The following is a 144,179-nucleotide window of genomic DNA, read 5'->3' as shown; positions in this document are numbered from 1 at the left end:
CCCTTTCATAAATATTGTGTGGAAACCTTTGAAATGACGTGAATATTTCATTTCTCATCAAACTTTCAGTTGAGTCATTTATTCATATCACAATGCACCAGTGGTTTCTCTCTCTATCCAATCTGTTAGAGTCTTTTACTATCGTTCCTTTCCTGCTCTGAGATCTCAGCCATCCCACACTACCACTGCCTATATACAGAGGTTTTTAGCCACATTTTTGGTCACAGAAATCTGTGTTTATCAAAACCTTGTGCTGTGTTCCTGTACAGGGATGGTTGTTATCTGCATATTTAGGTGCCACCAGGTATGACTTATTTATGAAGCAAAAGTTGTCATAACATGAAACCTTTTGCCAATAGACCATAGCAGTCTACACAAAAAGTCTCTTCCTGTTTCACACTAAAAGTCATCTCCACCTATCACACCTCTGTGGTTGGTAGCAACATCTAAAATTACAATTCTAATTTATTGCAAACTCCCAGGCATGGTGGTGCACACCTGTGAACCCAGCAACTTGGGAGGCAAGGCAGGAGAATTGCAAGTTCAAGGCAAACCTGGGCGATTTAGTGAGATCCTGTCTTAAAATAAAAAATAAAAAGGGCTGAGGATGAAGTTCAGTTACCACTGAGTACCCCTGAGCTCTGTCCCTACTACCAAGGGGGGTGGGGTGGGGAAATTCAGTGCAGGCTGGTTCACAAGATGAAATTGCAAGTCTAGCAAAAGAGTCAAGGTTTTGTGAAGTCCAAGAAAGTAACATGGCAGGATTACTCAAAGCCTAGACTGAGACCAGATAACAACCACCCAAGAAAAAAATAGATAAGGAAGATGACACCATGTGACTAACAAGTGACCAGGAAAATTGATAAGACCATCAAATATTTTCCTGGGAGGGAAATGGCCTGCTTTATGAGTATGCAAAGGAAGTAAGAAATGAAATGAAGGATACCATACAATTTTATCAGAAAAAAAAAATTTAGAATCTTTTTTTCTCAGAATGAGCACATAGCTGAAATCATCATCTAAATTTTGTGAGAAAGTAAAATTATTTTCAAAATTTTGGTGTCTTCTTTTTCCCCAGGATAAAATACTAATTCATTTTTCCCCCTATTTACAATGAAGTTTCAGTTCCTTCTGCAAGCGGGTCGCTGCAGATGACTTCATCTCCGTGCCGGCCATCAGCAGGTCATGTCCTCTCCTGTACATACAGCAGGAAACTCAAAGTCACTGTGACAAGCATGAGCCTCTCCCCCTTTGATGCCCCTTGTGGGGCCCCTTACACCTGTTACCCCTTCTCCCAGTTCTTTGAACATCTGTTGCTTTCCTACCCCTGAGCCTGCTGTTTATTTATTTTTATTGTTATTGTTATTGTCTTTTGCTGCAGCACTAGGGATGGAACCCAGGGCTTCTCATGTGATAGGCAAGTGATCTACCACACAGTTACATCCTCAGCCCATTGCTGTTTACTTTCTAATCTTACTTTCCTCATTGATCAACAGGGGAAAATATTACAGCCCACTCACTTTCACAGAGTCCTTCTTATAGTCAAAAGAGTTCATGGGTAATAAAGTCGTCACTGATGTGTATTGAACCATTATTCTAAGCCTGATCATGGGCTAAGAGCTTACCACGGCTTGTTGCATTTTACTCTCCCCAAACTTGTAAAACTAGAGGTGGTTATTATCTTGAATTGTGCAAAAAAGCAAACAGGCTCCAGAAGGTTAAGTTATTTACTCAAGTTTCCGCAGTCTTTGTAGGATTCAGGATTTGAACCCAACTGGGCTCAGTGGTGTACACCTGTAATCCCAGCTGCTTGGGAGGCTGAGGTAGGAGGATAGCAAATTTGAGGCCAGCTTGGCAACTTAGCAAGGCTTTGTCTCAAAATAAAATTTAAAAAGGGCTGGGAGTGTAGATGAATGCTAAGTACTTGCCTACCATGTGCCCAGCACTACCAAAAAAAAAAAAAAAAAAAAAAAAAAACAGATTTGAATGCAGTCACCCAAGCTCTTACCTGTTAAATTCTGCTGAATTTAAAAGATCTTCGAGTACTAAATGGTGCTGTATGAATCCAGACATTATTATTATGCTTCCCTGAATATCCTCCAAGCTCACGAAGCCATTGAATAATAGAGCAGAAATTATTAAAAAGGAAGTCCCTGTGTGTGTGCCTGGTTGTTTGGACCCCAAAATACTCCACTACTGGCACCCAGTGGCACCCACAGGCATTGCTTAATCCCACTCAGACCATTGGCCCGAATCTCTAGGCCTTGGAAGATCAATTTAACTGTCAGTAGTAAACCAGAAGCAGACTAGTTCACCACCCAAAACATGTCACAGGATCCCCATGCCCTCTCCCAGCAACTCTGACCAAGACTAAGCTAGCTCACTCTGTCCTAGCTCTCCTGGGCTCCGATGGGGACCAGGAGGGCACCTAAAAGGAAGTTTGGTTTTCGATAGATAATAGAGGCGATAGGGTACTTTTGGGATTCTCAGCTGGGCACTAGGGTTTTTCTGTTGGCAAATGCAAAACAGAGTGTTAAACGCCCACACAGATGATGCTGAAGAATCCACCCAGTCTCTGCTCAGCGCCCCGGGTCAGCATGCAGGGTCCTATCCTCCCCTGCACAACCCCCATGTATTGGTTTTTCCCCTGCTCGGGCTGACTCTCCTGGGACAGATGTCAGCCGCTGCCACCCCGCTTTGCATCTTCACTCGTCAAACCCATTGCATTTGTCTCCATCCAGTTTCTGCAGGGCCCCCCCCCGGCTGGGGAGAGGGTACTAATTTGCCTAAAAGGCATAAAGGGGGTTTGTGTGTCACCAACCCAAGTCTTCTGGGAGGGAAATTTCAACCTGAGGACGCCCTGGATCTGACTGAGTGCAGTAAAACCCCAATTTCACACGTCTGAGGCAATTGGCTGTGGGGAGCAGCCAGTCCCGGAGGAGGAAGGAAGAATGGCGTTTACTGTCTCAAGCAGGGGCAGGCTGGGAGCAAAGATCCCCAAACCACAGGTCTTTTTCCCACAGGAGCAAAGAGTCTTTGGAAGGTTCTTCTTGTCCTACAGAGGAGGAAGCCAGTGCCCAAAATAGCATCAGGACTCAAACAGGTAAGCCCAGATGGTGAAACAGAGTCACAAACCCAGGTCTCTGGATTCTTCGACCCATCTCCTTCTGAAACAGCTTCACATCGCACGACTAAGTCTGAACAAACATTAAGTTATATCCAGGCGTGGTGGAGCAATCCCAGCAACTCAGGAGGCTGAGGCAGGAAGATCGCAAGTTCAAAGCCAGTCTCTGCAACTTGGTGAGATCCTGTCTCTAAATTTAAAAAAATAAAAGAAAATTATACAACAGCTCAGGCACAAGTCATAGCAGAATCATGTCAGGCAAGAAACCTTGGGGTTAGGTTATCTATTTAAGGTGGTTTGGGGTCCAGGTCAATGACCTCTGCTAGTTTTGCTCACTGACCAGTGCCACCATTGACTGTTTCCGAGGGGCCACACAGCTCAAGGGTGTCCTGCCTAGAAGACCCCGAGCTAGTCTCCAGCCTTAACTCTGTTCGCTCAACTGTGTGTCCTGGCTATGAGACCTCTTCGGCCCAGAAGAGAACCAGAGAAGGAGACATCCGCTCCCCAAGGGGCAGGTGGACCAGGCTGCACTGGTCTGAAGGCTACCTGTTTCCCACTCACGAGTGTCCCTTAGCTGAGGTATCCTGCATCCATTCCCACAGCTTCTGAAGCTGAGGCACTGGGTTTGTTTGTTTGTTTGTTTGTTTGGGGGGTTTTTTGGGTGAGTCAACCCTACCAGTCTCAGCCTGTGGTTTGAGGTCTCACCCCCATTGCCACCTCCAGGAAGGGATCAGTGGTCCCAGTGTGAATCAGTTTAAGAATGGGAACCTGAGTCAATGAGAATTAACACAGGATGGCTAAGAATGGAAGGGCAGGGACTGAGGTGACTTCTCCTGGAGTGGCTAATCTTGGGAGAGGTGGACAGAGAGGAAAAGAAGATGGTATTGTTTGAAACCCTGAAATCACTTGAGTCTGACCAGATTTACCCCCTCAAATTCCCAGTTATGTGAACCAAGTCTCTCTTTTGCTCAGGCGGGTTTGGGTTCAGTTCCGACACTTGGGACCAAGAGTCCTGACCCATACAGTGAGAGGGGCAAAGTATCACCTTCTGGGAAAGTTCCTCCCAGCAGATGTGTCAAGAGAGCTTCCTAAATCGGAACCAAGTCTAATAATGCATTCCTCTCCCACAGGGCTTGTTAGAAAAATTAGGTAGTGGGAGCTGCCCTGCAGGCACGTAAGCCCTGTCAAGGTTTAGTAGTACACACCCATAATAGCTACCCTTTCTCCTCTTCAGTTCTGGAAGACACAGGAATGCTTATCCCTCAGGTCACTAACAGTACTGCCAAGCAAAAACCAGCTTTTAAATACCATTTAAGCTCTTTCTGCAGATCTGGGTAACCAAATGAGACAGCCATGGAAAATATATGACTTTCATTATTATGACATGGAAAACAGAGCTTGTCTAATTGCTTTTGTCCACTGGTGTATAAAGATTGAGACCAGATGTGTTGGGGGAAAAAAAAAGGCTTCTCACTCTCAAGATAGCCCACATTCTCGCTTGGATCTACCTTCCTAAATAAACCTCTGTCTATGCCTTTAAAAAAAGGAGGAGGAAGAAAGCTTGCATTGGCCCTTACTTTGAATAATCTGATCTCTCTCTCTCTCCTCTCTCTCTCATCCTCTCCTCTTCTCTCTCTGAAGGATGATGTGAAAATGTTTTAACTACTTATAATTTTTCATAGCCTCGTTGATTTTGCTTTTCACAGAAGATGAAATTGTGAAATTGGCCTTGAAAACTTTATTTTCGTTTTCTTCAATTCAAAGGAGCAATTGTGGAAGTAAAGATGGGAGCCGTTCAGACCCAGACCCAGCCTGGCTGTGCTCTGGACAGTTGCTGCTTTGCAGGGGATTGGGAGGAGGTGAGTCCTGGTGCAGATCAGACTGTCCTTCCCTCGGCAGCCTGGGGAATAAAGTCCTGGCATGTAAATCCACGAGAGAGGATGAGATGATGATCGTCTTTAAATAGAACCACCCAGGGCCCAGCTTCTGTGTTTCATTTTGCAGAAGAGCCCCTAAATCTGCTTCAACATTTTTTTTTTAACCTCTTCAGTTATTTTTAGCACACCCGGCCAACAGAGCCCAGCAGGCCTGTGAAGGCCGTCATGATGTCCCTGAGTTCACATCTCCCTCCGCAGAGGTGCATTTGAAGCACGCAAAAAAAAAAATTACATATATATGCAGACTGAAAAAGATAATGAATTAGAAGACAGGTTGGGTGGCCCTGATGTTTCCACATCAAACTAGAACTGCCCACTGGAAGTGCAATTCATTTAAAGATGACCTTATTATCTTCAAAGTTCATTCGTTTTACTGATAATTAAGAGCATGCCTAGATGAGGGTTTCAGCAGGCTCTAACCTCACCTGGGAAATGGGAAGGAATGAAAAGAGATTCCTGCCCACAGCCCCTACCCCTACCAGCACCTTCCACCCCAGCTCCAGGAACCAGAAGAATCCCTTTCTCACTTCCTGGAGAAGAGATTGCTAATTCACTGTTCCCTGTTGCAGAGGTCGCCTTTGCGTTCCTGGATCTAAAGCCATGTAGCTACATGTCAGAATATGTACAGGGATCTCACAGCTCCACAGGGGTCCTTTCTGCTCTCTGCCAGAGCTCCCACCCCCCACCCCCCACACACACTGACTTGGGGGAAAATAAATAACCTCGATTAATTTCCCTCACATATTTTATAGGCAACAAGCCTTCAGTGATACCAGAAGAAAAAGAAAAATGATTGCGTGGAAAAATATGAAATTTTAAATAATTTTACTGGAGCGGACAACTTTCCCCGGCACTTATTTTCTCACATCCACCTCTCCATATTTACATGAATTATCATTCCAAATCAGAGTCCTACAACATCCAGGTCTTCCTTCTTCTGACACGGTGCCCTGAATTTTGCATTAACTCCGACATGGTTTCTAAAGAGAGAGACTCAGGGGTAGCATGAATGAGAACAGCCCTTGCAAAAAATCCGCAGTGGAGAAGACTGTCCTTTAGGAGCCAGGTGATCTGGGGCAAGTAACTTAGCCTCTATAAGCCCCTTCTCTGTGGAATGGCAGTAGGGCTATGGACTCCTTTGCAGGGTTGTTATAAAGATTAAATGCGAAAATGAACGTGGGGCTGGGCGTGATGGCACGTGCCTGTAATCCCAGTGGCTGGGGAGCTGAGGCAGGACGATCACAAGTTCAAAGCCAGCCTCAGCAAATTAGAGAGGCTCTAAGCAAGTCAGTGAAAATAAAAAGGGCTGGGGAAGTGGCTCCGTGGTTAACCACCCCTGATACCAAAAGAAAAAGAAAAGGAAAAAAATGAATGTAGTGCTCAGTGAACAGGGTGACTGCTCTGACTCTATTGCAGAGTGTCCTTATAATGTGACCACAGGATTCATGCTGCTTCTCCCCCTAAAAGTGTGACTGCCTTACAATGACTTGAGTACTTCAATAAATGGAGCTCAGTCTTGGTTACAATGAGGGACCCAGGATTTCTTCACAAGACCTTGCTAGGATCTGTGCAAGTGAAATCAGCTAAAAAGCCTACTTCTAAAGAAAACTATTCCTCCACCATCCCCACTAGAGGGACCTGCAAGGGCAGGCCTGGGAGACCTTGCTTTGAATCATGTGGCTCTGCTGTCTCCACCTCTCTAAGACCCCAAGTCATGGAAACAGGGAAAAACACCTGACCTAAGATCAGCCTATCCCCAGAGAGACCAACAACCCTTGAATACTTAGGAATTTGAATTTAGAAACATGGAAAGACGTAGTTAATGTAAAGGTAGAACTGGAAACTGAGTGTCCTGAAGTTAGGAGAAAGGGGAAACGGAAGTAGCAACAATAGCTAGTGGAAGAACATTGGAGCAAGACTGTTCCCAGCTCCATTGTCTGGATGTCTCCTGACCACAAACGGCCTTGTCCTGGAGCAGGAGGAATGAGAAGCACTCTAAACCTCATGTGGTGGGCTGGGTCGTGGCCCCCAAAAACATGTTCACATCTTCACCCCTGGAACCTGTGAATGTGACCTTATCAGGGAAATGAATTTTTTCCAAATGAAGTTAAGGCTCTTGAGATTATCTGAGTGAGCCCTAGATCCAATCACACATGTCCTAGACAGAGTCGGAAAAAGAGAAGAAAAAGACACAAGAAGATGAAGGCAGAGATTGGCATGATGTTGCCACAAACCAAGAAATTCCTAGAGCCACCAAATCTAGAAGAAGCTAGGAAGGCTTTTTCCTGGAGGCTACGGAGGGACACTTCGATTTTTTTTTTTTTTTTTTTAACTTCTATCCTCTAGAACTTAGGAGCATAAATTTCTGTAGTATTAAGTCACCAGGTTTATGGGAATTTGGGACAGCAGCTGTAGGAAACCAATACCTTTTGTGAACCAAAATTGCATGACTACAACAGACATGTCAAAGTTAAGGTAAATTTTCTCTTTGAGGAATCATGTCTGCTCTCAACAGGGTACTACTGTAAGTGAATATCGACAAATTTTTCGTCTCTAAATTTTTCTACTGCTACAACTATGGTAAAATCAAAACAGAACAAGCTACCATTTATTGAGCACATACTATGTACCAGAAAATGTAATAAGTGTTTTATACACTTGTTTTCTTCAATTTTCACAATACCTAATGTCATTCCCTTTCTACAGTTAAGGAAATGGAGGTTTAGAGAAGTGAGATAAATAGGGCTGGAAGTCAAATCAAGCCTTCCCTCTCAGAAGAGACAAAACACTCTGAAATGCCCACATCCCCGGTGGCACAGGCAGAATGGAGAGGGAAAGGTCGGAGGGAGCCAGCTAGGAGTGGACTTGGGGGTTTATGCTGTCACCCAGATTATGAGCATGGATGTGATGGACCCAGGTCGCTGAAGAACTGGCAGAAAGATATTGATTATGAATCAGGTCCTGCTGTTGCCTACTGGCTGAGGTACCCTGGGCCACTACTTACCCTCTCTGTGCCTCAGATTCCTCTCCCAAGCAACAGATAATAGGGCTCCTAGTCTAGTGGTGTTGGGATTAAAGCAAATGAATGTGGTGCTTGCATGAAGCAGAGGCTCAGCAAGACCTTTTCGGAGCTAAGAGAAAGACTTGTCCTGCAGAGACCACAGGGCATTTCAGAAGTCCTTGAGTTAACATCCGATCACTAAAAAGGGTAGTTTCAGTCTTTGTCCAGAAGGCTGATTTCCCCTTTGTCTTTAAAACTGTGTATTTAAAGTATTGCTTTCCCAAATTACCTGACCAGAAAACTCACCTGGAGGCTTGTTAAAAATTCTCATTCCAGCTGGGCAAGGTGTCACTTGCCTGTAATCCCAGCCACTCCAGAGGCTGAGGTAGGAGGCTGGCAAGTTCAAGACCACCCTTAGCAACTTATCAAGGCCCTAAACAACTTAGTGAGATCCTGCCTCAAAATAAAAAAATAAAAAGGACTGGGGATGTGACTCAGTGGTTAAGCACCTCTGAGCTCAATTCCCAGTACCCAATTAAAAAAAAAAAAAAAAAAGGAAATTCTCATTCCAGGGCCTCACCTCAGACCCACTGAATTTATCTCTACTACAGCAAGCAAGGCGAAACAGGATTCTCTAATAAGCAGCCCCAGATGTTGTTATAGTTAGAAGAGGTTATGTGGGCTGGGCATGTAGTCCAGGAGTATAGAACTTGTCTAGCATGTGTGAAGTCCTGGGTTCCGTTTCCAGCACTGCAAAAAACAACAAAAAGTTTACGTAACTCTGCATTAATGCAATCCTCCCAAACTTTAAGGGGCATGCCAATCACCTGGGGATCGTGTTAAATAGCAGATTCTCGTTCAACCAGGACAGGTGGGTCTGAGAATCTGCATCCCTCACATACTCACACACTGAGTAAGTGGCAAGAGTAACTAAAATGATGTGACCTGAATTTAGAGGACTCAGTTGTGATCTTCAATGTCTATCAGTGCTTCACAGCCTTTGCAGAAATTTCACACCAGTGTCCTTTTGTGTGTGTGTGTGTGTGTGTGTGTTGTGAGAGAGAGAGAGAGAGATTAGGGATTGGAACCCAGGGGCACTTTACCAGTAAGCTACATTCCCAGCCCTTTTTTTACATTTTTATTTTATTTTTGAGACAAGGTCTTACTAACTAACTGGCTGAGGATCTTACTAGGTTGCTAGGGTTGACCTCCAACCTGTGATCCTCCTGCCTCAGCCTCCCAAGTCACTGGGATTACAGACATGTGCCATTTAACCAGCCCAGGGCTCCCCACCCCTCACCAACCATCAAAACAATTGTATGTGCTGGACACTATCATCTTTTAATGAATAAGGGTCCCTGCAACACAGCAGTTGGGCAAATATCTGTAAGGGAAACTGCTGTTTCCCACAACAGGTGCCCATTTATACAAGTACAGGTGGCAGCCCATGCTCACTCATGCACACAGTCAGTGAATGGACCTTGCAGTCACAGAGCTGCTAATGACACCCCCAAAGGAAAAGAGAAAGGCTGGGCAGCCAGGCGTTATGGTGCATGCCTATAATCCCAAAAGCTTGGGAGGCTGAGGCAGGAGGATGGCGAGTTGAAAGCCAGCCTCAGCAACTTAGTGAGGCCCTAAGCAATTCAGCAAGACCCTGTCTCTAAATAAAATACAAAAAAGGGCTGGGGATGTGGCTCAGTGGTTAAGTGCCCCTGAGTACAATCCCTGGTACCAAAAAAAAAAAAAAAAAAGAAGAAAGAAAGACTTGATACCATCAGCTCTCTTCACCTGCTTGGGCTGAGCTTCTGGTCATGAGGGTGCCGTAGTATCACTTTCAAAGCGTGTGATCCCTCACAAAATTTCCACTCTGGAATCTCCCACTGGGCTGCTGCCGCCTGCCACTCTACCCATCACAGTCACACGTTGACACTGTTAGATGAACATCTGTCCTCACTTCCTCACTCTGTGAATTTAGGTTTCCTTTCCCTTCTGCCTGGATGCGCACACTAATGTCTTTTTCCTTTTCGCTTTGAACTGAGTTCCTCCTTTGAGAAGACTTGTAAGAACAGTACCAATAGTAAAATAATGCAGCCCCTTTGGAAAACAATTTGGCTGTTTCTTTAAAAGTTAAATATAAATTTACCGGGTGACGCAATAATTCCATTCCTAGGTCTGTACCCAAAAGAAATGAAAACAGACACTCGAACACATTCTTGTATGTGAGTGTTCATAGCAGCGCTAATGGCAATAGCCAAAAGGTGGAAACAACCCAAGCATCCATCAAGAAACGGAAAAACAGGCTGGACTGGTGGCTGCCTGTAATCCCAGTGGCTGGGAAGGCTGAGACAGGGGGATCACAAGTTCAAAGTTCGCCTCAGCAACTTAGTGAGGCCCTAAGCGACGCAGCGAGACCATCTCAAAATACAAATAAAATTAAAAAGGCTGGAGATGTGGCCCAATGGTTAAGCGCCCCTGGGTTCAACTCCCAGGACCAAGAAAAAAAAGAAAGAAATGGAAAACAAAGTAGGTCTAGCCATACAGTGGAATGTTATTCAGTCATAAAAGGAATGAAGTGGGCTGGGGAGATAGCTCAGTTGGTAGAGTGCCTGCCTTGCAAGCACAAGGCCCTGGGTTCAATCCCCAGCACTGCAAAAAAAAAAAAAAAGGAATGAAGTATGATACATGCTACAATATGGATGACTCTCAAAAACATTCTAAGTAAAAGAAGCCAGTTATAAAAGGCCACGTATTGTACGATTCCATTGAAAAGATCCAGAATAGGTATGTCCACAGTTAGAGAGCAGGTTCTATGGGAAGTAACCACTTAAAGGAGCTGAGATTTTCTTTTGGGACATTGAAAAGATTTGGGAACCAATAGAGGTGGAGGTTGCCCACCATGATGAATGTACTTAATGTCACTGAATACATTACAGGTACAGTTTAAGGGGGTAAAATTGTGTTCCATGAATTTCATCTCAATTTTTAAAAATTGGTCTAAGACCTGTGGGGTTGTATGTATATGTGTGTGTGTGTGTGTGTGTTTCTGAACTATATATGCCAACCAAAAATTTCAGATTGTATATTCCCTAAAGTTTTAAAGACATTATTTCACACGATGCTCGTAAAATGATAAAAATCAAGTTACAGTCCACATTCAAATGTTGCCAATTTCCCGATGATGTTATTTACAGCACTTCTCTTGCCAATTCAGAATCTGAGATCATACAATACATTTAGTTGTCAAGACTTCTTATTCTCCTTTTATCTGAAATTGTCCCTCAGCCTTTACATTTTTTTCTTCCTTTTCTTTTTTTTTGATCTTGCCTGACGTTGGCATGTTTGAAGAGCACAGGCTGTGATTTGTAGTCTGCCGCTCAGTGTGGATCTGTCTGATGTTTCCTGGTGATTAGAGGCAGGTTAGGCATCTTTGGCAGGAATACCCTAGAAGTGAAGCTGTCCTTTTCTGTATCACATCAATTTGTCCTGTTACCCATGATGTCCAATTTAATCACTAGAATCAGGTGGTGTCTGCCAGGTTCCATTGTAAGACTGCCATTTTTTTCCCTTGTGTTTAATGATAGAGTATGTTAGTTTTAAAGCCTAACAAAACTAATTCATAAAATCCTTTTTTGGTGCTAGTTGCTATTTTTATCATTCATTCAATCCCTACCCAGTCCAGGGAGAATATATACATATATAGATATGTACATATATACACATATACATATGTACATATATATTCAGGGTCTCACTAAGTTACTAATATATGTGTGTATACATGTGTGTGTAATAGTCCTTGCCCTCAAAGAGCTCACTGCTTTGTAGGAAGACATGTCCCAGAGCCTCGAAATTCTGGAGAAAAGATTTTATCTGTTCTACTAGCTGCTACTTTCATCAATTCTATAAGCTGGATGCAAGAGAAAGCTATGTAAGAACCAAGGACAGAGTAATCATTTGGAGCAAGAAAACACAGTTGTTGCCAGATGTGGTGGTTCATGCCTCTAATCCCAACAGCGTGGAAGGCTGAGGCAGGAGGACACAAGTTCAAAGTCAGCCTCAGCAACCTAGTGAGACCCTGTCTCAAAATAAAAAGTGAAAAAAAGGCTAGGGATGTGGCCCAGTGGTTAAAGCACTCCTGGGTTCAATCCCTGATACCAAAAAAGAAAAACAAAAACCCACCTCAAAACACACACACAAAAAACCCAACAACAACAAAAACCCACACACAACTATTAAACTCTTTTACAAACCTTAGAAGTAACAAATCTAGAATATTCAGCGGGGTTGAGCAATGAGCTAAAATAATACCCAGGCTAATGCATAGACTTTTGTTGTAAAACTTGTTTCAATATTTTGTGCTTTTAAAATAATAATTACTTTTTTTTAGTTTAATATTCTTAATGGACTGATTCTTTGAATTGGTAGAATAAAACTCAAATTAAAAGGAATACTGAGAGAATAATGGCAAGTAAGTACCTGAGCTGAGGAATGGGTAAACTGCTACCATGTGACTGCCAATATGCTTGCTTTCACCCACTCATTTTCCCTTATGTGATTAATATGTATTGTCCCCAGTGTGCATTGTCAAAACCAGGGGGGAAAAAGCATACTGACAAAAATATATTGTATGTGTGACTTCCAAGTATTTATCATACTGTGTTGCTTTATTAATTTTGAGTGCTAGAAAAATAGTAAAAATATAATGTAGAATTAAAGAATAACATATGCACAGCTCAGATGTTTGAAGACAGTTCCCATTCTACTATATGCTTGATATGCATAATTTCTAATTGATTTTACTATTAAAATTACCTATTTTACTGCAAAATAATTTTTTTTTTCTTAGTCACCTAACAAATTCTAGGCTCAGCTTCTAACAATTTCACAGGAGCTTGGAATAAACACACTGCCCAATCATGTTTTCATTGCCTCTTTCTAGAAGATACCTGCTTCATTGCCACCACCTACCTGACAGGTACACTAGAGCATGCACTCAGAGCAGGGTATTTTAAGTCATTGGTTTTCAAACATAAAGAATGCTTCTTGCACCAGGTGCAGTGGGCACACACCTGTAAGCCCAGCGATTCAGGAGGCTAAGGCAGGAAGATCATGAGTTCAAAGTCAGCCTCAGCAACTTTAGCAAGACAATAAGCAACTGAACAAGATCCTGTCTCTAAAATATAAATAAAAATGTTGGGGGAGGGGGGCTGGGGATGTGGCTTAGTGGTTAAGCTCTCCTGGGTTCTATCCCTATTAAAAAAAAAAAAAAAAAAGCTTCTTTCTTGCTCTCAACCTGACTTCTCATGGATCTGGCTAAGTTTCTAGATCTGTCAGTTATGATGTAGTGTTAAAAACGGTATTTTGTGTTATTTAAGTAATACATGCTCACCACATGTCTTGGTCAGTTTCTGCTGCTATAACAGAATACTTGAGACTGGACTATTTATTATGAACAGACATTTATTTGATTCAAGGTTCAGGAATCTAGGAAGTCTGACATTAAGGGGTCCCATCTGATGAGGCCTTTCTTCCTGCATCATATCATGACTGAAAGTATCACATGATAAGAGAGAGGAAGAGGAAGAGGATGAACTCCCCTTTTATGTCTCACTCTCATGTAACAGCATTGACCCATTCATGAAGGCAGAGTTCCCATGACCTAATCACCTCTTTAACACCAAGTTACAATGGCAATTAAACTTCAACGTGACTTTCGAAATAAACATTCACACCATAGTAACGTAGAAAAGATAGAATATAGCACATAAAATAAAAACATTACTCAAAAATTTTATCCAGAAATAATTGCGTATATGAAACTTTGAAAATGTAAGTACCTCTTCCTTTTTTTTTTTTTTTTTTTTTTGATACCAGGGATTCAAGGCAGGGGTGCTTAACAACTAAGCCACATCCTCAGCCTTTTTTGTTTGTTTGTGTGTGTTTTTTTGTTTTTTGTTTTTTGTTTTTTTTTGTAGTTGTAGCAGAAGAGAATGCCTTTATTTTATTCTTTTTATTTTTATGGGGTGCCTAGGTTCAAACCCAGTGTCTCACATGTGCTAAGCAAGCACGAGCCACAATCCCAGTCCTATTTTTTTTTTTTTTTTTTTTTTTAAACAGGCTCTAAGTTACCTAGGGTCTTGATAAGTTGCTGAGGTTGGCCTTGAACTTGCAATCCTCCTGCCTCAGCCTGTCAAGCCACTGGAATTACGGGTGTGGGCCACCACACCCAGAGGTAAGTATCCTTTCATATGCTGAATGTATATAGAATACACACACAAACACACACACACACACACACACACACACACACACACAACATTTAAGTCAAGGCTTTATAAATTGTGCTGCAAAGAAACTAGCAATATCCAGGGCAATTATAAAGCCCACCTCCATCCCTCCCCTGGCCAAACCTCCAAGCAGATTCTCTGAGGCCCTACACTGTTGTCTGAAGCAAGGATGGCTTTGTCTACCCTTCTGTTTCCCATGTATGTATTAGGGGCTGTCCCCACTGCCCCCTACGCAACAACCTCCCCTAATTGAACTGCAGGCAGTTGGAAGCGTGCCTTGCCAAAGCCTTCCCTTGCAGGTTGCTGCCCTGCATCTTCGACTTGCTGTATCTCTAATCAGCAGAGTGACGGTGATGTCGCCAACATTCTCCGGACAAAGCAAAACAAAGCACAAGCCTCTTGAAACCCACATGTGCGTGCAGAGGTACAAAGGCTCGGTAACTCACAAGGAAATAAAAGAAATAGTGAACAAAACCTTAGGGCCGAGACTTCTAAGCTGAGGGGTCCTAGTAATACCAACCAACCTCTAAGGCTGCCACGGGCCACTCGTTAAGCTGAGGACCTAGCAGGTCTTATTTTATTTCATCCTTCCTGCGAAATAAAAACTATGATTACTTTCACTTTTAAAACCACACACAAGGCTTAGACGGGGTAACAGATGCTGCCATAGCAGCCTAGTTCCCCTTACCATTTTGGTGTCCCCTGGCCAGCTTCCAATGGCCAGTCCGTGCATCTTCGTGACAGCTGCCTTTGGGAATGCCAAAATGCCCTTTACCCATGAACATGACAGACCAGGACTGCCTGGGAGTTAACTACCCTCTGGGCAGGCCCTTAACATATGCCTGAACCACGGGCATAGACGCACCCTTGGCTGGCTGGGTGACTATATGTCCTACTAGAGTTTCCCTGCAGATTGAAGCCTCAATTGCCTGCTGTAGTGGCTGGCTTGGTAAAGCAACCTCTTGATTGTCTCCCCTCCCTCCCCACACCTGTCCCTTCACTGGCCACCCTGAATCCACGCCTCAGGAACAACTCCAAGAAGAGTTGAGCAACCTGCAGGCTGGCGACCCAGGTAGTGCATAACAGATCCACAGTTGGGACTTTGTGGGATCTCTCTCCGGAGCCTAGCATTTCGCCTCTAGAATGAATTGCCTCCTTGACTTGGGGGCTCGCACAAGGATCCTGAACTTTGGGCTGGCAGGGTTTCAAAGAGGTGGGGGAGAAGGAGGGAGATTTGTCAAGGGCTTTTACAAAGGCCCTGCTGGTCAGTACATGAAATTCACCACCCCTCTCGTGGCTACCCCACAAGGAGTTGCTCCTTGACCACGCCAATATCAGACGCTTGTCAAACCACACACTGTCCTTTGTCAAACCAAGCAAGCCGTCCTGGCCTTTCTCACCTCACACTGTACATAAATGCCCAGGGTGGGGTACGTGGTGACCTGAGGTTCATACCTAGGCAGCTGCCCACTGCTTGGGGCAGGAGCAAAGGCTGTCTTTCACCATGGCCTGGCAGAAGCCAGGGCTTTGCCCTCCAGGTGGCAGATGGGCAGAAAGTTTGGGCAGACTATGCCTGGCTCAAAGCCCCAGAAGGACACACAAATGTCTTTGTGGTGGACGCCAGGGCTGAACCGTGCCACAGAAAGCCTTGTGATGTCCTTTAAAAAGGACGAGGCAGCTTTCTTTTCAAAGGAAAACCCATGTTTCAGAACCACTGGGGAGTCAGTAGCCAGACAACATGAAATCATTATCCTTTGTCCCTCTGGGACTGAGTGTGAGGTTGCAAATTTCCCAAGGAAAACATGTGATTCCTTTCTATAAGGAATGATTCCGTTCATAACAGTCTACCGTGTTCTCCTAGTGAGGGGGAATCAGAATCAACCACTTGAATGTAACCCAGATTGTTACCTGAAGAATCTCTGTCATTACATGACAGAAAAAATCTGTTGTGGTTTGGATGTGAGGTGTCCCCCAAAAGTTCATGTGTGAGACAAGGCAAGAAGGTTTAGAGGAGAAATGATTGGTTTGTGAGAGACTTACCCCAATCAGTGAATTAATCCCCTGATGGGATTAATTGAGTGGTATTTGAAGGCAGGTAGGGTGAGGCTGGAGGAGGTGGGTCATTGGGGGCGTGGCTTTGGGGTATATATTTATATTTGGCAAGTAGAATATCTCTCCCTCTCCCACTCCCCCACCCCCATCTCTCTCCCTCTCCCTCTCCCTCTCCCTCTCCCTCTCCCTCTCCCCCTCTTCCCTCTCCCTCTCCCCTTCCCCCTTTCCCTCTCCCTCTCCCTCTCTCCTTTCAGATCATCATGTGGGCTGCTTCCGTCTGGACACTCATCTGCCATTATGTTCAACCTCACCTGGAGCCCCAAGGACTGAGACTTCTGAAACTGTGAACCCTCAAATAAACTTTTCCTCCTCTACAATTTTTCTGATCAGATCTTTTAGTCACAGCAATGAAAAAGCTGACTAAAACAGAATCCATTTCTGTTAGACTCCATGAAAGGGAGAGAGGATGGTATTCGAAATTTACAAATACCAACTAGTTTAAATACGTTAATGTTGCTTTACCAATTGTCAACTTGATGTTTAAAAGTCATATTTAGAGCTGGGGTTGTGGCTTAGCGGTAGAGTGCTCACCCAGCATGCATGAAGCCCTGCGTTCGATCCTCAGCACCACATGAAAATATAGTGTCCACCTACAACTAAAACAACAAAAAAAATAAAGGCAAGCACTCTACCGACTGAGCTATCTCCCCAGCGCCCCCCCCCCAAATTTTTTTAAGTAATATTTACTCCTTCTAAAGAAGCAGAACGTTTTTACTCAGTTTTTTTTGTTTGTTTGTTTGTTTTGTTTGTTTGCCTTTGTATTTTGTTTCTGGTGCTAGGGATTGAACCCAGGGGTGCTCTACCACTGAATATAAACCAGATTGTAACAATCTGAAGGATCTCTATCATTACATGACAGAAAAAAATCTGTTCTGGTTTGGATGTGAGGTGTCCCCCACCAGCCCTCTTTAATTTTTATGTTGAGACGGGATCTCAGGCTGGCCTCAAACTTGTGATCCCCCGGCTTCAGCCCGGGATTACAAGTGTGCACCACTGGCCCAGGGCCGGTCACTGTTAAGGTTACAATTGCAGATTGTGAGAAGAACCATTAAGTCCATTTTATATTCAAATCTACCCTAGCCCCCATCTGAACACCGCTCCTCTTCATTACCTGAAATCTTCTGGGACTAACAGGAACCCAAGGCAAGCAGAAGGTAGCTTCAGTTAGCTTTTGCAGTAGCTCTTCTGGTTTTGCAGGAAAGAGCCAGCACGGGTAGCAGACTGCTCTCCACTCTGGCCAGAAGGTCACCTGGAAAGCTCTGAGACCAAGCATCTTCAGGATAACCTTTAGCTGAGAGTACAAGACCTTTCTCCAAGAAGAGGCCAGCCCCCCTTTACCTTGCCCAGGTCCCAGCAGCTAAGATCATTTTCCTTTCCTCTCTCCCTCAACACTGCTTTTGAGGGCAAGCCCTTCTCTCAAGGTTGGTATAGTCTTCCCCACTTTGCTTTCCTTATCGCCCTTGCAGAAAAACCCATGGGTCCTTTTCATGTAAACTTTTACCACAAATTATAGGGAGATTGACTAGGAGAAAGCAATTCAACAAATATGGAAAGATAATGTTTGAAAAAAATCATAAAATTGCAGAATAGTTATTGTAAGAATTAAATGAGGTCATATAGAAACATATGTAATCCAAGAAAATAAAACAGTAAAAATGCAAACCAAAAACTTGATATAAGAAATGGTAAGCTGAGCTATCTCAGTAATAGTGGCCAGCTCTTAATGTTCACACCCTACGGATCTAACCCAGTGCTGTCCAAAAGAAATGTAATGTGAACCACATGTGTAATAAAATTTTCTAATAGCCCGTGTTAATAGCTGGGTGTGGCGGTGCATGCCGGTAGTCCCAGCTCTTCAGGAGGCTGAAACGGGGAAATCACTTGAGTTTATGAGTTCAAAACCAGCCTGGGCAATGCAGTGAGACCCTATATCAAGTAAATACATAAATAATTTTAAAAGTAAAAAGAAATAGGTCAAACTCATTTTGATTGCACATATTATAACCAAATATCGGTTTGACACATAATGCATACAAAAAGTTAATGAGGGCTGAGGAGATAGCTCAGCTGGTAGAGTGCTTGCCTTGCAAGCACAAGGCTCTGAGTTCGATCCCCAGTATCACAAAAAAAAAAAAAAAAATTAATGAAATTGTTTGTAATCTTTTTTTCTCCTATTAAGTCTATGAAATCTCATATGTATTTGGGGTTTTCAGCTATCTCAGTTTGAGTTTGGTCTAGTTCTTTTTTTTTTTTTTTTTTTTTGTGGTGCTGGGGATCGGACCCAGGACCTTGTGCATGCAAGGCAAGCACTCTACCAGCTGAGCTATCTCCCCAGACCTAGTTTGGTCTAGTTCTGTGGACATGCACGGATGGTGGCTTCACATTGTACAACACGAAACTAATGTGCCTTGTTTTATTTCATTCTCCTTGCAAGATGAAAACTACCACTATTCCCATCTTACAAATGGAGAAACTGAGGCTAAGAGCAGTGATCAATACAGTTCACAAGAACCTATTATATAGCTTATGAATACCTAAACTGTGAGCTGGAAGATTCCAAACACAAAGAGGAGGAGGCGGACACAATTATTACCCTTATTGAATCAGTACACGTGTACATGCATTGAAATATCACACATACTCTCCATAAATATGTACAATCGTTATGTGTTAAAAACATGTTTTAAATGTCAAAGAACCTGGGCTCAATGGTGCACACCAGTCATCCCAGGTACTCAGGAGGCTGATGCAGAAGGATTGCAAGTTTGAGGCTAGCCTGGGCAATTTAGCAAGACCCTGTCTCAGAATAAAACAAAATAAGTAAAATAAATAAAAAATGTCTCAGAGATGGAAATATTAACAGCCATGATTTGACCATTTCACACTATTAACATGATCAAATATCATTATGTACCCCATTAATTTGTACAATTAAAATAAGAAAAAGAAATAAATTTAAAGGGAATCAGTAATGGATGGTGGTTTTATTAAATAGAATCCTGATTGAATCCTGGTTTTGCTACTTTCTGCTTCCATGACTTCTGGCAGGTTGCTTAAAGCTTCCTGCCTCAATTTTCTTATAGCTGAATAAGATAATATCTATTGTTGGTAACCACTGGAGATCACATAAATGGAGGACTTGTCCATGTCTGGTGAATAAAGAAAGGTTTTGTGGCCAGGCACAATGGGGCATGCCTATAATCCTAGCAGTTCAGGAGTCTGTGACAGAAGGATCACAAGTTCAAGGCCAGCTTCAAGCAACTTAGTGAGACCTTGTCTCAAAATAAAAACCTTAAAAAAAGGACTAAGGATGTGGCTCAGTGGTAAAGTGTCTCTGGGTTAGAGCCCTAGTATCAAAAAGAAAAAGAAAAGAAAACAAAGACTTCACAGTCGTTGGCTGTTCAGATAGAACACACTGGGCAGAACTTCTGTGCTAGGGACATGTCAACAACTGCTTCCTGAGTCTGAAAGTGGTCCCCCCTTCTTCTTGTCAACACTGTCCCTGTGCCCAGCATCCTCATCCCCTTAGCCGTCCGACTCAGACTGCCAGCCCACAAGTTCCTGCCTCCAGGCTGCCCCCACTTCCTCCCACCAGACCCGGAATCTCTCCCTCACCTGTCTTTCCCTGTGAGACCTGCTTTCTATCCTTAAGTTAATGAGAGCACAGAGTCTTTTCTAGTTATCCATTATGATACAAACCTGACCTCAAAACTTAGCAGCATGAAATAATGACATTTATTCTGCCCACAAATCTGGAACATGGGCAAAAATGAGAGGTGGTTTGAGTAGCTACTTGGGGCCAGACACTATGTAGATTCTGTGGACATAGAAATGAAGCTGATTGAATCCCAGCCCCCTGAGGAGCCAAAAATCTGGTGAAAGTCTTGCCACAGAGGCACCAGCTTCCTCCCCCTAGGTTAGCCACTCTGGTCTTCTGAGAGTTCACTCATCAAGAATTCTTTGTTAATCTAGAAAGTATCAGTGACTGCAATTCCAGGGACTTGAGATCCCTTGATGAGGCAGGAAAGACTATAATGAAGATAATAAGAGTTGGGGGCAGCATAGCCATTTGGAAAATGTGCCAAAAAGGATTACTTTTTTTGGGGGGTGGGTACTCGGGATTGAACCCAGGGGCACTCAACTACTGAGTCACATCCCCAACCCTTTTTCGCTTCCTTTTGGTGGTGCTGGGGATTGAATCCAGGCCTTGTGTACGCTAAGCAAGCTCTCTAACAACTGAGCTATATCCCCATACCCCTTTTTTGTATTTTATTTAGAAACCAGGTCTCACTGAGTTGCTTAGGGCTTCACTAACTTGCTGAGGCTGACTTTGAACTCAGGATCCTCCTGCCTCAGCCTCCCGATTCACTGGGATTACAGGAATGTGTACCACCACACCCATCCCAAAAGGGATTTCTACAAAGTAATTCCATTTTATTCCTGAAACGGGAATTTTCCTTTTTAACTTAGAGAATTTCACTGTGGTTAGACTTCTCCATAATTGTCCTTTTAAATATTCTGTAATCTATTTTCGGTAAAAAATGATTAATTTTACAGTTCAGCATCTTCTAGGGACTTTCGGTTGTGGATGGCTGGCTAAACATTTGTGTTTATATCCCTTCCCAACTTCAGTCCCAGTGAAATGGCAGGAGAAATGTAAACATTACGGCAGTGATAGGAACTGGAGGGAATACCACCAAAGGGTGAGAACAGTGAGAGATTCTGAATTGAGATGAACGGCAAAGTCTCATGAACCTGGAGGACTCAACCTTATAGAATCCAGAGAAAGTGCTCCCCATTCCACTGTGAAACTGCCCAGCAGAATTGTGGGGAAATGCCCCATGAAAAGAGGCAGTCCAAGGTGGGAGGAGTGGGAAATAGGTAGCAAGACCCACTCCTCATAGGAAGACTCTGGAATTTGCCCCTTGAGAAAAGCTGTGAGATTCTGGTAATAAGCAGGAAATTCCCCTCAGGAAACTCCCTAGAGGGTACTGGACCCGTCCCTTTTTGGGTAGTGCCTCAGGTAACCTTTGCTACCACAAGAACCACGTAGCTCTGTACCCAGGTGACACTGGAAAGGGAGGGCCACCTGGCTGTGTGTGTTGCCTCCTAACCTCATAATTACTGGAGTGAGGAGGGTCACCCCTCAGGCAGCAGGAGAACAAGGAGCATACTGTTCCATCTAGACCCCCCACCCACAAATATAAACAAATAACCAAACATTATCAGTTACTCAAGGAAAATCAAGAGCATGGGGGAAATTCTTCTAAATAAATATAAGAAGCAAAAGAAAGTCTTAAATTATGTAGTACATTATGATTTGAATCTGAAACATCTCCCCAGAGCTCATGTGTTCAAAGCTAGGTCCCCAAGGCAGCAATGTTCAGAGATGGGGCTTTGGGGAAGTGATTAGATCAGAGAGCTCCAACCTCATCAATGGATTAGTCCATTGATGTGTTTATAACTTAACAGGATATAGGGGGGTAGTGGAAATTTTAGGAGATGGGGCCTAGTTGAGGAATTTGGTCACTACTTGCCACATTCTGCCTCATCACAGGCCAGAAACAATGGAACCAAGTGACCATGGACTGAAACCTCTGAAACCATGAGCTAAAACTAATTTTTCTTTAAGTTTATTTTTTTCAGGCATTTTGTCACAGCAACAGAAAGCTGACTAATCCAGGAGCCTCCTCAGATGGTGAAAGATCAATAATGGGCCAGCAGAAAGTATTTGTAAGTTAAATAAAGAGCTATTATCTCTAATATATAAAGAGAGTCTGAAAATCAATCACAAAATATGCAACCATCCAGATGGAAAACTAGGCAAAGAATAAGAATGGGTGATTCACAGAAACACACGTTGTATGGCCTGCATATGAAAATGCTCAGTTTCACTGGTAGAGGCATTCAATGAGCTATTTTTGCTTATCAAATTGGAAAATTTAAAAGGTTAATGAAATACAGTATCGCTGAAGATGCAGATAAGCAGGAACTCTCTTTCTCTCTTTCATTTTTGGTATTAGAGATCCAACCCAAGGAGCTTTACCACTGAGCCACACACCCACCACTGTTTTTTTTTTTTTTTTTTTTTTTTTAATTTTGAGATAGGGTCTCACTAAATTGCTTGGGGCCTTGCCAATTTTTTGAGGTTGGTCTTGAACTTATGATCTTCCTTTCTTGGCCTCTGCAGCTGCTGGGATCACAGGCATGTGCCACCATGCCCAGCTCGAAGCATGAATTCTCATATGCTGTTGGTGGTATGAGGTGACAAAGCTATTTTAGGAAGGCAATCTGGCAATGCCTATCAAACTCTTATATGTTCCTCGTCTCTGACCTCGTCATTCTACTTCAAGTAATCTAACTTCCAGAAATACATGCACACACAAAGATACATACAGGAAGAATTTATTGTACCAGTCTTTTGAATAGTAAAAACCAAAAGAATGGGGAAAAAATGTCCTACAATACAAGTGATCCATATGTGTACAATGTATATAACAATGCAGTCATTTTTTTAAAAAGTGACTGTTATGGTTTAGATGTGAGGTGTCCCCCAAAAGCTCATGTGTGACACAATGCAAGAAGAAGGTTTAGAAGAGAAATGATTGGGTTGTGAGATCCTTAATCCAATTAGTGAATTAATCACCTGATGGGATTAATTGAATGGTAACTGAAGGAAGGTGGGGTGTGGCTGAAGGAGGAGGGAATTGCAGGCGTGGCTTTGGGTTATATATTTGTATCTGGCAAGTAGAGTCTCTCTCTGCTTTCTGATCATCATGTGAGCTGCTTCCCTCCACCACACTCTTCCACCATGATGTTCCACCTCACCTGGAGCCCCAAGGAATGGATCCTGCTGTCTATGGATTGAGACCTCTGAAACCACGAGCCCCCAAATAAACTTTTCCTTCTTACGATTGTTCTGGTCAGATCTTTTAGTAGCAGCAGTGAAAAAGCTGACTAAAACAGTGACAGAGCTATGTCTTATGACATAAAAAAGAAACCTCTAAATTACATTTAGGAAAAATCAAAAAAGTCAGAAATAAATATACCTAGTATGATCCTGTACCTTTTACTCATTCAATGACCAGTGGCTGTGCGGCAGGCCCTGGGATAGAACTGGGAATTGAGCAGGAAGGGAACATTGCAGTGGGATTGCTAGATAACAAAGGAAGGAATATATCACAGGATAAGCACAGATTGTGCTCAGCAGGATGAAAGGATGAAATGGGGATGAAAGAGGACAATCTGGAGAAACTGCTCTAAGGTGAGCTGGGAAGGCTTTTCTGAAGAGGTGACATTTTCAAGAGACACTAAGGACCAGAGTGATCTGGCTAAGTGGGGAACCCTTCAGAAGGTGCTCAAGGGCAGAGGGACAACAAGGACAAAGGCCTGGCAGAGGGAAAGGACTTTGGATGTTTAAGTAAGAGAAAAGAGCAAAGAGTGGCTAGAAGCATGGTGTGAGAGGTGACTAGAGAGGACAGGAGGGGTTGGCCTGAGAGCAGAACGCTGAAACTGAGAGTCAGTGCAATGGCTGGTGCTGCGCTGTGAACTCGTCCCCGGGTAGGTGACAAGTTACTGACAGACACTGAGAGATCCCTGATGTGGACCAAGAAGGAAGACAGAAGTCAAATGGAGAGGGACTAGGGTTGTGACTCAGTGGCAGAGCGCTTGCCTAGCATGTGTGAGGCACTAGGTTGGATTCTCAGCACCACGTAGAAATAAATAAATAAATAAAGGTCCATTGGCAACTAAAAATATATTTTAAAAAAGAAGTCAAATGGCGAGAAAGACCCGAACCAGGAGACTAAATACTCTATGAAGGAAGTACAGTGGGAAGGTAAGTTGGTTGGTGGCTGTACCGGAATGGTGTGGGGGAGGGGGAGTGCTGTCAGGACCTTCCAAAGACTTTTAGATCTTCAATAGAGGAAGAGAGGTGGACTGGCTTGTCACTACCTCTGGGGAGCTAAGTGGACTTCTATTCTCTTCCAGATCCTACTGGACATTTGTTGTTGTTGTTGTTGTTTAATGCATAGAAAATGGTCTGGAGCTGGGCCCAGTGGCGCATGCCTATAATCCCAGTGACTCAGGAGGCTGAGGCAGGAGGATCGAGAGTTCATAGCCAGCCTCAGCAAAAGCAAGGTGCTAAGCAACTCAGTGAGACCCTGTCTCTAAATAAAGTACAAAAAAGGGCTGGGGATGTGTCTCAGTGGTTAAACACCCGTGGGTTCAATCCCCAGTACCAAAAAAAAAAAAAAAGAAAGAGAATAAGAAAACAAGCTGGAATAATGTGCACCAACCTAGTAACCATGGCTATTTTGGGTGTGGAACTAAGAATAGGAAGGCATTGAAAGGAATTTTTCTCTTTTGACTCATACTTCTATTTGCTTTATTTATTTATGACAAGGAGTAGATACCCATAACTCGTCCCCTTTAAAACTAATAAAAATGAACCAGGCACAGTGGTGCATGCCTGTAACCCTAATGACTCTGAGGCTAAAGGATTGCAAGTTCAGGGCCAGCCTCAGCAATTTAGGGAGATCCTATACCAAAATTTAAAAATTGAAAAGGGTTAGGGATGTAGATCAGTGGTAGAGCTCCCCTGGATTCAATCCCCAGTACCTCAAATAAGTACATAAATAACACATAAGTAGAAATAAATAAATCAATAAATCAACAAATATGGAAGATAGGATTTTTTTTTTTCTTTTGGTGCTGGGGATTGAACCCAGGGGTGCTTAACCACTGAGCCACATCCCCAGCCACCTTTTTATATTTTATTTAGAAACAGGTCTTGCAGAATAGCTTAGGGCTTGGTAAATTGCTAAGGCTGGCTTTGAACTCTCGATCTTTCTGCCTCATCCTCCCAAGCCACAGGGACTAAAGGCGTGCATCACCATGCCGGGTGAAAGATGGGCTTCATGGGAGGAAAAAATCAACATAATAACGTGACCCCACCCCCATCAGAACTACTGATAGAAGGCTTTTCACAGAGGATAGTGGGTCTCAGTGCACATGGGTTGACATTGCCGGGCCCCAGACCTGTAAAATCTGCGTCTAGACGTCTTTGATGGGAGAGCAACACTTATGTTCCTGATCACCCTTCTAGTTCAGAATGGAACCATGAGGAGCCCCAATTCCCAGGGGCCATCACAATCTATGGGTAGTCCAAGACACTCTCAAATTTTAAAAGATTTCATTAGGTGCCCATCATTCTATCACCCTAAAACTTATCTTGACAAAATTAAAAGAATTACTTTCTCTTTTCGGGGCCCCCGGTGCTGATGATTAAACCTGGGGGCATGTTCCCGCTGGGCAGGTGTTCTACCACTGAGCCACACCCCCATCTCCCAAAAAGAGCTTTCTTTTGAAGTTGATAATCAAAAGAGGAGAACTTGCGAAACATACAGTGTTTGCTTCTCCCTGACCCTCTATCTGTCCTTTCTTGCCTGAGGAGATTCCTGTGTTAGATCCCAGAACCTTCCAGAAGAAAGAACTGTCTTAATGACTAAAGTCCCAGAGGATGGGGCTGCAGTTGTGGCTCAATGGCAGAGCACTTACCTAGCATGTGTAAGGCACTGGGTTTTGATCCTCAGTCTCACATAAAAATAAATAAATAAAATAAATGTATAAAAAAAAATTTTTTTAAAGTCCCTGAGGAGCCATCCCCAGTGCAGAACCTCCTCACCACATTGTTTGTGGTTTCAGGTGGGTGTGGTCCCTGCCTACAGGTGGTTTAGGATCCATCCAGCAGCTTTCTTTGGAGGACATTGTCACATGCTCTCATGAGGCTGGCTTTACTTGTGCCCCACCAGCCCCTCCCCCACATGCCTTGAACCTGATCCCTGAGAGGGGGTTCTGACCAGACTCCAGGTGATCCCTCTGCACAGAAAAGGTCCAGGAATCCTGCCTTTGGGGCTGGTTTACTTCAGAGGCATGATCATTAGCATGTGTGCTGCACATGAAGGGCACTCCTTTCTTCTTGGTCTTGTAATTCAACAAGTGTCATTCATGAAATTAAATTATATACTTAAGAAAGACATAAAGGAAATTGTCAGGCCAAAATTGGTGCAGTGTCATTGAAGTTAGGTACACACACACACACAATGTTAATGTGAGCTAAATTAAAACACAGAGTCTCTATTGAGTTTTTTGTTTGTTTGTTTTTTTGGGTGCTGGGGATCGAACCCAGGGTCTTGTGCTTACAAGGTAAGCACTCTACCGACTGAGCTATCTCCCCAGCCCCCCTATTGAGTTTTAATAAAATTAAGTGATTTTTAAAATGTTTTCTAAAAGTCAGGTTAAGAAACTGATCTCAGTAGAGGAAAGGGATCAAGGAGTGGGAGGTGGGAAGGGAGGGGAAAGTGTTTGGGAGTGATAGTGGCCAAATTATTTTGTTATACTGTGTGCAGGTAGGAACATGTAACAACAAATTCCATCAATATGTACAACTATTAGGCGCCAATAAAAAATGTGGGAAAAAATAACAATACTATGGTTGAGTAAAGGAAAAAAAAAAAAGAAATTGATCTCTTAAATTCTTGGTCCTCTGAACTCTGGTGTTTAACCTTTAAATCCTATACCCTGTCCCAAAAGTCAGTTGCTAAACCTGAAATGACAATGCCAGGTGTTCTCCTATCTGCATGCTTGGGATATTTTGTCCTCCTTAAAATAAACCAGGAAACTCAGGCAACATGAAGCTGAATCAGATCCCAGCTATTACATAGCCTTGTTTGTGGAGCAAATGAAGAAATCATTACATGTTTTATTACACTTCAGAATCTATTTCCAACTGACTAGTCATTCCGACTTTGGATTCTCCTTTGAAATGAAAAGCCCTGTAATGAAAAATAATAGGGATACTGTATTGGGAGAATAGTAATGGAAGTTTAAAAGAAAGGCAAAATAAATTACACCGTTGTTGCTCTTTAAGACTCGTTCAATATTCACTTTAAAAAGTAGGACCCAGGGAACATTCTAGGGAACACTCTTAATGACAGCAGTGGATAAAACTTAACAAGCACCTTTGTCCTCATGGAGCTTTTATTCTAGTCAGAAAGGAAACTGACATATAGACTATCATGTGGTGAGAGACACTATGAAGAAAAATAAGTCAGGGTTAGGGGATGCAGAGGGGATTAGAAGCAGGTTATATCTGGATGGATATTACTATTTTAGGTGAGCCCTCAGGGGAGGCTAAGATGACCCAAAGGAAGTGAAGGGTGAGAGGAGAGGAGAAGATAGATGGGAGAAGGGAGTAGGGAGGGAGGTTGGTTCTAGGACAGGGACCAGCAAGTGCAAAGGCCCTAAGGCAGAAGTGTGCTTGGTGCAGTTAGAGAACAGCTAGGAGAGCAGTGCGGGTAGAATGTGGTAAACAAGGGGAGCAGTAGCAGGAGATGGCATGCGAAAGGTAGTAGAGAAGACCAGAACTGTGAGACCTTGTGGTTTGCATTTGGTTTTGCTCAGAGCTGGAAAGTCAGTGGAGGTTTTTGGTTGTTGTTTTTTTAATTTTTTTTTTTAAGCTGTGGATAGACCTTTAGTTTATTTGTTTATTTATTTATTTATTTATATGTGGTGCTGAGGATCGAACCCAGTGCCTCGCACACGCTAGGCAAGCTCTCTACCACTGAGCCACAATCCCAGCCCCAGTGGAGGATTTTGAGTCCAGAACAGACCTGATCTGACTGATGTTTTGTATGGCTAGGACGAAAGGAGTTCATGGGGTGAAAAAAAGGGGCTTGCTCAGGAGACTGCTGCAGGAAGAAGGTAAGAGGGGATGACAGTTTTACAGGTTGGTGCGCTGAAGGTGGTGAGAGGGTTGGATCCCCCTCCTATTTCTTGGTCGTCACCTAGAGAGTGACCAAGAGGACTTCTTTTTGAAGACATGGCTGGAGCAAGGCCAAGGTCCTGAGCTGCCTACCTGCTCCTGGTCTGGCCCTTTCCCTTATCTGCTTCTGCTCTTCACTAGCCTGAGAGACGCTCTCCCAGTTTGGGGGCTGCAGTCTTTCCCAAGCAGGTAATTTCATCTTTGTTGGGGAGCATAATGTCACCCTCAAAGAGCTTTCATTTGGGATGTTTCCGCGCACCTCCCTGTTCTCCATTCGTTGAACTTTTAACACTAAAGTCTCCTTACTCCTGGGGAAACATCCTGGATGCACACACGATTTAGGAATATGCAAAAGGATGAAGAATCTGGCTTCGGAGACCCGATTTCCTAGAGTAGTACTGACTGCCAAACTGTAGGAAAAGCTCTCTCCTAAAATCCCAGCATCAACATATGGCAAAGCCTTTTGAGCTGAAACAGGTAGCCCTTCTCTCTACCCCCAGGGATGCTTGCTTTTAAAAATAGGCTCCTGGAAGTCTCCTGCAAAGAAAGAATCTCGTGGTAGAACTTGAGGCACAGAGAGGAGGTACCTGGGGTCACAGTGGGATTGGGAGAGGATATCTAATTTACATCATTAGGTATCTTCATTTATTGATCCCTTCATGAATTCATCATCACATTGATTGGCTATCTATTATGTGCCAGGCCAAGCACTAAGCACAGGGCTATAGAGATTTTTAAAACAAAAGCAAAAACAAAACCTAGACTATTTCTGTTTAGGAGCTTGCATAATTGGAATCCCACCTTTCACTCCCAAGTCCCAAAGGTCAAAGCCGCTATAAGATAGGGACTGCGATACCCAGAACAAACAGGGACACTCTGGAGGCCTTGGAACTGCTGAGTCAGTTGGACATGGTGGAGCAAGTCTTTAATCCCAGCTACCCCACAGGCTGAGGCAGGAGGATCCCAGGGTCAGTCTCAAAATAAAATAACAAAGGGCAGGGGATGTAGCTCAGTGGTAGAACTCCCCTCAGTCCAGCTCTCAGTATAGCAAAAACACAACGAAACAAAGAACCGTTGAGCCAGAGAGCTTCCTTGGTCTGCCTTCCCAGCCCCCAAGCACAAATGCGTGGTTTTACCACTGACACTCAGGCATAGGGCAGTTCCCATTTTAATTCTTAAATTGCAGCTGAAGGAATTAAAACTAGATGAAAAAAATACTTTCTGATTTACAGTCTGAGTCCTAGAAAGCAGTTTGTATATTCACGGGTTGAAACTATTTTAAAAATGCGTATCTCATAAATGTGAAGAGGAAAAAAAAATCAGGATGCAAATTACTACATACAGAATGATCCCAATTTAGTAAATACACACACACACCAGCACACATGTGTAGAGCAAATACTGAAAGGAAACTCCACGAAATGTCTCTGAGGTTATCTCATCATGGTGAATTTGGGAGAGAAATTTTTACGTTTCCCTTATCTTTTGGTTTTTTGAGAACAAGCTTTTAATTATTGCTACCGTCTACACAAGAGATGTTTACTCTAACTTGGGCGTGGTGGTGCACGCCTATAATCCCAAAGGCTCAGGAGACTGAGGCAGGAGTATCGTGAGTTCAAAGCCAGCCTCAGCAACTTAGCAAGGCCCTAAGCAACTGAGAGAACTGAGAGAGACCCAGTCTCTAAATAAAATATAAAAAAAGACTGGGGATGTGGCTCAGTGGGTAAGTGTCCCTGGGTTCAGTTCCCAAAACCAAAAGAAAAGAAAAGAACCTGTGCTCAGGCAGCCAGTACACTGGGGGAAGAGCAGCACTAGAATCTACACGCTGATCACTTGGGGTCTTGTCAACAAGCTGATCTGACTCTTGACTCAAAGGTTTAGGGCAGGGCCTGGGATTTTGCATTTCTAACAAGCTCCCAGGTACTGCTGGTCCCTGGACCACACAGGGTGGCAGGGTCTGGAGTCCGGGTTTGCATTTGCATTAGAATCCCCACTCTATGGAGAATGTGCCTTGAGGCTTTAATTCCCTTCCTTGTCTGTGCCCCAGTTTCCTCTTTGGTAAATCAGGAACAGCAGTTCCTACCTGGGGGAGCATCATGAAGATGAAATGAGAAGACATTGTAGAGCCGTCAGCACACTGCCTGATCCACAGGAGTGCTCCCTAAACTTGAGACCTGTGCACAAACCCACTGCTGGCTCCTGAGTTACCCCAGACTTACCCTTCAATGTCTGCCAGCCTTACTGGAATCTATCAATGCCTCTCTTATTCCAGCCGCTCCAAGCACAGTCCCAACTCACCCACATGTAGATGTAAATATTGTCTAAGGGGCCTCTGTTTGCAAGAAGGCCCAGGAAAATACTGGGTCTTTCTTTGCTGCAGAAATTGACTTTGCACTTTTTAAAAAAGGTAAGGAAGGGATCCTTGGTTGAAATGTTTGCTTGGGGGCTGAGAATTAAAATTTATGGTCTTGAACCCACCGAAACAACTTTTTGGGAATTTTTAAGCTTAAAAAAAATTATTGCAAAGAATCTTGGAGGAAGAAGTGAAGAGAGTTTTGTTAGTTTGTTTAAAAAAATATTAAAAGGGAAGAAAAGGTCGTAACAGAGAGAAGGCAGGGAAGACGGAGAAGGGAGATGGAGGGGTCAAATCTATTGACAGACGTCTGGCTCACTGCGTCATTTTTGTGAGATTCATGAGATTCCATTGTAGGCGGAATAGTTTCCGGAGCAAATGTTAATGATCTCACTTGCCCAGGTAAATCCCAACAAGGAGGAAGAAGTAAGTTCTCAGGGATCAAAGAAAATTCACCTGCATTTTACTTCTCTCTTTTTGTCACCCCCATGGAGACAGGGATGGGGAAGGAAGGTGGGTTGCTGTCACTTCAGGATGGCTGGACCCTGACCACCTCGGCAGGTACTAGGGCTGGAGCCCAGCATTTTCTCTGTGATGACTGTCTTAAAGGTGATGGCCTCGTTCAGTTATACAATCTGGTTGTTGGCTGTCAGTCTAGACAGTCTTGGCTAAAGGACAGTTATAGCTGACAAGGAAGAGGAAGTTGATTCCAGAGGCTTCCGGGTCTTTCCTGAAGTGTGTCCTGGCTGCTGGCCTTCCTTCCTCCCTGAGTTCATTTGCAGCAAGCAGCCTGGCTTCATGAAAGTTCTTCTCTGGCTGAAATCCCTCTTGTTCAAGTGAGTGGCATTGGGCATTCATTCCCCAATACTACCGTTTCTTGAGCAAAGCAGTTAGGTCCCCCCAACCAGATGCCCCAAAGCCACAAATAGTAGGGACCAATGAATGCGTGATGATGGCAGCGTGAAAAGGCACTATGTAACTTACAGAGCACATCCCCGTGGGACCTTATTTGATCCTTTGGAGAACTTGTGAGGTCTGACTTAATATCATTATGTAACTGAGAAAACAAAGATCGGAGAAATAAAGTGCTTGGACCCAATCACACAGTAAGTGAAGAGAGAAATAATATTAAGGAAAGAAAGTATGAAATGTGAAGCAAATAACATGATGTGTAGTACAGAATAAGCATCCCCCATCTCAACTCCAAGTTTGATGGAATTTTTATTCTGGTCAGGTTGAGGCTATTTTAGGCAAACAGCTTACTATTTAAGCACCTCTGTGTACTTTGCCATCTGTGGCTGGTTTGACAGCTGTTTATTCATCCACTCATTCATTCATTTATTCATTCAACAAATATTTATTGATTGACTGTTGAGTGAAACCAAGGGGGTGCGAAAGAAGACATACTGGCCGCTAGAGCTTTGAGTGGGAGGTGCAGAGGGCAGGGATGCAGCTGTGCACACCAGGCTGCTGTGAGGGTCTTTGTAAGGAACGCCCACCGGGCTGCTCAGGAGAGTAGGGAGGAGAGAAGACCCCTGGCTTGCCGAGAGAATCATTCTGCTGCTAATACAGGTCTGCGTCCCAGTCTCCAAAGCTGCATTTTCCAATTCTGTTCCTTGTAGTGTTGTTCTAGACTCAGTACATGCATGCTTCTAAGTGTTGAGTTTGCATATTTTTAGGGTTTGAAATTCAGTTGATGAAGTTAGCAGTTGTTCATTGTCATCCCTGGTGGACCTCTGGAGCGGTACAGTCTGAGTTTGAGTTTTGGCTGTGCCACCTAGCAGCTGTGTAACTCAATTCAACTACTTAAACCTCTCTAGGCCTCTGTTTTCTCATCTGTAAATTGGGGATGATAAATGCAGTTACCTAAAAGGACTGATGTAAAGACTAAGGGAATTAAATGTAGGTGAAGTATTCAGGACACAGTAAACAATCAATATATATCAAGAAGTATTAATCCCCTCCAGGATAATCTTTAGGCTCTTTCAAGTAGAAATAGACTATGTGAAATTTTCAAAAACCAGTTTTCTCTTTTTATAACCAGGCATGATAAAAGATAATTATAATTTCAAAATTTTGTGATATAGTTAGTTAGCTTTCCCCAGCTTGCTGATAGGTCTGTATTTTTTTTTTTTTTTTCCCTTCAATGGGTCAATGTATGTATTTTCAAATCTATTTCAAAGAGACTTTTGTATAAAGTCATAGTCCATATTTTCAGTATTAGGGCTACTACAGTTACCAAATTAAACATTATGTATTTCTGATATTTGAAGCAGAATGAAAAGGTGGGGGGTCTTCTAGAGATGCTAGTGGCAAGGACCTTCTGAGGAATGCAGTCTGCACTGTGCGTGGGCAGAAAATGTGAGTGGTCTGGTTGAGGGCTGTGGAGCTCAGACGCTGTTTGCAAAAGATGATTTCATACCTTGGAGAAGACAGATGTTCATCTAAGAGGCTTAACTCTGAGGACCCACTGTGGCCAGGTCTCTTCTCATGCCTTAACCACAACCTCTAAAAGAAATCATATGGCATCATGTTTGGGTGCATTGACCAACTAACTTTCTTGATTCAAAAGCCTGAAAAAGGAAAAAAAAGAAAGAAAGAAAGAAAGAAAGAAAAAGGCATTTTAAAAACAGAAACAGTAGAACAGATCCTTCCAGGAACCACATGGTCTGTTAATATTGTTTTAGGACCAAGTAAAGTTATTTGGAAATCAATATTTAAACATTTTTATGAAGTGAGCCATATGTCAAGTAAAACAGGATAAAAGAAAGAAAATTGTGAAGAAGAAACTACAGAATATCTATTTATGGTGTTAGTTCATGTGTCTATTTCTCTCTAGGCAATTTTTTTTTTTTTTTAATCGTGATGTGATTCCTTTTATTTGCTTGTCAGTACTGCCAGAGCAGGTACTTAATAAATGATTCTAATTGTTTTTTTTTTTTATATTTATATTCCATGTCTTACACTGGAAGTACCTATTCATTTTATAGTTTTTCAATAAAATAACACTAGCAAAGGTCTGAAAAATAGAGGAAAACACAAACAAAAAAATAGGTATCTCTATCCACAATACAACACCTGGTATTTCTGTGTCAATGCTTCATTTTCCTCTTTCTTTCTTTCTTTTTTTTTTTTTTGATATTGGGGATTGAACTTATCTAAGAGTTCAGTCACTTAGATGAACTTCACCACTGGACCACATCCCCAGCCCTTTTCTATCTTTTTTATATTTTATTTAGAGACAGGGTGTCCATGAGTTGAGGTTCTCACTGAGTTGCTTAGTTAGGGCCTAAGTTGCTGAGGCTGACTTTGAACCCAAGATCCTCCTTTCTCAGCCTCCAGAGCTGCTGGCATTACAGGTGTGCACCACCATGCCCTACTGATAGTTTTGTCAGATGTGTTAATAGTGTGTGGATGTGTATAGTTGTAGATCTATCTTAGTTATTGTTGTTTTGTGGTATCGAGTCTTCTGAATGCAAGGCAGGCACTCTACTGCAGAGCTGCAACCCCAGTACTGACCCCTGCACTTGATTTTAATATTATTTGAGACAGGTTCTTGCTGTGTTGCAGAGACGGGCTGAGAACTTGTGATACTCCTGCCTCAGTTTCCTGAGTAGCTGGGATAATAGGCGTGGGTCACCTGAATAGTTGCTTTTTGAAGAATCATATTAAAGAATTTAAGAGTAGATTTTCTTTTTTTTTTTTTGGTGCTGGGGATTGAACACAGGGCCTTGTGCTTGCAAGGCAAGCACTTTACCAACTGAGCTATATCCCCAGCCCAAGAGTAGATTTTCTTGATGTCTCTAATTTACATTTAATTGGTTTAGCAAAATAAATAAATAAATAAATAAAGTAAATATAACTAAATATCATCAACTCTTCAATATAGGTGGTGAGTGGGTATATGGGGATCCTTGTACTAGTCTTTCTCCTTTAATGAGTGTTTGGAGATTTTCATAATAAAAAGTAAACAGGCAAACAAAAGGACCTTTTTTAGAAAGCAGAAGCTGTGTGCCAAAGTTTTGTTTTGTTTGGTGCCAGGGTTTGAACCCAGGGGTACTTAACACTGATCCACATCCCCAGGTCTTTTTTGTATTTTATTCAGAGACAGGGTCTGGTCGAGTTGCTGAGGGCTTTGCTAAACTGCTGAGGCTGGCTTTGAACTCACATTGCTCCTGCCTCAGTCTCCCAAGCTGCTGGGATTATAGGCATGCGCCACTGTGCTCCGCTGTGCCAAAGTTTTTTGGGATGTGGCCTTGTACAGCACCTTGTCCAAAAGACACAGTACAACTCTGCCTTCCACACCTTACGCAGTCAGGGACTTCATGTATATTTCATGAGGAGAGGACATAAAAATCCCATATTTAAAGGGAAATAAAGTCATCTTATAGCCCTAGGGAAAACCTCTTTGGCCATTTTTATGAAGGGCAAAATCTAAACTATAAACTATCTAGTTGGAGACTGTGTAGCATTTAGATGTGTAAGAAATAAATTATGGAATGAAATCAATAATAGTATGTGTTTGTAATGTAAACACATTGGAACTGTAAGTACTTTTTTTTTTTTAATAAGAGGAAAGTTGATGATTTTGGTAAAGATTGATCCATGAGCAAGGACAGAGCTAAGAAAAATCTATAGAATTTGAATTCCCAATTCCCAGATCTGTACTAAGTCACTCATTTACAAGTAAGAATGTTTGAGAGTAAATGTTCACCTTTAAGTTCATAAAATCTTTATTCTACTTTCAAGCCCAGTTCAAGGAAAATCACAAGTTTTCATTTCATTCTCTAGTCGTTTCCAAAAATAACATCTTAAATATATACCTCTTAGACCAACCCACCGCCCTGAGGATTTATTTTAAGCTAAGACACAACTGGAACTAAATAAACTCTGAGCATTGGAATATAAATCTTGGTGTAGAAAGGATCCTTCTAATCTATCCACCTATGCAGCCAAGGACACAGTGGTGCCAAAGAATGACCAAGAGCTATGGAAAACTGTTTCCACCCGCCCCCCCGCCACTATTTGAGGGTTTTTGAATATACATCTTTATTTCTTATAATTATAGGAGAAAAAAAATCTGTTTTCAAAAAGAAGTTGTGGTTCTCCACCCCTCAATACAGTAAACATTTAGAACTCTAGGAAAAGACAAATATTTCCCCCAAATTATCCAGTTCTAAATTTCTCTCCTAGATTAGAGATACAAACTTAAGCAGTTTACAGATGTTGTGGAAAACAGTCATATCAAACAAAAAGTGCTGATTATGATAGGTTCATTGCTTCCAAGAATCCAATATGCAAATCTCATGGGGGAGAAAAAGCATGCTCAGGAGCCTAAATATTTTCACCAACATTTTCCATACTGGCCCATATTGTGTTTGACAAACTTCCCAGAGAAGTTCCTTGTGTTTTAAATTTCTTTGAAAATCCCAACTTGTCTACAGCCAGTTTTCTTTCTAGATATCTTGATTTAGTACTTTTAAGAAGCTAGACTATCTTTCCATTTAAAGAGGAAGAAAATTAATTCCAGGTAATGGACACAAATCCTTTGCAAAGATTCTTTACCTAACAGTTTTCCAAACAATTAAAGCAAAAGAGGTGCAAATTCTGGCCATTCTGACTCACTCATTGAGAGAGCAGCATATCAGAGCCAAATCCAGATGTTTTCTGACTTACGTGTTTGTCGATGCTCTTTCAGAGGCTCTTGACTCTGCAACAATCAATCAACAGGTGGTTACTCAGCTCCTGGCATGAGCTTGGCACTGGGTGGAGTTGGAGTAGGACTGGGGTCCTCCCCTCTCTTCTTTTCTAATTTCTCAACCCACAGGAAACAACACACAATAATATATAAGTGAGGTTTGCCTGCATGTGCTCTTCTAATTTATTAACTATGGGACTGCCAAAGAAAGCCCAAGGTCACTGAATTGAGCCTTGAAAAAATATGATGGGCCAGGATACATGTTAAACTCTACTTATGATAACAGCTATTTATTGGGCACTTAGGACAAGCCAGGCACTGAACTTAGCATTTCACAGATGCTTCTCATTTAACCTTCAAAAAACCTTATGAAGTGAGTATTCTTATCCCAGTTTATACAGCAACAAAAAGTTTAGCAGATTTAAAAACTTTCTTGAGATCCAGGTGCAGTGGCTCACACCTGTAATCCTAAATGCCCAGGAGGCTGATCACAAGTTCAAGGCCATCTTGGGCTACACAGCAAGACCATGTCTCAAATAAAAAATAAAAAGGGCTGGGGATGTAGCTCAGTGGTAGAGCGTGACCCTTGGTTCAATCCTCAGTACCTCAAATAAACAGCATCAACAAAACATAACTTTCCTGATGTGCAGCCAGGAAGAGGCAGGGTAGGTGGGAAACACAGGGATGGTCATTCTCTTAGCTCCTTGCACTGTGCTCCTTCCCAGAGAGACGGAGGGGGAAAGTGGAACAGTGGGAAAAGGGGGCAAGAATGCTCCCCAACTTTCAGTCTCTGACAACCTGTGGGGAACCCAAAGGTGATGTGTGTAATTTCAGCCACAAAGACAAAGTGATTATGCTCACCATTTTCCTGTTTTACTCCTCCTCCATCAAGGTCTAGAAAGATCTCTCAAAACGAATAAAAAATAAATAAATAAATAAATAAAGGAATGTTTGCTTCTGTCCTCTCAGTCACTTTGGGCAAATATCTGTTTCTGCTTCACTGTGAGATTTAGGACAGCTTCCAATTCAATGAGTATAATTAAGGAAGCAGGGTGGGTGTGTATGTGTGTGTGGGAGAGAGAGGAAAAAGTGTATCTGCACCCACCCAGTGACCACTGTTGAGGGGATAGCCGGTCTGCCTGGCAGCCCAGCTCCCTAGGGAGATAGGACAAGGGCAGGCTTGCCTGCATGGAGATTACCTCCTGCTTCTGCAGTCCCTAGCCACCGATCCACTCTGAGGTGTAGAAATGTGGATTCCACGAGTCCCCATAGTGCACTTTGATTCCCCCGAGGGAAAGGTCTCGGTTCTGCTGCAAACTAGTTGCCTGACCTCAGAAAGCTCATTCTTCCTCTCTGCACCTCAGCTTCCTCATCTTCGACTAGAACAGGATGCACTTGATGATCCCTCCAGCTCTTCCAATTTGGAATTCTATAACTCTGATGGGAAGACTGGGATTCCTCTTCATGCTGGGGGGCCCCTTCAGGCCTCATCCTGGGGCCACCCATGCCCCCAACAGAGAACAGCAACATGTACTCCACACTCTTGTTGGTGCAATCATTAATGTGTGAATGATGGAAGTGAGAGGAGGCAGGGAAAGAAAGAACTAGAACTAACTAAAGATGAGGTTGAATTCCCTGCCTTTATAAGCCCAGAAAATAAAAAATTAACAGTTGCCTCCCTAAGGCCAGTCTTCCCTGATGGATTCCTCCATGACTTCCTTGACTCCTTTCTGGCTTTTCTACCAATCTAATCTTAAAAGATCCATAGGCCAAAATGCCCCTAACGTCTTTCCCTTGCACCTTTTATCCCGTAATGAAATCCATGCTTCCTAGCTCACACTGAGTCCCTCCTCGACTTTCTTTCGTCAACTTTCTTTCTACCCACCCATTTTCTGAGCCCTTCAACTGAATTAGTCTATTCATGGTCTCCACAATCCCTTTCTGGGTTTTTCTGCTTCCATTTTTTGCTGTTAGTGGTACTTTTAAGATTTAACATTTGGGCTTCACAAGTGTACTAAACTAATCCACAAATAAAACAGTGGCACAGGCCTATAATCCCAGTGACTCAGGAAGCTGAGGCAGAAGGATCAAAGTTAGCCTCAGCAACAGGGAGGCCCTAAGCAACTTAGTGAGACACTGCACAAAATGGGCTGGGGATATGGTTCAGTGGTGAAGGGCCCCTGGGTTCAATCCCTGGTACCAAAAAAAAAAAAGTAAAACAATACAGAAATATGAGTTAGCAATCTTTCCTTCATTCCCCTCATTTCATTCCCTCTGAGGTAACTGTATGTTTTTTAAAAATTTCAAAATTACAAGAAAATCATAAGAATTTTACAGAAAATATCTTTATGCCCTGTACCCAAATTCATCAAGTTGTAACATTTTGGTACATTTGTTTTTATCATTCTTTCTCTCTTCCACACACACTGTTATTTATTTTTCTTAACTATTTGAAATAGTTTGTAGACATCATGCCCCTTTACCCTTTAATATTTCAGTGTGTTTTTCCTAAAAACAAAAATATCCTCAATATAGTTATCTACTTCAGGAAATTAAACATTGAGACAATACTTTTATCTAATCTAACTTGGATACTCTAGTTTTTTCAGTTGACCTAATTCGGTCCTTCATAGTTTTTTTTTCCCCCCCATCCAGTATAGGATCTGGTCCTTGATCACATATTTTGTGTAGTTTTTATGCCTCTTTAGTCTTTTTTTCAATCTGGAATCTCAGTTTTTCTTTGTCTTTCATGCCAGTGATATTTTTGAAGAATAAAGGCCATTTTTTTGTTTTTACTAATAAAATATTATGTTAATAAAACACACGCCTGTACATGCGCGCGCGCACACACACACACACACACACACACACACACACACACACATTTTCTTTTTTTAAAGAGACAAGGTCCTGCTGAAGACTGGCCCTGATCTTCTGGTCTCAAGTAATCCTCCTGCCTAGCCTCTGGAGCAGCTGGGACCACAGGCACACATCACTGCAGTTGGCTGTAATTTTATATTTTAATAACAATCTATTTTGGTTCCATCTGATATCTTCCTTATCTTTTTAATGTCCTTTCAATCTTTGGAAATGCCTCTCTATTTCCAAAGTTCTGCTTGTCCTTCTAGACTCAGTTCTAATCCTTTCTCCCTTGGCCCTTGCCAGAAGCCAGGAGGTACCTCTTAGACATCACATCTGCCACAGAACTCAGTACTGTGCTTAATCCACAAAGGCTAATTAATAAATATTTGTTCATTGAGTTCTCAGACATAAGTACTATCTGTGACAAAGATGCATCATGTAGGCTTAGCAAGTCAAGAATGGTTGGTTGCCAGTTGCTTCTAGGGTTTACGATTGAAGTAAATTTTGGATTAAAAACTGGATCCCTGACTGTAGATTTGCCACACCACGTAATGGTGGGGAAGTTGATATATTTTTTTAAAGTTTCACCATAGATAATTATGAACGTGAAACGAAGTAATTATTCCCTATTATTTTGCTCCTCCAAATTTTGGTAAACTGAAAGTCTTAAATTTAGGAAAAGGTTTCAGAGATTAATAAACCAAACTGCTCAAACTGCATTCCAGTATATTCCAACATTGTCTGTCCTCATGTGAGCAATGTATAGGAGGTTGAAGAAGGTTAATTTGTTTAGAAAACAGGTCCTATAGAGGAAATGCTAAATTATAAATTGAGAAGAGTGCTCTCGTACTAAGCTCTACCCATTTGTAGACATCAAATAAACCCTTATGCCCTTGCCAGAGACAGCATTAGACTCTTAGCAAGCCTTGGTAAAATTTGAAAATCACATGGTTGTTCAATGCCTCCATGTGGTAGAAAAAATAATTTAGCTCTGTCCTAGCTTCCTGTGATAGCAACACTAAGGACTAATAGAGTCTGAGGATGCATAGGGTCTGAGATCAGCATTATTATTTTTTTAAGACTATTGGGAAAATGACCTAAATTAAAGATAGGCTTCATGGAATTGACCCTTTTTTTTGGTGAGCCTTCCTTATCTTTCTGTATAAAGAACAGATTTTTCAGCCAAAGGAGCAGCATCAAATGAAATGAGTGGACTGAAATCTACAGTGAGACTATCTTTTCCAGAAAGGCTTTGAAGAAATTCTTTTTAAATTCCAAACACAAGCTATGTTTGTTTGTTTGACAGAAAAAGGAAATGTTTTCTATTTAGCCACAGGTAAAATTTACAAACCATATAAACCAACGTTGATTTGTTTGACAATTCTTTGGGCATGAATTTGACCAAAGAGAGCGGTCATTTTTGTGAAATACTGGAATTTTAGTGTCAGCAACCAATCTAAATAGGAGTGCTCTAAAGTTAGACTGGGTGTCTTTTGAATCAAGGGTTTCCTTTCACCTCCTAGGGATCAGCTAGCACCTTGATCTTCAAGTGCTTGTACTTTAAAGTACTTGATATTCTAAAGATGACTTGAAGAAGAGAGTAGGATCATTCTGAGAAGCAGGAATAGGTACTAGTAAAAGCTGGAGCCTACTTTTTCAAAGCCCATGAGATGTCACAGTGCTCCTCCGTTTGGGTTTCTGTGACTGGATGCTTTTTTTTTGGGGGGGGGGTACCAGGGATTGAACTCAAGGGCCTAAAGTTTTAAACTGAGCTACATCCCCAGCCCTTTTTTCAAAGAGGCTCTAAGATGCTTAGGGCCTCACTAAATTGCTGAGACTGGCCTTGAATTTGCCATTCTCTTGCCTCAACCTCTAGAGTCCCTGGGATTACAGGCAGGCAACCACCCTGGCTGGATGCATTTTTTAAAAATGTAAATGAAGCAATCCTATCAAAGCAGTCAATGTGTATGCATGCATTTGCTTGCACATGCATAGACTACAACAGAAAAGTGCTTCCTTCTGAGGGAAACTGGGAATAGGGGGAGAGGCAGAAGGATAGTTGTGTAGCACACCTTCTGGTTTCTTTAGAAAAATACTGCATGAGTCTGGCATGGTGGTGCATGCCTGTAATCCAGACAGTTTGGGAGGCTAAGGAAGGCAAGAGGATCACAAGTTCAAAGTCAGCCTCAGCAATTTATTGAGCACCTAAGCTATTTAGGGGTCCTCGTCTCAAAATAAAATTTAAAAGGACTGGGGATGTGACTCAGTGGTTAAAGAGTCACTGGGTTCAATCCCTAGTATGAAAGAAAAAAAAAAAGAGAGAGAGAGAAGAAAAAAAAGAAAAAATATATATTCATAAATGTGAAATAAATAAAGAGGGAGAATTTTTCTCAGGATGAGGGATAGGGGCTTTCCATAGTGGTCATTAGTTTATTCAAGTAGATGTTACAATTCAGTGATTTCCTTAGCTTGCTCTCATCCTCCCAGTTTTCCAGCTATGTCTTGATTGTTAATGCAATCTTGAAAATATTATCAGTGTTCTTTTATATTTAATATAGTTTTCTCCAATGTAATAGAGGCCCTTCTTCCACCCAGTATTGCCAGAACTGACAGGATCATCTGTGAACAGCATGGGTCATAATTGCTATTTTGCCACCACTTTACTTCATAACCTTGGATAAGATATACCTATTGGCTTTCTTCGTCTTAATTTCTTCGTTTGTAACATTCTTAGGGCCCTTCTAGTAATCAAATCCTTATTCCTTGACAATTCCTTCCTCCTAGTCTCCCCACCTTCCCCTGAGGATTTTTAATCCAGAGGCATTCTACCCCTAAGCTACATCCCCATCCCTTTTTTATTTTTTGAGACAGGGTCTTGGTAAGTTGTGCAAGCTGGCTTTGACCAAGTGGCTGGAATCGCAGGTGTGTACCACCATACTGGCCTTCAGGGAGATCAATTTAGTTCTTTAGGCCTTGTAGTTATTAAGTAGAAGAACTAGAAGGCTGCAAACGCATGTTTTTCCCAAGATAGCTGTACATTCAAAATACATAAAGATTAGTCTTTTGAAAGCAGTGGATTATTCTCTAAACATTTTGAGGTCTTTATTCCCCCTCAGCAGGTCATTCTAAAACCATAAAGCACTAACTTAAACTAGTGTGTATTAGAGATTAGAGGAGGACACAAGAGAGTTAGGAGCCTTCCAGACAGGTAGCTGGGAAAGCTACTTCCCGATGTAGGATGAACTCTTGGAGTTCATAATTTATTTCCCTAGGGACCACTCTGAACCAATCATCAACAATGAAACATAAAATACCATGTACCATTTTAAAAAAAAATATTAAAATTATTATGATAGTATTCAAGTGCATAATTTAAGACAACCAATATTAAAAATTTACCCATTGTCCTGGTTATTTTTAAATTTTTATTCTTATTATTTTTTGGTACTGGCGATTGAACAGGGGTGCTTGACCATTGAGCCACAACTGCAGCCCTTTTTATATTTTATTTTGAGACATGGTTTCAATAAATTGCTGAGACTGGCTTTGAACTTGTGATCCTCTTGCATCAGCCTTGGGAGCGCCCAGCTGTCCTGGTTACTTTAACAAATCAAAACTTTTATTTTACTATGATCTCTGCCAGCTCTTCTTTTTATACATGTATGATTTTTTTCCTACTGTTGGTAGTCATAAAATAAACATGTACTTTTAAATATCAGAAATTCAAATTTTCATGAGGAAATGTCAGTTTTAATTACTCTCTTAATTATTTTCCTAAAACTGAGTTCATTTTGAATTACTTATTATCTTCTCTAGAATTTACATCATTTCCATCAGAAGAACAAAAAGTATACAACTCTTTTAAAGGCATTTTTTGTTCTCGGATATCGTACATAAGGGAATGTCATCATTTTTATATGCTCTACCAGGACCCCTAAAACCAAACTCTAAGAAAGGGTGTGTCTGGAGATCTTTTCAAAATTCATATGCTTTTGGGTAGTGGAGGGAGAGCTCTTGTCTGGAGGCAGGAAACTGAAATGATGATCTGTAAAGATTCTTCCAGTTTTACATTTCTTGATTCTAAGACAACTCCTGGTAGATACAGGTTGCCTCATAAGCATTGAGCAAGAAGTGTGTGCCATTACTTTATGAATCATTTTTTATTCCCCCTGGAGATAGAACCCAATGGCAGTTTACCACTGAGCTTTACCAGTTATTTTTAATTTGAGACGGGGTCTTGCTAAATTGACTGGACTGGCCTTAAACGTGCTATTTTTCAACTTCAACCTCCTGAGTCACTGGGATTATAGTCATGTACCACCATGCTACTTTGTGAATCTTAATAAAGTTGGGATTTCAGGTTGATTACTAGAAGGACTTAGCTGGATATTGGGAATGCCTGTTTTAATGGTTATTAATATGCCAAGGGTTTTATATCTTGTGTTGTTCAGTGGTGACTGAAGCCATTGTTACCATAGAAAATGATGGTAATCTGAATATTTTTAAGTGGCCTATGGAAATTTGACTTGGGATTGTCTCCTCAATGTCAAGACCTTGTATGTGTGCATTGTTGTATTTGGATGGTGCACATTTCTTCAGTTCCCTTTAATTTAAATGACAAATAGGTAAGAAACTAAGTTGTAATTTGATGACAGTATTTTAAAAAATCAATTTTGTTAAAATGCTAAATAAGGAACAATTCAGCAGAATTACTGTGATTATTCTAAAAATATTATTTGAACAGCATTTTTATTGCAGCAAAAGGTTAAAAAAAAAAACCCGTAGAACTTTCCATCCGATTTCTAAAATATCAAACTTCACATCTCATGTAAACTGACACTAAAAATTCTAAATCCCGTCTAATTCAGTGGTATATGATGTATTCCCAGTGACTTTCACATTTGCAAACCCCATCACACGTTGGTTTTACCTGTCACGAAATCCTTTCTATCACTTTTATAAAACCACATCACTTTCTGTAAAAAGTAAATGGAAGACTCTAATATTGTAAAATTGCACGTGCCTCGTGCCCTAAACAGAAAACTCCTAGCTTGGGATTTTCTCACAGGCGTGACCTCTGCTCCTGGCAGGTAAATTGCCAGAGGGAGAAGCAAGTGTCAGCCTACAGGAAACCTTGTTGAGGGATCTTTTTTTCCTCTCTTTAAACCGATCACTTTTTTTTTTTTAGGAGGAGTTCCCGCTGCATTCTCTAGTCCAAAGTCCTGGCCACCAGATTACCATCTTTTTCACCAATTTGCCACTCCCCCCTTTCCAGAAGCCTTCATTGGAAAGAACTTCCTCCCTCGATTCCATCTAGTTTCAGTCGCCCCCCCCCCCACACCCCCTCGTCTCTCACCGATTCCCCTGTCGCGCCCAGAATCCAGGTCCCCAAGCCACTTGAGAAAAAATTCACACCCCTCGCCCCTTCCCGGGAGTCCGGAGGCGGCGCTGGGGTGGGGGTGTGGGTGGGGAGGGCGACAGGGTTTTCCGGGGTCCCCGGTGTCCTCCTCGCGCCACCCCCTGAGGTGCTGCAGGGGGAGGGGAGCGCGGGTGGGTGGGACCGGGCCGGTGGGGGAGGGGTGAGGAGGAGGAGGAGGAGGAGGAGTGGTGTGTGTGCGAGCGTGTGTGGCTGGGGGAAGCCATTGCCTGTTTAATAGTTGCTGTTGCTGCACTTCCGCTTCTCTCCCAGCGAGAGAGAGACACGAGTGGCCAGGCCCAGCCGCAGCCGCAGCAGCAGCCGCGGCGGCGGCACGGAGGAGCCAGACACAAAGAGAGGTACGGGGATCCCCCCCGCCGCCCGCCGCCCCCCGGCCGCGCCGCCGGGCCTCGGGGACACCCCTCGCCGCCTCCCGGACCCGCGCCGCCCGGGCCGCCGGGCACGGGGCCGGAGGGTGGCGGAGAGGGGCCGGGGAGCCCCAGGGGTCCGGGGCCCGCCCGCGGGGGATGGGCAGGGACCCCGGGCCGCGTGGGGTGCGGGGGCCGCCCGCGTCGGGGGCCGGGGGGGGGGCATTGTGGCTCGAACTGTCAGCGCTGTCCGGGAGCCCCCCACTGGCCGCCGAGGGGGCCGGGAGCGGGGGAGGGGAGTCGGGGGAGCCCCGCTTTCCTCCGGGGCGGGGGCCGCGGGGATTAACCCCTCCCGGGCCGACGGGCTCATTGTTATTCCGCTACTGCGGAGGCCAAGCCCCCCGCTTCCCCCACCCCTCCGCGGGGGGCGATCGGGCGTGTGCTCGGGACCCCCGCCCCGACCGCGCAGTTCCGAGCGGGGCCGCCCTGGGGCAGGCCGGCGGGAGGGGCGTCGGGGCGCGGCGCGGGGCCTCGGGCCTCGTCGCCCCTGCCCCCCCGGCGGCCTCTCCCTTCCCCCACCGGGCACCCGCTCCCCGCCTCCGTCCCCCCGTTTCGGCTTCCTCTCTTACTCCTTCCCGCCCCTCCTCGCTTCCCGACCTCGCCAAACTCCGCTCGTGGCCCCCGCAGTCTCGCCCGGGCCACCGGCCCCCCGCGACCCCCGGAAAGCGGACAAAAACAGCCCCGAGGCCGGCCGGCCGCCGGGACCTTCCCTCCTGTCCCCGCCGAGGCGCCCCGCGCCCCTGCCCTCCTCCACCACCTCGGCTTCCCCTCCCGGCCCGGTGGGGAGCCCCGGGGGGCGAGGGAGGGGCTGCTTGCCGGGCTCCAGACCGTTTTCCCACCGCGTCCCCCACTTGGGGCCAAAAATAAACAAGCCACGACCGATTTGCAAAAGCCTTCATGGGCCTGGAGACTTTGAAAAGCGGGTGGTGGGCGGCCGGGTGCAGCCGGGGTCTGTGCCCTCCTGACAGCACCCTAGTTCCTTATTTACACCGCCTGCATGGTTTGTGTGTTTCTGTTTTGTTTCCCTCCCCCTGCAGGGGCCGTTTGCGGGGTGGGGTGGGGGGTTCGCTATGTCGGATGACGATTCGAGGGCCAGCACCAGCTCCTCCTCATCTTCGTCCTCCAACCAGCAAACCGAGAAAGAAACAAACACCCCCAAGAAGAAGGAGAGTAAAGTCAGCATGAGCAAAAACTCCAAGCTCCTCTCCACCAGCGCCAAGAGGTACCGTACCCCCCTCCCGCCCCCCTCCCCCAGGCTTCCTGTCTTCCGAACTGCCTGGTACTGCATTTGATCTGCCTCCCAGTGAGGGTAGCTTAAGTGCCCCTTATGGTTTATGTGTTCTCAAAGATGAAAATGGGGCCATGGAAGCCCTAATTATTTTCTCTGTTGCCTCTTCTGTTTTACTTTTAATCATTGTCCACACGGCAGCTGTTGTGGCTTGCTGCTTGCGTTTCTCGCTGAGGTTTGTAAGAGTTCGCATTACTTTTGTTAGTGACCCCCAAATTTGATTTCAGGTCACTAATCTGTGACCCTCTTCAAGGCTGTCATCCCACTTCTTAATTACTAACACATTCCCAGACAGTCGTGTCTAAATGAATTCTATGACCATCTTACTTCCTCCTCACCTGTTGCAGGAATGATCTTTTTTGAGCAGTGCTTTCTCCACAAATTGCATAAGGAATAAGTAACTCACATGAGCAGTCGGTGATGTTTTCTGATGGAATTTAAAGAGATTTTTCTGACCTGGAGAGTTGGGGCAAATAAATCAATCAGTAAAAGATTGTAAAATGGTTATTCCACATTGTTTTTATGATTCTCTTTTCTGAGAATTTCTATTTGCTAAATTTCAGGGAGACTTTTTCCTCCCTGTGCCATTGGCGCTCATACTGTAAAACTGAAATTTCACCCCTTCCCTTTTTTTTCAATTGAATTCAAGCAGTTGCATTTTCTTTATTCCTTTCCTCTTACCTCTCTGGTGGTAGCTACTTTTTTATGCTGTCATCCTTAAGTAACATCCTCTGATCCCCACGACCCTTAAAATAATCTATAGCAGATTTCTAAGAACCCCCAGACATCCTTTCATAAATCCTTCTGTTCTCAGTTAAATAGTTGTTAAACTTTAAAGTAGCAAGCTGGGAAGACAGTAAGGAATCCAAATGCTGGGTTAGATAGGGATTCCATTCTTAAAGGGATTTTCTGAAGAGATTGAGAGTTTTGTCATTCCCCCTGACTTGAAGTTTGAAAATTTAGTAAACCATGTTGGTGACCTAGCTGTGGGTTGATGTAGTGATTTCAGCTTATTTTAAATATTGTGAAGGTCTTGAGTGAAGTGGCAAGATGCCTTGGAAGATTGCTGACATTTTCAGGTTAATTTGATTGTATCTCATCTTCCCAGGAGTCCTAACTGGCCCTCTTTGATTAGCTCAGAGTGGGTTCCCCGGGAAACTGGCATCTACCCTACCCAGTGTGCATGGGCCCTTTTCTTAACAATTACCCTCTCCCAAGCCTCTAAGCCCCCTATCTTCATGCTGCTTTTGGCCTGACCTGTCCCAATGTAGGATATTTGCTTTAGGTCATTAGTACTTTTTTGTATTTTGCTGGATATGCTATCCCTGGTGTTCATGAATCTATTTGAGGGTAAAGACATAGGTACCAAGTAAAATACAGTCTGCTTTTTGTTAGCATTCACAAAGAGGAGGATTTTTCCCTAGACACAATTTGTTCATTTAGGCAGAGGAGATTAAAAGATTATTTGGAATGGCTGGGAAAGAGACCGGAAGCTACAAATAGTGATTTTACCTATAAGTTAACATCAGTTTTGTTTTGTTTTTATGCAGTGAATCTAGTTGCTTGGAGAGCTTGATGCAAGAGTGACTTTTTGTGTTAAAGCAGGGCTAAGGTTGATATCAAAAGGCAAAAGGTGGAGAACCACAGTATATCCAGGAGAGTAAAAGAGGAAAATTTGGTGTTAGTGTGATCCTATAGATGGTTGCTTTGTGAAATATATTGATTTGGAAGATACGTTTTGGCCATGGAATTGGAAGGGATGAATGTACTAGGAGATGGTGTGAAAACGAAGCCTTAATTGGCAGACTTAACAGGTTGCTCGTTGCACATTGGAAAGTAGTTTCTAAACCATGGGGAGAGAGAAGAAAGCCCCCATGGAGAGTAAGTTCTGAACAAAACTCATTCCATGGGACATATGTATGCATTCCTCTTGCAAATCTTTGGCCAACACCCTGGAAATGGTGCAGATGCTGGCTGTTAAGATGAAGTGCATAAGGCTGTCTGGTTATTCACTTTTTAGGTATTAAGGAATCTATTACCTTATTTGACCCTAGGGAGAGGGCATTTTTGCCTACATACATAGGTCTTAAAATGCAGTCAGTTCAGCTGGCTGCAGTAGTGCATGCCTGTAAACTCTGCGACTGGGAGGTTGAAGCTGGAGAACTGCAAGTTTCAGGCCAATCTGGGCAATTTAGAGAGATTCTGTCCCAAAATAAAAAATAAAAAGGGGGATATAGCTTAGCGATAAAGCTCCCTTGGGTTCAATCCCCAGTACTGCAAAACAAACAAAAAACCAATTATAGCCAATTCTAAAAGCTGCAAGTAGGGAATCAGGAAGCCAGGGTTTGGAACTTTTAGTCTAACCTCCAAGGAGTTAAACAACAGGGATGCCACTGTTTTAGAATTGAAATGCTTATTGGTAGCAGGGGAATTTAGCAGGACACTGGTAAATAAATGACAATAGAGGACTGAACAAACCCCTTTCTTAAGTTGACCAGATTTTGTAGGGGGCAGGAAATATCCTTCAATAGGAAAGTTGAAAGAACTTCCCCAGTGGTAGCCCTTAATTTTTTTTCTTTTCTTTTTTTTTTTACTTTAACGTGGAAGAAATAGCGCCTTTTAAAACCTCATCCCTTATAGTGGCCTCTTCCTACCCTAAGAAAACCTTTGGAAATAGAAAAGCATCATTGTCATTTAAATTGCCTAGCGTGTATGTGTTTGGTCGTGGCTTTACTACCAAGCTGTCGTGAGATTTTAAAGTTGTAACACAGCCCGCAGGGCTTTATATGATAGGAGAAAATGTTATACAAATAGGTGTCGTTTAGAAGTGGAAGAGGCTCATGGGCCCCGAAGTTTGTCCTGTTCTTGAATGCTCGAGCGCCTAGGTAAGAAGACAAAGGCCAGGGCTTGGTGTGAACTGCCTGGTGGCTTCGGCCTAGGAGTGGGGGATGGGGCTCTTTGTGAAGTCGAGGGTTGGTGCCGAGGCAGAAAACTGGGGTCCGGGGTCTGCGTCCACAGTGCAGGAAAGGGCAGGCCTTCCAAGGAAGATGGGACGTCGGGAAAAGGCAGGCAGGTTCCTAGAGGAGGGCTGAGCACGCGAGCGAGCCTGCGGGCGGAGGCCGGCCCGGGTGCACCTGTGCGGCCGCTGCGGGCCGTCGCGTGGCGTCGGGGCCGAGGTTCCGGGCGGTGCAGAGCCGGGAGCGTCCCCCGCGCGGCACCCCACCCCCTCGGGCCGGCAACTTCACCCGCGCGCGCGAGCCGTCTGCGCGAGAGTGGGGGCGGGAGGCACCGGCGGCGGCGGCGGCCGGGCGGCCAGCCCCGAGGGTGCGCGACGGCCGGCAGGTCAGTCAGTGCCCGAGGGGCCTCGCGGGGAGCCGCCATGTTGGCTTCGTCACCGAGGACTCGGGCCGGTGTCGGGCAGGTCCCGGGATCCTCGGCCTGCTGGGGGCGCCCTGCCGGGCCAGGGGTGGAGCGGCGCGTTCCCGGGCGGGGGAGGCCAGAGGGTCGCGACCTACCCAGCCACCGAGGCTCTGTTCTCCGTCGTGGGGAGAGAAGGAGCCGGGGAAGGAGGATCCAGGAAACTGGTCCGCGAGTGAGGCTGTTCATTTTTGCGGTGCTGGGGATTGAACGCAGCACCTTCTGCCTCCCAGGCGAGCACTGGATCCCTGAGGTACAGCCCGCCTCATGTTTTTATATACACACATACATATTTTTTTTCTTTTTGATTTTGAGACCTCGGTCTCGCCTTGTTGCCCAGGTTGGCCTCGAACTTTCCATCCTCCTGTTTGACCTCTTTACTCACTGGGCTTACAGGTGTGCGCCACCTGCCCAGCTCGCAAGCGGGAGGCTTAAAAATGATTCCTAAACGGCAAACGGAAATGTGGGAGGCAAAATTGGAGCCCACACATTTTAGATGATGGCAGGAGACCTCAGGCTGCCGCTTCACTGCCTCTGGGAAAAAAGTTTTTTCTTAAATTACAGACCTGCACTCCACCCCACCCCCATCCCTCATTGAACCCATCTGTGCAGACTCTACCACTGAACGACATTCCCAGTCCCAGACCTGAGTTTTTGATGTGTCGTTTCCTCATTCCCCAGTGGAATCCAATTATCGCGGTTAAGTTTGTCAGCCAGACCTATAGTTACAGGTGGGAGGCTTCCAAGGCCTTAATGCTGCTTGTGTTTGTTTCTTTTTCCCATTTCCGTGACTCCAGGATTCAGAAGGAACTGGCAGACATCACTTTAGACCCTCCACCCAACTGCAGGTGAGCTGCCTTTCGGATTATTTCCTTTTTAAAATTTTTCTAATCTCTTGGAGTTTCCTTTGTAATATTATAGATTTTTGCTTTACTTTGGTTAATTCCTTGTCTTGGTGCTAGCATCAAGTAACAGCTGAAATGTATTAACCAGAGTGTAATGTCTTTGATGAGCCTTTGACTCTCAGTAATTTGTAGAAGAGAAATAATGGATTTATTTGTAGTGAACACTACATACTACTGCACTTTTACATACATGAAACAAAACTGCAAAGTAAATTTAAAGGTGTACCCTTGCCTAATGGATTTTTATATGTTATTTAAAGATGAAGTGAAACGCTTTAGTTGCTCAGGTAGATTTTGGTTTTAGAAAACGGCATTGCTACAGTAATGTCTGATTCAAGCTCACTGAAGCTAATATAAAGCATAGAGTTAAAACATTGGATCCTCAAACTTATTTTGTATTGAACTTTTGGCAGAGCACTTCAGGAAATTATTTGTGGCTTTGATAAAAGGATTTTGTTTGTAATTATAGATTTAAATGCCTACAAGGTGGTGGTTTCACTTGATAATGCTTAATTCAGACCATGTATATGTATGTGTGTTCAAACTAATTTGAAACCAGCTTTCAAAGGGTTTGTTGGTCTCTTAACTTTATTTAGAATAGCCATTTTGCTACTCTTGAGTCAAGGTGTAGGGAAACATTTAAAACTAATGGGTCTATTTTTGCAAGGGATACTCATTGTTAGATCCTATAACTCCTGAAGTTCAAAAATGAAATATAGCATTTCATACTTCTCAGTTCTTGGGATTGGCATTGGAATGGGATGTGAGATTTCATTAGTGGTCTAAACTTGTGGGAGGAGTAGGAGTTACTGACAAAATATTGGCCGTATGCAGAATTTAAGGTGAATATGTGGGAATGTTCAGGTTTAAAACTAAATGCAATATTTTACTTCTTAACACTGAACTTTCTAAACTTCTTACTGGATTAAATGCAAACTTTAGCATTGCTATTTTGGATACTTTTTTTCCCCTTGAACTTGGGATTGAACCCAGGCACTTGACCACTGAGCTATATTCCCAATCCTCCTCTTAAATTTTGAGACAGGGTCTCACCAAGTTGCCCCAGCTGGCTTCCAACTTGTGATTCCCCTGGCCTCTGCCTGCTGGGTAGGGTAGCTTGGATTACTGGTGTGCATCACCATACACAGTTTAGATGTACTTGTTCTTAATGTTAACCAGGTGTGAGATGCTTGTTGAAATTTTGTCCTTTTCTGTGAGTAAAGTCATTTTCAATTTGAAATGCTCTTAAAATATAGTTTGAAACTGAACCATCTAGTCATTCTTGAGGATTTCTTTCATAGCTAATAAGAATCCTTTTATTAAGTTGAGAAAGTAGGGATGGAGTAACAGGTGTTCAAATGGAAGTATATAGCTTCCTGTGTTTGGTTGTGTGGCGTCTGTGGACAGTCCCCATGGTAAGTCTGTACTGTGTAGTTATTGCTTCTGTTTGATATCGTATCTCTCTGTATGTGTCCCTTGTGAGTTCATACAGCTCAAGCTGATGAAATTATAACGTTTTTAAAGCATAGTTTCAAAACTAATATTTTAGTAGAACATATAATGGCTTTCTTGTGGATAAATACCATCAAATTTTAAATCATAAATAATTTGAAGATTTTCATGGTAGGAATCATTTTTTAAAAATAGAATAAGTACATTTCAGTTTTGCTTTATTTTAGCTGAGTTCATGTGAGAGTGTGTTTCTTAGGCATGTAGAACTTTTTATCTTTGGAAATCCACCTAATTAAGGTGAAACTGGGCATTACCTGTCAGGGGAAGCTATAAGCTGCATGACTATTGGGTGATTGGTAGACAGACAAATTTTAGTACACTTGAAGATTTGGAGAAAAATATCTAATTTCAGTGAAAGTACCAGTCATCTTTATTTTGTGAGAGACTCTATTACATTGTCCTTTACGAATACTGACTGCTATATTTTCTCAAGACATCTTCTAGTGGGATATTTTAAGTAATGTGAACTAAAATTTCTCCTTTTAAGCCAGACTCAGTGGCAATTGCTGTAATCCCGGTGACTCGGGAGACTGAGGCAGGAGAATTGCAAGTTGAAAGTCAGTTGAGGCAATTTAGCAAGACCCTGTTTTAAAATAACTAAGAAATGCTGGGGGTACAGCTCAGTGGTAGAGTACCCCTGGGTTCAGTAACTTCTACCAAAAAGTATTTTCTTTTTAACTTTCAGTTGCTCTTACTAGTGTTACAGTTTTAATGTTAGAAGTCCTGATATTCAGATCTTTTATATGAGTTTGATTTTATGCTTTGTTCTGGTACCTTAAAGAATATAATTATTTAATATTTTAGTGCTTTATTGTTGGAGATGAAAAAGAATGATTTGGGGATAATTTTTAAAGTTAATTTCCAGTTAGAATGTATGAATTAAATAATAAATGCATGCATGAAAGCTGAATAGTTTGGTTCCTGCTGAAATTGTGATTTCATCAACAATAAATTATGTATTTTAAAAGTTTTTTGTTTCCTTTATTTTTATACCATCCATTTCTTTTCTTTCTTTTTTCTCCTCTTCTTCTTCTTTTTTTTTTTTAATGTTTTAGTTGTAGGTGGATACAATACCTTTATTTTATTTTTATATGGTGCTGAGAATTGAACCCAGGTCCTCACACCTGCTAGGTGAGTGCTCTATCACTGAGCCACAATCCCAGCCCATAAATTATATTTTGAAAGAGCTAAATACTTGGTTTTCAATTATTGTATCTCAGATACATTTTTAATTTTTCCAGAACTGCCTGCCTTTAATCAGTATTCAGTTTCTTTCAACTCACTGTGCATTTGGTTAGACTTTTTTCTCTATCATTTGGCTCAGTTCTTTTAGGAAAAAAATAGTCTTAACTGCTGTAATGACTCCCTAAAGCTTGTCCTATCTTGGATTGTAAAATTATGTCTATTAGATAGCTGGTATACTCTGGACACTTGAGTCAGTTTTGCAGCTGTTATTTATAGCCCACAGCTCAAACCTGGCTAAATTGACTAGTTATAGCTGTATAAGTAGCCCTTAGACATACATGTAAATGGTGTCTGCTTATCATTATTGGCATATTTTGCCTAGGTTCTTTAAACTTCAGATTTTATTTAGTGAACACATTTATATTATGAATAAGCTTCATATATAGTGACTTACAACCTAAAAGTTCAGATTTTGGTTGGGTGCTAAAAGATAAAATGTCTTTGAGAAATCATTAAACATTTCAGTCATGGGGAAAGAATAATAAAAATAAATTTCCTTTTATCTAATTCATTATATTTTTACCATTAGTTTTCTTTTTCCTGAATAGACAAACCTAAGTCAGTGCTTTTTATTTTTCTGGGAGAACTGTGTTGTATAATAACATACATTTGGATTTAAAGTTTTACAATTAAATTGTACTCCTTTTGTGCGTATGTGTGTGACTGAGAGACTGGGGATCGAACATGGGTTGCTCTACCTGAGCTACATTTTTTTTATTCTGAGGCAGGGTCTCATTAAGTTGCAAAGGCTGGCCTTGAACTTGTGATCCTCCTGTTTCCCCCTCCTAAGTAGTTGGGATTATGGGCATGTACTATCTGCATTCAGCTCTAAATCATATGATTTAAAGGTGAAAGAGAAGAGCATTTAAATTTACTCAGCCTCCTTTTCCTCATCTATTAGAAGGGCCTAATACCTGGTGTGCTTGCCTTATAGTGTTGTAAAGTTCAATTGAGATTAAAGTTTTCTGTATGTGATGGTGATATTAGAATTGCCTGTTTAACCTCTTTTGGAGAGTTAATCTTTTTAACGTTACCTTTTTTATCATAAAATTTATTTAAAATGTATTATAAATACATTTTTAAACCATTACACAATAATAAAAGAATATGTGTTTGAGAAATCAAATGCAGAAGTTTGTAGATTAAAAAGTGAAAGATTTCCATGACATCTTCTGTTCTGCTCTTTGCACAGAGATGGCAAAGAGCAGCTCCAAGTTTGCACTTTGTATATAGCCTTCTAGATGTTTCTTTGAACCTATATAGTTGTTTTTCTCATTTAACAAAATCTGTAATTGTTGATAATGATAGTGAGATGTCAGTTTAGCAGTCCCAGGCCGCTAACCTTGGGAATGAAAGGAGGTCTATTCCTTGCAGCAGTACAGTCTTAAACATTTGGTCCAAGTTCAGCATGTTTTTAAATGGTTGTTTGAGTGTGAGTGGGATTAACAAAAGTCATCCTTTACAAAAATCATCTTATGTGCTGAAAAACATCCTTTCAATGTCTTTCATTTATCTAATGTTGCCTCATTAAAGATAAAAATGTGACTTAAACATCTGAACGATGGTTAGTTTCATCATTTTTCATTTGGGGTGTTCAATTGCAGTGTGTTTATCTTTACATAGGTAAAGGCAGTGTTGAAAATAGAACCAGTAGACTGGAATGGCAACATAATCACAATAGCACCCAAACAAGGGTCAACCTCCTGAAATTAGATCATCACCTGGGGCCTAAGCCGGGTGGAAGGAAGGAAACCTGTCCAGAAGTGAATAGCTTTCCAAATGAGTACTCTTGTGGCTGTTGTGTTTACCAAAAAAACTTTATCTGGTTTATAAAACCCGACTACTACTATTCCTCCAAAAGCACAACAGAGCTGTGTATAGTGATGCACACCTGTAATCTCAGTCATTGGGGAGGTTGAGGCAGGAAAATTGCAAGGGAGGTCAGCCTGGAAATCTTAGCAAGACCATCTCAAAATAAAAGACTGGGTGTGATGGCACATGGCCTATAAACCAATTGACTCAGGAGACTGAGGAAGGAGAATCACAAGTTCCCAGCCTCAGCAACTTAGTGAGGTCCTGAGCAATTTATTGAGACCCTGTCTCAAAATAAGAAATATAAAGGACTCAGGATGTTGCTCAGTATTAAGTGTCCTTGGGTTCAGTTCTTGGTACTAAATAAAATAAAATGCCTGGGGATGTATCTCAGTGGTAGAGTGCTTGCTTGCATGTGTGAAGCCCTGAATTCAACCTCCTGTTATTTGTGTTTCTCTCTCTCATACACATACACAGACACACAGAAAACAAGATTACCATATGACCCAGCAATTCAACTGTTTTCTCAGATTAATTGAAAATGGACTCAACAGATACATGTATGTCAGTAATCATAGCAGCATTATTCATAATGTTCAGAAAGTGGAAATAAATCATATCCAAGTCCTATATGTACAGTAGAACATTCAGCAGTGAAAAGGAATGAATTTTGGATACATGGTTACAATGTGAATGAACCTTGAAAATGTTACACTAAGTGAAGTAAGCTGGATGCAAAAGGACAGAGTATGATTCCACTTATATGAAATATCTAAAATAGGCAAACTTGGGGACAGAAAATAGATTAGAAGTTTCCAGGGGCTTTGGGAAGGAGAGAATGGGGAGTTATTTCTTAATGGGTGCAGAGTTTCTGTGTGGTGTGGTGAAAACTTTGGAAATAAGTGGCAGTAATTGTACAATAATGTGAATGTAATTAATGCCACTCAATTGTACACTTAAAAATGGTAAAAAAGGCAAATTTTATGGGGTGCAAGTGTGAATAAAACCACAGTAAAAACTATCATGGGCTGGAGTTGTGGCTCAGTGGTAGAGCACTTGCCCAGCATGTGTGAAGCCCTGGGTTTGATCCTCAGCACCATATACAAATAAATAAATAAAATCATTGACAAGTAAAAAAAATTTTTTTAAAAACTATATTGCTGTTAAAGTATCACTATTTTGAGGAAAATGCTTATAGCTTACAAGATACCACCAGTCTGTGGATTCTTGTAAAGGATGCTGATGCTGAATTCGTGTTGCAAACCTTGAGTGCCTGTTCTATATGAAAAGGCACTGCCTTCAAGGAGTTCTTAATCTGTATGGGTGGTAAGAAAGGCATACACGGATTTTGAATGGTACTTGGAAATATTGAATATTGTCTGGAAAGTAATCAATGAAAATGACATACTATAAAGTTCAGAGGAATGAGAGCTAACTTAGACCTGGATATGAAGTGTCGTGTCTGGAGCATTTAGTAATCTGAGAAGGCTTCACAGTGGGGTGAAGAGTAAGGGGTTTCCTTGGTGGAGGAAACATAAGCAAAGATGTAGAGAGGGCTCTCTTGCATGGGAGTGAATAAAGCTTTGGAGAGTTAAGAAACAAGAGGGAGGATAAAATAGAGTGCAATCTTGTAGTGTTTCTCAGTATTGGGCTAAGGCTTTGAATTTCATTTTATAGAGACTGGGGGGAGCAGTATCATTCTTTAGAGCAGGAGCTGTAATTTATTTAGAGCTGAGCATCTGGGTAGAGACAAATAGGATTGAATAGAGCTGAGTGGGAAGCAGGAGACTTGGAAATGGCTGTAGTAGCCCATGTGGTACGTCAGAGAGGTACAGGTGGTGGCCATTAAAGTGGAGAGGAGTGCGAGGCAGAAGGCAGTATAATCTGGGGAACTTGGTTACTGATTTTGATACGGAGAACTTTAACAAGGAATCCATGGTTCTTTTGGGTACGGGGAAGATGCTGGTGCCACATTAAACAAAGCAGATAAGGCAGGAAAATGAACTGACTTGGAGGCAGAGGTCCTCTCTCCAAGGTTAAAAATGGTTTGATTATTTGCTTTGTTGATCATACACAATGCTTGGTAGCATGTTACTGCCACTTAGTAGGTCAATAGTAAATATTTGCAATTTGATTACACATTCGAGTTTATTATTTATCAGTTTTTGAACTCGCAGATCTACCTACTATTTAGATAAGATTAGACAAATTAAGTAGATAATAAATCCCCTTAAAGGCAAGGACAGTGATTTCTGTCTTTGATTATGACCTTACTTGTTTCCCCCAACATTTTTAGTTTCAGAGTTTTCAAAGCAGCAGAAGAATAATACAGTGAGCACCCACCCTTCACACTGACTCATCAGCTGTTAAAATTTCAGCATGTTTGCATTGTTTCTTTCTGTTTATTTTGAGAAATCACATGAAAGTAAACTGCAGGCATCATGATGCTTCTGTGTATTTAGGTTTGCACATGTGGAATCTGAGATGGCCTGGCAGTGGTGCCAAACTGAGGCTGGCTTTGGAAGTCCACTTTTGATTTGAAAGTTTTGGTGATGGTAAAGTGCACAAGATTGCCAGGGGAATAGGAGAGTTGAGAATTGTGTTCTGAGAGATGTCTGCAAATGCAGAATGGGTAAATGAAGAGAATTGGGAGAAAGAAGCAGCAAAGAAGAAGGAAGATGAGCAGAGGTTGCAAAAGCCCTAGGGAAGGTCAAGGAAATTTTCTCCTAGGGCTTTCAGATATAGAGTATGCTTTATAGGCTGAAAGGAAGAAGCAAACAGGAAAAGGATGAAATTGCAAGAGAGGGAATCATAGTGTTTTATAAACAATTAGAGAAGGTGAAGTATGGAACGGAGGCCTTAAGTGGAGAGTGGATGCTGAGAAGGGATGGTAGCCTGGGATTCTGATGAAGTGACAGTTTCCTAAAGGATTAGAAGCCTTTTTGGTGCTTGGTAGCACTCCAGCTCATGTAGAATTTGAAGCAGCAGCATCTGTCTCCAGTTTGTTCTCTCACAGTAAACTTTTTAAGTTCCTTGAGAACATGGATTCTTATTTTTGCATCTCTACAGTGTCCAAGGAAGAGTAAAGAGTACGTATTTGTTAAATTAAAATGCAAACACAAAAACCTAATTTAGGTCTGGTTTAATAGAACATTTCATTACCCTCTTCAGAAAATAATGGAAGAAGTTGGGGAAATTGCTGTCATGTTTTACAACTGACCATATTGCTGGCAGTCTGAGTTGGCACCCAAGCAGTTTTGGCAATTTAGACCATCCTGGAATTGCAAAGGAACTGTTTATCAGTGTGATACAAAAGATGTGATCTGTGTTGTAGGCCAGATAGAGAAGATATATTAAAGAAAATATAATAGCTCTGATTCACATGTTTTGACTTCATAATGTTACCATTTGCCCACAAGTGAGTATGGATCTAGGGGTGCTAAGTAAATTGGGCTTCCAGTGATATTCCCCCAAATCCTAAAGCTCTCCCAGATAGTTGGTTATGTTAGAGATGCTGGCACCCGCTTGAGACATCTGACACATTCCCTATCACCAGTGAAGTGAAACAGGGTTTCATAATAAGCCCATTCTTACTCAGCCTCTCTTATGCAGCCACACTCTGAAGTGAAACAAAAGACCTAGTAACTGGTGTCAGAATATGCTTCTAATCCTCTGGGAAACCTCCTACTCTGTAGGCTAAAAGCTCATCAAAGCCCCTGCTTGAGAACTGGAACCCAGGAACGGTTATATGCTAATGACGCTTTTCTTGAAATACATGTGCAAGTGATTATGGATTGCCTTCCAGAGTCCATGCCACAGCACATAGATAAATCTTTGGCATGCTAAGGTAATGTCCCATCCAGTTGGGAAAGTCCTAGAGAGTACTAGAGATTTTCATATGAGGAGTATAATTCAAAGTTGTTATTAGGTTTAACTACCTTGGGAGGCATACTGTTCATTCATACTTTGTAACAAAAAAAACCCCAAAATCTGTCTACTTTTCAAAGAATGTGCGCTGACCTGAATGTGAAAAAGTGAAATAACAGACCAAAGTAAAAGAACTAGTATCATCTCTTACACAGTATTCAAAAGCAAATTTGCCACAGTTGTTACATCAGACTTGTCTCAATGGATCTGTCAGTACTAAATTTTAAATAATAGTAATAATCAATGGAGAGGTTTTAGGAATTGTTGAAAGTATATATAATGATCATCATTTCAGGACTTTGGGCATTTACATCTATTTTAATAGGTGGAAAATTGGTGTGGATAGATCCTAGTAAATTGTATAGAGACATTGAAACACATTTTCAAACAGCAGTAGAATAGGTTGGGATGATCTGTCTTGGAGAAAAGTTTTAGATATGATGCAACTCAAAAAGCAGAATTATGATCATGAAGCAGGGCTATCAAAGAGTGACAGCAGCATGAGTAAATAAGATCCTAGTCATCTAATGTATTAGAATGTTCTTGTGCTAGGCATTGCTCTGTAGGTGACTAAAACAAAGCTAGCTTCTGGCTTGTGAAACATGAATTTTAATAGGCAATACATGCAACAGCCAGTTAAAAGGATTAGTGTAAGTTGGAATGAGGAGTAGGAAAGAAACTAATGGAGCACAGTGATAGGGAATAATTGGAGAGTGCAGGGAGGTTACCTGGAAAAGTCTTAAGAAGACATTTAGGTAAAGACCTGAAAGATGAGGACAAAGGAACTAACCTTGTGCAGAGTCCAGGAAGAACATCCCAGAAAGAGGGAAGCATAAACACAGAGGTCCTGTGGTGTTGGGAGCCAAGTGATGCATATTATATAAACCATGGTAAGGAGTTGGGATTTCATTCGAAGAACAGTCAGAAGCTATTGGAGATTTTAAGGATAGGTAGTGACATTATCTCAGCAATGACTTAAAAGACTTTACCCACCTCCCCGCTTATGGAAATAGCTAGTAATATGACCCTGATGGGAGAAGGGAGGCCTCTGCTATATTTAAGGTTGCCTGGTGATGGTTGCTAGGATTAAGAGGTGGCTGTGGAGAGGGGGTTAGAACACTATGACCTGCCTGTTCAGGTGTTGATGAGTACATATGGGAGTCATGGGAAAGGAGCAAGAATGACATCTACATTTGTGGAGTTGGCTGTTGGCTAGAGGATGGTGATGTTTTACTGATTGGGAGACCCCTGAAATAGGGTGTGTTAGGAGGAAGGTAAGGTGGAAACGATTCCTTTTCAGACATGTTAGGTTTAAGCTAGATTGCCAGGAGACATCCAAATGAAGGTGTCTGATGGAAGTTGATATAGGAAATTGAAATGCAGAGGAATATTTGAGGTTGAGATATGTGAACATTCAGGAGACCTCACTGGGCGGAGGATCTGGAGTGTCTGGCGAATGGCTCTAGCTTACCTGGAAACACAAGATGTCTCGAATGGAGGCTTAGGCACCTATCATTTAGAGGTTTTTACAAAGGTAGAGGCAGAGAAGGAAAAAGTGTGGTGTTAGAAGGCAGTCAGTGAAAAGTGTTTTGAGGTAATAGTGATTATCAAGTCTGAAGTGATGCTGTGTGAGACTGAAGACCTGCAGCTAGCCATTGCATTTTACAACTGGAAGTTTGTTGGTTACCTTTACATGACCTAATTTAGGGATGACGAACCTAAGACCTAATTTAGAGATGACAGAAAGGAGGGAATGATTTTCAAGAAAAGATGTTGGTAGTATTCTTCACGGTTAGAAGATTTCATTGTATTTTTCTAGAAAGGTGATTGGGTATTATCATATATATGTGTGTGTGTATATGACAGGACCTCACTAAGTTGCTGAGGCTGGGCTCAAATTTGTAATCCTTTTTTTGTTTGTTTTAATTATACATGACACTAGAATGCATTTTGACACATTGTACACAAATGGTTAAACTTGTAATCCTCTTGTCTTGGCCTCTCCAGTCACTGGGATCCCAGCATGTGTCATGACACCTGACTCATTTATACTCTTTTTATTGGGGGGGGGGGGGTGCTGCTGGGTTTGAACCCAGGGCCTTGTATATGCGAGGCAAGCTACCAACTGAGCTATATCCCCAGCCCCTCATTTATACACTTTATGGAAGAATTTCTTAATATTGTATATATTTTCTATGGGGGGGGAGATATGTCATTTTCAATGAATTCTTAACAAAGCTTTTATTTTTGTTTCCTTCTCCCCTACCAAAAAAAAGTTTAACATACTTTATGAGATCCAAGCCCTTTATCATTAAGGTTAGCATTGTAGTATAGATATTATAAATAGTGTTGGATTTATATATTATATCTTGATGAATTTTTAGTTTTAAAATAACTGAAGCAATATATAAATTGGAAAATTAATTAATTGTTGCTGCCATCCTTAAAAATGTTTTATTTGGATTGAACTTTGGTATTCTGTTCAAACTCGAGGATGTACCAGAATGAGTGGGTTCATGTGTTTACTTTTAACACAGAATGTTACTCATCATATTCAGTTTTTTTCTTTCTTTAAAGATGGACTGTTGTGGAAATGCTTGACATTGGATATATCTAGAACTCTTAAAACAACTTATAAACTTTGTCTAATTGTCCACTAATCGGGTCATTGATTTGTTTTGGATTATGCCAGGTATTGTTTATCCTGCTTAAAATGAATAGTAGAGGGTAGAATTCAAAAATTTGCAGGATTAGGAGTCATTCTAGTTCTGAGAGTAACTGGGATCACAAAGGCATTAGATACTGACATAGGAAAGCAAATAGTAGCATGTGGAGTCACAAGGAATTTTGCTTCACAAATAATTTAAATTTCTCCGACTTACAACCTTTCCTCCTCTGTGGGAATACATCTCAATTTTTAAAGGTAATTTACTGGAATTGGCATTATAAAAATTTATTTCTTAGGAGTCTTTACTAGAACACATTTATTCTAAATAAAAGATCATTGCATTGGTATATATAAAACACCGTAAAAGAAAACATTTGTTTTATTACAAGTACCCAGGAGGATTTCTTATAAACATGAAAGATAACTTTCCTCTCACCTAAGTAAATATTTCAAAATGAGTGTATGTTAAGTGATTAAAGTACTGTGTGTGCAGAGACTGGCAGTAAAGTTAGCATTATATACTACATGCTAGTATATGAGACTGCTCTGTCTGTGGTTCTTTTTCGGAATGACCCTGTCTGTCAAAGTCTTGATTTCTTAACTTCACTCTTCAGTGGGAATGGTAACCCCCCAGAAGACATTTCTTCACAGCTTAGTATCCTGAGATGTCTCACCTCCAAAAAGCAAACATTGTCAGGTGATACGGACCAGTCCTAAAATAAATCACATGTTGATTTATTTTAGTTTTTGTTAGAACTAAAATTTGAAGTTGTTTTTAATCCTCTCCGTCCATATTACTGGATTCTATGTACCAGATATAGAAATTTCTGTGAGTTTTACTGTTAATGATTTATATTTACATAGATGTATATTTTGTAGTACCTATAAGTTAAAACACATGGTTGTGGGAAAATAAAAAGCTACGAAGATCTTGGAGCCCAGATTTCATAGCTAGGAAGGACAGAGTGCTCCCTTTTTTGTCTCTCTCTGTGCCCTATCTTTATGAACTGTGTATTGATAATGAGTTTGTAAGGAAACGCATTCTTTAAAGTGATCACTTAGCACAGAGAAAAGTAACAGTAATTTTATGCATTTTTTTCCTCTGGTAACTCATACAGTGTTGTACTTTCTTCTTTTTATTTTTCCAGAGCCACTCTTAAAAATCTTTCTATAGTGGTTTTGTTATAGTCCAACTTCTATTGCTTTCCAAAGATGTAAACTTCCTAATCTGACAGTAGGAACCCCCACCTCTCTCCCAGTGGTTGTCTTTTTAAAATTTGTTCTTTTTAGATATACATGACCGTAGGATATATTTCGACATATTCATACAAACATGGAGTACATCGTATTCTAATTGTGATCCCAATCTTGTGGTTGTACATGATGTGGAGATTCATTGTGATGTATAGTTGTCTTTGATTCTGAAGTTTCTCTCTACTCTAAGCCCTCTAAAGGAGCACTAGGTTTGAGGATGATAACATTTATTCATTGTCATTTGACCTCAGGTGCATAAAAAGAAATATTATCTTGCTGTTTGAACTGAGTCCATCCTTAACATGCTTAATAACATCACAACTGGCTTCATTTGCATTTTTATTTCTGCTTGAAATATTAGTCAGTTCTGTCCTACATTTCTGGTTTTCTTTCCAACCTGATGTGCTTTCTCCCCTTCCCGCATTAAGAAAAAAATGACTGGCCAGTTTTCTTAGAAATTTCCTATGGACATATTCACTTGAACCAGTTTGTGACGCTTGAGTTTTTGAAGAAGAGTAAAATTTTGTGTTCCCAGACTGTATATGAATTCTTAAGGGCTTAAACTTTGAAGGTATTATTTGTTCCCCAACAAGTACATACCACACCCAGAAGGATTAGTAATTTTATTCTTTGAATGAGTTTTAAAAATATGTAACATACCAAATACACATAATTTGCATCATGAGAATTGTCTGTACTAACAGCAGATTTTTGTTTGTCCCACTTAAGCCTTATTACTAGTTTTGTAAGCATATTGAGCCTTGGCATGGTTATCAGTGACTCAGCTGGGATGGGCAGGGCAGTTTCCTACCTGCTCCACCTCTCTCTCTGCCTGTTTGACTGTGACCCCCGGCTGAGCAACACGAATCATTGACAACACTGCCAATACTTTGGTCTGTTCTGCCCTGACTTACTGTATTGTGTGGCCCTTTGATTTAAAATATTTCAGCTATATGAATGGGAGGGGTAGAGTGCCTGCCTAGCATCCACAAGGACCTGGGTTCCCTACCCAGCAGTGCAAAAAAAGAGAAAGAGTTAAAACGAGCAGCTACTAACCATGTTGATTCATTCATTCTAACATTTTTTGGACATTTGCTGTTAATCCAGGTGTACCAAAGATATAGCAGTGAAGATAGTGTCCTCACTCTGATGGAATTTTCATGCATACAGAGGCGGGGATAATAAAAGAAACAAATGTGCAAAGGTAATTTCAGATAAGAGTACTGAGAAATCAAAATGGAGTGATGGCATAGGGCATGACTGGGCAGTTTGGGACATTGGTGGCTGTCACTGTGGGGGAGTTGGCCCTGATTTGTGACACAAACCCAACCATGAGAAGGGCGTGTTAGGCCAACAACACTACTTGTTTACAACAAGTAGAAAGGTGCTAAATGGGGAAGGACAGTGTGGCTGGGCAGAATAAAAGTGGCAAGAGATTAGGTAGGCAGGGGTCAGATTTTCAATTTTAGTAGAAAGCCATGGAAGAACTTTTAAATAAAGGAGTGATGTGCCATCACAATTGGACTATTTGAAGAATACCTCACATGAAATTTCTAATTCATAAAAGTAGATTATGTAGATACTCTGTCAATTTTTTTGTATTATGAAGTTTTACTGACATCTTCATGTAGGAGTTGTGTTATTTTTATAGCTGTATGTGTAATATATCTAGAAATTGTACAAAATTTGAAGTCATGCTACCAAAAACTTGTGTCTCAGCCAGCAGTGGGAGGTGTGGCACTCCGTAGCATGTCTTAACGTGATGGTTGGTCGACAGCGTGAATGCTTGGTAATGCATATATAGTGTTGTTCCAGGCCAACAGAAGCAATTTCCTGGTTGCCTTTGCAGCCTGCTTACCTGTGTTCCTGGCTGTCCACCTGAAGTAAAGGCAGCTGAAGTCTGGCAGTAGGGAACCATCAAGAGCTTAGTCTTCTACCTCTTCGGAGCAGGCACAGCGAATGAGACAGCAGGGAAATTAGGAGAGCTGGGCAGCTCAGAAGCAGTCAGGGAGGCAGCTCGCCTGACTCCCACCAGTTCCTGCTTGGCTACCCCTGATACCTGAAAGATTTAACAGTGCTCTATGAAGCCTCAAATCTGTGTGTTATGACTGTAGAGAGAATGCTTTCTAGTTTCCTTGATTTTGTTGATCTTTTCTGGAGTACTAATTTTTCCATAATTTTTAGTAGTAATTGGAATATTTGTCCACAGAGTTGTGAACACAGGTGATAAGGCTAATAAAGATTAGAATAGTAATGTAATCATTTTGGGGTGTATATTTCAAACTTTAGGTTCTAAAACTTCTGTTATATGCTATAGAAAATGACTTACGACATAAATTGTAACTTCAGCCTATCTTTTTTTTTTTTTTTTTGTACCTGGGATTGAACTTAGAGTTGCTAACCCACTGAGTTACATTGGCAGCCTTTGTTTTTATTTATTCATTTATTTATTTATTATTTAATTATTTATTTTATTTTTTTGAGATGGGGTCTTTAAGTTGTTGAGGCTGGCCTTCAACTTTATACTCCTGCCTCAGCCTCCCAAGTTGCTGGGATTACAGGTGTACATACACTACTGCATCCAGGTTCTACAGCATATTTTAATAATCTGTTGCCACAGGTTTGGGGGTTGCACTGATAAGAAATAAATTATTATATCATTTCTTGCATTCCTTACTGAAGGACCAGTTTCTTGTGTGTGTGGTTCCCCCCCTTCCTTAATCAACAACTAGGAAAAAGACCCTTAGAGAAGATTTTTTTTCACTTACCCATCATAGAAAGTTTATACATCTTTCTTTTCTTTTTATTTTTTTTTGGTGGTACTGGAGCTTGAACCCAGGGGTGCTCTACCACTGAGCTGTATCCCCAGACTTTTTTTTTTTCCTTTGAGACAGCGCCTTGCTAAGTTGCCTAGGTTGGTCTTGAACTTGGGGTCCTCCTGCCTAAGATTCCCAAATTGCTGGGATTACAGGCATGTACCTTTGTGTTCAGCTTATTCAGAATTCTTAAGGGGACAGTGATTTTGCTCAAAAGGGAAACAATACCAACAAAAAATAACCAGAGTAAAAAAATATGTAATTTATATTTGACTTTGAAGTGAATTTTGGTAAAGATGAACAATATGAAATGTGCATATATTCTGGGTATTTACTATATACAAAATTATGAAGGAACAGTAGAAAGCCTGATTTATGTAAGATATCTGAATCACTCTTTAGACTTATAATTTTTAGATTCTTTTTTGCTTCATAGTCTGTGCTGTGGAGATTTTAAAAATCAAAATTTAATGATAACTAACTTATGAAGTATGTCAACATGATTGTTATTCCATTTTACAAAAGAGCAGCTTAAAATGGTTAAGTAGCTTGCCCAAGGTCACTCAGCTTTTAAGTGGTGAAGCTGGTATTTAGTCCCTAGTCTTCAAAGTCTTATGCCTAACCATTATGTTCTACCGTCTCTTGGAGTGCTCTATGAATTGTAGATTTTGCTTCAAGTTATTGCCTATTAAATTTTATTCATATGCAGTCCTGTATTTAAATTTTAAAAGCCAGGCATATTTTACAGCTTAGCCACTGATAGTTTTTCATCAGAGTGGCCATGTACTTCTGCATGTTCTCCAGTGTAGGTTTAATTATCATACTCTTTTGTCTAAAAACTTAAGGCCCCAGATATCCTTGGAATTAAGAGCTCAGAATTCTTTATAATGTACAAATCGCCTACAAACTGATTTTCTTCCTGTCAAGTACAGTTACCCCACCCCCACCCCATAATTTACTGTATTCAATCTGCCCTTTTGAATGTTTCCTACCTCCCAGTTTCTTGAGAGCTCGGATAAAAATGACTCACTCCAGGAACTGGGGGTATAGCAAGTTCTGGGTTCAAGTCCCAGCACATACACACAAATATATCTATATAACTCTCTCATCTGTGTCCGGTACATTTTATGTATAGTTCTTTACAACGTGTCACATTCAGTTATGGTCATTTGTATTAGTCAGTCTAACCAAATTAGTTCTTGAAAATCTTAATATATATTCACTTATTATGTTTTTGGTACCGGGGATTGAATCCAGGGGTGCTGTACCACTGAACTACATACTCACCCCTTTTTATTTTATTTTGAGACAGGGTCTTGCTAAATTGCCCAGGTTGGTCTTGGACTTGATCCTTTTGCCTCAATACCCCGATATCCCTGGTTGCTAGGATTATAGGTGTGGACAACTGTACTTGACTGACTTTGTATTTTTTTTGTTTTTTGTTTTTTTGTGGTGCTGGAGATTGAACCCAGGGCCTTGTGCTTGCAAGTCAAGCACTATACCAACTGAGCTATATCCCCAGCCCTGTATTTTCTTAATACATGTTTTTTATGTTGTTTGTTCCTAACCTTAAAAATGAGTAATACGTGGTATGTGCCTTCCTTGGAAGTGAATTGTGTGATAATGATAGTCATATATAAAAGAAAAATTTAGCAGATTTTGTCACTTGGGGAAACATTTGTTTCAAAGACACTTTTAGAAACAGTTACATTAATGAATTTAATTTGGTTTATTTTCGATAAATTGTTTTACCCAGATTGCTAGATGTAGAAAACCACAGAAGGTTTGAAAGCCATACAGGAGCAGCAAAGAATTACATTTCACAAAGAGGAGAGGAGGGTGTTAGAAAGCAGTGTCAGTTAAAAGCCAGGAGGAGGAGGATTTCTTGAATTTTATAGAAAATTTGTTGTCAGTATAGAGAAAATTATAGGCATAACTGGAGAAATGAGATTGATTTAAGATTCCAAAAGTTTTATAACAGAAATCTTCAACTTTTGGTAATGTGTTCACAAGCTTACTATTGTTCCATTGTTCAGAACATTTTTTGAAATGTTTTTGGGTAAGGACTTTTATAGCCCATTTATGAGCCATGCATGACCTCATTATTGTGTGGTCATATGATTTTCTTTGCTATAATAACAGCTTGACTTGGGATCTCACAAATGTGAGTTCAAATCTTAATTCTGACTTTCACTAGCACTGTCATACTGGGAAGGTAGGTCCCTTAGCCTCTAGAAACTTTATTTTCTCATCCACAAATGGGGGCTTTTAATTCCCATCATAGTCTCCTTCAGATGGCAAACATATGCCCCCATTTAGGATGATTTTTCTAAACCATGTCTAATTATTCCATTTTCTTGCTTAAAATCTATCTATTTCACACCTCTGAAGCCCATTTAATTACCCTGTATTCCTTCTGTATTCACCTCTAACCTCCCTCCCTCCCTCCCTCGTTTCTTTGACGTTCAACTGTACCCTGAACACCCTTTGCTAACTTCTGGCCAAAGGAAAGAAAAAGAAAACAAAAGACTTCCCTCTGTTCTCTTTAATATTAGGAAAACACTTTGAGATTAGAAATCGAATAATTTTTTTTTTACTTAAAGTTTTGTTTTATAAATTTTAACAAAAATATTTGGTTAAAATATTTATGTAAAGGAAAAATTTGCTGGGAAGGAAATTTCATTAAATATCACATTAAATTAATTTTTTTTTTTATATTAGGGATGGATCCCGGGGGGGCACTTAATCACTGAGCCACATCTCAGCTACCACTCCCCCCCCACCTTTTTTTTTTTTTTTTTTTTTTTTTTTTGAGACAAGGCCTCACCTCATTGTTGAGGCTGGATTTGAATTTGGGATCCTCCTACCTCAATCTCCTTTCTGGGATTATAGGCCTGGGACCCTGTGCCTGGTAACCATTTACTGTCAGCCTCCTATCCCCTTTTGTGGTGCCTGGGGTCAAACCCAGGGCCTCACACATGTAAAGAAGCATTCTACTACAGAGCCACATCTCCAGCCCCTTAATATTTTGTATGTAAGTATTTCTTTAAATATTATCTGGAAGTTTATAAAAAATATCCATAAGTTTTAGGTGCCGGTCAACATGTCTTTTCCTGATAAGTAAGCAGAAAATCAGGCCAGGAACAGTACTTATTTCTTTTTAAGCTTTGTATTGTATGAGGAAGACATTTCAGATATTCAGATTTGGAGATGAGTATGGTGGTGCATTCTTATAATCCTAGTGACTCAAGAGGCTAAAACAGAAGGATCTCAAATTCAAGGCCAGCCTTAACAATGTAGTAAGACCCTATCTTAAGATTAAAAGGGCTGAGAATGTATGTAGCTCAGTGGTAAAGCTCTTCTGGGTTCAATTCCCAGCACCCCCCAAAAAATCAGTTTTTGTGGGATAGCCGTGGGCTGGGTAGACTGGTATATAACTTCCCATTTCTTTCTTTCCTTTTTTTTTTTTTTTTTTCTTTTTTCCCTTAATTAGGGGTTTCTACCACGGAGCTACATCCCAGCCCTTTTTTATTTTGAGACAGGGTCTCCTTAAGTTGCTGAGGCTGGCCTCTAACTTGTGATCCTCTTGCCTCAGCCTCCTCAGTTGCTGGGATTATGGGCATGTGCCACAGTGCCTGGCTAACTTCCACCCCCATTTCTTAAAAGCTTTTCAAAAAGAGATGCACAGTTGCTTTTCCTTTAAGTTAGGGAATTTATTTTTAAAAAATTTTTTTAAAAATTTAAAAAGTTCATTTTAGTTATATATGGTAGTAGAATAAATATATTTTGACATATACATACATGGAGTATAATTTCCCATTCTTGTGGTTGTGCATGATGTGGAGTTAAACTGGTTGTGATATATGAACGTAGGAAAAGTATATCCCATTTATTCTACTGTCTTTCCCATTCCCATCCCCGCTCCTTACCCCCATTCTCCCCCGTGTAGTCCAGTGAACCCCTGCCCCCACATAGTAAGTCAGTGTCTGCATATCAGAGAGAACATTTGTTCTTTGTTTTTTGGGATTGGCTTACTTCACTTAGCATGATAGCCTCCAGTTCCATCCATTTACCAGCAATTGCAGTAACTTCATGCTTATGATTGAGTAATATTCCATTGTGTATAAGTACCACTGTTTTAAAAATTAATGTGAATTTGTTCTGAGTTTTGATTTTACAATTTAGGGGTATTCCCTGAAATGAAAAAAAAAAAAAAATCAGTGTAAGGAATTACTGCTATAATTTATAAAGTTTAAAACTAAGAAAAAAGACAATAGAAAAAAATACAATGTTTTCATATTTTTCAGTTTTATGTATTGAGTTAACTCTGTCACTTACCTGAAGTAATCTCGCATTGAATGTTCAATGCAGTGGTTCTCAACCTTGGCTGCTGAGTTTAAGTAGTGTTTTCAAAAATACAAATAGGAGAAGGTCCCTGCCCCACTGGAATTCTCTCCAGGGGATGTTCACCCATCTACATTACAACAGCACTCAGAAGCCATGGGTAAGAACCAAGGAAACAATGCATATTTTACATATAGTATACTTCTGGTTTCTTTATGAAGTGTCAAATTATTTATGATAAAAAGCTATTCAATTTTTGAAGTGTTTTTCTACCTTCTTTTAGACTTCAGAAGGAAAATTTCAGGGTGAAGATGAGTATAGCTGTGGTTTATTATGAAGAACTCTGGTGAATTGAGACTGTATTAGATGTCAGTGTGCAGTTCTGTGAATACTCTATGTAAATCTTGAAATAAAAGATTCATTTCATAGCTTTACACTTGCCTTAGGAAAAAGAAAGGAGGTTAGCTTTGAGTTTTAAGCTATTTCTAATGACCTCTTCAGCTGCTGTTGCTACAGTCTGGTTGTTTTGATAAGAAAGATTTTTGAAAAAAGTGGTACTATTGATGTTAAGATTACTTTTGGCATGGGTGTGGGTGTGCTGGGGATTGAACCCAAGGGCAAGCTAAACATGCTGTTTACCACTGATTTTTACCCCCAGCTCCCCAATTTGTTGTTGTTATTTATTTCCTGTTAAATAGAACATTTGGAACAAAAAACATTTAGGTTGTAGATGAAATTTTTCAAAACGGCAAGAAGTTGAAGCATTTTAAGAGACTTGTGAATAAATCTTTTAAGCAGTTTTTGTAACTAAAGTAAATACTGATACCTAAAATGAATATCCAGTTAATAGGTTATCCATCCATTCATGGAATTTAGGAAATAGCTGATTTAGGATGCTATATAAAAAATACTTTCTCTTTTCTCACAAGTTATTGCACACAAGTTACGCACTCATTCACTGAACATCAGAACTCTCCCACATACCATGTGCTGTGGTGGAAAAGACAAGACAGAAAAGACTAGGTTTGGGCCTTGTGAGAAGGGAAGAAGAAGAGTCTAAATAAAAAATTAAGAACTTTAGTTGTTCCTCAGAAAACCTGCAAGGTGCTTCAGTGAGGCAACTCTTTTGTCCTTTCTTCAAAAGAATTATATTGGCTTTTCTTGGAAATTTGAGAGCTGAAAGGAAACTTAGATCTAGTTCAGTTCCTCATTTTACAAATGAGAATATTTAGATCTAGGGAAGTGATGTGATTTTGCTGAAATGGCACAGCTGAGGACTGGTATGGTTGGGATAGAACACCAGTCTTATAGTTTTTAACCATGTACAGTCTCTACCCTGCTCCCAAGGCATGTGAAAGTGACATGGCAACCAGAATGATGCCCAGAATTTATTCATTCAACAGACTTTTCATTGATCTCCTGCTTTATGCTTTCTTTGTGTTAGATGCTGGGATTACTCAAAATGAAGAAGATGAAGCTCTTACTGTTAAGTAGTTCACAGTCTAGTACAATAAGATGGATAATTTAGGAAATGTGTAAACAAGTGTATTGTTTAGCATACTGATTAAGGTGGCAGGTCCTGGGCTGGGGAGATAGCTCAGTTGGTAGATGCTTGCCTTGCAAGCACAAGGCCCTGGGTTCAATCCCCAGCACGGCCAAAAAAAAAAAAAAAAAAAAAAAAAAGAGAGAGGTGGCAGGTCCTGATACTAGACTGAATTAAAATCCTAGTCTCCATCTAATAGCTATGAAATTTTGAGAGGAAAATAAATCTCTTTCCTTATCTGTAAAATACGCTCCTCTCAATTTGGAATTGAAAGAATTTGTGATATATGTGGTATGTTAAAAATTACAAGCTTCTTGGAGCATTGGATAGTGTTTCTTTAGCTGATTGCTTTAGGTTTTGGCTTTTGTTTTTAATTAGAGGAGCAGCTTACATTTGAATTGAATAAGAAAGGTTTGTTTAAAAAGTAACATTTTTCCACCCTTTGAGGAACTTTTGACATGCAGAGAATTGAATGTTGTGTAGTATGAACTTTGCATAATATGGAGAATTGAGAATTATGAATCTTTATGATGCTATTGAATATTTCCCTTTCCACTTGTCTCCTGATTTTAGGATTTAAAAATGTATATGAAACATTTGGAACAGTGCCTGACTCAAAGTAAGCACTTAGTACATAATAACTATCATGACTATTAAAAGAATTTAAAAAAAAAAAGTTATTCTATTTATCTGCTGAAGTTTTACAGACAGGAAGTTGAGTAATTTGCCAAGGATCACACAACTAGAATGATTGGGAACCAGAATTTAAACACAGGTAGTCTGTCTTACTCACTCTGCATTTAGCCCTAGAAGCTGAGCCAGAGTGTGTTCCAAAACATAACACTGATACTAGAGAACCTCAAAATTCTAAGCATGACAGGATATTGCACCGCAAAAAGTTGGTGATGTGTTGATGAACTATTTGATAATATAGTTGCTTTTGTCTGAAGAGAGGAGGAACTGCATTGGGGGATGTTGCCTGCTTCATCCAGGTCCAACTTGCTGCTATTTTTGTTTTTAGCTGTTGGCTCTCATCTCAATTTGGAATTGAAAGGATTTGTGATATGTGGTATGTTAAAAATTACAAGCTTCTTGAAGCATTGGATTCAGTGTTTCTTTAGCTGCTTGCTTTAGGTTTCGGCTTTTGTTTCTTAGAGGAGCAGCTTACATCTGAACTGAGTAAGAAAAGTTTGTTCAAAAAGTAGCATTTTTGCCATTCTTTGGGGAACTTTTGACATGTAGATTGTGTAATAGGAACTTTGCATAAAAGACTGAGTCAGGTAATATGGAGAATTAATTTATGAATCTTTATGATGCTGTTGAACATTTCCCTTTCTTTCCACTTACCTGCTAATCTGTGTTGTTTATTTGAAATTGATATTTTTAAGTCCCTGTAAGGAAACTCTTCATAATTGATTTACAAATATCTATTAAATGGTACCTGGTATTTACTTTTTAAATATTTAACGTGGGTTTCTTTTAAAGGTAGCATATGATTGGGACTTAATTTTTTCCCCCTTACACAACAATATTTACTTTAAAACTATTTACTTTAAAGTAAAATATTACTTTAAAATATTTAGTGTGTTTACACCACTGAGCTACATCCTATGACCTTATTATTTTATTTTGAGACAAGAGCCTCACTAAGGTGCCCAGCCTGGCCTTGATCTTGCAGTCCTCCTGCCTCAACCTCCCAAGTAGCTGGGATTACAGGTGTAATCCCACCTGGGCTAGATTGTATAAGAAATCTAAGAAATGAGAAAATTTGTATTTTCCACAAATTTATTTCCATTTCTATTTTTTTCTTTGTGTAGTTTCACCTAAGAGACTTTAACATTTCTTGCTATTTAGACCTGTTTGTGATTATTTTTTCGGTTTTTTTTTTTTTTTTTTTTCCGGTGCTGGGGATTGAACCCAGGGCCTCATGCTTGCAAGGCAAGTACTCTACCGACTGAGCTATTTCCCCAGCCCTTTTTTCAGTTTTTGTATGCCATTTCAGTTTTGTTTTCAAAACACTTTGGCTGGCTATAAGATTTCTAGGTTGACTATTTTTTCCCCCACCTTTGGTACTAGAAGTTGAATGCAGGGCCTCACGCATGCTACACAAGTGTTCTACCACTAAGTTCTACCTTGTCCTTTTTCATGTTGGACAGCGCCTTGCTAAGTTTCCCCTCTACACTGAGGCAGTGCCATTCTGAATATTCTGCTGGATGCCCTATGAATTAGTGGTCCATCTAATAGTGGGAACTCAAGCTATTCTCAGCCCTGAGTGAGAGGGATCGTCCCTCTGTTCTCTTGTGTGGTTCCCTCCCTGGCATTGCGTATTGCTCTCATGCATGTGTCATTCAATACACAACCAAACACTTTTGAGACCTTCTGATCTCTCAAGATATTGGGAACATATTCCAAGAGAGAGATCAGAAATTCTTTCTGCAGTTATTTCTTTTCTGGGTACTTGTGAATTCTGGCCACTTGTTCTCCCTGCATCAGGTAGAGAGAGTGAAGTTGTTCTGACTGTAGAGAGAGACTTGTTAACTGTTGGGGGACAAAATGTAAGTCTCTTTTGAAAACCTTTAGGTGATGGTTTAGATGATTATTGTAGTGACAGTTGCTCTGGATCTGAAAATGCGTTACCTTAAAACACTTATTGTAAGTAGATAAAAGTAAATATGTTATAACTTGATTTGACTGTAAATCAAAAGTTTGATAGAAAAATCTCAGATTTAACAGACTCTGTGTTAGGAACAATTGTAGTCCTCACCATGTTTTCCCTTTTTTGGGGATTACTGCCCTGTACTGCTGGTGTCTGGAAAGTGTTATTTCATATATTTTTTACTTTTTTGGTGGCTTAAGATAGTAGAGTTAATTTGTCCATTTTATTCCATCTTGGCTAAAAGCTGAAGTGATTTTTACAGCCCATGACATTTCTTTTTATAAATAAAGATTAGTCATTAGAAACATTACTTTCATGCTGTTCCAGCTTTTATATATTTATAGTGATAATGTTTACTTTTAGAAATGTGGGTAAACTGTTTGAAAATATAGAAAAAGATATGAAGAGTCATTGGATTCTTTCCATAAGGAGTTAGGGAAAAAATTAAGCTCATTCTAAATGACTTGTTTCAAATTTTCTCTGCTATAACTGAGTAAAAGATTTTATTTGAAATTCATCTTGATACTTGGAGACTTGATGTTTGGCCATGTCAACTGTACTTTGCAATTGAAATTTTTTTTAATTAATTAATTAATTTTTTTGCAGTGCTGGGGATCGAACCCAGGGCCTTGTGCTTGCAAGGCAAGCACTCTATCGACTGAGTTATTTCCCCAGCCCCTGCAATTGAAATTTTTAATTGTTTTACATTATTTCTCTAGACTAATGTTTTTCTCTGTTTTTTTTCTTTTTTTCTTTTTTCTTTCTTTTGGTGCTGAGGATTGAATGCAGGGGCAATCAACCACTGAGTTGCTTAGCACCTCGATGTTGGTGAGGCTGGCTATGAACTCTTGATCCTCCTGCTTCAGCCTCCCGAACTGCTGGGATTACAGGGTTGTGCCGTTGAGCCCGGCTTCTGTTTTTCTCTATTCTTATTAGGATTAGGTGTGCTTGAGTACACACTAATTCTAATACTGTCACAGAGCAAGCCACATCACAAGAATATTTATGTGTTGATTATGCTAAGTTTCTATTTTATTTATTTATTTTTATTTGTGTGTGTGTGTGTTACCAGTGATTGAACATAGGAGCACTTTACTACTAAGGTACATCTCCAATCCATTTGTTTTTGAGACAGGGTCTAAGTTGCCAAGGCTGGCTTCAAACTTGTAATCTTCTGTCTCAGGTTCCCAAGTCGCTGGAATTATATATTCCAGTCTAACCTGGCTATAATAGAATGTTTAATGGCCACATTGTTAGAGTTTACATTTCTGCTTTCTGTATATTCTGTTGGATCTGCAAATGAAATGTTTTGGGTCTATGAGGGAGCAATTGTCATATATTCATCATTTATGTATTTTTACATATCAATGCCACTGACAGTTCTGGGATCTAGAGCCAGATTTATAGCCATTGTTAACCAAAAGGGGGGGGGGGACTGAACAAATACTCCTTTAAATTTGGTACAGACATAGAAATTTGACTGGATTGGTGAGTAAAAGAGCCACATGAAGCTGTGGGTCAGAATTTTCTTATGACTCTCCTACATCTTTTTGTTTTGTGGAAGTGTGGGAGGTAGAAAGTTAGTTTGTTAGGAGAGAGGTGTATGTATTCTGGGTTGGTGGCAAGGGATTCACTTGGAGGGCAAAATGGAAGTTCTTTAAAGGTGATGATTTAGTACTTTGATCATTGTGATTGTTACACTGGATCAGAAAAGCATTTACCTTACAAATAAGTTTATTGTAACTAGATAGAATAACTTAATAGTAAATCTTAGATTTAATAGGGTCTGTGTTAGGATTAGGTAAGAAAGTAGATTTGATGACTCACTGAGTGAATTTGATTTTGTTTTTTGTTTAGTTTTTGCAGTACTAGGGATTGAACCCAGGGGTGCTTTACCACTGAGCTACATTCCTAGCTAGCCCTTTTTATTTTGAGACAGCATCTTGCAAAGTTGCTCAGGTTGACTTTGAACTTGGGATCATCGTGCCTGAACCACTAGTCCCTGGAATTACAGGTGTGCACCACTGCACCCAGCTTGTGATTTTTTTTTTGTTGTTGTTGTTCTTGTTCTTTGGCAGTGCTGGGAATTGAACCCAAGGCCTCTTTCATGCAAGGCAAGCACTCTACCACCAAGTTGCCTGTTTTTTTTAAAGAATATATCTTTTCATTTCAACATTTGCTTTAAATATCATTAAACTATTTCATTCTAAGTGAGATACTGAGATATATGTGTGTGGAAACTTGGCATTTTTTTGTGACTAAAGTCTTCTCACAGGTTACAAGAATGTTTTTAGATTTTTTTTTTGTATTTAATTTTGATCCTTAAGTTAGTACAAGATATGTTATACTTTTTGAGGGAATGAAGATTCCTCATTGTAGAGCACTAAATGGAGTACTTACAATTGGATTTTTCTGAAGGAAAAACTCAGAACCTTAAATTTTTCACATTTTCTTACCTATGACTGGAGGTGGGCCATGGCTTGCTTTATTTAAGTAAAGAACCCTGTTATTGTATGATTATGGAAGTTATGGTTTAACTTTATACCACAAAATAACCCTGTACTCTAATATGCCTTGGTATATTGTATATGTTATATTTACATATAAATGTATATTATAGTTTATAATATAAATATTTGGTAGAAAGCTATTTCTTAACAGGAACATAGTTTGAGGACAACTTTTTTTTTATGATTTTTTTCAGATTAAAATTGACTTTTGTTGGCAGAATGGGGGACAGAGGGTAGGCTGTCAGATTACCATAATACATTTACTATGTGTAATTATGAGGTTAATGCCAGCCTTGTTTACTCCAGGGTATACATTTCCTAACATGTTGCCTGGTATATAATAGGTGTTGAATATTTATTAATTGACATTCCAAACTGTGTATAGTATTTTGCTATTAATAAAAATGAATCAGGACCGTTGAAGTGCACACTTTGTGTAATATCATTCATATAATGGCAGGATAGATCTCTCAGTTCCAGATTTGCTTGCTGCATACATTTATCTTAAACCTTTGCTGCCTGCTTTTATCAAAGTAGAATGTAATGGTGTTTCAATACAAATTATGTTTAATTTCTTTTATACATAGTCCATTTTTAATAAATGAGAACTATAATAATTTATCTTCTCCGTTCTCACCTTCCACAATTATTCCTCTTCTGCTTCCTGTGGGTTTTATTTCGTTTCAAACCAGTACCTTTCCACCTTCCCCAGAGTATCCCACATCATTAACTCTGCAAGTATCTTCTGTGACATAACCTCTTTAATAACTATGTGGCATTTAGGACAGTTGGCACCCCCAGATGACTCTCAAGTGTCTCCAGCCATTCTTGACTGCCTTCTGAAGTTAGGATTTGCAAACAGTGGAACTTAAAAACAGACCATGTCTAAAACTTTAATCATAATTTTTTTCATCTGAATGCTTTTCCTGCGTTCCTTTATCTCTAATGATTCCTATGTATATATGCTTTTCTGTTTACCTGCATTAACAGATATTGCTGTTTATCCTTCATTATAGTTGTACCAATTCAAGCTGTTTTCTTGATATTTTTTTTCACCACTTATAATTTTTGAAGCTACTAGGGCTCCTGGAATAAAGGCCTATTATGTGTAAAATTGGAGTATATTGAAACAATCAGTGGTAGAGCTGTGGGTGTGGTGTGTGTGTGTTGGGATTGGGGATGTTCTGTCCAAGGTGCTGGCTATAGTGTTTATTAGTCCGCTTTTCCCCTCCAGTAAAGGTTGGTTGGTTGCTTTTTTCTTCCTTCCCACTTGTTTATTCCATTTTGTACTAATTTTCTATTTCTATTAATAACCCCCGCCCCCACCAAGAGCATGCATTCTGATGTGTTCAAAAATATTGTCTGTGTTCTTGAAAAATGTTTTTAGTGTGTTTGTATTTTTAACTTACATAAATATTATCTCATTTTCTTTCCTACATATTACTAATCAGCCCAGTGCCTTCAATTTTTCTCCCTAATGCTATGGAAAGGTCTGATTCATTGCTTTGAACTGCCACATGGTATTACAAGGAGTGTACCAGGAGTGTACCCATTTTTGTCTGCAGAATCCAAGGTTGCTTTCAGCTCTCCATCACTACTGGCAGAGCTAGTGAGCATTCTAGTATATACCTTTTTATTTTATTTTATTTTTAAAATTCTTTTAGATACACATGACACTTGTAGTATTTATCTTTTCTGTGAGATTTCTGTAAGAATTTAGCTGAATTGAAGATTATAGGGTTTGCTTAATTTTAGTTTAGTGTGGTATAGACCTGTAATCCCAGTGGTTTGGTAGTATGAGGCAGGAGGATTGCAAGTTCAAAGCTAGCCTCAGCAACTTAAGAAGACCCTGTCTCAAAAATAAAAGGGTCTGGAGATATGGCTCAGGGGGTAAGAACTCCTGGGTTTAATCACTAGTAGAGTAGCGGATTTTCATGTGCCAGATAGCTCTCCAGAAAGACTGTACTCATCTCCATGCCCATAAGTAGCAGGGCATGAGAATTCCTACATTCCCTTGATGTGTTGTGATTTTCTACTTTGGCTCAGTCTTATTCTTAACAAATATATGGAAACTATATCCACAAATACCCAGGTTACTCTTAGGAAAAAATACACTGGGGTGTGTTGTAGGAGGGTTGCTCTACCAGCTATGAAGACATGGTCTCAAACAGCACTGTTTTCATTACCCTGGACTTATGGTAAGATAAAACAGACCAAGGAAGCTGAATTGGAATGTTCAGATAGTCACATGTATACATAGGATTTTAATATATGATTATTGTGACAGAAAAACTATGGGGAAGGTTGGCATTGTTTAATAGATGGTGTAGTAAAAAAACTAACTTGCCATGCGAAGACAAAACTGCATTCCTACCCAATACCATGCACAAAGGCAGACTAGGTAAGGCCTACATGTGAAGAGTAAAAGCTATCAAGTTATTAGTTTTAGATAGACACAACACAACACCTCTATTTTGTTTGCTTATTTTTATGTGGTGCTAAGGATCAAATCCAGTGCCTCACACATACTAGGTGAGTGCTCTACTGCTGAACCACAACCCTCACCCCTTCTTAATTTTTACCTTACAATCATGTGGTGGTATAAATTGCATCTCTTTAGGAGAAGGGGTGCTCAGTGTCTGAAGTCACATTTGTACTGTGTACTGCCTTGGCAGACGGCAGGAAGTCTAAGTTTACTAAGTTAGACTCAGCTGTGAAATTGGAAGCCTCCCCACCACAATTCCCTTTTTTTCTGAACATATAAAGGGGCGTATGGATCAGTGTTTTCTGAATATATTATCCACATCAGAATTATTTGGGTTAGTTGTTATAAATGGAAGTTTCCTATTTTGTCCATTATGTTCTCCCCCATTCCTTTAATATATAAGGTAGGAAGGGATTTGCCCCTTCCTCCCCACCTCATTGAACCCAGAGACTTGTGCCTGCTCTATCACTGAGCTACATCTTGTACCCAGTCCTAGATTATACCATGAGATGGTATTTTTAGAGATGAGAAATAGAACCTTTTTGTTTTTGCTACCCAAAACAATAGCTAAGTGTTTTGCTATTTTTTTTTTTCTTTTAAAATTTATTTTATCAAAATGAGTAAATAACTGTTCTCTTGAAATATTTTGAGGCCAGGGACCAGATATACTGTGAGATCAAAATGATGTTAGTCATGTTATTATACACTTTAAGAAGATAATAAGTAAATTGTTTAAAGTCCCCAAAGAGGGAATTTATTAAGCAGTCATTTCATCCTTAAGTTGATGGAGCAGTCTTTTGATTTTTTTTTTTTTTTTTTGGTGGGGGGGGGGCTGTGTGTACCAAAGATTGAACTGAGGGGCACTCAACCACTGAGCCATATCCTCAGCCCTATTTTTGTATTTTTATTTAGAAACAGGGTCTTTCTGAGTTGTTTAGCACTTCACTAAGTGGCTAAGGCTGGCTTTGACCTCATGATCCTCCTGCCTCAGTCTCCCAAGCCGCTGAAATTAGAGGCGTGTGCCACATGCCTGGCAATTGATATTATAAGAAAAATAACCTTCTTTCTGGTTTCATCAGTAGTGTGACCATATAATTAACATTATACCATGGCAGCAGACATAAACCAGAATTCTCCTGAGCAAAGCAGGATATATAGTGATCAGTTTAGTAGGCATATATAGTATTTTAAAATAAAGGATGGCTCGTTCTTTTAACTTTCTAAATGGAAAAAAAGACATTCACTAATGTCATGTCTCAGTAGAACATTTTGTCAAAAAGGATTTTTAAAGAAAAAGAGGTGGTAGTGTGGTTTTAACATTAAAAATTTTTTTTCATGTATCTATATATGTATATATGTACAAATAATACAGTCTTTATTTTGGGGGTTATGAATGCACATGGCAGACAATTCAGACAATATAAAAACATATATAAAACACCAATTTTTCCATTTCCATCTTCAAAGGCATTTGCTCTTTTGAATTTTCTGTGCATCCTGTATGGGTTACTTTAGGTATGATCCATAAGAGCACACTCACCACACACCCATGAATGTTTGTCAGCTTTTTCCCTGCTGTGACCAAATGACTGACAAGAACAATTAGAGGAGGAAAAGTGTATTTGAGGGCTCATGGTTTCAGAGGTCTCAGTCAGTAGATAGCGGCTCCATTCCTAGGTGCTTGAGGTGAGGCAGAGCATCAGGGCACAAGAGTGTGGTGGAGGAGGGAAATGGCTCAAGACATCATGCCAGGAAGCAGAGAGAGAGAAAGAGACTTGTCTGATATAAAATGAACACCCAAAGGCGGGCCCCCAGTGACCCACTGCCTCCATCCAGACTACAGTTACCACTCAGTTAAATCCCTATCAAAGGATTAATTCACTGCTTGAGTTAAGGCTCTCAACCCAATCATTTCACTGCTAAACCTTCTTGCGTTGTCTTACATGTGAGCTTTTGGGGAACACCCAATGTCAAATGATAACAGACATGAATGCGTGCACCCACATGTACCCTACCTCTTTTTATTAGTTTTTGTTTTTTGTTTTTTGTTTTTTTGTTTTTTCTTTTTTTTTTGGCCATGCTGGGGATTGAACTCAGGGCCTCATTCATACTAGGCAAGTGCTCTACTACTGAGCCATACCCACAACCCACCTCCATTTTTGTAGACACAAATAGTAATTTGTTACACTGTGCCTTACCTTGCTTTTTAAACTTCAGATATCTTGGACTTTCTCTCCTGTTTTCGTACCAAGTCTGTGTAGGTTGAGTATCCCTAATTTGAAAATCCGAAAACATTCCAAAAGCCTGAACTTACTTCAGTACTGATATAACAAGTGGACTGTTCCACACCTGATCTGTGATGGGTCATAATCAGAGCATATGTGCACTAAAAATATTGTATACAATCACTTTTAAGCTTTATGTAAGATATATATGAACTAAATAATTTCATGTTGAGACTTGCATTCTATCACCAGGGGATCACATGTATATGCAAATATTCTAAAGTCCAAAACTTGTTCCTAATAGGCATTTTGGATAAGGGATAGTCAGTTGCATTCTTGTATCTATAAGTGAAGAAACTCAGGCTCAGAGGTTAAGTAATGTGTTTTAAGGTAAAGTTTATTGAATATTTAGCTAAGCAGGTGCTTAGTAAATGTTAGTTTCCTTTATGTTCTTGTCTAAATATTTCCTTATTTTAAGGAGTTGAGAGGATAAGCACAGCTTTAGAAAAAAATAACAAGACCGTATAATTAAATGTCCATCTAACAGTGGATCAGACTTGGGGGAAAAGAAGTGGCTGGCACTTTTTTGTTGTTATAACCAACCCAGCGATGTGAAGTGTCTGTCGTGGCTTTGATTCATGTTTTTTTAATTACTAATGATGTTAAGCATCTTTTCATTGGTTTATTGGTCATTTGTGTATCTTCATTGGAAAAATATCTGTTTAGATCCTTTGCCCATTTTAAAATTTGGATTGTCTTTTTTTTTTTTTTTTAATTCTTTTTAGTTTTTTGGTGGACCTTTATTTTTGAAATTTATTTGTATGTGGTGCTGAGAATCGAACCCAGTGCCTCACGCATGCTAGGCAAGAGCTCTACCACTGAGCTACAACCCCAGCCCAAATTTGGATTGTCTTTTTATGGCTATTTTAAGAATTATTTATATTCCAGATAAAAATTTCTTACTAGATATATGAGTTGAAAATATTTTCTTGCTATTTTGTGTGTTTTTAAAAATTTTTTCTTGACGTATTGTTTGCAGAACAAAAGTTTGTGGGGTTTTTTTCTTTTTCTTTTTTTGTACTGGGGATTGAATAGAGTGCTTTAACACTGAACTACATCCCCAACCCTTTTTATTTTTCTGAGACTAAGTTGCTTAGGACCTTGTTAAATTGCTGAAACTGGCCTTGTCATCTTCCTTCCTCAACCTCTTGAATCAGTGGGATAATTACAGGTGTGCACCAGCTGTGCCTGGCTAAATTTGTGTTTTGATAAAGTCCAGTTTATCTGTTTTTTCTTCTGTGGCATATAACATGGAATTGTATCTAAGAAACCATTATCTAACTCAAACTCACTTACTAACTTACTAACTCTGTTTTCTTCTAAGAGTTTTATAGTTTTAGTGCTTCATTAGAGGTCAGTGATCTGTTTTGAGTGAATTTGTATGTGTGGTGTGAGAAATGGGTCCAACTTCTTTCTTTTGCATGTGGCTCTGTCATTTTCCCAGCATCACTTGGTATAAAAACTGTTCTTTCCCCAGTGAGTGGCCTCGGCATTCTTGTCAAAATTTACTTGACCATATATGTAATGATTTATTTATTTCTGGGCTCTCAGTTTTATTCTATTGATCTATATGTCCATCCTTATACCGGTACCACATTGTCCTCATTTCTGTAATACATTCTTTAATAAATTTTGTTCAGTAATAAATTTTGAAACTGAGAAGCATAATCCCTCCAATTTTGTTATTTTTTCAAGATTGTTTTGGCTCTTTTGGTGCCCTTGAATTTCCATATGAATTTTAAGTTCATCTTATCAATTTCTTTCAAAAAAAAGAAAAAGTCCAACTGGGATTTTTATAGGGATTGTGTCGAATCTGTAGACCAGTTTGGGAAATAGTTCCATTTTAACAACGTTACCTGTCTGGTATATGAACATGAAATGTCTTTCTACCTGTCTAGATCATCTTTCATTTCTTTTGATAATGTTTTATAGTCTTCAGTATGCACATTTTACACTTTTGTTTTTGTTTTTGTTTTTGAAGCTTTTAGAATTTTATTTTATGCACAAAGAACTAGCATGTTCTTTCATGGGGTGGCTGTCTTGGGCAGTCCATTCGAGGAAGATCACTTAGTCCAACTTAATGAAACCTATATCCTTTGCTTACTGATGGAAACACTGCCGGCACATGTGGAGGCCTTATTTCTGGATCAGACCATGCCGGTTTGAGCATATGTGTCAAGAGTGAGAACCCTGGTTGAATTTTCACGGTGGCTCCTCTTCCTTTTCTTAAATTTATTTAAAAATTTTTTTTGGTACCAGGGATTGAACCCAGGGTGCTTAACTATTGAGTCACATTCTCAGCCTTTTAAAATATTTTATTTAGAGATGGGGTCTCACTGAGTTGCTTAGGACTTCACTAAGTTGTTGAGGCTGACTTTGAACTCACGATCCTCCTGTCTCAGCCTCCCAAACTGCTGGAATTACAGGTGTGCGCCCCCCCCCCCCCAACTTCAAAATAAGATTTTTAAAAGGGCTTAGGCAGGTAGAATGATCCTGGCTTCAATCCCCAAAGGGGGGGTTTAAAAAAAAAAGTAGTAGGGTGGACATGCTTATCTTGTTTCTGATCTTAGATGGAAAGCATTCAGCCTTTAACCATTAAGTATTATGTTAGTGGTAGCTTTGTGTTTTTTTGTTTGTTTGTTGGTTGGTTTTTTTGCAATTTTTTCCTTAGTCTCCCCCCCACCCCACCCCCGCCAAATGGTAGCTTTTTAATAGTGTCTTTTTCAGAACTAAGCTTTTTAATTTTGAGGAATCCCAGTTTATTAGTTTTTTCTTCTGTGGTTCATGCTTTTTGTGTCCTAAGAAATCTGTCTACCCCAAGGATTACAAAGATTTTTCTACTGTTTTCTTTTAGAACTTTGTAGTTTTAGCTCTTAAAATTCACTATTCATTTCTGTTCACAATTCAGTCAACTTTAAATATATATAGGAGAGTTGGTGGAGAGAGGAGGCATTTGTTGCTAACTTGTTTCTTGGTAATGAGTGTGTTAGTGAAAGTAACTGTGTAAACCTGTAGCCTTGCTCTGTACAGCTTTTGTGCTGTAACTGCTGCTCTTTGAAGAACACCAGCCTGTGACCATCTGTAGCAGTCATGTTATTTACCCATCTAATATTCCTTTGGAGTACCAACACTCCTCATTTTATAATCATCTGTCCATTCCATACTCGAAAATGTGTCTTCTCTTACTCTCAGGAAGGGCTCATGACCTAAGTCCAGCTCACCAGAGCATTTCATCCTTCAGCCCACAGTGATTGGTTCAGAGCAGGGGATTTGACCTGATCTGAACTGATTAGAGCCATGGAAAAAGTATTGGAGAGGGCTATTTTGAAGGCTGTCCCTTTTCCTGAGGTAGTTGTCAGATGTGAATTCTAGCTTCTGATACTACTATTTCCAACCGTCACGTGTGGAGAGCCTGTCTCAAAATGAAGTTAACCCAAAGCTGAGGGGTTGGTAAGGAACCCATAATGACTGTTTATCCCTTTGGGTTCTGAAGACCTCCTATAACCTTTTAATTATGTGAACCAACCAATTCCTCTCTTGGCTCAGACTCTTTTTTTGTTAGGTATCTGTGCTTCAAACTGAAAAGTGCTTACTGATAAGCTGTTAATCTTCTCACATAAAGGTCTGATTATAGAAGTTTCAAATATGTTAGGATGTTTTATTAATAGATGGACAGTAAAACAGTAACTTCTGTGTGTGCTGTGGAAAGAAGCAATTCCATGTGGTTTTTGTAAAAGCTAGGAAATACCTGGGTTCATCATACTATTTTTATGGAAGACTAAATTTTAAATGTTAAGGTTAATGAGAAATAACTGAATTAAATGTCTGCCTTTAATGAATTTATGGATTAATTATTCATTTGACAAACTTCTTGATAGTATTTTATGGGAGAATTAAATGCAGGTAGAGGCTGCATTTTTATGAACGCCGATTATTTTCTGATGAGTTAGGATTTTCAAGTTAATTTTTATTACTTTAAGTTTGTAATGATTTTGTGAGATTATAAAGTTTCACAGGGAAGTTATTTCAGATATGTATCTAACAAAAAATAGACCTCACTGTGCTGTGGAAAATTAAACTACTTAAAGTGATCTTTGAGTATAAATAGGTAGATCTTGAAAATGTCTTTTTTGTCGGAATTGGGGATTAAACCAGTAGTGTAGCTTTACCACTGAGCTACATCTCAGCCCTTTTTATTTTTTTAAATTTTGAGACCAGGCTGGTCTCAAACTTATGCTCCTCCTATCTCAGCCTCCTGAGTTTCTGGGATTACAGCTGTGTGCCACCACCCCTAGCATCTTTTTCCTTCTCATTTGGTTGACTAACAGCAACCTTCTATAGGAGGCACTTCCATCATTCTTAGTAGTTTTTTAAAATTTTATAAAATTAATACTTCTTAATTGAGATGTTACTTTTTGTATGGTTGGATATCATTTATAATACCTTCATTAATTACATGGAATTGTACTATATTAACTTTGACCTTTAAAATGAAAAGATTAACTGTAGGTTACTGGAAAATGAAAATGTAGCTTTAGATTTTTGTGACAAATGTTATCAGTACTAAGTTAAGCACTCATTAGTACTATCGAGGAGTTAGCAGTTACTGTGCATAGAGCTAGTACCTCAGGGTTCAAAGGCATTATACTTTAAGTCTCTCAAGGTTCTGTTCATAGAGAGTAGGATATCATTAGCCATGTTTTCCAGATAAGGAAACCGAAGACTGAATTTGAATTTGCGTACTTTTCTGATTTTCAAGTTCCGTAGGAGGTTAGTTATACTATTAAGTGTACTTTTAAAGCTTTAAAAGCAGTGTTACCCCAGACTTCATATATTTAAGACATTAAGCCTACTCTCCCCATCAGGAATATGGTTTGAAAGTCATTGTGTTATAGTAAGGCGTTATTTTCCTAATGTGTTGCCAAGGCCCAGCAGCTGTGAAACCAGCAAGCTAAGATTTCCTACTAAATTTGTATCAGATCCTGAACTTGCCCTCAATCTTTCTCCTTCCATTAATGCCCAGTAAAGCCACCCTGGCCCTCATCCAAACTCTTCCTAAAGTGTTTCTCTTTCTTTACACCATTCCAATAGGAGTGCCTATTGGATTTGTTTCTGATAGATTAGCAAGTTAAGGGTGAAAGGTGAAAATGGAAGTTCAGAGGTAAGAAGAGAACCAGAAAATTAATGTCATGATGTCAAGAAATTTTCAGGAAGACAGGTCTAGTCAATCCTTGACATAAAAGGTTGATGAAGAAGATGGGGAACGTCATTTAGCTCTCATTCTGGAAGGTAATCAGTGACTTCTTTAAGAGGCTAGTTTACTGTTGAATGTTAAGGTAAAGTAGAATTGATTTGCATGTAGAGGGGATGTGTGTGACCGCTTGCACGTGGGAGGGCTGTGGGGAAAAGGGCTGAAGATTGGCTTTAAAGGGAAGGAGACAGCTGTACTAGTAACTTGAAGGGGTAGAGATGTGTAGGAGTATGTTTTAAGCTTTAATTGTTTTTGGTGTTTATTTGGTTTGGTGTATGGGAAGGTTTGCACTTTTTGTAGCTAAATGTTAAATCCATCAATAAAGTAAAAAAGATGAACTTGATCAAGACCACGTTATATTGGAGAGAAGCACACATAATTATGAAATGAAAGGGGTAAAGAAAACAGTAAAGACATTTTCACACGTGGAGAATTAAGGTTTGAGAGAGAAAGGGATACCAGGGTAAACAAGAGAAGTCCTTATAAATAACACATTCAATACTTTAAGATGTTACTTCTAAAACCTATGCTTTTGGGTTGCCTGTCAAACTGCAGATGTGTACCTGCCACATCAGGTTACACTGAATTTAATTAGGAAATAGTTCCGCATACAGAGGTTTTACTACCCTGCTTATGGGAGACTTGTCTCCTGGGTCTGGTGAGACAAGTTTCATCCTGGTGAGAGACAGGACTTGACTTATGATCTGGAAGCTCTCGTTGGGCAGCTCCAAGAGCTGTTGTGCTCTACGTCTTCTACAGATGCTCATGAAAACTATTTCCATCAGTGTTCCTCTCAGGAATTAGTATGCATGATAAAGATACCATTGAGCTTGAGAGGGTGGCATTGACCTTACCTAGGCTCTGGAGATGAAAGACTTCTGGGCCATTTAAGCCCCAGACTTGGGACCCCACTCAGTCCCTTCCTGTATGGCACATGCACTCAGGGTACAGGAAATGTTATCAACAGTAAAATGTGGATTTAACACACAGCAGGATGATATGGGGTTATTAATATTATCTTGCAACGACATTGAAAAAAATCAGAATTTTATAAAAGGAAAAATAGTTTTTCATCACAGTAAGAAGAAATTGATACCAGATAAAGGAAAAATATTTGTTTTCAGATCCCTTCTTAGCTGGTAGCTTTATGAGAGTAGACACTAGCTTTACCATTTTTATGTATCTTAGAGTTTTGCTGTAGGTGTTAAAGGGAAGTGAAATTGATTCCTAATCTAAACTTACTACCAGTTACCTCACTAGACACTCCTGGCCAAACAATAACTTGTGCCAGTGCTCCTCAGTCCTGCCTTTCTCAGCAGCCAGAGCCTTCTGCTCTGCCTGGAAAGCGTAGTTGGTGGAGAGGAAGTGATGCTGGCCTACTTCTCATCTCTTCTCAGATGGCGATGTGACTGCAGCTGTCCCTTCTCTCTTGTTAAATGCTGTTTTCCTTCCCTCCTTAAGGGAGGGAAGAGGCATGTGTTATGATTTAGATATGTGGTGTTCATGTATGAGACGGTGCAGAAAGGATTAGAGGTAAAATGATTGGGTTATGGGAGCCTTAACCCAATCGGTGAATTAATCCCGATAGAGATTCAATGAGCTGTAACTATAGGCAGGTAGGGTGTGACTAGAGGAGGTAGGTCACTGGGGTGTGCCCTTCTGGTGTATATTTTTTCTTGGTGAGGACAGTGCTATCTCTCTGCTTCCTGGTGCAGTGTCTTGTGCTGTCTTATCTCTACCACACTGTTGCCACCATGATGTTCTGCCTCATCTCAGGCCCCAAAGAATGGAATTGACTGTCTATATACTGAGACCTGAAACTGTGAACCTCAAAATAACATTTTTCTCCTCTAATTGTTCTTGTCAGGGATTTTGGTCACAGTGGTGAAAAAGCTGACTAAAACAGCATGGGAATTTCCCTTTCCCTCCAACACGAACATAACTGCTCTTCACCTGAGCACATGCCTTCTTGTCTCTTCATATTACCTGACCTCCCCCTTCTGACTTAATATCCATATCCATGATCGACAACTGCTTGTGATCACCAGGTTCCTCATCCCCAAACTAGCCCATATGAAGCAACAAGTAGGTCATTCCGTAGAGAATGGCCTTGGAAATGCATAAGTTTGAGCCCAACCTCTGCCAGCTAGTAGCTGAGTGACCTTAGGTTAAGGTTAATTACTTAAAGACGCTGAGGCTCAGTTTCTTGAATGCTTAAATGATTAAAGAATGAACCTGCTGTGGCTTTGCTTTAACCAGTGCATTGAGTATAAACTGTTCTTCCTGGGTTTTAAGGGCCCTTAATGATTTGACTTCAATCTGCCTACCCAGTAGGCAAACTTATTTTATACCTGGCATAATATTGAACAAATGGTAAGATTTAAATGGGTATTTTTATTGGTTTGTAATACTGCCATAAAACACATTAGGATTTATTTTATATTCTCAATGTTCTGTGCATAGCAGCCCCAACTGCTAGCCACTGAAATTCTCCTTAATTTTTTTTGAGCCCACTATCCAGAACCCTGTCGTGCATCTGTGTTTTGCACATAGCAGATGTGTAAATGGTGTCTTGGTGTATGAGGGATGGCTCTTACCGCCGCCGCCGCCGCCGCCGCCGCTGCTGCTGCTGCTGCTGCTGCTGCTGCTGCTGCTGCAGGAGAAGGCCATTTTACTCCTCTAGGCTGAATGCTTTCACAGCCTGCTTTCACAGCTGTCTGCTCCTTGGCTTCGAAGTGCTTTCACCTTGGCTGGGTGAAGATGAACGTTCTGTCCCCTGCTCAGGTTTCTGTGGGCTTGGGACTAGTGCTGCAGCTGCTGCTTCTCCAGCACTGGTGACTGACCTCACTTAGTTGTTTTGCCAAACAAATCTTGAGTATACTAATTTTATCTTCTTAGCGGTGTCTTAACTCGTGTGCCTTCTTGTGATGTGTGGGGCTCATTGTCAGTGTTAATCACCCATTAACAAAACACTAAAGTGTCCTAATAATGACAGTAGCTTTAGTAAAAAAAATTTGTGGAGAGGCAAGATTATTGTCAGAAATGCATTGCATTTTAGTGGTGGTCCTATGAGTTTATGTTGGCATTCATCTTATCTCATTCTTACGTGATGTTGAATGTGCCTGTTTGTGAGTTTTGAAACTTGTGAGTCCTGGTTGTTGAAAGAACAACACAACCAAGCCGCCAGATGAACTAAAGGTATTGATTTTATTTTTTATACACTGTAAACCCAATGAAATAGTGTTTTTAAAAAAATTTTAGACCTTATTTTAATAATTTGAAATAAAACCAGGTAAACCTAAAATAACATGTACAGTGTATTTTAAAACAATTGTATATAACAGAAGTAAATCAGTTAAGCATATAGCTAATAGTAAAAACATTAAAAATCAGTACAGATTTGATAATTTTTGAATGTTAATAAATAGGGTTATATACATTAAGCCACTTTTTATTTAGTAAATAATGTCTTGGGTAAGTGCTCCGTGACGTTGGGGGGGTGTGTGGTGAACAGTACTGCTGGGAGACTGGCAGGCCAGGAAGAGACAGGCTGGGTTCCTTTCTACCCTTTGAGTACTGAATGAAGGTAGACTTCTTATTTGGATACATATTCATGTGCTCATAGATCTGTGGTTTATTGATAACTTGTTAGGATCTATGTTACCATCAGCACTTAGGATTTCCCAAAGACATTTTACTTTTAAGCCACTACTATAGTCCTGGTAGATCTGTCTGTCTTCTAATTTGTTAAGTTCTCTTCTCCATTTGTTGAAAGTTAAATGTAGCTTTTTTTTTTTTTTTTTTTTTTTTTTAATAGGTTGATGATTTCTATGTTTGGGTTTTTCATTTTTTAAGAGTGATCCCCCCCATTTCATTCCTATGCAGATGCAAAGCTGAAATTCTAAATCGCTTCCTAGTCACTTAAGGTCCTTTGTGATGGGTTCACATTTAGTCTTTCCAATTCCATCTTTAGCTACATTTTTGTAGGAGACATAGATTTTTGTATGGAAAGTTCTGCATTCTCTTTCTCTCTCCCCTGAAAAATAATCTGTTAGGCTAAAAAACTATTGGCTAACCTTCCCAGTTCTCCTTAGAACAAATTTCTCTACCCCGTCTGTTCCTTTTTTATATTTAGTTTCTATTGTACAATGTGCATTGACCCCTATGTAGTGAATCCATAATACTAAGCTGATCTTTTTTGTTAGACCTCTGAAAACCAAGTGGATGATCATTTAGAAAAATAGCTAAGTATGGTAGAGGAATCTGAACTGGGGAAAGAAGATCTGTGTCACATGGTTGTAGGTTCTAAGATATTATCTTTATCTTTTCCATCTTTTCTTTTAATTTTTATTTGTATTAAAATTATACACTAACAGTTTACAGATGCAAATAGTTCTTGGGGGTTTGTTAAAAAACAAAACAACAACTACAAAGAAAACACTGTTCCAATAGCCTTCCCCAGTTTTGCTCTCTAGTAGTACTTAATTGCTCCTCTTAGAGATGGTTACTTTGCCATTTCTTTCCTGTTTTTAGGTACTGTGTCGATAGTTTCAGTTTTTGCCAGTAACTTTTGATTCAAGGCAGCATGTGATGAACATTTCGTTATTTTCTAGTATTCCCTCCATTCTTTTCACGATCAATATTCACTGTTTATACTATGTAAACATTATTCACATATAGCAAACTGTGATTACTCTGTCCTTTCCTGCATAACTTTTTCCCCTGGAAAAATTATTCTTTCTTTTCTTTTGATCCTTCACAACTCTCTCCTTTCCCACCTCATAGTTATTTACACACTTGTCATTAATTCAACCTGAGATGCTTTCACGGTTGTCTAAACCTTCACAGAAGAAATTCAGAAGCACTGGGCTTTATTTGAAGAAATCCCTCCTGGAGCTTTCTTTTTCTTGGGAGTGGTTTACCAGGGATTGAAACTCAGAGGCACTCAACCGCTGAGTCACATCCCCAGCCTTATTGTATTTTATTTAGAGACAGGGTCTCACTGAGTTGTTCTTTGCTTCGCATTTTGCTGAGGCTGGTTTTGAACTTGTGATCCTCCTGCCTCAGCCGCCCGAGCTACTGGGACTACAGGTTTGTGCTACCACATCTGGCCTTTCTCTTGGAGCTTTCTAACCTGTTCAAGTTTGGACCTGCTGAGTCTATATACAGCTATCATACCCAGGTTGTATTGTCACTGTTTGGGGCCGTGGGGTTGGGGGTATGTTCATTAATATCTTTTTGATTTTTATTTTCTTTATCTTTATTTCTTGCTTATGCCCTTGTAGAGTATATCCCTAGTAACTTCCTGAAAAAGGATTCTTGGTACATAGATTTTTAGAGACCTCAAATATCTGAAGATTTCTGTTCTGACATCATACTTGATTGATAGTTTGGGTACAGAATTTGTTCTGGAAATCATTTTGAAGACATTGATGCAGAGCCAACCCATTCCCACTGGTGTTGAAATCCCAAGCCAACTGATTCTGTGTTCCTTGTAAGTTATCTCTTTTTCTCTCCCTGGAAAACTGTGTGCCCCAAGTAGGTATATTTTCCTCTAAGTACTGTACCCTTTCAGTCTGGAAACTTGTGACCTGGAAAGTTTTCTTAGGTTCCCTTCGCCACTCTGGCTTACTCTTGTTCAAGAATTGGACATCCCCAGCCTGGGGGTGTGGTTCAGAGGTAGAGCACTTACCTGGCATGCATGAGGCACTGGGTTCGATCCTCAGCACCTCATAAAAATGAATAAATAAAAGGTATTATGTCCATCTACAACCAAAAAAAAAAAAAAAAAAAAAATGGACAACCCCAACATCCTACCCTACCCCCACAGCCCCTGTCCCCCAGCAGAGGGCCTCATACATTCTAGTGAGCTATATCCCAGCCCTTAAAATTTGACCTTGTTGTCCTTTGTTTTGTAACTTTTTTTTTGTTTTCTACCTGTCTTTTACTTTCTTAGGAGAGTTCATCTCTACCTTTTGTAAAGTTTTTGAAAATTTTTTTGATTTCCAAAAACTTACTTTTCCTCCTCTGGATCTTGTTTTGTTTGGCCTTATTCTTGTTTCATCAATGCAGTGTTTTCTTTCTCTCAGAATATTAATGATGAATGTATTTTGAAATTTCCTTTTCTCTGTAAGTTGTTTTCTGTAGTTGGCCATCTCCTAGTTTGTTCTGATCTTTGTTTTCCATGTTAGGAAGGAACCATGTTCCTTGATTTTCTTTTATTTTGTAAGTGAGTCTTTAATGTCAATATATTGAAATCTTTCCTCTGGGCTGCTCATATTCCCCAAAAGAGACTTCCTGGAGAGTGAAAGCCAGGCTGTTTTATGGGAGCTCAGTGGAGGAAGGAAACTGGGGGTCTTAATTGTCCTGCATGCATGAGCTTATGTGTCCAGCACAGCACCTCTGCCCTCATCCATATTGATGAAACTGGTGCAGGGACCCTCTGTTTTACCCTCTCCAGGAAATAAACCTTAGTGTAGCAGAATTTCTTTTGCTGCTTACAATTTCCTGCAAATTTAGCAGATCAAAACAACATATGAATTTAGTATCTCACAGTTAACATGGGTCAGTAGTCTAGGCCCAGCTTAGCTGAGTCCTCTGCTCAGGGTTTTTTGAACTTGCAGTGAAGGAGTTGGCAGCCTGTGTCCTCATAAGAAGCCCTTCCAAGCTCATATTCTTGTTGGCAGAGTCCAGTTCCTAGCAGGAAACTAGCAGAAGCTAGCAGGAAACTCTCTAGGCAGTAAAGACCCGAGTCTTAATGTAAATAAAATACCACCTGGTCTAGGGAGTGTCATCCCATCCACTTTGCCATATTCTAGTGGTTAGAAGCAAGTCACAGCTTCTGCCCATACTGAAGGAGAGAAGATCCAGCAGTCCATCTTAGAATTCTGCCTATCACAGAGGGTCTTGGAATTTGCCCTGTCAGCATAATTCTTCCTTGAACCCCAACTTCCAACTTCACTCCCAACTTCCAAGTTACCCCAGATTCCTAAGTCTTCAAGGGATTATATGGAATACACAGATACAGTCTTGGCTTTCTTCACATCCAGTTAAGGATTCACTTTATTTGAATATTCAGACCTTTTGCCACTAACTACTAAGTCTTCTTGTTTCTAAGCTTTTGTTGCTGTTGTTTCCTTGCAATTCCTCCCTATCTTTTGGAGGCTTAGACCCTTTTTAAATAACCCCCTTACCGTAATGTTGTGGATTTTGGAGAAAGAATAAAACATTGATGCATGCTGTCTTTCTCCTATCTTTGTGCATGTGTTCTGAGATGTTATTTTTTCCCTCCTTTTCCTTTTAAGATTTAAGAAAGAAATAAGAGGTTAAATTTCCCACCTACTTCATTTTCCACGTCCTTTTATTCTTTAAACTTGGTAGTTTCCAGTCAGTGCATTGGAGTTCATAGCCCTGTTTGTGACCTTGAAACCAAACTCCTCACTCTGAGCTTGGAACGATTGCCTCCTTTCCTTTTCATTAGAACTCTTGTTGACTTTGGGCCTTTTCTGTAAGAGCTATCTAGAATAGGTCTTACCCTTAACAATTAGTTCTCTGAGAGTGTTCTTCATAGAAGATCGGAAAGTCTTAAGTTACTTGACATTTTTGTTAGGCAGAACCCTTTTCTGGGGATGTTGATTTGTATTCCCTTGGTATTAAATATTAAAAACTATTACAGTCATTATAGGAAGCTGTGATAGCGAAATGCACTATCATGTGTTAATTTAGTAGTCATTTTGGTGGCTGTCCAGTGGCCAGTGGTAAAAGTTCTACCTTTCTGACTCCTAGCTACAATACTAGATTTGTTACACATGCAGCTATGAAATGTCACATGTCAGTGTTTTAACAGATGCTACAACAGCTAGCTTTATGAAAACAATTGTCTGCTGCTGAGCTATAAGGATATGTAGAGACGACAGGTGGAGAGTCACTTAGGGAGTAGAGTTGTTGATGAAAAGACCCAGATTCTCCCCTCCAAGTCCATCTCTGTATTTGACATACAAGGCATAGCCTCACTCAGTTTCTCAGCCCTGTGCAAATATGAACAGCCTTCCCCTTCCTCTCCAGCTATCTGGGACCAGGACTCTCTAAGCACAGTAAATAACTCCTCACCTCCCCATCCTGTTAATTCCTGGTAGTTCTGAGTTGTAGGTCCTGTGTTGGAGAGGGAAAGGAACAAAGGGGTAGCAGAGGCCTCGGCTTCACAGAGCCTACAGCCCTAAGTACTGCTGTCTCCTCAGGCAGGGGTTGACCTCACTTTTCACTGTAGGGCATTCCAGTAACTGCTGGACTTCCTAGTGCCACTGTGAAGGAGAATGAAATAGATGGAGTAGATCTCAGTTGCTGGACAGTGTTTGGGACCAAACTAACTTCTGAGCTGGGGAAAGTAGGTGTCACATTCTTTATTGTCTTGTAGCTTTACGGGGAAGATTAAAAAGAAAGAAATGTACTTATTTCTTGTCTTTGCAATTTAGGGGCATAATATTTTGACTATTCAGTTGAATTGATGTTTGTTTTCCTCAAAGCCATCTGTAGTTTCCATTAAGGTGGGGATTTTGAGCATTTTTGAGTTGTCATGTTATTATTGAAATCTTCTCTACATTAAGTACTGTGTGGTATGTGTTTATTTTTAACTAATTCATTTCTACAAATAAAGTGAATTAATTTTTAAGAAAATTTAATAACATCTTTTAGCAGATAAGATTTTCTTCTTTCTGTTTAACGGAATCAAGTTCCATTCAAATGTGAAAGAGAAATACATAAAATAAGGAAGGAAAGGCAGACCTGTAAACGTGATTAAGTAACTTGTGTGGTAAGTCCAAAAATATGATTTTATTGTAAGTTCTGTGGTGTAGTAGAAGGATAAGCACTGTAGGAAAACAGGAGTGCCTTGGCAAGAAGTGATTTTTCCAGGCTTTTATGACTGTGTACAAACACATTCACTTAATTTGAGTTTGTTTCCCTGTCTTTAGAATGGGTATCATGTTACCTTTCCTGATTGAGAGCATTTGGGTAAAGAATAAAAACTGTCAACATCTAGGAAAGAATTTTTACATTATATATTTTTCTGCAAATATTAGGATATTTTTCTACCCTTGTCCTGTGTTGGTTCTAAATTCTGGAGATCTGAATTCAAACCTAATTTTTCATGTATTTGGATAAGTTATTTTCAGCTTTGTGGATGTATGATTATTTTGTGATGATGAACAGCTACTGACTAGCTAACAATTGGTATTTCTGCACTTAAAAAGGGAGGAAAAGCACCCTCTTGGTGAAAGGGTCTCCTTTGCCCCACCCCCTGAACACACACACCCTGGGGATTAAACCCAGGGCATCCAACATACTTGATAAACATTCTACCACTGATCTCCCCCTCCAAACCCTTGTTGAGACAGGGTCTCACCAAGCTGCCCAGCTGCCCAGGTGATCACCTGCACCAGCCTCCTGAGTAGCTGGGATTTCAGGACTGCACACGCAGCTCCCTGCCTCCTTTTGTAGGTGGATTTGCATCCTGCTATTGCAGCAAACTTGAGCCCTTTGATTTACACTGTTGCAGGAGTTGCAGTCTTTCTTGAGATGAGTTTCCCAGCTCCCTAACAGCATAGTTAGAAGCTAGGAATGAGCACTGAATTGGAGGGAGAAGGGAAGACAGTGAGATAATGATGTCCATTCATTCTGGGCATTTCCAGATTTTCAAATTAAATGTCAGTGGAAGTGTTTATCCTGTGTCAAGTCTAGTCTGTCCTTTAATGAGACCACCCAGCCATATGAGACTTGAACCCCTTGTGATCACTGATTTTTCAAGGGGTTTTAGTTGGGGGTGGGAGCAGTTAAACATATTGTGTGAATGATTATTTTAGATTTTCACCCAAAGCGGTGGTATAGGTTGAGTAATCCTAATCTTAAAAACCAAATTTTTTTTACATTATTTATTTTAATTAAAATATTTTTTATTTTTACAGACTTCATTTTGATTCATTGTGCACAAATGGTACAACTTTTTCTATGGTTGTACACAACATAGATTCACACCATTCATGTAATCATACATATATATATGGTAAAACTGTCTGTTTCATTCTACTGTTTTTCCATCCCCGCCTCCCTCCTACCCTTTTTCCTCTACATCATCCAAAGTTCCTTCATTCTTCTCTTCCCCCATCACCCCCCCTCATTATATATTGTCATGCACTTATCAGAGAAGACATTTGGCCTTAGGTTTTTTGGGCTTGGCCTATTTCACTTAGCATGATATTTTCCAACTTCATCCATTTACCAGCAAATGCCATAATTTTATTCTTCTTTATGACTGAGTAATATTCCATTGTGTATATATACCACAGTTTCTTTTATCCATTTGTCTATTGAAGGGCATCTAGGTTGGTTCCACAATCTAGCTATTGTGAATTGAGCTGCTATGAACATTGATGTGGCTGCATCACTGTAGTATGCTGATTTTAAGTCCTTTGGGTATAGGCCTAGGAGTGGGATAGCTGGGTCAAATGGTGGATCTATTCCAAGTTTTCTGAGGAATCTCTATACTGCTTTCCAGAGTGGCTGTACCAATTGCAACTCCACCAGCAATGTATGAGTGTGCCTTTTTCCCCACATCCATGCCAACACTTATTATTGCTTATGTTCTTGATAATAGCCATTCTAATTGGAGTTAGATGAAATCTTAGGGTGGTTTTAAATTGCATTTCTCTAATTACTAGGGATGATGAGCACTTTTTCATGTATTTGTTGATCACCTATATATCTTCTTCTGTGAAGTGTCTGCCCATTTCCTTAACCCATTTATTGATTGGGTTCTTTTATATTTTTGGTGTAGTTTTTAAGTTCTTTATAAACTTTGGAGATGAGTGCTCTGTCTGAAGTGTGTGGAAAAGATTTTCTCCCACTCTGTAGGCTCTCTTTTCACATTATTGTTTCCTGTGCTGAGAATAAACTTTTTAGTTTGAATCTATCCCATTTATTGAGTCTTGCTTTTATTCCTTGCACTATGGAGGTCTTTTTAAGGAAGTCTGGTCCTAGGCCGACATGATAGAGATTTGGGTCTACTTTTTCTTCTATTTGGTGAAGGGTCTCAGGTCTAATTCCTAGATCCTTGATCCATTTTGAGTTGAGTTTTGTGCAGGTTGATAGATAGGGGTTTAATTTCCTTTTACTACATATGGATTTCCAGTTTTCCCAGCACCATTTGTTGAAGAGGCTATCTTTTCTCCATTGTAAGTGTTTGGCACCTTTGTCTAGTTTGAGATTATTGTACTTATGTGGGTATGTCTTGGTGTCTTCTATCCTGTTCCATTGATCTACCTGTCTATTTTGGTGCCAGGACCATGCCGAAAAACAAAATCTTTTTGAGCACAGGTATAATACAAGTGCAGATTTCACACATAACATCATGTGACATTGCAGTTAAAACACAGCTACACTAAAAATATTGTACAAAATTACTTTTGAACTGTGTGTATATAAAACAAAAGGATTTCATGCGTAGAACTGGGTTCGTCCCTAAGATATTGTGTTTATGCAAATATTCTCCAGGTCCCCAAAATTGCAAGTTCAAAACCCTTTTGGACCAAACCATGTTGGTTAAGAGGTTACTGACCTATAAGTTAGTAGGTCACTGTTGAAAACATATTGGGCCCTATGAAGCAGGAATGGACTTGTCAAAAAATCCTTCCTCAGAACCTAACCTGCACTGTTCTAAAACAAAATGAAACCTGTAAAAATTGGGCTTAAGTAAAATAAAGATTGAATGGCTAGAGCAGGAGTATTGATAGCCTAGATTGAGTAACTCCCCACTTACTCTTACAAGGAGGAGGTGAAAATGAGAATACTGGCTTTCATAATCAGACAGCCTGCTTACCTCAGAGTAACCATAGTTACTTTCACTTTTTCTTTACTGGGATGGATTCAGTTCCATCTCTTTAACCTTTTGTTTTGTTCTTCAGAACAGAAATACATTGTTGTTATTGCATGGTCATTATGCTTTAAAATCTCAATCCGCAAACGCCTGTAATCCCAGTGGTTCAGGAGGCTGGGGCAGGAGGATCACCAGTTCAAAGTCAGTTTCAGCAACTTAGTGAGGCCCTAAGCAACTTAGCAAGACCCTGTCTCTAAATAAAATACAAAAAAAGAACTGGGTATGTGGTTCGGTGGTTGAGTGCCCCTGAGTTCAATCCCTGGCAAACCCCCCCCTGCCCCAAAAAAAGAAAAAAATCTTAATTCAAATTCCCCAAATTTCATCCTACAGGCATAAATCCCACCTTTTTTTTTTTTTTTTTTTTGTACCAGAGAGTTAACCCAGGAGTGCTTGACCACCCAGCCATTTCCCCCACCCTATTTATTTTTGAGACAGGGCCTTGTTAAATAATTTAGGGCCTCACTAAGTTGCTGAGGCTGCTCTTGAACTTGTGACTCTCCTGTGTCAGCCTCCAGAGTCGCTGGGATTACAGCCATGTGCCACCACGCCCAGCCATAAACCACTTTTAAGATTTGGTTATATTGTATCTCTCATTAAAAAAATGAGGTCTTTTGCACACTATTCTGGAACTTTTTTTTTTTTTTAATACATTATGGACTTATTTTTCTTTATAGTCAGCATACCTCATCTTATTTGACAGCAGCACGGTGTCGCATTTTTATGGTGTACCACAATCCACTTAACCTATATCCTATCAATAATTTAATTCATTCCAAATTTCTCTTATTATACATAAGATCCTTATAAATAACATTCTACTATTGCCATTGCATATGTCCATTTATCAGACAGTTCAGAGAACTGTCAGAGAAACAGATTTCCTCTAACAAAGGGTCTTCTAGGGACTTTTACCATTCTGACAGGTAAAAGGGTGCCAGTGTTTAATTTGCATTTGAGTCTAAGTAAGATTGAGAATTTATTGGCCGGCCATGTGAGTTTCCACCTTTGAGAAATGCTTGTGTGCTTTATCCACTGGGTATTATTTAAAAATTTGAGTCAATATATTAAGTTTGTGATGTACTGCAAATCTCTCCTTCTCCTTCTCTACCACCTTTTTATAAACTTTGTTTATGGTATCTTTCTGTTCATCTTTTCTTGTGTGCTTTAAACTTTAGTGGGACTGAGTTTTGGCTCTCCCTGAAGGAGATTCTTGAAGTAAGATTTTGAATACAAGTGCTGTAGTTTATTTCAAGGTGCAAGGGGAAAAAAGAGTTGGGAAGGAAAAGAAGAAAAATTAGTAAAGGGTGCCTTATCAAAATCAAGCCAGCTCCCACAGTGAAAGGTGCCTACAGGGAAACTGGGAAATCCTGTAAACCACTTGCTTCACAGTTATCCTACCCAAATAACTCTTACTGGTCGAGGCTGTTCTTGAGAGAGTGGTACCAGTTGTTTATTGCTGTGTGGTGTAAAACAACCCCCCCCCCCCACATTTGTTACAATAACTTTTCTTAGATCTAGAGGCAGACTGGCGCTGGGCTCAGCTGGGTCATCTCTGGTGCAGTCATCTGAATGCCCTCTCTCTCACATGCCTGGGCTAGGCACACCAAAGAACGGAGGGGTCAAAAAATCTGGGGCTTCTTAGGTTAAATTCTCATTCTCTGTAGGGTCTATCCACGTGGTCTCTGCTGTATGGAAGTTAGACGTCCTATGTCATGGTTAGGGTTTCCAAGGCGCATAGAAAAGGAGACAGCTGCACATGAGCCAGGGGAAAACCATGTCTCCTTTTTAAAAAAGGACCCAGCTAGGGAAGTCACACGCTCCATTACTTGAAACATAATTACCACCAGCCTAGAGTCAGAGGGAGGGGAATTAGACTACCTTTTGGAGGGATTTCAAAGAATCTGTGTTGTAAAACCACCTCAGGGAGTTAATTCACCTCACTTTTTGCCTGTTGCGGTCGGCAGAGCAGCTTTAAGATGGTAAGGGATGTGGTGAGGCACTTGGACAGCCTCTGCTATAGGTTGTCGAGATAGAAATGGCTTCTCCCACTCCCAAAACTAAAACTGTTCATTTAAGTTTTCCTCTAATTTCTATTTAAAGTTTTTAGTTTTTGATTTTAATGTCTAGTGGGAGTCAGAATTATTTGAGTTGTTTATCAACTACACTGATAATTAAAATAGTCTGCCTAGTGGTTCTTAGACTAGTGGTTTCAGGATCCTGTTACAGGGCTGGGTATGTGGCTTAGTGATAGAGCGCTAGCCTAGTATATACAAGTGCAGGTTTAAAAAAAAAAAAAAATAGAAAAGATCCCATTACATTCTTCAAAGTTTATTGCAGACACCAGGAGATTTTGATTATATGGTTAAGGATTTTACTGTATTTAAAATCAAAACAAACATTAAATCATCTATAATTTTAAAATAATAAAGCATTAATATAAATAGCATTTTAAATGAAAATAAAATTAAAAACTTTGAAGAGTAGCACTGTTTTACATATTTGCAAATTGATTTAATGTTTGACTTAATAGAAGACAACTGAATTTTCATCTCTGCTTCTGCATTCAGTCTGTTGCCACATCACATCTGGTGTAACCTTGGTAAAACCTTAAACAGTACAATTGTGTGAGAATAGGGGTAAAAATGACAAATAGTGCTTTAGGTCAGTAGAGAGAGTTTTGGCCTTGTGGCCTCCCTGAGAGAACCTTGGGAGAGCCACCTCACCCTTCTTGGTGATGTAAATGCCAGCTTTAGCTGAAAGCATCTTCATTCTCCAGTCGAACAAGGCCTGTACTGAAGGAAATTATAGGGCCTAGACCTAGGATGCCCTGGAAGGAGGATGCCAAGTGAGGATAAGAAACAGCAAGATTGCCAAAAGCAGGCCGATTGGACAGTGTAGGAAAGTATTCTGAGATCTACTCATAATTAGGGTAGCCACAGGGAATCCAAATTAGAATTCTTTGAAAGCAAAAAAGAGCAATAAAAAAAACTTTTAACACTGATATTACTACAGGCTTTACCAAACAATACAATAATCACAGATTCACATCACACAATAAGTGATCAGAAATCACTGTCCAAGCTGGTGTTGGCAATCTCAGCAGTTCAGCAGACTAAGAGGCAGAAGGATCAAAAGTTAAAAGCCAGCCTCAGCAACTTAGTGAGGCCCTTTTTCAGGCCAAGGACCAAACTCAGGGCCATGTGTGTGCTAGGCAAGCGCTCTGCCACTGAGCTAAATCCCCAACCCCAAGACCCTGGCTCAAAATAAAAAATAAAAAGAGCTCAGGATGTGGCCAAGCAATTAAGCACCTCTAGGGTTCAATCCCTGGCACCCCCCCCCCCCAAAAAAAAAAAAAAACCCAAACACCACACATGCTGTGCTGAAGTCTAATTCTTGTACACTAACACTTGTGTCATGTCCCATGTTTCCCACTGACCTTGCTGTCCCCTGCCTGCCTTCCTCACCCCAAGTCTGAGTTGGCAGCAGTTGTGTGGAAGCTGCCCAGGAGGTGAATGTGTGAGTGAGAAACCTTAGCTAATGAAGCAAATATAATCTTTGATCAATCAAAGATATCAAAGATAGACCTGGCTCTGGATTATTTAGTGGGAATAGAAGTCACTCACACCTGATTCTGCTTTGACACTTTCTCTAGCAAATTATAGTTGTTCTAAGTCAGGCTTGTGTCGTTTCTGCTGAAGAGAGCTGTTGTTGGACCCACTTTATCCTACATCCCTACTTAACCTTTGTAGGAAGTTGACTTCCAAGACAAAAGGAATGCTGATCTTCTCATTCTCTCTAATCATTCCTGTGCCTTCCCCTTCTTTCAGGCCCTGGAAGTAAGACTAGTCAGTCATTTCGTTTGCTTGCTGCCTACCCATACCACTGTACTGAGAGGCCAGAAGTTAAAACATGGTTCCTTAGCTCAGTTTACCCATACTCATATAATTTGGTTATCTGTATTTAAGAATAATGGCCCCCTGATGTTGGTGTTTTTCAGGTCTGCTCTTTGCCATCTTTGACATCGTGTCTTGACCTTTTGCTTACACATTATCTTTTTGTTTTTTAAATATATTTTTTATTTGTAGGTGGACACAATACCTTCATTTTATTTTTATGTGGTGCTGAGGATTGAACCCAGGGCCTTACATGTGCTAGGTGAGCACACTACCACTGAGCCACAACCCCAGCCCCACAAATGATCTTGAAAGTAGTTTTATTTTTAAGATCATGTCCTTACTCTATGTGTATCTATTTTCTTCAGTATTGGAATGTAAATTATCACTACTTTAAAAAGGAGCAGCACATACAGTAAAACTACAGTCGAATAACTAACTGGGCAAGATCAAGCCTTTGTGGTGTTACAGTTATTTTACCTGATTTGAATACATTGTTGCATAATCCTAAACAGTGGTACATACTTGGTCATTTGATTAAGTATTGTTAACTACTGTTAATGTCAGGCCCCTTAGTATGTGTTGGAAATTAAATTACTACTCCAGAGACTTATAACCTGATGTAACAGAGTGTGTGTACCCAAATGACTATAACATTGTCAATATATGCAAATTTGTTTTCTTTCTGGTTTGGGATGTTTTTCAAAAGTGAATTCTACAGCTTCCATAGGCCAGAAGTCAGCCTTGTACTTTACAAAAAGTTATATCAAAAATTTCTTTGGAAAGACTGATGTGTTGGACTCAGTGGTAGGGTGCTTGCCTAGCACACACAAGGCCCTGGGCTAAACCCCCAGCACCACAAAATCTTTTTAAAAATTCCTTTGGAGAGTTATCTACTTTCCGCTGGAGGACAGTAGGTAGCATTGTGCCTAGCATAGAGAACTTTAGGGGGGCTCTGTGGGAGATATCATTCAATGGATCAAATTGATTTTTAGACTTTAAGTCTGGGATTAGACTCTTTCCCATTACTTAGGGTGCTGTACCACCTGTTTGGACCCACTGTGTTCCATAACTGCCCCAGATAGATTGGATACTGTTGCTTTGAATTTTTCTGTGAGTACCAGCTTTGCTGGGGTCTAGAAGTTGAACTTTGGTTTAGAAGTTCTTTGCAAGGGATAGTAACCTGAATGGTATATTCCCAGCAGTACCAGAGTATCTTTCTTTTCTGTTCCCTCTACCATGTATGAGGGTGCCTCTTAGTAAATTAGGACTATGGCAGCGGTTGCCTTGCTTTTGAATAGCACTTGCAAAACCATGTCACACTAGCTTATTAGTCTCCTTAGTAAGGTTTTCTGATATTTCAGGTTCTTTCTGGCACTCACCTCTGTAGGTTACAGGTGGTCACTGTTGTATAAGGGACGCAGAGGGCAAGTTGTTTTTTTTTTTTTTTCTCTTGTAGTTACAGATGGACAGCATGCCTTTATTTACTTTTATGTGATGCTAAGATTGAATCCAGTGCCTCACACATGGTAGGCAAGTGCTCTGCCACTGAGCTACAGCCCCATCCCCTATATTTGTTTTTTTATTAAAGTCCTCTGGGTATGCCAAGTACAGTCGATCTCATGGAGCAGCTTTCACCCCCTGTAGATCTGTACATCACTGCTGGGGAAGAGGATTTGTTCTGGTAGTTTGCTACCTTCAGAGTTTATCATTCTGTATGAATTGCTTAGCAAAAGAAAACAGAATCAAAAGTGCATTTTGGGTAGTGTTCATCATAAGGAATATAGATTTGATTGTGAATTTCTTCTGATAAGCATTTTCTAAATTGTTTGGTACTGATTTTTTGCAGTCTTAACAGAACTAAGCATTACTAAGGCTGACACATTTCTTATTGTGTAGTTACCAAAAGGGGAGAAGAGAGCTAGATACAATACAAATAGTAACTTAAACCTAGAAAATTAGAAAAGAGTTGATCTTCATTGCCACTTAATGTTCTCCATAGCTGACTTCTCAAAACTAACATATGTGTGAGCATGATTTCGTGCCAGGTGTGACTCAAACCTGCAATCCTGAGGCTGAGGCAGGAGGAGCACGAGTTTGAGGCCAGCCTCAGCAACTTAGTGACACCCTATCTAAAAATAAAAAAGGCTGGGGATGTAGTTCTGTGGTAGAGTGCCCCTGCATTCAATCCCCAGTATCAAAAAGAAAATGAATCGTTTGTGTGTTGGGGGGGATCTTATTATAAAGTGATGGGCACTGGAGCCTGACAACAGGTTCACACTGAAGCTTTCTTGCCTTTACTAACTTAACCTTGAGCACTATTGACATTTTAGGCTGGGATGATTCCCGTTGTAGAAGCTGTCAGATGCACTGTACCATAGTTAGGAGCATCCCTTAGCATTCTCTCTCTCCATTTGACGATTCAGAAATGACTGCAGACATTGCCAGGTGTTTTGGGTTACCTCTGATTGAGAACCACTGCTGAAAGACTACAGCTGAAATGGGGATTTAGGAGGTTTTGTGATGAATGATACACTTCATATAAGTGACTAGTTTTATCATGAAGCTTCTCCAAAGAAAGGAGATAGATCTATTAGCCAATCAGCAGTCTCTGCCACATCTTCCTTTCTGGGGCTTGTACTATGGGATAATGTAGCACAAGATAATAGGATAATCCAGGACATAGACTAGGATTAGACAGACAATTGACAGTCTTTATCACATCTTCCTTTCTGGAACTTGAACATTCTATCCTCCTGGCTCAGCCTCCCCGGCCACTGGGATTACAGGTGTGAACCACAGCATCTAATCAAAAATACAGATTTTAAGAACTGTTTTGATATTTGCTCTGCATCAGAGTGTTCTTTAAAAAAAAAAAAAAAAAACCAGTGATACCATTTGAAAATTGAAATTGAACTTTGATTTTTGACTACTGAAATGGAAGAACAGTAGTGTTTGCTGTAATACATTAGTACTGAGAATGGAAATGCACGGAGGACTCAAAACATTATTTTAAGACAAAACAGAATGAAGTTTAATGTTACTTTGGAAATTTTTAAGCCAATCTAGGGAGCACGTAAAATTCTAGTAAGACTGCTCTAATGAGTTTTTTACTATTGGTTTTATTAATTTCTTAGAATTGTACCTTAAATGACTTTGGTCCTTTTTTACTATTCAAATTCTGTTTTAAACCATATGTGGTAACTACCATATTGGTAGGTTTTTGGCTTTGTATAATCACCGACATAGTGTTAATGAAGCATAAAATGTGTACAGCTCTTGTCCAGTGGTAATTGGAAAGAAAATAGGTCTCTGGGGTCACAGCCATCAGAGATAAGAGTCCTTGTTAAGGTTACTCAAATGGAAAGGTTGCCTGTCAATCAACAGACTTTGCTGTCCTGGAAGAACTGTGTTGTAACTGATTGCAGTCCCTGCTCCTCATGTTTATGTGCCTGTGTGAAGCCAGAAGCCATCATATAAATAAAATACCATGTTGGAAATAGAAATAACTATTTTTCTAAAATGTGTGCCATAGCAGTATTTGTTTTGACTAGAAGAAAAAAACAACAACTTAATCTTTTTTCTTTTTGCCTAGTGTAAGAGTTTAATGTATTACCCTTTCATTTTGAAAAGTGTTCTAGTTACAAACCTTAAATCTCTGTTTAAGAAATCTGACAGGCTTAGCCAGTCTCTTTTCATCTTCTCAGTCACAGCTTTGCACAAACTAATCACAGTTAAATTTCAGCATCTTCAAACAGGAACAAGTGGGTTTAAAAAATGATGCTAATTTCTGTAAACCCATTGATAGTTTAAATAGTTGACTATTTTTTAAAATTCATGTTATACAAAATGAGATGACCAAATTTAGAGCATCCCAATCAAAATAAGTGCCCAGGCAAAAGCTGCCAAGGTAGACTTCAGGCAAATTGTTGTGAAGTGGTCCCCTCTCCTCCTTTACAACCCCATTTTCCCAAATTAGGACTTTCCATCCAGTAATCACTCAGACTGCAGATTGATTAACTAAATTACATGTTTCTCTAAAGTGTACTTCCTTCAGCCAGTGTTTGAAATTGAAGTTGAATTTCTTATTGTGGAACTAAAAGTATCTTTGGTTAAAGGGAGGGGTAGAAGGCTGGTAAAAGCATACTTCGCTGACTGAAAGGTGAGCCTCATCGTCTTATTGAGAAATGGGTGGGGTACTTGTATAGACATTTTGCTTCAACAGCCTCATTTACATTCTCTCTTTCCCTCTTCTGACACTGGCCACCTGAGAGCTATTAACATGTGACCTGCCCCGTAGGTCAATTGTTGTTCACTTTCTAGACAAGTAGATCCTAACTTTCTTAGAACTTTAAGAGGAGAGAGGCAAAAATGTGCAGTCCCTTTATCAAAAGTTTTTGTTCTTTTGTTTTAAAAAACATATATGACAAAAAGCCACCTGAATTTATCTAATAGTGATAAATGTGTAAAGATTCTTTTGTTCTTGAAACAGTGCTTGGTCTTTTCAGTGGATTCTTGGCTCCTTCACAAGTAATTACTGAGAGGCCCACAGGTTAGGGAATTCCCATTACTGAATCTTCATCAGGGCTTTTGTTATGCCATTTATGATTTTTTTTGACTACATTTGATATTGTTTTACATAGTTTTTATCCATCATTTCCATTTTTGAAGTTTAACACTTTTCTTTGTTACATAGTTATGTGATATTCTTGATTCCTTAACTCCCTTTCTCCACTTTCTTCTTTTTTTTTTTTTTAATTTCAGGTGACCTTATACACATACTGAAAGCAGAATAAATTGCAAAGTAATGATCTTGATTTGGATTTCTAGATATGTATCACAGGTGACAAACTATAAAATGTTAAGGTTCATAAACATTCCTAACTGTCTTACTTTGAGTTATCTGTTCCCAAAGGCAAACCACTAGCTCAAAAAAATCACTGGAGGTAGCTTTATAAATCCACAAATTCTAGGGTCCTCCTCCAGATACTCTAAACTCAGTAGGTCCGGGAGGGATCCAAGGAATCTTTTATTTTGAAAGTTCCATAGTTTATTTTGATGCTCATTGAAATTTGGGGGCCTCCGTTTTTCTGTATGGTCTATAAAATATGCTTATAATGGCATATTGTTAAACTTTTTTTTTCTTTTTTTTTTTTGATGGGGGTGATACTCGGGAGCCAGCAGAATTGCTAACATATCACCCCTAGGGTTAGGCTGATTTCTTAGCATCATCAAGTTGGATATGAACAAAACAGTATGCCTCCTGATTCAGTATTTTTAGGGAATAGCTTTGGAATACTGTTAGTAGTGGATTTTAGAGAACTTAGCTTCCTCATCTGTATAAAGTAGCTTTTGCCTTTAAGACTTAGATCATAAGCTACATAAAACATTTTAAACAAATTTATTTCACAGTTTGTGGAGGATAGAAATCTGAGATGAAGGCACTGGGAGCTTCAGTGTCTCGTAAAAGACTACTTAGTTTCCAAGTGGCTATCTCCTCACATAGCAGGAAAAATGTTAGAAAGAGGTGTTGTGGGCGGGAGGGGGGCGTCTCTCTAACACATTGGAGGGAAGAGACACAAACATGAAGGCAAGCTTCCGATGACAGAAGAAAGACCAGTTCTAATCTTACTGGAGAGGTTACAGCATGTTCCTAGAAAGAGAGAGCTGATTAAGAGATTCCGTTTTGAAAATTATGATCAGATGTCATGTAAAAGCAGGAAGTCATTTTTTTTAAACACAGATAAATATATATCTAATCTAAAACAAGCTTTTAATTAGTTCCTGGGTATGCCGCATCACTAAGATTTTTAAGATCATACTGTTTGAGCCAGTGGGGATAATTAATATCTGTGATCATGGTGGGTCTCAAGGTCACATAGTAAGCGCTCCAATGTCTAAACTCTTTTGCCCTTGGCTAGCCCAGTTTGGGCCTCATTCTCCCTTAAGATTGAAATATCATTTTCTTCCTTATGTTTCTTTTGCTTCCCCCACCCTAAATTTCAGACTGAAAGAAAACTTTTTTGCTGAGACTGTCTTTGAATTCTCAGTGGCAGAATTAAATATATATTATTGGATATCTGTCATTTCCCTCCCACCTGGCATAATTTATAATGTAAAAAGTACAGTAGTTCATTAGATTCTTTTTAAGGTAAGATAATTGAGATAAAGAACAAGGAAGCAGCAGCTGCACCAGTTATTGGATCATAAAATGAAACGTGTTGAAAATGGTCACAAGAAATAATGTAGTTCTGAGGGAAACTTTAATCATCTGTCACATATTTAGCTTCTATGTAAATATGTCTTTTTAAAAACTTACCTTGTGTTGGGGTGGCACTAGGGTTGAACCCCAGGGGTACTTTACTACTGGGTTCCACCTGCAACCCCAACCCTTTAATTTTTGAGACAGGGTCTTGCTTAGTTGCCCAGGCTGGCCTTGAACTTGGCAATCCTCCTGCTTCCGCCTTCTGAGTTGCTGGATTATATGCATGAACCACCACACCTGGCTGTTTTACATTTTCTTGTGACAAGGAGAGGTATGAGAATTGAGTAAAGTTTCTTACTTAGTGACAGCTAAGTGGACTTAGAATGGATCTAACATTCTTTTACATCCAATTTTTTGACTAATGGCTGATGGGTTTGTTGCAATTCTATATCAGATTCCTCCTGAAAGGTACTTTGTGTTTGTAAAGAGAATCCAAATATTCAGAAGGGTAGAGAGACAGTGTAAAACTGGGATAATGCCACCATCTACTCATCTCTTTTATGTATTTACTTCACAGTGCTGGCCCCAAAGGTGATAACATCTATGAATGGAGATCAACCATTCTAGGGCCTCCAGGATCTGTGTACGAAGGTGGTGTGTTTTTCCTTGATATCACTTTTACACCAGAATATCCCTTCAAGCCTCCAAAGGTAAGAAATGGCCCTGATTTATGCTCAGTATCTCTCAAAATTCTTCTGAGAATACAATTTAATTCTTAACAAAAACTAGATTTTTCATTATTTCCTAATGAATCGAAGTATATTTGAGTATACCAAACAGTTCTTTGGGTTTGCCTCATTTGCCAAGACCATTTCTAGGAATAAGTGCTTAAAATTGTGCTATTTCTGGTAACATTGTTAGCAACCAGGAATTAATCCCCTATTTTCCACCCCACCAAAAGTTCCTGGGCAGTTAAAAAAATATCAAAATACTGGTACACAGAAACAACTGAAACACTAACTCAGTCTACCAAAGCTTTGGATTCTGTTTTTTGTCATCTTTTGGTCTTGTTCATATCCTTAACCTCTAGGCCTTAGTTTTTACCCTAGTAGAGATGAAGACCACCCAACTCACCCATGTCTATTATGACACCCAACAGTCTGTGATTCTCATCTGCACTGTCAGGAGAACCTCTTGGGGACTGGTAGAATGCTGGATGAAGGTACAGTTATAGCACCTAGAAAAGCTGGGTCATTTTCAAAAAAATTGGTAGTCACAGGGAATTTTTACGTTTCAGTGTACATCACAAAAATTAGGAAACCAGACAAAATAACTCATTACTGGCTGCTCAGTCATGGAAAATTTTAGTAAATTCTGTGATTTGGGTTAGACAATATATGGATCTAATATACAGGTTACAAAAAGAAAATTTACTTTTCAAATTTTTGTACCTTCCCACACCCCCTTGGGGTGTAGCCATAATTTGCTAGTTTTTATTTTATTTTGGGGGTACCAGGGATTGAACTCAGGGGCACTGGACCACTGAGCCACATCCCCAGCCCTATTTTATATTTTATTTAGAGGCAGGGTCTCACTGAGTTACTTTAGTACCTCACTTTTGCTGAGACTCTTTGAATTCTCAATCCTCCTGAGCCACTGTTTGCTACTTTTTAAAGTGTTTGTGACATTAAGATTCACAATATTTGATTCTGAAGCATACTTTGTAGTGTAGTACTACCTGCCAACACAAGAGGTCAGCAAATAGCTGTTCATACTTGGAAATGTTAACGTTTAAAAAGTTAAAATTGCTAAAGATGATTTGAAGAAGTATTACATCTCCTTTGCTTTGGTCAGAAGTCATTACTTTAAGAGGAAATTGATAATCCCTGAGGTGATATCAACGAACATTTCCTAACTTTACCTTTAAATTATTACCCACTTTCTTAACGGGAAATCTAGATTTTTAGTTTGTTTTGAATATTGTTTGATACTTCTTCTTTTTTTTTTTAGGTTACATTTCGAACAAGAATCTATCACTGTAATATTAATAGTCAAGGAGTTATTTGCTTGGACATATTGAAAGATAATTGGAGTCCAGCACTAACCATTTCTAAAGTTCTCCTTTCTATCTGCTCACTTCTTACAGACTGTAATCCTGGTAAGGTTAATATAATTGTTTTATTCTTACGCATGTGAAAACTACTTACTAATTTTCCAGATAAACTAAGAATTTTCTAAAGATGGAGTTTGTTTTTCTAAGAACTTTCTAAGGAAGCTTTAATCTAAAGAATTCAGTCCTCTAGTTAAAATGTCTAAAAACAAGGTATTTTGAACTGACAAAGTGCCCTACCCTGAATGCTACTCAGCTCAGTGAACTCTGGGCGCATAGCTCTTTCTGGGTATTGCCACTCAGTTTTGAAAATGGTTTATCTTTTGCTAAATATTTAATGATTACTGAATTGTGATTTGTTGGGACTTCATTTCATTTTAAAAGATTAATTTTTCTGGCTAAACCAAACACAAATTTAATTATTAAACATTCTCTTTTCACAGAAATACTCTTTAATTGGAGGTCTGGGTTTTGACCTGGCTCTTTCTAGGTAAATAACAGTGTAGAGATATAGAGCCATGGGGACTTCACCATATTTATGGTGCCATGGTTAGTGCCACTGAGCTAAAAGATCACATGGACACAGCTGGATGTTTATGCTAGTCTGGAGCCTTGAACATTCCAAATTCTATTCCAGTTAGCTAGCTAACACAAAGACCAAAGAAACTTCAATTGGGTGTTACCTGTTGGGAGAGAAGTGGAACAAAGAAAAAACCAAAGCATTTTGTTTTGGTAACAGTCACCCCCCATACACACACACCCCTTGCTATGCTTTGTAAAGGTTGAAGGAAAAACACCTAGAATGTCACAATTGTGTTTCAAAGATGGATTTGATCACAAGTACTTTGAATATTTCTACCTACGCTCATTTGCTGTAGTTTAAAATGTTCTACATTTTTTTCTTCCAGCCGACCCTTTGGTGGGAAGTATTGCCACTCAGTATATGACCAACAGAGCAGAACATGACAGAATGGCCAGACAGTGGACCAAGAGATACGCTACATAAATTGGGTTTTCACAATTCTTACATTATTTGTCTGTCACAGAAGAGAGCTGCTTATGATTTTGAAGGGGTGGGGGAGGGTGGGAGCTGGTAAAGAGTAGGGTATTTCTATAACAGATATTATTCAGTCTTATTTCCTAAGATTTTGTTGTAACTTAAGGTATCTTGCTACAGTAGACAAAATTGGTAATAGAAACTTTTAAAACTGTCATTAGTTCTGCAATATTAGCTGAAATGTAGTACAGAAAAGAATGTACATTTAGACATTTGGGTTCAATTGCTTATAGTCTAATTTTAAAACAGCTTAATTTTGTACAGGTTACACATATGGCCATTTATGTAAAAGTCCTAAGACTACATACTTTTTGTTTTAAAAAAAAATTTGGAATTTTTTCCCCCTTCTTGAAAGGGAACATTGCTATTCAACAGTTTGTAGACACTGTCATCTCATATGTATAAGACACCATGTAGAAAATCAGTAGTTAATGTATTTTATTTTATATGCAAATCTTTAAAGATTTAAATCAGGACTTGTGAAAACCTGTAGTGAAATACCTTAAGCTGTTAAGGCGTGGAATAGGAGTCACTCAGTGGATTGGTTATATGTTGTAGACTTCTTACGTCTGCATTTGTTACTGTGCTAATAAACAATATTAAAAACAACCACCTGCCACCGCTGTGTTGATTTACTTTGTTTTGCATTTTGTTGCAGATTCTTTGCTTCTAAGACAATAACCTAGTCAATGAATAGGTATCATTTATGTTAGGACTGGTACTTTAACAGGTTTAGAGATGTCGTAGAAAAAAATAAATAATCTAACCCATCTTTTTAAAAGCATTTCTAATTTGGAGATGCTATGGGTTCTGTTGTGGATAAACTGGTATAGCCACCTTAGAGTTTACTCCAGATAAATCATGTAGGGGCACATATGTTCATTTGAGCGTTTAAAAAACACATGGTTAACTCTCCTAACTCTATGGGTATTAATACAGATCTACATTGCATTCAGTAGGAAAAAATATTGCAGGGGTGTAAGTGAAATACACAGGGAAGAAAGCCAGAGGTAAGTAACTGAGAGAAGACAGGGGAAAACTAAATATCTGAATGGTAGCTTTTCAGTCCCCTTCTCAAATATATTTATGTGCAGTAGTTCTTGGCTTGAACTCCCTCAATTAGCCACCTATTTAAAAGTATCCCATTTTAAATGATAGTGTATTCGCTGAACAGCTCATTTCATAAAGTCATTTAACCACTTGATTCACAGCTGAAACCACCAAGTAGCTCATTCCCCATTTCTTATATTCTTATAACTTTAGTTATATTGCTGTCAACTTGCTAAATAAAGCCACATTGTTGAGATCTTGATAAAATCTCCAGCAAGCCATAGAATAACCCTGTTTAACTTTTAGAACACCAGTAATCCAGTATTTGCAGGATATGTATTATTACACATGACTACACATCTAGCAAACAATTCCTGAAGATACAGTACTACTGCAAAAATGGAAGTTATTTTTCAAAAGAAGGAAGACTCTATATTTCGTCAGTTGACAGTAACCTGGCTCAAGAAGAAAATAAAGGCCTAAGTGTGATAAACCTACTTACAATGCCACTGCCTACCACCTCATCTTTTTAAAAAAGTGGACCAAAACAAAATCACAGGGCTGGGGAAATAGCTTAGTGGTAAAGCACTTGTCTAGCATGTTAAGGCCCTGAGTTTGATCCCTAGCACCACCCCATACACACACCTAAACCATGACTTCTGTTACCTTATGTTTTGCCCAAATTGTTCATTGTTATTGATCCAAACTGGGGACATGAAAAATGATTTATGATCCTAGACATTAGATTACTAATTTTTAAAAATCAGTCATTTTTGAGCTAAGTTTGTGTGAAATTATATAGAATGAGTATGATAAATTCTGAAATAGGCTGTGGGGGTTTACACGTGTTCATCTGCACACTATTCAAACTTTATTTTACAGGTGGAACATAGATAACAAAGGTGCTAATTTCAGGAACAGATTCCAAACAATGAGAATATATTTCAATATCAAGCAATACCAATAAACTTAGTCCAAAAACATAGTACATTACATTACTTCCTTAGAGGTTTCCTTAACAACCAAAGATAAACACAAATGGTCTATTTTAAATATTAATCATCTTTCACAGACACTCGCAAGTAATCACTATTCAAAAAAACAATTGTGAAATTACTAATTTTTAGTTCTCAGAGCTAGAGTTCCCTTTGTTTTTCCTCCCAGGCAAAGGAAAGCTGGATTTGCTCTGGGGTTGGGAGAGTTTACTGGCTAATAAAGTGAACGGCTCGATCAGAGTTTTCCGATCTGTAACAGTTACCTCCCACAGTCTTACTTTCTCACTTTTTGCCCACTGCTGTGCCACTTCAGCATCCACTTGTCTCTGCTCAGAAAGGTCGATTTTGTTTCCTAATACAACAATTGCTACCTGGATGGAAAAAATGGATTAAATAGATCATACTAATACATTGCCGACCTCAGTTTATAATAAAGAGCACTTCCATTTAACAGCTTTATTAAAGTGATTCTCAGATGTGACCAGAATAACGAGACCATAAGGTATCACCTCACTCGTTACTGAATGCATTTTTTGTTAATATCCCTGCTCCTTGGAGGTTGAAGCAGGAGGACCTCAAATTTCAGGCCAGCCTGAGCAACTTAGCATGACTTTCTCAAAACTGAATGAAAAGGGCTGGGGGAATAGCTCAGTGGTATAGCATGTGCCTGGCACACACGAGGCCCCCAGTTCCATCCCCAGTACTGCAAAAAAAAAAAAAGAAAAAGAAAAACAGATTTCTACAAGTTGCTAACTAAAAGACAAACTAACAGGTGAATTAACTCAGGTATGAGTGGAAGATAGACTTGGAACTTAATATCTAGGATAAATGTTTAAGATAATGCTTTTAATATGTCTTTCAATTTGTTTATACCTGTTATTTGAAGGATTTGGAATAACTGCCCCAAAACAAGATGACAACTAGAGTTGTGAGAGTTCTATGCCCCAAAAAACAATTTTTGTTGTGTTTTTCCAGCCTTCAAAAAGTGCCTGCTAAATCTGCTGAATTTGGGGCCAAACAAGAACATTTTTCATTAAATGTAAGTCAATCATCCATTTAAACCTGAATCTTTACTATACACCCAACACTGCTTGAAGCGACCAGAACACAGCAGTCACAACAGTGTCAAAGTCCAGTAGAAGGCAGAAGAGATGGTACCCAGATTTTCAGGCAGTGATGAGGCCTCAGTGGGGGAATGGGGAGTTCTGAACTGTAAGACAAGGCCCCTCTGAGAAGCAGCACTGAACTAGCAGACCTCCAAGGACCAGTGTCCATGCAGTACATGAAAAAAGAGAATGGAAAGTTGAACAGATAAAAAAGGATAGGCACTTTATATGAGTCTTTATAAACTCTAATAAGGCAAATGGATCTTATTTTTTCAAATTATTGGATTCTGTTTGAATCCAATAATTATAAGCTTTGTTTCTTTTTAAAAAAAATTGTTTGGTAAGGCTGAAACAACACTTTAGCTAAGGAAATGATAAAAAGTTGGAGAAAACACTGGCCCCAGCCAACATAAAATGAACTATGTAGTGCTTGAGATGTGGAGTCATTAAAAGCCAACTCATCCATGGCAAAACAAGCAAGAAGCAGATAATAAAATGCTAGTACTGAATGAACTTAGTCCTGCATTTCTTGGACTAAGAAAAATATGATGGTTACAGACACTGAGAATATGATGTAATGGTTTTTAAATCATAAATAACCCAAAAACTCATAATTTAAATGGTAATTTATACTCACCTCTTTCTTGTCTTTGAACTTATCAATTTCTTTCTTCAAAAGCTCCACTCTTTGAAAGGATTCAAGGTTATTCACACTGTACACTAGAACAAAGCCATCAGCAAATGAAAAATAATGCTTTGGCAGCTCCACACCTTCCTGTAGGCCTCTGGTGTCATATAGATGTAACTGTTCCTTTACTCCCCGATCCGTTTCCACAGAAGCCATATACACATCTTCCATTGTTTCACAATCTTCCATTCCTGGGATTAAAAAGAAATTGCTCTTTTTAGATAAATCAGTGTCAGCTGTTCAGTATCCAGGTTTCTTATTTTTGATATATAAAAATCACATTTCTACTTTAATACATCTTGAAAAAGTAAAGTAGCTAGCTGTTCATAGTAATTGAACAAAATGACTTTTGAAAATATTTCTTTTGGCTGGGAATAGTGGTGCATGTCTAATTCCAGCAGCTTGGGAGGCTAAGGCAGAAGGATCACAAGTTTGAGGTTAGCTTCAACAATTTTAGCAAAGCCCTAAGCAACTTAGACCCTGTCTCAAAATAAGTAAATGCTGGGGATGTAGCTTAGTGGTAAAGCATCCCTGGGTTAAATCCCCACCGCCAAATATATATATGCATACACACACACACACACACACACACACACAAGATCCTGTAAAAAATGATAATATGAAATTGGCAATGAGATTTACTAGTACATATTTTTACAAATATCTATTGTAAAAATAAAAGCAATTAGTACCTAAATTGGAAAGTTAAAGGCTGATTTAGAAAGCAGCTTCAACTACCTAATGGCAATTTTTCTTCTCCATCAGAGTCAAGGAGAGGATCTGGGTGGAAATCTGCTGTTTTCTAAAAAACTCCAAGGTTTCTTTTCTATAGAACTCAAAACTCCACATGTCCAGTCTATGCCCCATTACTGGGCTTTTAATTCCCAAGTACCTATGGGGGACTTTTATGTAAATGTACCCTCAAGCACTTCAACTAATCAGTTTTGTCATCCCTCCACACCTGTTCCTCCTCCTTGCTTTCTTCCCTTGATCACCATTCACCAGGATGTCATCAGTTCTTTGTGAGCAAAGAGAGAAAGTTACCACAAACTAGCCACTCTGCTGCAGAAAACTGCTTGATTCCTGCCTCCTATTTCAAGTGGATTGCAATCTTCACCTGAACTACTTCGATAGATGAGTGAACACCTGGTAAATACTCAGACCCTTTGAAGATGTTGCTGAAATGTCAGCTAAGTGAACCTTCTCTTAATTATCCCCTTCTCTTTCTGCTACTACTGGGCCTTGAACAGGTAATACCATTTTATACTTCAGTCTTTCCATATCCATCCCCTCCAAGTTGGGACTAGTTTATCTATCTTTATGGCTCCGAGAATGAACAAACTTACATACATAGAAGATCCTTAATGCAGGTTTGTGAATGAATGGCCTCATAATTGATGACCCAAATTCAGTTCTCTTCTTGTCTATGATCTTTTAAAAATGCATTTTACCACTTTGTTCCATTTTTGCAGGCTTTGTCTCTTCAGTGAGCCTATAAGTTGCATAAGTGAAAGGAACCATTCTGTATGCTGTAAACAGTTAATTATCCTTTGTTGAAAAAGGAATTGGGAGAAAATCAACACTTAGAATTTTTATGATTAATGCAGACAATACAAAATAGGGATGATTATGGCTCTAATAACCACCTTTATATTTAAATTTCATATTTAAATATGATCTACATCCAGAGGAGAACTCATATGGACTAACACATACCAACAGTCACTTTTAAAAATCTGGTTATAGTTTTCCTAAACAACCTAAATACTGTAGAATGACTTATTCCAGATGCTTTATGTGAAATGTTCATAAGCAGGAAATAAAATCTCCATGTTAGGTTAAAAGGAATAATCATCTAATGATTAGATCATGAGACTAAGAATTTACTTTCATCAGCATAAGTCGTTAAGGGATATGGTTGGTGTTTAGTAAGGGAAGATTCTAAGTTTGATAATATGAACGTGTGTGTCATCCTGTCATAAATTAAGCCTTATGGAAATTAGGGGTTATTATATTAAGACACAAAGTTATGGGGCTTTGATTACAAAGAAATTTAAAAGCAAAAGCTTTCATCATGTCATGCTTTATCCACCAAAAAGAGTTTGCCTGTCCCATTCACACCATCCCCTCATTCAGCTTAAACCCCATATTCTGCTACTCTGCAGATCAACTGAAGTTTTGACTCTGCCATTATCTCTCTAGATCTCCTCACTGCCTCATGCTGCTGAGCAACTACCCCTATCCCACCAACACAAGACTAAGGGTGCAGTCTCTGCAGAGGATGCGTACAGACTGTGGGACAGGAGAGGAGTGAACACAAGGAGCAATCAAGTGACATGCCTGTACACACAGGACAACATACTAAATGTTGAACTCCCTCCACCCCACCACCCTTGGCTCTCTTCCCTTTCTTTGCTCCCAAAACTTAAGCAGCCAAAGCCTGCTGCAGAAGAATCTGGCCAGTGGAAAAGGAAAAGTCTTAAGTGTACTGACATCTAGGGTTCTCCAACAAATGCTCAGTCAGATCAGCTTAGTGAGACTCAAAGTCACGAACCCTGTCCATTTGCTTAGAGCTCCCAATTAGCTTTGTAGGTCCCCATTTTTTATTATGACCAGATAACCAAGGTTTACCAGACCCCTGAGGAAAAAGAGACTCAAAGTCAGAAAAAAAAATCTTAGAGGAAATGGAATATGCAAAAGAAAACAAACAAAAAAAAACCTACTTAATATTACAACAAGGAAAGTAGATAGTATACCATTCTTATTTCATGGATGCGCTAAGAAAAATTGAATGAGAGGACTGGAAAATGAGGAAATCTCACAAAAACGCAGAAAAAATATCAAGAAAACCAGAGGATCAGTCTAGAAGGTCCAACATCCATTGAGGGTTCCAGAAAGACAACAGAAGAGGGAAAGCATCAACAAAATAATTCAGAACTGAAGAATACATACATCCATATTGAAGGAAGCCACAATGGATGAAAATAGACCAATTTTATGACACATCACTGTAAAATTTCAGAACAGTGGTGCCTTGATCCATTTGTACCATTATAACTAGATATCACAGACTAGGTAATTTATGAACGACAGGAATGTATTTCTTAGAGTTCTGGAGTTTAAGATCAAGACACCAGCAGGTCTGGTGCCTAGGAAGGGCCCAGTCTCCTCTTCCAAAATGGTTCCTCATTGCTGCATCCTACAGAAGGGTCAAGCACTGTGTGCTTACATGGCAGAAGAGACAGAAGGCCAAGAGGGCACTTCCTTCATGCTCAAGTCCTTTTAAAAAGTTGCTAAATCTCACACGGGGGCAGAGCTTTCAAGGTTCAATTGCCTCTTCAAGGCCACGCCTCCTAATACTGTTGGAGGGGAAGTAAAATTCAACATCAGTTTTGGAGGGAGACCATCATTCAAACCACAGCAAATGGGAACAAAGAAAAGCTTCAGAAGCTTCTACATACTAAGCATCAAGAATCCTAACAGCTCCCAGATTCTCAAAAGCAGCATAAGATAACAATCTGGTAAAGCTGAAGATACATACCCCCTGTGAACCAGTAATTTCAATCCTAGATACATACCTCAGAATCTCACATAATTGCCAGGACACACGTATGTATCATACTGTTCATAGTAGCACTGTTTTTAATAACCCGAAACTGGAAACAACCCTAATGTTCATCAAGACATAAGACATAAATAAGCCAGGCACAGTGGCACACGCCTACAATTCCAGCAGCTGAGAGGTTGAGGGAAGAGGGTCAGGAGTTCAAAGCCAGCCTCGCAACTTGGTGAGGTCCTAAACAACCCAGTGAGACACTGTCTGCAGATAAAAATATGAAAAGGTCTGGGGACGTGGTTCAGTGGGTAAGTGCCCCTGGGTTCAATCCCCAGTGCCCAAAAAGGACATAAATAAATGTAGGTATTTTTGTACAACAGAATACTAAACAATGTTGAAAAATAACAAACCATAGCTACTGCAATAAAATAAATGAATCTTACAAATATAATGATGAGTGAAAGAACAGACACTGAAGAACTGATACAGTGTAATTCTATTCATCTAGAGTCAGTAACAGACAAAAAATAAACCATAGCATTTAGCTATAACATACATAGGTGGCAAAGCCAAGAAGACAGAAAATGATTAACCAAAAGCCCGGGGCAGGACAGAGTTGTGATTGGAAAGAACGATGCGGGGAGCCATTGGAATGCCCTCAACATTCTTTTTGACTTTCATGGAGATTACTCAAACATTTGGCTTATAATTATGCATCTAAAAAGTGATTCATTTTTAGTAAAGAAAAGGAGAAAAGATGACACTGGGGCAGTACAGCTTTGAAAATTCTGAAGGTTTCACCCTAGAGTTCCACACCCATCGAAATTATGATTCAAATGTGAGAGTAAAATACAGACATTTTCAAGCATGCAAAGCCTCAAAAACTATCAAGTACATTATGTCAAAATGGCTAATAAAAGATAGAAATGTGCTCCAGGCTACTTGCCAGAAATAAATACTTTGATGATCCATATTTACTTATATCTTACATAAACCTCTTCGTTCTAACCTGTAATGTCTGTCTTCCTTACCATGACCTCCTTAAAACCAAAAATGATAACACTCTCCACCTCTGTAACTCCACGAGGTATCATCATCACAGCCTGCATCACACTGCAAATATTTAATAATTATTTGACTCACTGAATGAATAATCCAATTCACAAAATTAAGTCAGTGCAGCCAACAGCTTTATCTTCCATTTTAAAACCCAATAGAGCAGGCCATATAGCCCATCTCATAGAGTGCCTGCCTCGCATGCTGGAGGCCCGGGTTCGAGTCCCCAACACTGTGGGACTGTGGAAATAACAAACAAAACCCAATAGAATAGTATTGGAAAGTCATATTTCCAACATGGATCATTCCAGTGTATTCTTCCTCTAGACCATGTTCTTTTTTTATAAAGACATACACAAAAGAAAATACACTCACATCCATCAGTTATTTCTTTTCTTACCTGTTACATCACTGCTGAATTTCAATACAATCAATATTTTTTCCTCTATTTGTTCTCCTCTTACAACTCACTTTTGTGTACCCTCACCCATCTTTAGTTTAACAAAAGTCCTCTACCAGTTTCCAGAATCTAGAGAAAAACTAGAGAAAAATGATCTTACCAATAGTATGATTCCCATAAAGGAGCTGCTCCAAAATTGCAGTTTTCCCCACAGATAACAATCCACAAACTACAACCTTGCATCCCTTTCCCATCTTCTCTCAGGATATCACTGTGAAGAGAATGAAAAGTCTTAAAAATTGTATACTGTTGAAGATCTGGGCACCATGGCACGCATGCCTGTAATCCCAGTGACTTGGGAGCCAGAGGCCCTAACCAACTCAGCAAGACCCTGTCTCAAAATAAAAAATAAAAAAGGCTGGGGAGGATGTGGCTCAGTGGTTAAGCACCCCTAGGTCCAATCCCTGGTACCAAAAAAAAAAAAGTATACTGTTGAAATCAGTATATTTTTAAGGTTGATATTTAATTAGTATCATATATATAGGGGAAATTTCAAATACAAAAAAGGACAGACAGAATAAGGTATATCCTTCCAAACCCCATTCCCTTAGTCTCCTATTTGCTTTTAGGGCAATCAGTTTTACACGTTTCTAAAGTCTCTTCACAGAGATGATCTAGAAATACTGTAAGAACAGATGGATAAACTTCATGCGGTGGTAGATGCCTGTAATCCCAGTGATTTGGGAAGCTGAGGCAGAAGGATTGCAAGTTTGAGGCCACCCTCAGCAACTCAGTGATGAGACCTTGTCTCAAAATAATAATAATAATAATGAAGAATGGAGATAATAGGTTAGTGGTAAAGGTCCCCTGGGTTCAATCCCCAATACTATGCACATGATCATTTTCAAAAAGAATAAATTAATTCTATACAAAAATATTTCAATACCAAGTAGGTCTATAGAAACCCAACAAAATATAAGACTAATCCTTGAAAGGGACTGCCTATACTAGAAACAAAACTGACCAAGGGCTGAGGTTGCAGCTCAATGGTAGAGTGCTTGCCTAGCATGTGTAAGGCAGGGGTTGTTCCTTAGCACCATGTAAAAAAATACACAATGTTATATAAAATTGATCAAATTATATTGTTACATTGTGCACACATACAAATACTTACAAAGGAACAATGAATTCTCATTATGTATAATTATAATGCACTAATAAGAAACCTCTTTACTCATCGATATTTACCTGGAAAAATAAACATATAAGTAAAAATTTAATAAAGCATGAAGATAAAATGAATGGACTTAAACATTAAGACTATTAATATTACTATTGGTCTTTCTCAAGAGTGTGAAAAATTGGATTTTGGTAGCTACATGGGCTCTCATAATCATACTTCTCTTTGAGGAATAGACCACGATAGAAAAATTGCCCAGGTATTTTAAACTAGAAAAAGAAAAATTCATCTCAGTTAGCTTCCCAACTTATCTGCAAGGAAGAGGAAGATCAAATTCCCTCGGCTTTGTTTGCCAGAAAGCAAGAGACTAGAAGCCAAGGCATAAATGAAAAAAAGGCTTATTAAATACAACAATCTGATTAAAATTTTTTAATTTCCTCATTACTTTTTGCCATCTCCCAACAACTCCTTTCCCCCCAGTTCTCTACTTACCTACAGATGAACAGGTAAAACCCCTGGCTAAAAGGGATGCTACAACTTCCTCCAGTCAGTCGGAAACAACTGTAACAAAAGGGACTTTGGTCATCCTCCTGTGCTCATGTGCTCATGGACTATGAACTAAAACCCAATGCAGAACACATTTTAATGGAGGCAGAACAGTAACTACCTTTGTATATGTGTGTGTCCCACAGCACCTTTTTTTTCCCAACTCTGACAGCATTAAGTAACAAATGAACTTTCCTTAAGTTATCTCTACTCGCCCAGAGTAATTTTTTAGAACCCAAATTACCCACAAGTCACCATTGTTTCAGCACAGTAATAACATGGCACTCATCTCCAGAGCAGTATATTGTATTTTATCAGAGAAAAATCACCATCCCTTCTGTGATGTAACCATTATTTCTTGGGTGACAAACCCAGTAAATAGTTCTTCTAGATCGTCAAAGAATATTTATTACTTGCTTCCAAGAATATAGATTCTTTTAAGAGGCTACCTTTTCTTTGTATTTTCAACATAACTACAATAGAAAAATCCTGTCTTTATAAGGGCAGAACTTTACGTACCATTGACCATCTACAATATGGTATCTCTTAGGCCTGCAACTATGGCCTATTTTAAAAAGTTTTCGACACATACCTCTGAATTTATAATTAATTTAATGTCACTTTATTTATAGGATTCTACTTTCTGCATATTGTGATACCACTGAGCCTTTCTTTTAAACAGCTTTATAATAATAGCTAAAATTTAAAGGAAGCTGCCACCTAGACTTGTGAGAAGAATTTGAAAAAGAAATGAATTTAAAAAGAAGATTAAAAAGGGGGGGGCAGTATAATGCAATTCTATAAGAAAAGGTTGCGGGGCTGGGGATATGGCTCAGTTGGTAGAGTACTTGCCTTGCAAGCACAAGGCCCTGAGTTCAATCCCCAGCACAAAAAAAAAAAAAAAAAAAAGAAAAAAAAAAGAAAAAGAAAAAGAAAAGGTTGCTGCTGGAATCTAAATTTTGGATTTTTTATTGTTAATTCCTTTCCTCTGAAAATGTCAGAACCAGTAGAATTTCTAAATACCAATCCCTACCTTACCTGCCCTTCATGTTTAATTTTTTTGGGAAAAACTGCCCCTTTACCACATTATACTAATCCAAAATACTCAAGTGTCTTAAAAAAGACTGGTGCATACAGTAGCCAGGAGAGGTAGGCAGTTAGCTATAAGTAAAGAATACCCAAAGATTAATAGGAACAAGTCATCTGTAAAAGTGGGATAAATATAAGCAATTAGGGACTATAGCCAACTGAAAAATGTTGAAGACAACAGAATTCTGAGAAATTCAGAAATCAAATACTGTATTCCAAAGAATCTTGGAACGTGGTCTTAAAATGTTTTAAAAGTAGTAGACCACGCTGGGCATAGTAGCATACTCCTATAATCCCAGTGTCTTTGGAGGCTGAGGTAGGAAGACTTCAAGTTCAAGGCCAGCCTCAGCAAGTTAGCAAGACATCTGTCTCAAAATAAAAAATAAAAGTAAAAAAGGGTTGGGGACTTAGCTCAGTGGTAAAGCACCTCTGGGTTCACTCCCCAGTACAAAAAAGAATAGGACACCACAATTGTACTGATACTAGGATTAGCAAATAAAACTTGTTAAAAATGTGGGTTTTTTTTTTTAAATATATATTGTATTTATGCACTTAAATATAATAAAGTTCTCTTTGCTACTACTAGAGAAGACTTCATCAAGGGCAAACGGGAAAAGCAACTGAATAGAGGTGGCTCAAAACACCAGCAATGACACAGGTGTGATGGTATACATCTATGGTGCCAGCTACATGGGAGACTGAGGCAAGAGGATGGATCACTTGAGCCCCTGAGCTCAAGACCAGCCTGGCAACAAAGCAAGACTCCATTTCAAATAAACAAAAATAAACAAGATTTAAGATTTTTTTTTTTAAGGAAGGAAAGACAAAGAAAGTAATAAAACCAAAGAGATCTCCTTAAATATTTCATACTATCAAAAGGAAAGCAGATGAAAAAAATGTGATTAATCAAAACATAGTTGAAATATCCTAGGTCCCTAGTTGCCTTCCAAATTGGGGGGGGGGGGGGGGATACACTATCAAAAGCAGATGATGGAGCTCAGTGGTAGAGCACTTGCCCAGCACGTGCGAGGCACTGGGTTTGATCCTAAGCACCACATTAAAATAAAAAAAATAAAATAAAGGCATGCTGTCGATCTACAACCACACACACACAAAAAAGCAGATGATTAGTGACCTACTACCATTAATTAAGATGTATGAATCTTATGCACCACGTATTTTTAAGGTGTTATGGTATAAAATAACAGAAAATTTTTGAAAATCTGTTTTTCAAAGTGTCTCAAGTGCCAGAAGAAGCAGACACCACCACTAAACTATAGCATGGGAAATTTCCCCAGAAAAAAAAATTTCCCAGGAAAAAAACCTTAATTTTTAAGTGGGTGTGTATGTGAGGGGTTTCTAATTCAAAATCTGTGAATTTCTCTATACGGAAATAAAGATGATTTTCTAAATATACAAAAAAGTATGAATTATTAAAAGTTTAATGTAACATTCTGAATAAATAATATTAGAACACATAAATATACTTTATTCTCTATATATTATCACTATAACAAGGACTCACATTAAATATACATGTTTCTCATGCTTATAGATACCCAGATTTACAAATAAAAACTAAAAGCTTAGTTCTATCCATATGCATTACATTTCACATTAATTGTAATATAAGTATAATTAAGTATATTTAATAAACAGTATATGTACATCATTTCTTCCAAATACAAAAAATTCATCTGTAGTACCCTGAATAGGTAATGAATCACATGGATAGATCCTGAGAGTGGCCAAGCCTCTTAACTTAAATGTAGTTTTAAGAGTTTGAAGGTTCCAGAGTAAATGGATGACGATTAGGTTCCTTCAGTGCTGTGATGCTATAATAGGGGAAACTGCTTATCCAGAATATGTACTAAAGTTAATACAAAAAAAAATACAAAAGTTTTAACTACGTATTGCAGTCCTTATCCTAAAAACTGCTGGATATAAAATTCAATCTGTGATATTAAACTTCATCTGACAGATATGACTAAGAGTACATGGTGTAACAGGCAAAATCCAATGCCACCTTGATTGCACATTGCTCTCCAGACAAATCAATAATGTTTCTCGAGAATAAACACATGACTTGGTCCATTCCCATGGAAAACACTGAGCTTTGCCAATGTCTTCTCTTTGAAGAGCCATCAGAAACAGCTCCCCCAAATTGCCAGTGTTTGTTCTTCTGCATGAGGGGATCATCTATTTTATAACTATAACACAACATTTCTATGCAACTAGAAAAATACTGAAGTACATTATAGTTAAGATGTTATAAATCTTTAAAAAAAGCATAAAAGGGTAAAACTTCTTCACTCTGCATTTCCTTACTTAAACATTATGTATGGCATGCAATACATAAACATTCAAAGGGTTTTTTTAAAAATGTTTTTTAGTTGTAGGTAGACATAATACCTTTATTTTTATGTGGTGCTAAGGATTGAACCCAGGGCCTCACGCATGCTAGGTGAGCATGCTACCACTGAGCCACCACCCCAGTCCCTCAAGGGGTTTTATAAATAATATTTCACTTAATAAAATATAATAACAGATTTCAGCTTACCATTCTCAACTCATTTAACAAATATTACTAAGGGTCTTCCCTTACAAACAAAAAACTAAAGTGCAAACTAAAGGGACAAACTAAAGTGCAAAACCAGAAAAGATCCCTGTGGTTAGGAATCTTGAAATCAATTGGAAATACAAATCCTATTAAACTGATAATTGAGGAATTACAAATTGAGGAACAAAATTGCAAAATCAATGGATACATTTGCAGTGATTATTCATATTGCCTGAATCATCTTTTCAAATGATTCATCCATTCTCAACTAACTTCTATCATACTCCACATCTGGTTCCTCAGTAAATTCTGTTACCTATTATTTAGAAATATAGCCAGGGTTGTATTGATGACCACCTCCATTACTACCAAAATGGCACCATCTTTTCTCACTTGGACTCCTAAAAAGATGCCCCTAATCTTATCCCCCAAACCTATAAGTACTTTACCTAATAAAATGAATTTTGCAAGTATGATTGAATTAAAAACCTTGAGACATTATAACAGGAGTGTCACAGATGGGAGGAGGAGTGATTGAAAGGGACAGGAAGCAGTCACATGCCAAGTAAAGAAGGCAGCCCTCTGCAAGCTGTATTCTCCAGATGCTGTGCCTCCAGAAAGAACACAGCCGTACAGATCCCTGATGTTAACCTATCAAATTTCGGACTACAAAATAACTACACAATGATAAATCTGTATTGTTAAGTCAGTAAATTTGCTGTAACCGATTACGGTAACAATGGGAAATAACAACTTCCTAACTAGTCTGCTTCCATCTTCTCTTTCCTTTTAGCCTCAAAACAGCAATCCTAGTTATTGGTTTAAAATGTAAACCACCGTGCTCAATTTTCCAGTAGTTTCCAATCTACAGCTATTTGGAATCTAAGGTTCATATAAAAACCACCTGACTTCATGTCCTTCTTTAGGGCTGATTCCAGCCACATTGCTTCCTTGCTATTCCTCTATTAGTTCTGGAATGCTTCATTTCAGCCTTGTCACTTTTCCCTCTGCCTCAATCAGCCCCCACCCCCCAGCTCCTTATCTTGAGGGTGGTGGTACTGCTGCTGTGGATTGACCCCATCTCGTCTTACATGCTAAGCACACACTCGACCACCTGGGTTATATCCCCAGACTCGAGGTCTATTCTTAAATGTTCATCGTCTCAAGAAAACTTATCCAGAACATTCCATCCAAAATTGCAATCTCCACCAGGTATGCTCAAAGGATAAACATTGAGCATTTAGCTGATGAGACAGCACCACCCTCTAAGCTCCGGGGAGCCCCTGGCACAATTAGCCTAAAACTGGAGCCTACTATGCAGGCTGACCTTTCTCCATGATAATCAGGGCTCAGCCATACAAGGTGGGAGGTGCTGACAGAACAGTCTAGGTCTCGCGCTGTTGATGCAGCAACCTTCACCCAGTACTGCCTACCCGTCCACTTTCCTTGATGCTTTTCCTTAGCATTTACAAAACATCAAACATAATGCATAGCTTACTTATGTTTATTTGTTTTCAAGAAGTCTAAAATTTCTGCGTTGTTCACTGCTGTATATTCAACAATGATCTGTTGAATGAATTAATTTATCAGGTGAGCGCTCTTACAATGGTAAAGCTATGATTTTTTTTAAAGGAAAGACGTGAAGCAAAAGAAATAACCCCAAACCACTATTTACAAGGTAAACATGATTCTCTTGCCACACATAAAAATAGAAGTTGGAAAGAATTTAAAACTACACGACTTTATCAAAAAAGAAAATATTCTGGAGACGCAAAAAGCCAGCAAACTATTTCTCAATAAAGAACGCAACACAAAATGCCAGCATCTTCTCGGCATTTCTTCCTAAAACACTCGCACATGCCAAACAGGTCTTGGCAAATAAATATTTTGCTTTTCTAAAAAACTGTGGTTCTGACGTTAGCAAGTCTGGGATCTAATTCATATACAGGAAAAGCACGGAAATGAAGAGGGTCAAGTCGCTAGCACCCACTGCCTCCGCACCCCTTTTTGGGGCAAAATCCCTCGGAGAGGGCCTGCAGGGGCTTCCAGTGGAATTGAGGGGAAGGGACGCAGCGGCGGCCCAACCAGCGAAGCCCCAGCTCCAGGAAAGCCTTCTTTAGAATGGGGAAGAATCCGAGCCCAGATTTCTGCCCCCGTCCTGGGAAGGGGGGCGGGGAGCCTGCACCACTCCGGGGGATCCGCGGCGCGCGAAACAAACCTGTCCTCCAGCAGACCCTGAAGGCAGCAGCGGGAAGGCTGCGAGGCTCCACGGCGGTCCGCAGCCACCAGTTCTGGAGCGCCGTCTCCAACTAGCCTCCTGGGGGCAGGCTAATGGAGACTGACGCTCGCCTTACCGCCAACTCCTTCGCCCTCCTGCAAACCCTGCTCAGGCTGGAATCCCTCGGAGCAGGGGGCGGGACAACAGGAGGCGATGCCCAATCGCGGCCGAACTCCGCCCCTCCGGCTTGATGCCGGAACTACATATCCCATGAGGCTGTGGGCGGCCTCAACGCTCCACCGGAAAGAGGCTCTAGAAGTGGGGGAGGAGCCCAAAAGGGATTGTGGGAGAAAGGCTCTTTCCTTTCCGTCTGGCGGCAGCCATCAGGTAGGCTCGGTAGGAGATCTTAGGTTTTCTATCCGCGGCTAATCGCTCTCTCCCTCAGCCATCCGGGTTTGAAGACCTTGCGCCCTCGGAGCTCCTCCTGTCTCCTGTGCGGCGAGAGTCCAATCAGGATGCCGGGCTGCGAGGGCATGGAGCGGCGTTCCCCGGAACGGGTTGGGGGAAAACGCGATGGCGGCGCGAATCCGAGCTGGGCCAGGAGCATGAAGAAGGCGTGGGGCTGAGGGGAGGGAGGCTGGGCCTTGGGCGGCCTTGAGCGAGGCCGAGTGGTTGGGTAGGGTAAGTGCATTTTTTCTTGAGAGTTAATTTTCGGCGGCAGCAACTCCTTTTATTTACTCTGGTGTCAGCGACGTCTCATTGCGGGCTGGGCCGTTGGGGACTTGCCGACTGCCATAGCCGTCTGACACTTGGTGCCCAAGTCTTCCTCTACTCATTCATCCAACGAAAATAAGCCGAACGCTTACCCGCGCTTCTTGGTGCCGGGCTTGCAGAGGTGACTGAACGCGGCTTCCTATGGCCTCAGGGGTGGGGTTTAACCTAGCTGTCCCCTGCACTTGGTGCAGAGCCATTTTCATTCCCAGCGGTTTCCTTGTTTTGGTGGGGAACTAAGATGGACGGGTGAGATCTCATTGTGCTTTGAGCGACTGCTGTCTTTTAATGCCCAGTTCCATCTCAAAGGTGAGCCAAGATGGGTGCATACAAGTACATCCAGGAGCTATGGAGGAAGAAGCAGTCGGATGTGATGCGCTTTCTTCTAAGAGTCCGCTGCTGGCAGTACCGCCAGCTCTCGGCGCTCCACAGGGCTCCCCGCCCCACCCGGCCGGACAAAGCGCGCAGACTGGGGTACAAGGCCAAGCAAGGTGCGTGGTCCCTTGGCGTGAAAGCTTCGATGAAATTATGTTACTCGAGAAAAGCTAGAAACCAGTGGCTAGGAACACAGTGTCGCCCCATTGTCTTCCTTCGCCAAGTGCTTTGGCAGAATCAGTTTGCATCGTTCGCAGTTAAACTAGTGAGTTATGCGCACTTTGGAGTGGAGTGTGTGCCAAAGATGACAATTCTGTAGCGTGGCTTAAAGATAATCTTGCTCCTATGTGATTAACAAAATGTTTTAAAACATCGGAGTTTTTTAAAAACAGTATTGTAATCTGGGTTTTTTTTTTTTTTTTTTTTTTTGGTGGTGTGTGTAGGTTATGTCATATACAGGATTCGTGTGCGCCGCGGTGGTCGCAAACGCCCAGTGCCTAAGGGTGCGACATATGGCAAGCCTGTCCATCATGGTGTTAACCAGCTAAAGTTTGCTCGAAGCCTTCAGTCCGTTGCTGAGGTAAATGGTTTTGACACTCATTTATTGACCACCATCTTAGGGATGGTAGGCAAGGTGTATTTGAGCAACTTTTCTGATTGTACCTAGGGGACCTTTATTGTGTATAAGATGAGGTCTTTGCCAATCTTGGAAAAGAGTAGTTGCTGTCAAAAACTCAGTTTTTGTTAATAATCTTTGTTTATATAATTAGTGAACTTGTGAAACTTATCAAAGGGCAAGTAAACTTTGTCTAGAGCACATTTCCAGAGGCTGCATTTATTTATGTTGCTAATCTTCTGCATTCAATTGCTGGTTTTCTTCTGGGTTAATAAGTTATAATAAGGGTGAGCAAATTTAAGCCTTTCTCTTTCCGTAAGGTTAAATTTTTGTGTGTTTTTTTTTGTTGTTGTTGTTTTTTTTTTTTTAAGAAGAGGTTTAAAAATTATGCAGAAGAAATCTAAGACTTGTAGAAAAATTGCTGTGTTGAGTCTGGGGGTATGGCTCAGTGGTAGAAAGCTTGTCCAGCCTTGTAAGACCTTAGGTTTGATCTCCAACACTGCAAAGAAAAGACAAGGTTCTAACATCCTAAACTTTTATTTATCTAAACGTTAATGTTAATGTTAGTGTGTTACACAGTAATAACCAAAGTGTATTTGTGTTCTAGCAAGTCTACTTTATCTCTCATGCTTAATGATGCCAGCCTCTGGGGGAAGATGTTTAGTAAATAATTGATTAGTTACATAAAAAGCTTCAGTCATTTGTCTAGTAGTAACTTAGAGGTAAAAGTTAGAATTCTAATTTATTACCCTAAGCAAAGCAGGAGGCTGACTTAGGCCTTTTTTTCCTATTACAGGAGCGAGCTGGACGCCACTGTGGGGCTCTGAGAGTCCTGAATTCTTACTGGGTTGGTGAAGATTCCACATACAAATTTTTTGAGGTTATCCTCATTGATCCATTCCATAAAGCTATCAGAAGAAATCCTGACACCCAGTGGATCACTAAACCAGTCCACAAGCACAGGGAGATGCGCGGCCTAACATCTGCAGGCCGTAAGAGTCGTGGCCTTGGAAAGGGCCACAAGTTCCACCACACTATTGGTGGTTCTCGCCGTGCAGCTTGGAGAAGGCGCAATACTCTCCAGCTCCACCGTTACCGCTAATATAAGTATGATGTTTGTAAAATTCATACCTAATAAACAATTTAGGACAGTCATGTCTGCTTAAAGGTGTTATTTGTCTGTTAAAACTAGTCTGCAGATTATTTCATGAATGCTCTGTCAAATTATGGAATTTAAAGTGCAATAATGTTTGAAGACAATAAGTGGTGGTGTATCTTGTTTCTAATAAGATAAACTTTCTGTCTTGCTTTATCTTATTAGGGAGTTATATGTCAGTGTTTAAAATATGCTATGTGGTATAATAGGTGTCAAATAAATTCTTTAAAAGAGGAGTGCTGGAACTAGCCCTGTAGATTTGTTTTGGTGCATGTGACAAAACCTGCAACTTCATTGGGATAATGTAATGCTACGGTAGCTTACTTAAAAGTGGTTGGGTTTTTTGGAGTGTGGCAGTATAAACTTCTAAAGATTGAATTTTGCTTAAGATGTGGGGAGGAGATCCTAACCCAATATCGTGGTCATATGCATTCAACTTTCAAGCCCACATTTTAAAATTTAAGCCAGTGTTTGATTTGTATAATTGCTGCTTCTGAAAGGGAAAAAAAATACCCCTAATGCTATCCATTTTCAGAATAAGAAACTTGTTGCAAGAGGTTTCTCTTTCCAAACAAAAAAAGAGCCTAGGCTAAACAAAATTGCTAAAGTGTTTCCACAGTATCCTATAAGTTCACATTAAGAGTGAATGCTGGTTTAATCATGTGGCTCCAGGGAATTCAGCATTTTGAACTTGTTGCAACAGTATTCTGTGACATGTATGCCAATATATTTTTGAAACATGGGGTTGAGTATTCATTGTTTACCTTAAGGTTTGTAAGTTAGTAACATGCTAGAGTGTAGCTGGTGACTTTTTGCTAAGTATTTGCAAGGTTAGAAAAAGTCCTGAATCCTGATCAATATTTCAAAGTACTTAATGCTAGTTTTGCAACCACTATGAATCCTCAAGCCACATGGGCAAATGTGTGATTGTCTATTTAAAAGTACTTGCTCAGTCAAGTTGTCTTGGGCAACTCCTATAGACTACTAAAAAAAAGTTATGTCGTCTGGCTATTTTTCTCCCTAGTAAAACAACCCCCCAAGGAGTTGGGTCATCAATTAAGCATATTACCACATTTCATTGTTTCATTCCTATTAATATTATCCAAGACTAGGCTGCTGTTTTCCAGGTTGAAGTTGAATATGGAGGATGAATTGCCCTTACTCTTCAAATTCTGGGTTTGCTGCATTAAACAGATGTTTCAATTTTAAGGTCTTAATTGATAACCCCCCTGAACTGATTTTTTTCTCCAGCAATTTCAAGAGTCAGTTCATTGATTTCCAAGAAATAATCCGAAGCAGGCTCATAAAAACTTGAGAATTAAATTCCTTTTTACCCAACAACAAAAAATTCATACATTATGATTGTGTGTAGAAGTTGTTCAACTAAAGGAATAAATGACTATTAAACAAGTGGACCTTCTGTTATCTTTTGTTATCCAGTATAAATGCTGTGTAAGGTAAACCAGTTAATGTGCAAAAAGGGGTGAATAATGGTAGGAATAACAATTTGAGGGAAAATGTGTAGTACTTGGTCTTTAGAGTTCTCGTGATTCTTCAGTTACTGTGTAAATTAAAAAGACAACTATTCCCAATGATAATTTAGGAAGGAGAAGGAGGGTTCAAGCAGGTCAGTGTCTCCTGTCTACAAAAATGTCTTGGCCTTCTTGATGACTATCCTATTATATCCTCTCCACAACTATTAAAGGGATCCTGTTAATCTTGACACTTGTGTGCCGGAAACCAGAGTCCTTAAACTGGCTCCCATGTCCTTCATACCCTTCTATATATGATCATGGCCTTGTGTCACTGGATCTCATCCCAGGCTCAGTTTCTCAAAATAACTTCACTGTAATGCCTTTTTGATGGGAAAACTATCACCAGACACTAAATGTCACTTTTATTAAATGCTTTCTGATTGCCCCACAAGCTGTTGAATTCGCTTTAATATTTGCATTTAACAGCAAAATTGATGATTCAGATATTTAAAAATACAGCCCTTGATGCTGGGCTGGGTGGTTCACCTGTAATCCCATCAGCTCAGAAAGCTGAACCAGGAGGATCATGAGTTCAGAGCCAACCTCAGCAACTTAGTAAGACCCTGTTTCAAAAAAAAAAAGGGCCAGGGATGTGGCACAATGGTTAAGTGCCCATGGGTTCAATTCATGGTACCCCCGCAAAAAAAAATTAACAGTACTACTTGGTTTCTCACAATCCCACAAAATATAAGTACTAATTTTTTTTTTTTTTTTCTTGCAGTAATAGGGATTGAAACCAGGACTCTGTGTCACCAAGCTACATTCTCCACTCTTTTTGAGAGTTGCTAAATTGCTTAAGGCCTCACTAAACTGCAGAGGCTGGCTTCAAATTTGCAATCCTGTCTCAGCCTCCCAAGTAGCTGGGATTACAGTAATACTAATCCTTTTTACCAAGGAGGAAGCACAAATATTAAGCAACTTGCTCAACATTACACAGTAGTGGTCCAAATTCAAATCCTATAAACAATTTAAAGCCGGGGTAGTAGTGTACACCTGAAGTCCAGTGACTGGGTAGTCTGAAAGGATCTCAATTTGAAGGCCAGCCTCAGCAGTTCAGCGAGACCCTGTCTCAAGATTAAAAAAAAAAAAAAAAAAAAAGCCTGGAGATATAGCTCAGTGGTAGAGTGCCCCTAGGCTTAATCCCCAGTACCAAAAAAAAAAAAAAAAAAAAAAAAATTTTTTTTGGATTAGATAATACATTAACGTTAAACATTGAAAAGGTACGATAGGCTCTACAGAAGAAAGTGCCAGTTACCTTCCCTGAAGGCAAATGATGTGGTGAGTTTCTAGGATTTTCAATTGGAGACACTTTAAAAAAATACAAATGTTTCTTTTACCCAAATGGTAGGATATTACACATATTGTTTTGTATTTAATTGTGTATCTCTGAGCTTATTCTGTATTAGTTCATAAAGAACTTCTATGACTGAATGATATTCCATCATATAGATATAATATAATTTGATGTAGTTCCTACTGATGAATGTTTAAGATTTTTTCCACTGTGTTATTACAAAAAGTTAAAAATTTTAGGTATAAATAAAATTTTATTTGGTTGGTACTGGGGATTGAAAACAAGTACCCACTGAGCCACGTCCCCAGACCTACCTTTTTTTTTTTTTTTTTTTTCATATTTCATTTTGAGACAGGGTCTCACTAATGTACTTAGGACCTTGCCAAGTTGCTGAGGCTGGCATTGAACTTGGAATCTCTTGTCTCAGCCTCCCACGCCACTGAAATTTCAGGTGTATGCCACCGTGCCTGGCAGATGTATTTAAATGTTGATAGATCTTGCCAAATTGTCTTCCATAGAGATAGTACCAATTTATATCCGCACCAGCAAGAGGAGAGGATTTGTTAACTCCATCCTTGTCAACACATTATGAAATTTTTGAATCTCTGCCAATCTATCAGAAAATTGATATTACCTACTTTTATTGCACCTCTGAGTGTGGCAGAGACAAAATTATGTGCATAGCATAGCTTTCTTCCCCTGGACACACAACTCAACTGTTTTCCAGTGTCTCATACATTTACACAGGGGTCCTATCACATTCTTGCCAATAAAATGGAAACAAAAGTAGTATATTACTCACCTTCAAAACTCTCAAGAGTTGGTATGTCTTCTTCACACTTTCCATAATTTTGGAGGTCAGTGATCCAGACAGCCTAGTAAGAAGATGGAAGAAAGCTGCTCGACCCTTATCAAATTGTGTGAAAGAGAAGATATTACTGTGCTAAGCTACAGTATTAGCAGGATCGCCTAACTTGACCCTGACTGGTAAAGTTGGGCATTAATTAACATCTTAAACGAATTTATGAGTCTGTTTACAGCGACCTTTTATTATCTGTCCATTTTTCTATCAGTGATTGAATCCCTCTTCCCTTAAGCACCTTGCTATATTATTCTATCTGCTAGCTCATTTCTGCTATGCTTCATCATTTTTCCACTCAAAGAATTCTTTTTTTTTTTTTTTTTTTTTTTTTCTACTCAGGGCCTTGTGCTTGCAAGGCAAGCACTCTACCAGTTGAGCTATCTCCCCAGCCCCTAAGGATTCTTAAGAAAACTTCAGCTGTTCATTTTTCTCCCCAGTGCTGGAGACTGAACCCAGGACCTTAAGTATGCTAGGCAATTGCTCTCTGAGCTACATCCCCCATCTCATATTATCCTTTTAATTCTAAGTCCTGACTCTCTAAATTTGAAATTCCTAAACCAAATTAGTAAGTATGTCGCATCAGTCTAGCTGACTAGATCTGGCTACAACTCTCAAATCTCAGTGGCTTAAACTAATAAAGGTTTGTTTCTTGTTCATACTACATGTTTTTTGAGGGTTGGTGATTGTCCTCACTCCAGAAATATCAGGTAGCTACCATCAGGGATAATGCTAGGTGTCTACGGCAAACACGCTTTAGAAGATTGTCTAAAGCAAGTCCCATGGCTATACCTAAGCTCATGGTGGAGAAGTGAAATCTTAACCAAGTGCCTGGTAGAAAATAACCAAATATTTGTGAATGACAAATACAGTAACCCATTTGATTTTCTTTTTCTTTCTTTCTTTTTTTTTTTTTTTTTTTTTTTTTTTTTTTGGCACCTGAGATTGAATTCAGAGGCACTCAACCACTGAGCCACATCTCCAGTTCTTTTAATATTTTATTTAGAGATAGGGTGTCACTAAGTTGCTTAGGGTCTTGCTAAGTTGCTGAGGCTGGCTTTGATCTTGCTGGGATCGCCGGCATGCGCCACCATGCCCAGCTCTTTTTGTCTTTGTACACACTTGAGGAATTATGAAGAACAGTTGGTACTTGAAGGTGGCAGAAGGAGCTAGTACACTCCATATTGGGAGAAAAGTATTTTATTACTGATATTGCTCAGAATCGCTAGCTCTGATGATGATAAAAACAAATATACATTTACTGTTTTTGTTGTTTTTAAGTTCTTTATAGATGATTCAACCCTTTATTGAATTGATTCTTTTGGCAAAATATGGTTATCTGCACATTATCTGCACATGACTGCAAAATATTCACCTGCCACTTTTTTATGTGACCTAATTTCTTTTCTGTGAATCACACAAATGTTCACTAAAAAGTACTTTAGATTCTCACTGCTCAGTATGATAGCCGCTAGCCACTGGTAATGATTTAGATTTAAATTTAAATTGAACAGAGGGCTGGGGTTGTGGCTCAGCAGTAGAGCGCTCACCTAGCATGTGCGAGGCAGGCACTGGGCTCAATCCTTAGCACCACATAAAAATAAATAAATAAAGTTATCGTGTCCAACTAGAACTAAAATATTAATATATTTTAAAAATAAAGAGAATTAAGATGTTGGTTCTTTGGACACATTTTTTTTTTTTTTTTTTTTGGTACCAGGGATTGAACCCAGGGGTGCTTAACCACTGAGATACATTGCAGCCCTTTTTTATTTTTAATTTTGAAACAGAGACTCACCACGTTGCTTAGTGCCTCGCTAAATTGTTGAGACTGGCTTTGAACTTGCAATTCTCCTGCTTCTGCCTCCCAGGCTGTTGGGATTATAGGCATGCGCCACTGCAACCAGCATTCTTTTTTTTTTTTTTTTTTTTTTTTTTTTTTTGAGTAGTTTTAGGGATCAAACCAGGGTCTTGCACATGCTAGGCAAGTACTCTGCCACTGAGCCCTGTCACACTACATTTCAAGTGTTTACTGAACGTATTTGCTACCATACTGGACAGCACAGAAAACATTTGAACCACCACAGAAAGTTCCATTGCTGATTTAGACCCTTGAAATTCTTTCTCCTTTATTGTGGCATTTGCCAGTAGACAGAGATAAGACATCTGAAGTCCGGTTTTACCCTATGTAGAGTTCATATCAGAATTTGTATTTTTTGCGACAGAGTTTTTTCCTTTTTCTGGTTGATAATTGGATTTTTAGAAGTCTGACAACAGGACAAACTATACAAACAGTACAAACTATAAAAGGAGGAACCACCATAACACTTTTCCTAAGAACAAAGGTTTGGGTCTTAAAAAAAAAACTTTAGTTTTCCATTGGCTCCAATTTTGCCTGCATATTTTACCCAACTGTTGGATCCTTAAAATCAGTTTTATAATATTCCTTATTCAGAGAAGAAATAATTTTTTGGATTTGTCCTGACAGAGTCAAGTTGACCTGCCATGCCAGTAGTAAGGTGACATGCAATCACAAGCTATACTCTAATGACCACCAGCTACCCCAGAGAGAATGATCCTAAGTAGCAATTAATACCCAGCAACCCTCTCTCCCCAGTTTTGCCCCCACCCTAGTTTGGCTTCAGGAAGGTTGGTAAACGTATATCTTGTTTATAGGCTTTAATTATTCTTGTTTGTTTGTTTGACAGTACTGGGTATTGAAATCAGGGATGTTCTACCACTGCTACATCCTTTTTAAATTTTTTTGAGAGAGGGTCTCACTAAATTGTTGAGGCTGGCCTTGAACTTGCAAACCTGCTGCCTCAGCCTCCTGAGTCACCGGGATTACAGGCGTGCACCACCATGCCCAGCATAGCTTTTAATTATATTTATGCTGCAGTGAACATCAACAACATACATACACTTTCCAACCTATTCTTATATAGGAAATATAGACTAAAAATAGTGGCTATTAGTTGGAAACACTAATCAAGTTCTTTAAAAAATTCTGCTACAAAGTAATCAAGTTCTTTAAAAAATTCTGCTACAAAGGTATTATAGTTGGCCTGTGCCTTTAAACTTCATAAAGCATTCAAAAATATACTTTCGAATGAAGCTTTTGAATGAAGAAACTGGCACACACACTGCCATTCACTTTCAAATCCTGGTAAATGGGAACTTACTCCTCCAAAATTGATTACATCATTTAATTTAATTGACATGCTGTGAGTGCCTGAACTCATTTGCTTGCAAATCTCATTGTCATTTAGAGAGAGGTTCATTATTTATTGGGCAGTCCTAGTTAGTTTAGAAGCAATAATGAAGGGGTAATGAAATGATCAGTCATCTAATCACTAAGTTTTCTTTTTTACTTTTTTGGTACTAGGATTGAACTCAGGGATGCTTTACCACTGAGCACTTTTCTATCCCCAGGTCTTTTAGTTTTGAGGGAGGGTCTTCCTAAGTTGCCCAGGCTGGCCTCAAACTTCTAATCCTCCTGCTCAGACTCCCTGAGCATCTGGCTTTATGACTTAATTTTCTATTACAGTGTAAACATACTATTTAGGTTCTAGAGGTTGGTGACAAACTAAACTAGGAAATTTCACTTATCCAAAAGGAAAATTCAAAAAAGTGACTCACATTAAAGAACTCTGTCCATTGGCCCTGAGCTGGATAATGTGGGTGGGTCTGTCACAATCTATTGCAGTCAACACATCCAGTATTAATACTGTGATAAGAATGAAAATATTTTTCAATGTTCCATCCTCTTTCCAATGATGTAGTTCTTTAATTTATTAAAGCTTGGCTTTTGTATCATGCAGGTTGGCAAAATGATTGCTTAGTAAATTTTCTCCATTAAGTCCTAACTCAGTCTCAATCTTTTTTCTTCCCTCTGTGTGTGTGTGTGTGCATGTATGTGTTTTGCTAGGGACTGAACAACCCAGGGCCTCACCCAGGCTAAGCAAGCCCTCTACCATTGCACTACATATACCCCCAGCCCTTCTTTCCCCTTCTTATAGTCAGTTAGTAAGAAAAGACTTGGAAACTCTCCTCACCCCACCCCCTTAATCAATAACAAAAGCTTGGGAAAAGACCAAGAAGTGCCAACCCCAAACACAGAAACCACTAATGAAGATGTTAACTGCCACTTTAAAATATTCCTCAAAACTGAGCACAGTGGTGCATGCCTGTAATCCCAGTGACCCTGGAGGCTGAGGCAGGAGGATCACAAGTTCAAAGTCAGCCTCAGCAACTTAGTGAGGTCCTAAGGAACTTAGTGAGACCCTGTCTCCAAATAAAAGATAAAAAGGCTGGGGATGTGGCCCAGGGGTTAAGTGCCCCCAGGTTCAGTCCCTGGTACCACCCCCTCAAATGTTCCTCATATAACCCCACCTACAAGGTAATGGTCAAGATATCATTGATTGCTTTTATATGATTTATAAAATCTTTCTGCAGCTTTTCAACATTTTGAGCAACAACATTACAATTATTTCAAAATGGTACTCTTCCTATCATTACACCTTATGAATGTGCTAGAAAAGTCATTCCTTTTTTCTTTTTAAAGTTTTTTTTTTATATTTTGTGGTTGTAGATAGACAGCATGTCTTTATTTTATTTGCTCATTTTTATAAGCAGTGCTCAGGATCAAACCCAGGGCCTCACAGGTGCTAGGCAAGTGCTCTGCCACTGAGCCACAGCCCAGGGGTCCAACACCACTTTATTTTAGTAAAATAAAAACTTCATCTCAAGTTTTGTAGAGGTGGACAGTTGCCAAGTGTGGTCGGGCAGCTGGATGAGTCAGGACTTCCCTTACTTTCTGGGCCCTTAGTGTTCTCTACCACCACCACCATAAACTTCCCTTAAGACCCTGTAATGAAGCTGGGACTTGGAAAAATCCTTTGAGAAGGATTAGTAGAATTCTACTAGGATCTAGAGGGCAGCAAGAAAGAAAGAACTAGGTATCCTTCTATACAGATAACAAGATAAATGATCCAGGGCATCTCTCTGCTGCCGTAGGCAAGTTTCTTACTCTCTCATACCTGTTTCCCCTCTTAAAAGTTGGAGATGATGCTATGTTGGGAGAAATCCTAGTTCTTGGCTCGCAGCAGTTAATGTCTCATGTAGTGGGTGCCAGGCTAGCTTAGGCGCAGGTAAGAGCCGCGGAGTCAGACCCCAGACCCCGGGAGTTGTGTAAAAGCAGGCTTGTGGCGAGCAACCTGCAAACTCGTTTGTTGCAGGAAAAAGCAACCCCTACAATGCTATGCTAGCCATGGGTTCCGGAGTCAGATCCCCTGAGTTCAAACTCCCGCACTACCGTTTTCTAGCAGGACGGTCTTGGGCGAGTGACTTCCCAAGTCGAAATTCTCTCATTTGTAAGATGAATACAATGAACCAGGGAAAACACTCTGAGAGTCTGGATGTCTAGCTCAGACTTCTCAGAAACATTTCTATCATGGAACAAATGGGATTTGTTAGATTTTGATGGTTTGAATGAAATTTTGTTTGTCAATTCCCTTTCCTCTAATTCTGGGCTTCTCCAAGGGACCCCTTAATTATTTGATCTCCCAGCTGAACCAGGAATAGCTCTTTTTCTGCAGACCCTAGGTTTATATATCACTGACATAAAATAGTCTTATCTAATTACCATTAGCTCTCGTTAACACCCAGTCTGTGCCCCAGTCCCTAATTAACTGATAGTATTGTTTCTAAATATGTAAAATGCATTTAATTCCAACATATGTCATATTTGAACTTATATAGAATAATAAAACTTGTTGCATCTTGAACATCACTAGAAAAAGATGTTTATACTATTTTTTTTTCCCCCTAGAGAAGTGGTAATTCGAGCTAATGCCCTATCTGAAAGCAAACGCCAAGTCAAGCATTTGTGCGATAGATTTTGTCACCCAAGGACTCTCAGGGGAAAGTAACAAGGGAAGGAGGAAGCTGGACAAGAAAGAAGCCACGTCCAAGTGTGATTTCAGTTCAAGTCCTGCACAGAGCTGTTTCTGCCCGATCCCACAGGGGAATTGGAGCCTAAGAGACTCTTCCATGTTTGCATTAAGTCACAGCAAGAAAACTGGGTTTTCATGCCATTGTGCCCTTCGGTCCTGGGTGGTGCTTCCCCTGGGAAAATGTAAAATCCCAAGCACCTACTCCAGGAGCAGGCAAAGGCTCCAGTAGCTGAAGGGCTGTCCTGCCACAGAGTCACAGGCATGGGCCATCAGGAACAAAGGCACACAGAAACTGCACTCAAGCAAAAGAGGAGCAGTAAAAGGTCCATATAATGTCTCCCTCCCAAAAGCAGTTATCGCACTGTCCTTCTTTAGCTGGGGCTTTCTTCCAAAAACATTTTCATTGTCACTACTTTCTCTGGCTACCATCGGAAGCATAATAAAACCAGGGAACAACTGCATTATCTAGTCATGTGTTTGGGACCTGTTCTTTTTTTTTTTTTTAATAGTTCTGTTTATCTAATCATTTTTTTTACTTGTTCTAATTATACAAGACAGAATGCATTTTGACACATCGTTCACAAATGGAGTATAACTTCTTGTTTGTCTGGTTGTACATGGTGTAGAGTTACACCGATCATGTGATCATATACGCACATAGGGTGAAAATGTCGGATTCTTTCTACTATAATTCTTATCCCTATGCCGCCTTCCCTCCCTTCACTCCCCTCTGTCTTGTCCAAAATACCTCTATTTTTCCCAGTCCCACTTATTGAGAATTAGCATCCACATATCAAAGAAAACATTCCACCTTTGGTTCTTTGGGATTGACTTATTTCACTTAGCATAATATTCTCCAGTTCCATTCATTTACCACAAAATGCCATAATTTCATTCTTCTTTAAGGTTGAGTAATATTCCATTGTGTATGTATACCACAGTTTCTTTATCCATTCATCTGTTGGTTCCACAGTTTAGCCATTGTGAATTGAGCTGCTATAGACATTGATATGTCTGTGTTACTGTCGTATGCTGATTTCAAGTCTTTTGGGTAAAAATCTAGGAGTGGGATGACTGGATAAAATGGTGATTCCATTCCAAATTTTCTGAGGGCTCTTCATATTGATTTGGGACCTGTTCTTAAAAGTTGGCCAGTTTGGGGGGCTGGAGTTGTGGCTCAGTGATAGAGCATTTGCCTAACATAGGTGGGGCACTGGGTTTGATCTTCAGCACCACATAAAAATAAATAAAGGCATCATATTCATTTACAACTAGAAAAAGTTTTTTTTCAAAAAGTTGGCCAGGTTTAGGTAAATAGTTAAATCGAATGTTTCATTATGACATCATTAAAAATAAATTTAATGTTTCCAAATAGATTTGTGACTACAGTGGGGGCATAATCGTTTATATGTTGTTTTCTCTTATATACAATGATTTTTAAATAATTAAATACTACAATTTCTAGGCCATGGATGTTACAAAAAGTCTTCTCACCTACCCTAAAATAAATGATTGTTTTGTTTGTTTGTTTGTTTTTGGCACTGGAGCTGGAACCCAGGTGTTCCCTACCACTGAGCTATGTCACCAGTCATTTGTGATTTTATTTTGAGATAGGGTCTCTCTAAGTCTTCCAGGCTGGTCTTCATATTTCAATCCTCATGCCTTAGCCTCCCAAGTTGCTGGGATTTCACACCTGGCAGTTACTTGAATTTTTCACAAAATTATTTAAGGAAATATTCAATACAAAAATCAAAATTAAAGCTATGTCTTAGATTATCTGTAAAATTATTTTTATATTTAAATGTGTTAACAATTTGTGGAACTCTCAAACATCTTAAACATAATACTAAAATGTAAGGCTTTTTCTTTTTTTATTACAGAAAATTTGGAAAATACAGAGAATAAAAAGTTATCTGAGTCCTAGAGTTGTGGCTCAGTGGTAGAGCCTTGCCTAGCATGTGTGAGGCACTGGGTTCAAATCTCAGCATCGCATATAAACAAATAAAATAAAGGTCCATTGTCAACTAAAAAAATAATTTTAAAAAAGTTATCTGAGTTCTATCATTTGGACAGAACCGTGTTATCATTTTGGCTTATTTTCTTCCATTCTCTTTCTTTTACTTATTATTATTATTATTATTTTCTTTTTGCTTGATACCAGGGATTGAACCCAGGGCATGTAATCACTGAGCTACATCCCCAGCCCTTTTAATTATTATTATTATTATTATTTTTTGAAACAGGGTCTCACTAAGTTGCTTAGGGCCTTGCTAATTTGCTGAGGCTGACTTTGAACTTGCGATCCTCCTGCCTCAGCCTCCCAAGACACTGTCCCAGTTTCTTCCATTCTCTTTTTTTCCTTGTTCTGTTTTATTCCTTTTTCTTTTCTTTTCTTTTCTTTTTTTTTTTTTTAACCCCTTTGTACTGGGATTGAACCCAGGGGCTCTCTACCAATAAACTACATCCCCAGCCCTTTTTATTTTATGTCGAGACAGGGGCTCAGTAAGTTGCTGAGACTGGCTTCAAACTTGTGATCCTTCATCCTCAGTCTCCCGAGTTGCACGTGCCACTGCTTCTGGCTTTTTTTTTTTTTTTTTTTTTTTTTTTTTTTTAATTAGAAAAAGGTATAAGATGCTTTTAGTTTTCATAGTGGTGGAATCAGTAATTTGTGAAACAGGTAATCTGGACAAACTCTCCCTCTGAAGACCACCAGAAAGGAGATGCGATGATACACGTGTATGTCACGTGTGTCACATCGGCTTGAAGGCAGGGAGTAGAAATGAGCAGCGAAGGTTTACAGAAGCTAGATCTGGAGGAACACGGGGAATCCTGACAGCGCGGCTTCACCCTGGCCAGTATCTGCTGATTTTGAAAGTCTGAGAAGGTTGAGCAAACTCTGACAGCTTTGATGGGCTCAATGTGTAAAACAGGTCACCAAGCGGTCCAGGGGGAGGGGCCTGCCAGACCCTCTGCGCTCTGGGTCAGATCCCCTGCCATCTATTTGTAAAGCAGCAAGAGTGAGGT

At 39.9% G+C, this 144,179-nt stretch overlaps 3 protein-coding genes across 7 annotated transcripts; 2 read left to right on the top strand and 1 right to left on the bottom strand.

Moving 5' to 3' along the window:
* Positions 1-44,817: 44,817 nt before the first annotated feature.
* Positions 44,818-112,763, top strand: Ube2e1 (ubiquitin conjugating enzyme E2 E1). The gene is made up of 6 exons (XM_047530625.1): positions 44,818-44,973; positions 46,080-46,264; positions 50,545-50,595; positions 109,562-109,694; positions 110,995-111,142; positions 112,003-112,763. The coding sequence occupies exons 2-6, from the start codon at positions 46,113-46,115 to the stop codon at positions 112,098-112,100; spliced, it is 582 nt and encodes a 193-aa protein (XP_047386581.1). The 5' UTR covers positions 44,818-44,973; positions 46,080-46,112; the 3' UTR covers positions 112,101-112,763.
* On the bottom strand, positions 104,184-128,783 carry Nkiras1 (NFKB inhibitor interacting Ras like 1). 5 transcript variants are annotated; one of them, XM_047530626.1, is made up of 5 exons: positions 128,596-128,783; positions 122,675-122,743; positions 121,163-121,273; positions 115,940-116,181; positions 104,184-114,567 (listed from the first exon to the last, which is right to left on the bottom strand). In XM_047530626.1, exons 3-5 carry the CDS (start codon positions 121,254-121,256, stop codon positions 114,325-114,327), a joined length of 579 nt encoding a protein of 192 aa, XP_047386582.1. In that variant the 5' UTR covers positions 121,257-121,273; positions 122,675-122,743; positions 128,596-128,783; the 3' UTR covers positions 104,184-114,324. The 5 variants fall into 5 exon arrangements, with proteins under 5 accessions (XP_047386582.1, XP_047386583.1, XP_047386584.1 ...); XM_047530627.1 differs by lacking the exon at positions 122,675-122,743; XM_047530628.1 differs by lacking the exons at positions 122,675-122,743; positions 128,596-128,783 and adding an exon at positions 117,337-117,482.
* Positions 128,784-128,905: 122 nt separating this feature from the next.
* Positions 128,906-132,928, top strand: Rpl15 (ribosomal protein L15). Its single transcript, XM_047532315.1, has 4 exons — positions 128,906-128,982; positions 129,676-129,857; positions 130,185-130,321; positions 131,154-132,928. The coding sequence occupies exons 2-4, from the start codon at positions 129,686-129,688 to the stop codon at positions 131,457-131,459; spliced, it is 615 nt and encodes a 204-aa protein (XP_047388271.1). The 5' UTR covers positions 128,906-128,982; positions 129,676-129,685; the 3' UTR covers positions 131,460-132,928.
* The last annotated feature ends 11,251 nt before the right edge of the window (positions 132,929-144,179 follow it).

This window comes from Sciurus carolinensis, chromosome 17 (genome assembly GCF_902686445.1).
Source record: "Sciurus carolinensis chromosome 17, mSciCar1.2, whole genome shotgun sequence".
Lineage (NCBI taxonomy): Eukaryota > Metazoa > Chordata > Mammalia > Rodentia > Sciuridae > Sciurus > Sciurus carolinensis.
Note: the sequence above shows the minus strand (reverse complement) of the source record. Positions and strands in the feature narration are given on the sequence as shown.

Excerpts from the sequence above, each read along its gene's own strand:
- Ube2e1 (XM_047530625.1), top strand. The coding sequence starts at position 46,113 with ATGTCGGATGACGATTCGAGGGCCAGCACCAGCTCCTCCTCATCTTCG. Across the intron at positions 46,265-50,544 it reads CTCTCCACCAGCGCCAAGAG|GATTCAGAAGGAACTGGCAG; the intron begins GTACCGTACCCC and ends CCGTGACTCCAG. Across the intron at positions 109,695-110,994 it reads ATCCCTTCAAGCCTCCAAAG|GTTACATTTCGAACAAGAAT; the intron begins GTAAGAAATGGC and ends TTTTTTTTTTAG.
- Nkiras1 (XM_047530626.1), bottom strand. The coding sequence starts at position 121,256 with ATGGGAAAGGGATGCAAGGTTGTAGTTTGTGGATTGTTATCTGTGGGG. Across the intron at positions 116,182-121,162 it reads TTATGGGAATCATACTATTG|GAATGGAAGATTGTGAAACA; the intron begins GTAAGATCATTT and ends TTTTAATCCCAG. Across the intron at positions 114,568-115,939 it reads AGTTCAAAGACAAGAAAGAG|GTAGCAATTGTTGTATTAGG; the intron begins GTGAGTATAAAT and ends TTTTCCATCCAG.
- Rpl15 (XM_047532315.1), top strand. The coding sequence starts at position 129,686 with ATGGGTGCATACAAGTACATCCAGGAGCTATGGAGGAAGAAGCAGTCG. Across the intron at positions 129,858-130,184 it reads GGGGTACAAGGCCAAGCAAG|GTTATGTCATATACAGGATT; the intron begins GTGCGTGGTCCC and ends TGGTGTGTGTAG. Across the intron at positions 130,322-131,153 it reads GCCTTCAGTCCGTTGCTGAG|GAGCGAGCTGGACGCCACTG; the intron begins GTAAATGGTTTT and ends TTCCTATTACAG.